General features: G+C 37.7%; 1 protein-coding gene across 1 annotated transcript; it reads left to right on the top strand.

The window, feature by feature from the left end:
- The first annotated feature begins 37,381 nt into the window (after window positions 1-37,381).
- LOC120768363 (protein escargot) lies at window positions 37,382-39,530 on the top strand. The gene has a single exon (XM_040095026.1). The coding sequence runs from the start codon at window positions 37,463-37,465 to the stop codon at window positions 39,083-39,085; it is 1,623 nt and encodes a 540-aa protein (XP_039950960.1). The 5' UTR covers window positions 37,382-37,462; the 3' UTR covers window positions 39,086-39,530.
- The last annotated feature ends 104,649 nt before the right edge of the window (window positions 39,531-144,179 follow it).

Below are 144,179 nucleotides of genomic sequence, written 5' to 3'. Positions count from 1 at the left end.
ACATATGTATCATATAATGTACCTGTGTGCGTGTATTGTGCCATATTTGTATGCGTTTAGCTTTTAACAATACAAGACATTTAATTTTTCTACTTCTTGTTAAATGTAATTCATTCAAAGTGAGAAATCAACGGCACAGCACACACACGCACACCTTTTAATATGCATATGGAGCTGTGTTGCAAGCATAAAAGCCACCGTGCGTTTTCGTTTTGCTGTGGCAATGCAAGCGCATATTTTGTCAGGTGTCATAAAAGAGGGAATTTATTGCGCATGCGCAGCAACTACGCCGGCGTACGCATCCCGTGCGGCTCGAGCGCATGTTTTGTTGCTGCAACAGGCAACACTGAACTTCTGTCGTGTTGTTCAAAAGTGCGTTTGTGCGTCTGCGCAGTTGTTATTGTTGGCACTTAAATGGATCTGGTAGTAGTTTTCAACTTTGCTGCAGCTTTGTTTTGTTGTCGAGCGTAATAAATCAGACGTTGCGCATAAACAGTGATGCGTATGTGTGTGCGTGTAGCGACGGCACGGTGACAGTGGTTTAAATGGAAGTCGCTGTTACAATTGTCGAAATGAATTAGTTTAAAGGAAAACAAAATGCGCCTTTGGCGTGGAGCGCGCATGACAATCAAATGGGCGGTTGGCGCGCATGCGCGTGCTTAATACGTTTAATTACGACTCATACATATATATTTACCTACTAAGGCGCGTAGAGTCTTGCAGTAAGGCGTGTGTACAGGAGATGAGCAATGGCTTATTACTTCGTGTACCTTTTGATATAAAATGTATGTACATATATGCGTATATCTTAGGATACGGATATCTAAATGGTTACAATGAAAGCATAAATCGAGATAATTCAAGGTCAACTATTTTCGCGTTTGACTGCAAACCGCAACTACTCTGAAATTACTCGAGGAGCCGTATCACATGAGCTGTTTTAAGTGAAACCCAAGAGTTCCTCACCTAGTAGTGTAACACGAAAAGTACCAGAATGAGGTTAGGTTACGTATCCAAATCGCTACCAGTTGAGCTTCCATATTACTCTTGGCTGGTGGTCAGGTTAATTCTTGACCTTAACTAAGGCATGCAAGAAACTAAATTTATATTATCAAGTTAAAAACCTTCGGCGTTTGGTGTAAGTTCGATATTGCCATTGCTGGAACTTACACCACTGACATAAATTGTCCTAAACCTTCAAAATTTAATCGGATATTTTCGCGCCTCCAAAAATGCCGAGCTCTTATCAGCCCGCTTCAAAATTCAAGTCTACAAGGTTAGAAGCCTCTAAACCGTGTATAGGTTCATTAGAGCGGATCGATTTACAGGGAGCAAGTCTTACAAGGTTAGAAGACTCTCAGTATGTATAGTATATGTACAATATTAGAGCGGGTCGATTTACAGGGAGCCAAAAATGCAAAAATGTCACGTATTCGGGAAATGTTCTACGGATCATTCTGAAAAACTTTGCATAAGTGACTGTGAGTCTATAACCGGTTACGAGTCAGCGATTTTTAAGTCGAAGTATTTTTGGGATTCTAAATTATTTTCATCAGCTTTTGAGATATCTGCACGAAATCTGTTACATAGGTGCTTTTTGAAAGTCTATAGATCATTTGTTGGAATCGGCCAGATGGGATAACTACATCACATATCTCCAATACAACTGATTATTCAGATTTTTAAACTTCACCTTAAAACTCGCTGGCTAGAAACCGGTTTTAGACCCATAGTGTCTTTTGTAAAGTTGGTCAAAATAAAACATTTCCCGCATATGCGATTTTATAGAAGGAAAACCGGCCTACTCTAATGTACATATCTGATCTTGACATGATTGTCTGAAAATAAATATAGGCTCATTCGCTTTGACTGAAATTTTATAATTTCGCTCTCATAGAGAACCTCGTGCCTTTTGGCAAAAAAACTGGGACAGTCGATTTTCACAAGCTTCTCTTGTGGCGAATTTTTCACCCACCCATAGGTAGTAATCACTTGCAGTCAGGTTCGGACTATAAGGTGACTGCATAAGAACCTTCCAAACAAGCACCTGGAGTTTCTGGCAAGTTACTAATGATCTGTTTTGCTTGGCGGTTTCCTGATGAAACATCATTTCTCTCCTGCCGGCCAAGACAGTCCGGTTCTGGACAATTGCGTCCTTCAGACGGTCTGGTTGTTGGCAACATAGGTCCAAATTAAGAGTTTGACTATATGGAAGCAGTTAACACTCCAAGAAATATTACAAATAAAGCAGTAAATATCAGAATTGCGTGGATTGTTGTGTGAGTATGTATATATAATATATATATAGTGGAAGCTCTCCTATTGGGCGCAGAATCAGCCTATGTGTTAACTGCGTCACTTACATCTTTTTGGACTGATGTCCACTCGCATTTGAACAGATGTTTTTGCTCTAATTCCATACTTTTACCCTGACCACTTACCTGCCTACATTGTGTTGTTGACAACAATGACTGCGTATTTGCAACATATTAACTCTTGTCTTACAACACAGCAGTAATCTCAAGCCGATGCAAACTATACAATTAGGAAACACCTAAGCGCTTCTGTATTGTTCTTACGAGTAGAAGGAAATATCGTTAGCATAAGCTGCAACATTTCCAGACGCATAGTCACCCAGACGCTGTGTGAGGTGAATATGCCAAAACCTGTGGTGAAGGCGTGAAATTCGCAAACAATAGAAATTGGTTTTGAATGAGCAGCAGAAAGTAGTAGAATAAGTTAAAACAAAGGCAGGCAGGCGCAGGACAAATGCGGTGAAGGACCATGAGACAAATGATCTAATAATACAAGTACATCTGTTTACGAGTAACCATTGTGAGATCCCTGGTAGAATTGATCTCTTAACCTAACCATTGTCATGTATTTCTCTTGGACAGGTGTGCTGTAGCTTGTTTTCTAACAAAAATATGTAATGTTTTTAGCAAACTAGCTAAAATATGTTATAATTATATTTGACAAAGGGAAAAAAGCTGAAAATTAGATTTTTGGCAGACATTTTTACAATGAAATGAAAATTTCGCGACATTTTTGTTTTCAAATAGATGTAATCGAAAAAATATTCTTCGCCCACGTCTTTAAGAATTGTATCTCAAGGATCTGTGTAAAAATTCATGGAAATCAGTTGAGTAGTTCTCGAGATATCTTGCCAAACGATTTCAAAAACACAGTTTCAAGAAAGACGCGTTTAAAGACGGCGCACCTAGCCTCGAGCGCACAAGTCCTCAAGGCTCTATCTCCGAAATTATTACTCGGATCAACTTGAAAATTTAGTCAATAAAAAATAAGTTTTTTGAAACCCGTAAACTCAAGTAACCCCTTAAACAATCCAACTGTTTTCTTTATAATGATCCATACCATAAACATATATAGATATGCTAAGTATGGCGGTCCCGAATTTTCATAGCACCGGTTGAGAGTCTTTGAGAGCAGATATTTATATGAGTTTGGTGGGATCAAAAGATCAAATAATCAGCAGGATTTTCAAAAAATAACACAGCTGATAATGGAAAACTTCTCAAAGCGTGAAGAACCATGTTCGGTTCTGTCTCACATCGGGCTTGTACCATTGCATCAGGTATTTTCACTTTCCCGCCGTGGATGTCGATGTCAAAAATTAGGTTTATTCGATATTGGCCTCAAAGAAAGCTGATCAAGTCGTGCGTTTTGGTGAACAACTTGCGCTGAAACCTCTTCAGAATATTAATAGAGTAATATAAAAGCATATCAACATCTCTTCTAGAAAGGCAGATGATGTTCAAAGATATGATGTGATATAAAGATTAAAAAAAATTACTAAAAACTCTAACTCATAACAAGGAAAGAATATTAATCGGTAAGTTGCGTGGATCGCTGGTTTTTGAATTTTTGAGTTCTGAAAGCGGAATATTTGAATGATTAAAGGCATAAGAAGCCAAAAAATTATATGAAAAGACTAAAGCCATGCCTAAGAAGCCTTATAACAAGTGTTTGAAGAAGTGTGTTGAAACGAAAGTTGTGCTTTTTGCTAAGAAAATAATAATTTTAAATATTTAAAGATAAAAGTTACCCAAGATACATATGTACGTATCTATGTATAACTATAAAAATATGCGTCTCATAACTACCTTTAAGTTTACAAAGATTTTCGAAATATTTATTTTCGAATTCATTTCACAAGTTTTCACCTGCTTACCGAAGGTATCCATTGCAGATAACCCTAGATTAGCGGTGTCGACTGCGTTATCAAGACCACAAATCTGTGCAAATAATTCTGTGTCATATAGACACACACACATGCATACATGCGTGTGTTGCAAGTGCACATGCCAACTACAGCAAATACTCTCACACTCAACTCGCTTGTGTTTGCTTAGAAAAAGTTCAAATATTTACGCATAACAAACTGTTAGATCTGAGTGAAATTGTTTATACATGCAAACATGTGCTGGACATTTCAAAAGCAAACAACAACAAATAGGAGACAAAAACAAATATCGCAATAAAAATACTATGTACTTAGTGAAAAAAACGAGATATTTTGTTCGAAAACGTGTCTATAGGGTAAGCATGGGCATATGTTTGTACATACATTTGTATAAATATATAATATATGAGTTTTATTTATTTACATTTTTTAGATCGGAGATGTGTGCTGAGTAGTTCAGGTGCCGTGTCAGAAATGTCGCACACGTATCGTCAACAAAGCAAAAATAAATATGTCAATAAACATATGCACATCAATATGAGCAAGTAATTGATTTGGGAAAATGTTTTTATTAGACAACGCCGATTTGTTTTCTCCATATAGTTTTTTCAATAATTTGTTTAAGGATTTCCAAAATGTGTTTTCCTATTTTTATCAACTTTAGCTTCGAAATTTGCTATTGCTATTTATGTCGCCACGACAGATAAGTATGTATGTATGTATGTTTATTTTTTATTTGTTTTTAATGCAAATGGTCAGGTTTGTTTGATGATTTATATTTCTCTCTGACCTAAAAACTGATAAGCAAGTGATTGTCGGACTATCATGGACTTCATCCTTTATAAAATGGATAAGCATTTAGTATTTGAAAGATTATGGTAGAATATACTTAGAGTGATTCAAAAAAATTTTTTTTCGTTTGGTACTCGGAAAAATAAGTTCCTAGATACCTCTAAGAAAGCCTCTCCAAACATGAGTTTTTAATTGTAACGGGAAGGTCCTCCTACATACAGTTTTCTATTTTTTCTTATTATCAGATAGAAAAATTTATATCTCGCTTCCAACTACATGAAAAAATGTATTGTTCCTTAGATTTTGTAGGAAATTGAATGCTCTACAAAAAAGGTCTCTTATGATTTTTTCGTAAACCCAAATGTTTAATGTTTAAAAGATATTAACAGTTAAAGTTTGATTATTTTTGGGAAAATTTTTTATTTCTTTTGAATTTTATAACTCAATGAAAAAAAATTATTATGAATGATGAAACTTATAGGCTTTCTTAAAGGTGTCTAGGAGCCTATATTTCAGAGTACCAAACGAAAAAAAATTTTTTTTTTTTATCCACCTTAATATGCATTGATGTTTGACGATGAATGTCTCGTAAACGAAATATAAATTTTTCTATCTGATAATAAGGAAAAATAGAAAACTGTATGTAGGAGGACCTTCCCGTTACAATTAAAAACTCATTTTTGGAGAGGCGTTCTTAGAGGTGTCTAGGAACCTACTTTTCCGAGTACCAAACGAAAAAAATAAATTTTTTTTGAATCACCCTAATATACATACATACATACATATGTAGTATGTCTACAATTTAATATATAATTTCCTTTCGACATATTTATTTTGTCATAAAGGCTGTGAGGAGTTTATTATCTGCTCGCTAGTCCCTGCTGTCTTGTATATATGTATGTAGCTAATGATACTGAATTTAATAAGTGAATGGCGAAAATCGAGCTGGATATGCCAGAAGTTTTGGTGAGATCTACGACCACGATTGAATTCTCTACAGATAAACACTGACTTTATTGAAAAACACTGAATTAAGGGTGCAGGGGTGCTTTAGAAGTTTTAAAAATCTATTTTTTTTGTACTTAAATCTTTACTTAAGTCCTTTTAAAAATTATCTAAGGATATGTCTCCAAAGTTATAGAATTCGAAATATTGTCGAAGTTAAAAGGGAAATAGTGACCGAGCGTCTAACAGACATACAAGTTTGAACCTTTGGGCAGGAAGCGAAAGCTTTGGCGCGTGATTTCTTGGTTTTTAATTTTTACGATTTTTATTAATTGGCGGGCAGGATAGAAAAAAGACAACGTCGTATGAAATTGGGGCAAAAATTATTATCTTTGGCATTAAACTAACTTCGATTTAAACTGAAAAAACTAAGAAAAGTTAAGTTTGAACATATTTTTAAACAACATAAAATAAAATTTTTTTGGTTAAAAATCTCTTTTTTCCAATTTTTAAAAAGTTGTAGAGTTTTACACTTTTTTGGAATTTTCTTCGTTTAACTAGAAGATATTATTAAAAAATATGAATATCTTTGAGTTTTTTGTTTCCGATAGAAAATGCGACCTGCATTCTGCCCGCCGTCCGACAAAAGCATATGCAATTGCTTTCCAAAGGCAGAATATCAACGATTTTGTATTCAAAAAGTTTTCGGAAGATGTTTAAATATCTTCCCTAGAAATTTTGCTTTATTCAATTATTTCTTTTCCTACCAAAAAAATCTTCAAAAAATCGATGTTTTGAAGTCTACAAAGCAGGCTCCCCTAATGAGCGTCGGAAATCGTAAAAAATATTTCTGCGAAAATGTTCGTTATTTTGTTCCATATGAATATTTTATGTAACTGTAAATAATACAAAATTTCAAAAGAGAAACTCTTCCCACAAGATCTGCAAGACATTTTAAGTCATTATATTAGAACTAAGTCAGTTTATTAAATTATTCTTTTGATATTTCAAGGTGTGTTACGGTGGAACATCGTTTGCATGTCGATCGATTACTTTTAGGGATGAGTGGCTCTGCGCTATAAGCAATTTATAAAAAAGAAAAAATAAATAAATATTGATCAAATTATATTTTGGCTAAAGCGAAACTATAATATTCCCTATTTAAAAAAATGCTAATCGAAAGAAATTGTCATATTCCAATGCATTAATATATGTAGATTAGCCATATTTTGAAACGGACAGCAAGGAAACAATTAGCTAAACCGAAGTTACTGCCATATACTTATTCAATACTATTTTTTTGTGTACAATGTTTCTCTTATCCTCTCTACTTGTATAAACTAACTGGCCAGTAGACTGCAGGCACTTGTTTTCGAAAATCAGATGTCTCGTGGTTCTTCAAAGCATTGTTCCATCTACCGTCAATTGTTTCGGCGTATTCTACAACTTTCTAAGGCTCATTCAAAAGCAATTGCTATTGTTCAGGAATTTCACGCCTTCACTGGAGGTTTGCATATGCCTCACACAGCGCCTGGGCGACAATGCGTCTGGAAATGTTGCACCTTATGCTAAGGAGATTCCCTTCAACTGAAAAGAACAATGCAGAACAGTTGGAAATAGTTTACCCGCGCTAACATAGCTGTAACGGCAATGACAATAGTAAAAACAGGAGTTAATATGTCTCAAATTTGCCGTCTTTGCAGCGGTGGCCTATTTGAATGGCTTAAGCAGGTGTCTTGCGCAGTGTATGTGAGAGTAGGTGGTAATCTGGGTGCATTAGAATTAGAACATCTGACCAACTGAAGAACTAAAACTAAACAACTGGGTAATACCTGTGGGTATTAGAAGTAGCACACCTGTGCCTCAGAGGCTTGAACAGTTTCTGCAGTTCGAGCATGTATGTATATCTTATATTAATTTTGTATTCAGAGATTTAAATAATTCCATGGGAGAGGACAAGCCAAGCTCGGACCTCCTTAACTGAGGTTGGTGAACATTTTAAATATGTATATGCATGTATATGATTTCATTGAATTTAATAAAAAAAAATAAAAAATAATATTCAATTCAAACATTTATAACATTTTTGGTTCATATTTTGTTTCTTTACCTCGCTTTTCTCTCCGACACTAGCTGGCCCGTTGCGAATCTCCAAAACTCTTTCCGATATACATTGATTTTTTCGTCACAGACATGTTCGTTCTTTTTCATCCATAATTTTTTTTAGGAATTTTTAAGGAATTTTTCTGTCTAATTTATCGGCCTAATAGCTTGCAAGTCCAGCTGAGACCTATTTTTGAACCACAGTCCTTATCAAGACAGAGTCAAATCTAGTGCCTTGTCGCTCTGGTCACACATCACAAAGGGAAGAAGAAGCTTGCCCTATCATAATATGCAGCAAATATTCACAAATAAAAAACAAAAAAAATACTGGGCCAAATATTTGAAATAAAAATTATAATATTAATGGAGAAATTCGTGGCATTTCGTAATTGGAATCAAGGTCAGCAGCAGATGGATGGTGTTTACTCTCTGCCGCAGCACACATCCATCCTCAATGTATGTATATTTATATATTTATTTGGCTATGCAAATTTGGTACACGAAAATGGCACACTGGATACCGGCAACCCGCAGCGTAGAGGCCAGCACCTGCCACCTCCAACAGCAACTATATCAGCAAGCATCAGGGAATGCAAAACTGTGGCATGAGCTTTGTAAACGCAAAATGGCAGTGGGCGGCAAAAACTCAGCAACGGAGTGGCAGATGGTGACAAAAGGAGCAGAAAATGATGCTTAAGAAGCGAAGAAAAATTTACAGGAAAAGAGAAAAACTCAAATTTTTACAAAACAAGCAATAATAAGACGCAAAAATGTAAAAAAAAATATCACAATTTATATAAGCAACGCGTCTCTTTTTATTATTCACATATATTTTTTTAAGCTCATACTTTTATTATTTTATATGTTGCTGCATGAAATTTTAATTTTATATATAAAAAATGAGCAAGTAGCGCGGCATGAACCTGTGTGCCGCTCCAGTCAAGCAGCCAACGAAGTTCATGCCATGTAGCATACAGAGTTGCAACATGCCGCGCGCTGAAAAGCTTACTCACGCTAACCAGCTAACTAGCTCGTCTACAGTTATTGTCAGTTTGTGCAATCGCACGCGGCAGTCGGCCGCTGAGTGGCACGAGCTTAATGTCAGCTATGGCCACAATAAGAATGATTTTATTAATTTCACTCTAGCCGAGAGCAATTTCTGGCCCGTTAGGAAATTTCATGATAGAATGTATTTTTTAGAAAAATTAAAAAGCGTTGGGTTAAAAAGGAATTTCAGATTTATCTTGGAACCTTGGTATCTTGATAGTGCTAAAGTGGTTCTAATCACGTGGTATCAGCTGACATAAAAGTAAAAATATTATTATTTATAAAAATTCAGACTTAAAATGCTTTATAATTACTTCATTTGATATTAATTTGAAGGAATATAAATAAGAAAGAACAGCTGTTAACGATTCACCAAGCGCTTGAGAGTAACCAATCGAACAAACCCACAGCTAGCATCTTTTCTGATGTATGCGCAGTTGTATTGCGCTTCGAATTCACGAACTTCTTTGTTGCTTTAATTTGTAAAATTTTTGATAAAAGATCACGCCAGCGATACCAAACAATTCATATTTATTATGAAATTTGGTTTCCACCCGTATGCAAAACTGCCTTACATTTTCTAGTTTCTTTAATATCTTTTTGCAGCTTGCCCGAACTTTTGCCAACCCACTGGACTGTGTCATACCGACTCATATTTGACATTAACTGTGACTTCATTCTGCCTTAAAAAAACAAAACAAGAGACATTTGTCGACTCTTGTTAGTCGGCAGGTTTCAGGCTGACGCGACTGAGGCGCATAAATGATACAAGTTTTTATGAATAAAAAATCTTGCGGTCGAGTTTTTACTGCTCCATTACTAAGTTGCTTATATTAGTGTAGTGCTTTGCTAATATGAAAGCCCACAAAGTGAAACAACAACTAATCGACGCAGCCACCGACCCACCAGTCGTTCAGCCAAATTCAGGCAACTCAAGAAATGTTAAACGCCAGCGCCAAAGAAGCGTAAGGTTGTCAGTTGGGCTTTCACGTGGTAAATCAGTCAACCACAGTCGCCATAAACATACATATACATACGTATGTACATCTGAAGCCATCCATCCAAGTTATCATCAAGTGTCAACTGTTGCGCCTGAACTGTGAAAAGTCTCTTGCAACATGTCATGACTCAAAAAAGCTTTTTTGAATTTTTTATTTCATTTCTTTACACACCGCCTTTACCATACATATAATATCGTATTTATTCCTCAAAGCATTAATGTTTTCAACATTTTAGGGTCATTTTCAAAGGTCATCAATAAAAGTTTACGCTTACATTTTTACTTCTTCATTGTTTATTGCAAACGAGCGCGCACTGTATGCTCATACCTGTATAATAAACGAAACAGGCCAACAAGTTGACGCAATTTCATAATAATCGTGCCGATGAAGAAAGCCAACAAGGTAATGTCTACATGAATATATGGAAATGACAAGCAATAATAGTGGTCAACTATACGCTTGAACGAAAAATAGCAGACGAAATGAGTGCAGAACTTGTTCCAGAATTCTAATAAAACTTTCGGCTAAGAGATTACAGTTTGGCAGGTTCTAAATTTTCAACTTCGGCAGTGAATTCACTTGTGCCTTAGTATTAGGTTTTGTCAAAGTACCAATTATCCGCATGTACTTACTGTTTCTAGATAGAGATGAAAATGTGTTCGGTTTGGGTACAAGGCTGAATTCACCTAGTAGAGAAGTTTTATGGATTTGAGAATATTGCAGACCGCGAAAGGCTGTCTCTCACCGAAAGTGGTCCTCTGGCTCTACGACATTATAGTGTAGCCCATTATATTCTACGGGGTCTTTATGTGGTGGAGGTCTTTAGAAAATACCACATTGGCAAAGAAACTCGAGAGCGTTCAACGGGCGGCGCTCATCAATATGTGTGGTAAACAAAGGTCCACTCTAAGTATGGCACATAACGCCATCTTGCACAAAGAACCCACAGACATAATCGGAAGGTACATATCATACTCAGAGAATCGGGCTCTTAAAAAATACATATCTGAATACTCGGATATCCTCACACAGTTTGACTTCATACTCGATCACACAGATCATGGAGTTAAAAAACCGAATTCTGGGGGCTTCTTCTCTGCCAATATACCGATGAGGGAGCTGTGGCGTGGGAAGAAGTCGTTGGAGGAGAGGGGCAGTGAGTGGGTCAAGGCTTAGAAGGAAGGTTGGTCAGGAGCTCTCTATCAACTCCAGCTTCAGATATTAAGCCTTTTTTCTTAATATTAATGAAGTGTGAGATATAGCTTTAAGTTCCAAATAATTTGAAGCTTTTTTCGGCGGAACTATATTGAAAGGTTGTCTATTGCCTACTGTCCATAAGACCTATCTATGTTTCTAATCTCTACACTACTTCAGTCATCGAATTACCTTTTCGAAAAATGTTATACACCACAAATATTGGTTTGTTACAAAACCAAAAAGTCGATTTCGGCGTATAGTGTTGTCAATAGAATACGCTTATCTTTATATTAAAGTAAATTCATATTATGTAAAATCCACCTTAGTAAATATACAAATTCTAGCTCTCACTTAAGTATACGCACGTTTGCTGCTCTTCCACCGTTAAGAGCAATATGCAATCCATCATTCTCAACACGTATTGTCTCCATTGAACTCATCTCTCTTCTGGAATAGTACTTCTCCTCATGAGTTGAATGTGCACAGGCGATCCTATTGACATTGTCCTGTGCCTGCGCACATTATATCCTGGCATTCAACGCATTTTCACGGTGCTCTTTTCATTCATGTCTTACGGTTTGTTGCTACAGGTTAAATGAATTCTTCTACAATTGAATTCTGTGAGCTTGTAGTCTGTGCAGAGGCATGTATATCTGTATAGGTATGTGTGTAAGGATTTGCATGTGCCTGTGTTGCTGCGGCTTTTGTTCGACAGCAAGAAATCAAGACACCTGGCACATGTGAAACTCTTTTGTTTCGACAAAAGTCTGCTGAAATACGAATCGGTACAAACAGTTGAAGAATATATGTATGTGTATGCGCTTGTATTTTGAGTAATGTACTCGTAGGTACTTGTATAGTGTAGTAGTGTCCGAATGAGTAAGGGCAGAAAACAAGTTGAAGGCGCAAAATAATGCATGCGTTTGAGGAAGATGAAAAAGTATGCGAAGAAGATATCCGTATATAAGGAAGTCAGAAGCCATCACAATATGGACTGTGAGGTCTTTGGTCGAGAGAACGCGCCAAAAATAAAATATCTTGTTCCATGTAGCAATTTTACTTAAGATTTTTGGCTAATTTAGCATGTGATGCAATGATGGAACTACGCTTTGGTCTAGTTTTCAGCGTCTAACGACTATATCCCTTTTCTATGTTGAGGCCTCTAATCTTCACATTATCGAACCGGTATCGAAATACTGGAGTACCACTAGATCAAAGATCTTCATCGCATCTCTCATTCATATTTTCCGACAATTCGAGAGATGTCAAATCTTGAGCGGCAGCTAAACCCAACTCCGGACAGCTAATCAATAAAGGAAAGTACTACTCTGACGAAAATCCGCTCACAGTTTTGTTGTGGTCCTGTGGAGTCGCGACAACTATTGTATAAATATTATTTATCATGTGCGGAGCGGTATAATGTATTAAGAACCTTGGAGGTAGTAGACTTCACAGATAGAGGATTTTAATTTCTATAGCTTCTCAAAATTGAATACGTTGTATATATGTACATATAAATAAATTTGAGTAAGCCTTAAAAAAATATTTTTAATCAATATAAAAAATATTCATAAATAAACATAGCATAAATTTAATCTACAGATACTGACTAGCCCTTACATCCTTTCATAGATAGAGAAGTCAGCGATCCGCTCTCTGATCGAAAGCTACCTTTATAAAGATGACGTCGTAAAATTGTATTTGAAGTAGTGAAATCCTCTGAAATTGCACATCTAAAATCTGTAAACAGTCACACATAGAAGAATAACAACAATAACCAAGCCACAAACATGTGCGAGTGATATTCATATGCGTTTCATTTCCAAAATTACTCCCGTGCCGTACACGTGCTTCAAAGCCACTTCCGCTGACCATCAAAAAAATCGATTTACCTACGACTCGATTGGCCGACAAATCATAGACAACTTCTGAAGAGTATGCAAAAAATGCTACAACTCAATTTTGCTGCATGCCACCTGTCCCAACGCAGACACAAACAACGTTATCCTCACGCAAGCGTATAGAGATAGATAAAAGTGGAAAAATCCTAATCCTCTCAGACGTGTCGGTCATGGCCTGCCGTTGCTCCTGCCTACTTTCAAAACAAAACAAACAAAAAACCGCTAGGTAATTGGAAAAAACGCAGCAATAGTGAAATAGAAGACACCGCACATGGCAAATACATACACATGCATCTACTACAGTATGTGTGTACGACTACTGAAGTTGTTTGGAGATAAAGAGATAGACAATGGAAAAGTGGCAGCAGGTCGAAATTGGCGTTGGGGTGCGTGCAGGAATACAAAAGAAAAACAAAATGTGGAGATTTATGAAAAATTTAAAATCTTGATATGCCACAAGCGGTATGCCAATTGGCGAATACGAGTATATGAAAAAAAAACATGAAATTGCAAGCATTGTATTGCAACGACAGGTGATAGATGTCTTCCTCGAGGTAGCGGCGTATATTTTATCAGGATTTTCGTACAATTACTGCAACGGCAGGTGATTTCGTTAATAGATGCTTGCAATGATTTTGTTTACCACGAACTTGGATATAAAAGTTAGGTTAGTTTTGAACACAGTTATGAGAGTTTCACTAGAGTTCAAGGGTTTAGCTTAATAACCTATAGTTTTCTGGTTAAAATTTTGTACTTTTGGTGGTATTTTGATTTATATTGCGGGGTTCTGATTGTTTCAACTATACAAGTGGAATCCTCGTGACGTCTGTCACCGGAATTACCTTCGTAACTTCCTATAACCTAACCTAACCTGACCTATTTGTTGTAAGTATTAAAGGCTTGCGGATAGCGACTAAAACCTGGCCGGTCCACTAAAAAGATATTTGTACCTTTACTATGTTTGAAAATCGCGTCTTCAATAAGTGTTTCATGAAGCTAGGAGTTTCAGCGATAAATGCGAAAATTTCGATTTTTTGCATGGATTTTCGAACATTTTTTGTTTCCTAAAGCTGTGACTCCAACCATAGGATTATGTGAAGCATGGTACCAAAGTGAGACTCCCCGAAGTCATCGAAGATTTTCAAATTTTTCCAAAAGTGCCCAACTAAAGATTCTCATACCTTCCTTTTAAAATTTCTGTGACTTAGTGTACATCAGTAGATCCATCATGAAAATGTTTGATTCTTCAATAGTATTTAAAAAAGACGCCTGAAATCAGTTAGTAAGAATAATTGCTTTGGATAATAAGGTTTCGAATTTGACTTGAATCAACCCAGCATCATATGAGATCACCGACAAAATCTAAACTGAAAATTTATTGAGAGAAAGATATAGAGCCATTTAGTAATATTGTCCTTCGGCCAGAATAAGAAACAGTATGTGTTACTTTGAAGACACTTTCAAAATAGTGACGTTAAAGCTATATCCCCCTGCCATGGGCAATATACTAGAAGAAACTTGGTTTAGTGTATATGGATTTAATATGTAAGTGTATGGAGCGCTGACTTGTGGCAATTATAGACGAATATTTGAAAATTTCGAAAAGATGTTCCACTACTACTAAAGAAAGTTTAATTTCGAAGTTCGAATATGCTCTCTTAGCCTGTCTCTTCCACATTTCCATTTAAATCTGTTTTACTCAAAAATCATTAATTCAAAAACTTTGTTTCTCGCCTACATTGTATAGGCTTATTGCAAATGCTTTCTACCATTTCCCTAAAAATTATTACCATACACACGGGGTTCATTCAATTCAAATAATTGAATATTCACAAACATATCAATTGTTCATTCGAAGCTTTCTTTACCCACAAATAAAAATTGAGATTTAATGACAGGTTATCAGCTGCTTCTAATCCTGCAAGCCTTCCATAATTTTTGGAGAAAACATGCTCAACAAAATACAAGAAAGCAAAATAAGAAAAAAATTAATTTCGGTTGCACCGAATCGATAATACCCTTCACAAATAAAAAAGTTTTCATGTACGAACTTTATTTTGTTCGCTTATCAGTTTGTATGGCAGCTACATGCTATAATGGTCTGAACTGAAAAGTTTTTTCGGAGATAATAATCTTGCTTCGGAAAATAATCCATGCCGAATTTCGTGGATATATCTTATCAAATAAAAAGTTTTTTTATGCAAATAATGTATGAAATAAATAATTGATCGATCACTTTGTATGACAGCTGTATGCTATAGTGGTTCAATATCGGCGATTCCGACACATAACCAGCTTCTTGGAAAGAAAAAGACAGACAGACGCACATGCCTATATCGTTTCATTGAGTCGCCCTTATCATTTATACTAAATATATTTTACGGGGTCTGCGATGATTACTTCTGGCTGTTGCGTACTTCGTGACAAACTTAATAAACACTGTTTAGGGTATAAAAAGAAAACAGTAAGACCAAAATCAGCTGTACTTTTAATCTCTTTCCAATTTAATTACCAAAATACAAGCGTTCACCGTACGAGCGTGTCTGCTTGCCACACATTTACGAATATTTATTGAGGGCAACACTAATGACAGCTTATTACTTTATCAAGATTTATGACAATTAATAACAGGGATACACCGCTGGCTGGCACAATTCGGCTAGTTGCCCATGAACACTTCCGTTGGCTGTGAGGCTGCTTGTGAAGTTGGGTTTTGAAGAAGATCAGAGTCGATAGTGCCAGCTTAGCCAAGCGGGTGGATAAGGTACTCGGCGAAAGAGGGTGTGGTATTGATGAAATTGAGGCGTTTGTAAGGCTACGGCGAGTATTGAAGTAGAGAATTAAATATGCTCGGGCGGTGGCTGCGACTGCGATAGCTTACTGTTAAAAAAAAGTAACCGAAATTCACTGGGAAGTTCATAGCGCGTATGAAAATCAATTAATGCAGCCCAAGGTTGCAGGAGATGTGTTTATGAATAACGAAATACGAATGTCGTAGAATTTTTTGATGATTTAAATTGAATAAGAATGACCTCAAATACTTGACCTGGTTACAGAATTCAGTATAAGAATCAGCAAAGGACAGAAAGCGCCTAAACTCTCTTTGCAAATTATGACAAAATTTTGAGTGTCTAAACAACTTTTCAAATTGGCTTATCGATTACTATGGGTTCCCGGATTGCTATGTTTTCAAGAAACCTGTCAACGTAGTCGGAACAGACCTAGACTCATATTTGCTCAAAGACTGTCGATTCGGCAGCATTCAATAGGATCTTTCGAGACTTAGAAGCTAGTTCAGAAGAAGTTGTCGACTTGTATAAATAATACTTTAAAACTTTTGTTCTGAAAGAGTTTGAGGTTCTCGCTGTTTATAAATAAATTTTGTTTACCTATAAATTACAACCGAGTTAGTATGTTGAAAAACTGCTTTTCAAACGAAAGGAATTTTTAATAGTAGAATAATACGGTTAATTTTCTAACCACATATTTAATGAATTCTCAAAAAAATGTAAATTAAATTTTTAAAATACTCAAAGCAGCTGAAACTCGTTTAAAGTTCCATAAAATCAGCTTGTTAGACGCCATCCCAATAATTCAATGCACAAACTAATCACTTCCTTTGTATGCACCTTGTAGCAATTTAAACAATCACCTAACTAAACACCTTCATTTCAACGCTAAACTTGCCACATCATCGTTTATGCTTCATTACCAAAACAACAGCCAAACAAACTAACTGGTTTGTACGAGACGGTAAAGGCTCATGCAACGAACTACTTTGAAGTGCCACGCCTTCTAGTTATGTTGCATGCAACAAATATAGGCAAACGGTAACGTGTGCTAAGCAGTTCAAAGCAGTGGCCAAGAAGGGTACCGACATAAACCTCAAATTATGGTATGTGTAGAGGGTGTTATATAATGACGGCGTTTTTATATACAAATGCTTCTTAGCAATGTGATGAATGGACTTAAAATTCATCGGCAACCGTCTTCTAACCGTCTTCTAATACTCTTCGAAATCAGTTAACCAAAATAAAAATAAAAAAAACTTAAAGCAGCACGTTTTGAATATATTCTGGAGCAATAAGCGCCATTGGTTTCCTTATCAGTTAGCGAAATGTAAAACTTAAGGTATGGAATCTCCTAAGAGATTATATTTCGAACGCCAATTAAGAAGAAGGAGTTGTCTGTCAAATTTTATAGATCTCCCTTCATTCAGGAAAATTGTATGGTGTATTTTGAACAAACGACATATTTTAGAAATTAAGGGTAACCTCCACCGTAACTATCTGATAGATGCCACAGTCAAATTATTCGAGAACTTTTGGATATACCTTTTAAAGCAGTCGTTTGAGAGATATGATTACAGTTAGACAACTGGCCATACATCTCGTTAAACCCTTGGCTTACTGAAATAAACTTTTGACTATCGGATTATGTTCATTATTTATCAATTTAGGTTACCTTTGTGGGGGTAATTCAGTGCGTAGTTTAATCCATTAAAAACCAATATTCAAAGAAAGTAAAAGCTCACAATTTTTAGATATCGGTGGCAAAATAAAAATGAATTGTGTCTTAAGTCCACAACTCTTCCCAATCCTGTTTCTCTTTAACGATTTTTAATTAGTCAAAACATTTTAAGATCCAAACATGCAATCGTGTAGCAATCATTTGTGATTCACTCACTCTATTTGTACACACTGTTCACATTGTTTTCATTTAACACTCAAGTACCGTTTTAACGCGCCTACGGTGCGCTATTGCCACCTGCCAAATGATTAATCATTTCGTTAAATATACACAATTGCGCTCAGTGGATAAAAGCTATGGAGAGAAAGAAAGAAATTGTGCGGCAAAAAAAGGCGAGTAGACGTGAAACCCTTTCATTTTCGGCGCTAAAAGGGCTCGCTCAGCCATGAAATGTGATTTATTTATTTCACTTTTTGACGCTTCTCGCTGTTTGACGTTATTGACGACGCAACGATTTCTGTGTTTAACACCTTTTTCGTGTGTACTACTTGTACCTGCAATTTGTTGCATATGTTTCATTTACAACCTACATAATTTTCGACTTTTCTCTTGCCGCCAGCAAACCGCTCGCGCCGAGTGCAATCCCAAAAACAGTATAAACCGTTGCTATATTTTCCCTTCGTTTAATTATTATGCTGTGTTTCCTGTTTTAGACACTAAAAGCTCATCAATTATATGGCACAGAACACAGAATGCACCTATAAGCGGTTGTAGGCCAAAGCAAAGTCTGTTTGTAATTGTGTCTTCGCTTGAAAGATCTGGAATACAAAATCCAAAGCTCCGCTGCTGAAACCCTTGAAGTTTCTAATGAGAGTAAGGCTAACATGTAATTTTCTATATTTCGGCTACACAAACATCAGCGCAAGCAGCAACAACACAGGTGTTATCAAGAGCGTAAAAAGTAACGTGCCACAAATTAACCATTGCCATATTTTTGTTTACCAGAGCCTTACGAATTTTCAATTTTGTTGGAAGACCAGTTGTTGAGTTTTTACGGCCGGAGGATTCATTTCACAATGATGTGTGTCAAATACTTCAATGATGTTTTGCTATCAGAACTTAAGATTCTACATAACAATTAACAAGCAACCTTTACAAATCGTTTCAACTTTATTACGAAAATTCACGATCTGTAAAGAATGTGTTTGGCTTGCTTCGCTCAACTTATGATCAACATAATCGGCCTACTGATCATACCATGCGCAACACCATCACCCATCTTGAGATCTAGCATTCATTATTGGACCATAATCGACCGAATATACCACGGTATGCCGTGAATAAAAGATAGCAGACGTAGAACTGAAGTCGCTCGAACTTCCAAGCGAAAACGCTTAGCTCTATGGCCTTTTGAAAAGTTCCAAGAAGATCCAACGTTTTCGAGCCAAATTTTGTTTAGCGATGAGGCTCATTTCTCGCTCAATATATACCTGAAGAGATTCGAGAGCAAATATTTCACCCAGAAAATTCAAGTTTGGTATGGTTTGTGGGCAGGTAGAATCACCGATTCATATTTCTTCCGAACTGATGGTGGTGGGAACGTAACCGTCAATGGTGACCATTTTTGCGTCATGATAACCGACTTTTTGATTCCTGAAATTGAAGCTCGTGATCTCGGCGACATTTAGTTTCAGCAAGATGGTGCCACTTTCTACACATCGCTTCAATCAATGGATTTATTGAGAGAACACTTCGGTGAGCAGATAATTTCACGTTTTGGGCCGGTTGATTGGCTACCAAGATCGTGTGGTATCAAACCGTTAGACTTTCTCCTGTGGATAGGTGTAAAATCAATGCGCACAACCCCTCTTCGATTCAGGACTTGGAGCAAAACATTACGCGTATCATTTGCCAGTTATCAGTCGAAATGTTCGTACGAGTCATTGAAAATTGAACTCAACGGGTGGACCATCTGAGACGAGGCTGCGGCCAATATTAGAAAGACATAATCTTCAAAACATTCCCCATTAAATTTGAAGTTTCTGTGTTTTTTCTTTACAGAAGTAGGGAACCTCGAAATGTACCACCCTTTATTAAGTAATCAAAAGGTATCTGCTTCTTAGTCATGTTTTCCAATTATCCAAATTCCAACGATTGTTCTCAATAATGGAACAATGAGAACATAATTAAGTTATGTCATCTGTTCGTGTTTAGTTATAGACCCAAATAGTAGACAAAATAGCTTTAAGATACGTGTTAAGATTTACAAATATATTCATGACAAAAGTTTTTGTTTACAATTTGACTCTCCAGGGTTTTATATTTTGATATACGAGTACAATTTCAGGTTAAGAATGGTGAACCTAAACTTTTGTGGAACAAAATGAATCTTAGGGAAATTCTACGCCAAAAATATAAGCCGCACATTTCATGAAATATCAGTTAAAAGTAACCATACCTGACCAACTTTTCCACCTTGAATTTAAGACTCCCTCACTTTGTGTAAATTTGTTTATCACCCAGCACGAGCCATTACTTACGAAGCCGTCAGCAAACGTCTCAACTGTCAACGAAATTGTCGCCTGAGCCTTGACAAAAAGCTCGGCTTAAGAGGAAAAGGTCAGTTGCAAACAAGCAACAGCAGCAGCAGACAAGCAGGTTCATATTTCCTTTCGTGAAAGACAGAGTAACAAAAAGGAAGCGACAGACGCAGCGAAAGAAATGCAGATGAGCCAAATTGCCAATCTCCATGATCATGCGCAATAACAACATAAGTATGCCAGCCGAAAAGAACTGTTTGATTCGAAGACTTGACCTCTGGGGCTTGACGTTGTCGACAACAAATTGTAGCTGTTTTTTTCACACTCACGTACCATTCCATTTTTCGGGTGATTACCATACAATACCAACAAAACTATGTTCAACATAAAGCTGAGCATAACTTACTGCAAATTATGTAGGCGCTCCGAAGATAAGCAGGGAGGGGATAACACAAAAGTGTTACAAGCAGCACAGCAAGTGTTGTTAGCGCAGATTGAGAAGGGTGAAATATTGTGCCCCTGCTTTGTTTCAGCTTCATGCCAAGCTACTTGTGGTACATACTTGAGAGGTGTCGAAAATTTGTGCTTACTGACACTTGAGGTTGAAACTGAAATTGAAGCTGCGATTGTGGAATGGCTGTGTTGGTGTTGGTGTTGGAATTTCAATTGCGCCACTTTGGCGAATGACAAGTTGAAATGTTTGTATGTTTTAGTTGGTGAAGGGATATTTTGATTTTGATAAATATGGTGTAACTTTTCTAGAGAGGAGATGAATATTATATGGAGGAGGTGGCTTGCTAATTATGGAACCTCATAGAGTATTAAGTACTTAGTATGTAGACCTCAGGGTTTCTATAATGAGTAATGACTATAAAGAAGCAGTAATCTGAACTAGACTCCCACGTCACTGTTGACAGTCTTAATTTCGAAGTCGTAGCTAATTTCGTCTATTTTGGAACAACAATGTCAGCCTCGAAATCCAAAAGGTGCTACTTCGAACTGAGTAGGCAATTGAATAGTAAAGTCCTCTCTCGACGAGCAAAGACCAAACTCTAAAAGTCACTCTTCATTCCCGTCGTGCTATATGTTGCAGAACCATGAACAATGAAAACATCTCATGAGTCGACGTTACAAGTTTTCGAGAGAAAGATTCTGCGGAAGATTTATGGTCTTTTGCGGATGGAGCTGTATGAGATATATGTACGACGGCATTGATATAGTTCAGCGAATTAAAAGACAGCGCCTACGCTGGCTAGGCCATGTCGTCCGAATAAACGAAAAGACTCCAGCTCTGAAAGTATTCGACGTAGTACCCATGGGGGGAAGCAGAGAAAGAGGAAGACCTCCACTCCGTTGGGAAGACCAGATAGAAGAGGACTTGACTTCGCTTGGAATATCCAATTGACGTTAATCAGCAAAAAGGAAGAACGACTGGCGCGCTGTTGTAAGCTCGGCTATAACCGCGTAAGCGGGGTTTACGCCAGTAAAAAAGAAGAAGACACTTCGTGACTTTTAATTTGTAGTATACGCTTTAATAGTCCCGTAGGAGCATTCCTTGCAAAAAGATTTTACTTATGCTTCATCTCAGGTCTAGGCTTCGATAATTTTTACGTTTTTCGAAAATTGTAAGGATTTGATTTTCATTGCTCTTAATTACGAGTACGGGTTCCATTATGTAATCTTATAGGCCTTTTTCCGTATCAGGTTCCAAAAAACTCGAATCATTTCAGTCAAAACTTACAATTTCTCGTACAAATCTGTTAACTGAACCTAAAATAAAGCGCACAGTGCAAAATTGGAAATCTCGAAATTTCAAGTACAAATTTTGTACTCCAAAAATATTCGAACACAAAATGGGAAAAAATCAAATTGCACACAATCTTGTAAATACAAATCACTACAAAATACTCTTTCGTATTTTAATTTAAATTTTTGCGACCTTAGCGGAGGTCAATGAGTTAAGGCGCTTTACACAGAACAGCCAGACAGCGAGACCGAAAGATCTTGCAGCATTCTTGTGCCTTTTATTTGTGGAAAAATTTGCAAATACTTGTACTTGCGCCGGGCTACAAGCGCTTTCAGGGCCAAGCCACAATGCAGGAAAATCGAAAATAAAATCGAAATCGAAGTTGGCATTTATGGTGGCGGCATCGGTAATGCCGTTAAATGACGCTGTCGCTGTTGGCTAAAATCGACATACGAAATTAATGTCGGGGCTGGAGTTGGGCTGGTGCGTGGCGCGGCACCACTGACATTTATACTTACTTGCACATTTGTTCGATTGAATGTGTGCAAGAAATGAGTACAAATCGGTGTTTTGTTGTAATTGTTGTTATGGTGGCCCGCGTTGTGGTTAGTAGCGTTTTTGTTCGTTTGTGGTTGCTCATGTTTATTGGCAGTGGCAAGTTGAAGGAAACGAATTGTGTAAAATTAATTTTCGATTTTTACGAGTGCTACCACCGCTAACAACAACAACTGCCACAATGGTTGGACTGACATAAATAACAGTAATACGGTAACAGCAACACACTTGTTAAGTAATTCATTTAAGTTTTCCAATGACTGATGAGCAGCAAGATCCAACAGCAAAGGAATTTGGTTTCGAAAATTAAGTTGGACTTGGCGCTGTTGCCCGCTGCGGCGTTAAGCTTGTGTTGGACATTTATGTAAACGGTACTTAGGTTGCTGCTACTTTTCATACTCTCGCAATATGTTACTAAGGAGGATACTAGTTTTTTCCAGCATAATTTTAATGCTGTCGCAACATGTGTTATAAGAGTACAATTGTTTTATTCCGCAAACGGTTGTTTTCTGACTACAAGTAGTCGGAGTAGATGGAATATTATAAATGTGTACAAAAATTTTCGAAATATTGAGATAATTTGACGAAAAATCGAACGATAAGGCATATATTATATTCTTTGATGACCCTTGTCAAGCCCAATATTTTCACACATCTGTTGTAGTAAACGAATCGAAGTTAAAAATTACCACAAAGGTTACTGTGACGAATGTCGTTTCAAAATTTGTGTTGGTGGGCTTGTAACCAGTTCCTGGGAGACTTAATGTGAGTATCACATCTCCACAAAAATGTGGATACTTGTTGAAACTTTTGGAAAATAGGAGAATCTGTTAAATATAGTATAGAATTTAGCTATTGGAGCTGAGATTTAATACGAATTGGTCTTAAAGTTCGACTACGGGCTTTTCCACTGACCCTTTGGGGTGAAAATTCCTATAATCCAAAAATGGAAACAAAACAAGCCTAATCACGCCCACTTCCTATGAAACATCATGCGGTTCGGGTCTGCCGACAACCCGCGAAATCTGTAGTACATCAAACTATTTAATATTTCTTCAATTCTTGCAAACTTCATGGGTTTAAAGTTTTCGGTATTAACCGCCATACTGCCGCCTTACATTTTTTTTTATGTTCTGTATTCATTTTACTTAAGTGTTATTAAGCGCGACCCAAAAATGTCCACTGCGTTTTAAATTTTGTTTATTGCCGTCTTACTTTATGTTGCATGTTTCATTTTTCTCGTATTTAGTCCCAATTGTTTTCAATCCTTACGGTGACAGCAAAAGTGTACTAAATATTTGTAAACTAAGGCGCCAGTTTGTAGATAGGACACTTAAAATTGATTGTCGTTCTCATCGAGCTTTGGATAATATGTGGATTAAATTGATTATAGCTCTTATGTATAAGTGAAGGATATTGTATATTATAAGGGAAATGAATCTCTATCATAGGAGAATAAAAGAACTATCTAAATGCGGTTATCGTTCGTATCAGTTGACTCACTAGCACAATTTTTGACAAAAATGACAACTTTAAACTGTTGATCAGCGAAAAGTGAAATTAATAATATTATGTCTAACAAAAAATAGGGCTGCTCCTAACAAATCAGTATCGCAGATCGAGTTGTCAGTTGCACAATTGGTTGCATAGTCGAAATATGTGGTTTGAGTCACTTTATTGCAAAGACTTTTATGGTATGCCACTCATCTATTCAAAGTATGACACGATTCCAAGAAGATAAAACATGATCTTTGGACCGATGTATTTGCAAGTTGGGTATATTTGTTGCTTACTTCGGTGAACGGGTCAATTGACCCAATATATTAAAGCAAACTTTGGTGGTTATAACCAAACAACTGATAACTAAACCCTAATTGATATTTGTACCAACCTCGGAACCTTTTTTTTATCGACTCGGTTCGCATTCCAGGTCAAATTGATCGAGGTCGATTCTAAAAAAGATCTAACTTGTACAACGGAGATCACCTCTCCGCTGTGGTACTTAAAAACGGTCATATACTGGATCTTAAGACGGTTAGAAAAAGCGCTTTGAGCCCGTCACAAATTCGCTGAGACGGCTAATGTTAGTTTCCCCTATGTGTTCTGGTCCGCCGAGGGTAAGATCACTAAGATGTTTCAGCCTCAGTTTTGCAAATGCTGGGAAATGGAGGAGAAATTGCTTGGATGTTTCCACCCCACCCTTCTCCAAGCGACTTTGACAACTACCGTCCGACAAGATTTTAAGCCGTACCGCATGAATCTTTATTGAACAATGTATGTCCTATGATTGCGGCAAGATGATCTTTGTTCTGGGCAAGTAGTTCAGTAGATCTCTCGCGGTCTACTCTAGCCCAGAAGACCTCGGACTATTACAGGAACTAGTCGTCGACCAGTACTTACTAAGCGCACGCAAGGTCCATTAGTCCGGTTCTAGAAAGCAAGTTGCCAATAGAGATGGATGGGAAAGGGTATCCTCTCTGGCTAACTCATCGGCATTGCAGTTGCAGCGATTTCACTGTGACAAGGCACTCGAACGAGTCTTAATGCTATTTCTGAAGACAAACATTCCTTGACAAGCTTTGAATCTGCAGTTAGCAGTTATGCTATTAAGCATTGCGACGGTTTCGTTGATAGTTTGGAAACCAAAAACAGAAATTGTTGGCCAAAGAAATCATGAGTGTTCGTTTTCTGATATTATTTTTGTAATGATAAAAAATTGTTGCATCATATCTCACAGGTTTTACTAAAATATAAGTAACCATATAAAGTAATTCGTGTCAGTTGGAAAACGCCAAATAATGCAAGTTGAGTTGGCTATTTACCAAAGTTACCAAAACATTATAATTTGTGGTTTATTTACAATTTTCGAAGTGTGTTTATTTTTATGGGTTTTTGTTCGCTGTGTTTTTTTATTATTTTTATTTTATTTGTTGTTTTACTTTTTTAGATTCTTTATTGTTTCCATTTCTCAGCTTTAGTGTATTTAATCTGCTTTACGTTTTCATGTCTTTACTTTTTATTGCCGCACTCGTGCGAAGGACTTTCGGATATTTAATGAGATTTCGTTTTGCGGTTTCTTAAATTCACCAAAATTCTGAAACGACTTTGAGGTGTAAAATTTTTAATTTAAACGGTCATTTAGGCTTTCGCTGTACTTGCGCATCTTCTTCCTCTTTGCAAGCAGCTTTCTCCAGCTCCACTTGGCCGGAAGTGGTGCTGCTGCTGCTGGGGCTGATAGAATTGGTGAAAGTGTAGCAGATTTTTACACAACTCAATTTAACTGCTACGACAGACCAAAATTAATAAAAGTCGACCACACAACAGCCACAGATTTCGAATAAAATTGGCATACCTAACACTGTTTTGAGGAGTGGCGGCCACAGCATGCTGTAACTGAAGTTGGCAAGTGCTAAATGAAAGTGTCGGTAGTGCCGAGACAGCGGAGTTCCGTGTGCTACCCTGCCTGGCGCATAAGCGGTTCCCTGCAAACTTTTTGGCTCTTTTTCAATGCTACCTTCGCACTAACCTTCTTTGCTAGTCAACACTTCGGTCTAACTTGTGTGTGGTCGTTCGCTGCTAAAAAAAAATTTGCTTTTCGCCCACATTAAAATTGCACAGGTACTTAAATTAATTAATTGATTGACTCTCAAATTGTGTCTCACTGCTTTTTTTCTTGCAACACATGCAACACGTGCTCGATATCTTCAGCGCTAAATATATTCAATCGCATACGTTTGTATGTGTGTGCACAAGTATGTTTTTAGCAGCTTGTCCGTAATCACCTTCCAACAAGCGTGTATTGCATGTTGCGCTCCTGTGGCGCTTCGACCATAACAACAAATTGATAAGATTAATTTTCCACTATTCTAAGCAAATATTTAAGGTTGTGCCTGTAGACAAATTACCGGCGCTTGGTCGTCAACGCCGCGGACATGCCACAAAATGTGGTAAATCGCTTGTTAGAAGAATCAAAATGAGATAATTACCGACTGATTTGGTTATCTCCAGAAAACATCTCACATTTTTGTGCAGTTTGTATGCCACACAACAACATTTTTCTTAATTTTTTCTGTTTAGCTCTTTGAGCTGCGCTCCAACTGCTTCCTTGTCGCGCCAGATCATTGATAACAGCACCTGATGTTTGCGAATCTGTCGCCTGCGGTATTTGCTTGCAACCACAGGACGGCGCAGATTTCTAAAAGGAAACGCTGCAGTTGGTCTCAGCTGCTTAAGCTGAAATGCATGTTTTCATAGAAAATTCTTTAAACTTGTTTTTTGAATCTCCGCTAATTGGCGTCACACCTTAGATGGCATGTAATTCGGATGATCTTGTGTTTTTGTAATATCAGAACAATGAGTTTTGTGTCAGATGTAAGAGACCTCTTAATCATTTATAGTACAACAAGAAATTTTCTGATCGTGTGTACAAATCCCAACAAAAAAGTCTATATTATAGAAATTGTGGACAAGATGAAATGACGACTAATTGAGCTGAGCTGATTGCATTTAAAGTTTGGCTTCTGAGGAATCCTTGTGTAAACATGATCAGTCTTAGGAGAATTTCATACCATAGACTATTAGCTTGAATAAAGTTGCATTAAGTTCTATGAAACATCACAGAATTTATCCGATTTTATCATTGAAGAATAGGTCGGACAGAATCTACAGTATGCTGAGCAGGCGCTGAGTAAAATAAAGGGAGACAATTGTTACGGACAATGTCTTAAGGGTTCTACAGTCTGAGGGGAAAATATTCCAAATATTTTAGCAATAAGGATATCAAGAAAATTCGTATTCATTAGGACACTATTCGATCTGATGACTTAAGGCGGTCTATTTTGGTCCGCTACCTTATCAACCGTTCCTGCTACCAACAAAATCTGCAAAATTAGACTATAATTCTTTTTTCTTATTTTGTTATCTTTCAGATATTCAAGAATATCAGTTTGAACGTAGAATGAAATCTACTTTTCCGATGCGGGTGATGTAAAAAGACGTGCTTTTCTCAATAGCTTTTTATTGACATATCATACGTGAGTCGTGTCAGTAATTTTACAAATCGTTCGTTTTTATTAGGAAAACCCACCTTCCCTAAAGAAAATGCTTCGTGTGCTCCACTCAACTCATGGTAAACATAATTGGCCTACTAAGTATTCTAGTCCCAACACCATCACCATCTTGAGAGCTAGCATTCATTATTGGTTGTTATTCGACCGAATAGACCACATCCAGCACGCAGTGAAGAGAATATAGCAGCCGTAGCTGAGAGTGTACATGAAGACCGTGGAGAGTCGATTCGGGGAAGTTCGTAGCAACTTGGGCTGACGTATGGAATGACTTGGCTCATTTTATGTCAAAATCTTAAATTAAAAGCGCTTACAGCTTGTGCAAGAACTGAAGCCGCTCGATCTTCCCACGCGAGTTCGCTTCATTCTATGGGCTCTCGAAAAGTTCCAAGGAGATCCGATGTTTTCGAGCCAAATTTTTACAGCGATGAGCCCCATGAGCCAGAAATGTGTATGCAAATAAGCAAAATTGCCGCATTTGGGACTAATAGCAACCTAAAGAGATTCAAGGGCTGCCACTTCATCCCGAAAATAGAACAGTTTGGTGTGATTTGTGGGCCGGTGAAGTTATCGGTCCATATTTCTTCAAAATTGATGCCGGTGAAAACGTAACCGTCAATGGTGACCATTTTTGCGTCATGATAACCGACTTTTTGATTCCTGAAATTGAATCTCGTGTTTTCGGCGACATTTGGTTTCAGCAAGACGGCTCCACTTCCCACACTTCGCAACAACCAATAGATTTGTTAAGAGAAGACTTCGGTGAACAGATAATTTCACGTTTTGGGCCTGTCGATTGGCCATCAAAATCGTGTGATATCACACCGTTAGAGTTCTTCCTATGAGAATATGTAAAGTCTAAAGTCAATGGGGACAATTATGCTTCTATTCAGGCCTTGGAGCAAATCATCACGCATGTCATTTGCCTGTTACCAGTCGAAATGCTTGAAGAAGTCATCGAAAATTTCACTCAACGGATGGACCATCTGAGACGTAGCCACGGCCAACATTTGAAAGAGCTAATAATCAAAAAATAAATTCCAAAGGATGTTCTTTCGAATAAAAATAAATATTCCCCATTCAATTTGAAGTTAGGGAGTGAGTTAAAATCATTGAAACAAGGTTAGGAGACAAGGAAGTCAAGAAAGCTATTTTGTAAAATAAAAAAATTTTCCAAAGAAAGGCTTAATTTTGACTGATCGATCCGACAAATGAGCAGCTCTTTCAGGAGAAAACGAAGTGTGCAAAATTTGAGATTGATGTCTCGGAAAGTATGTTACAACACTTCGTGGGTGATTATGGGATATTTATTTGCATAGACGAATTAACGCTGAAACCCCGATTTATGATACATATCAGAAATTTTATTTATCAAAAACTAACGGTAAAATTATTCTTTGGAGTAAAAAACGCATTGATTGAACGCATATGATTTTTATGCAACTAATAGCATCCCCAAAATTATTTATATATAATTCTATGACAGCTGACTCTCGAATTTAATTCAGATGAGTTGACATTAGAACCCTTAAAAAATATTGAAATATATATGCATATATATTTTTTAAAATAATTTGTAACTAATTCCAAGCGCAATTATCCAATAAAACACATTTCTGAACTAAACAATAATTGCAACTACTCCAATACAGCAAACGGTTAACATGTCTCATTCAATAACCGATTGACAGTTTGAATCCTCAAATACTCGAAAATCGCAAGGGAATTTGTGAGTACTGTAATTCGAGTAGGGTCACGTGCATGAGTACGGCTACCATATGCTGAGCGAGTTGCGCGTGTATTGGTGACTAGACAGCGTTTTTGAAGGAAAACTCGTCAATCATCGATTAGTTGTTGCGAACATGGAATCGCTAATGGGAAAAATTTGAAATTTTGAAATCAATTGAAAACGCCAACAGCGCATGCGCAAATTGCAAATTGTTTTTGCAATGTAAAGATGCATTGTAACATAAATCACCCTCTATTAAGCAAATTTATATTTTCATTTTGTAAAAAATTGCTATTTAAATTCATCGCTAGCAGATAGCGGCACGCAACCAGCTGACGCTAAGCACACAACGCGCGTTGTAGACCGCCCCTTTCGTTGTCTATTTCCACTTTTTAAATTAGTCGAAAACCCTCTCAAATATGCAACAACATTGCCCTGCTGTGCCGTGTGTGCTGCAATGCACTAAGTGGCGGCGCATGCGCACATGACACGCGTCTGTCGTAGTCGCTGCTTTAGCACCACACCACCACCAGCCACTGTGCCACTTACGCAACATGCATTGTTGCAAGTTAGCCGATGATTGAGTGCATAAATGCCTGACAACTAGGCGAAAAGGCAGACAGCCGACAATGGAACGGTGAAATATCCTTTCGGCGCAGCATTGCGTCACTGAATGGGGGTTCACTTTACACTACGAGCCACCGAAGTTACTTGCTCTGTGTATGTACACAAATAATTGTCACTAAAAATAGCCGCTCACACTTTCGACACATCCCTCTATGTACCATTGCGTAGGGTATATAAAAACGCTCGAATATATATTTACGTGCCACCGCCTTTTTTCCCACTACCGTATTATATTTTTGTTTTCATGAATTTTAAGTAGTGTCTTCTCAAATTCAAATCTGTTTTAGATTTTGACATGCCCTCACCCACAGCTGCCTCATCAGCGCCGCCGAAAACGAGGATGACTTCGTCGAGTCTGTGCTTTACCCGTGAAAATGATCTGCTTGGTCTAGCTCATATATCATTTTCTTAGGAAAATGTTTTGACAGATATTTTGTGATTGAATAAAAGTTCGCATAATTTAATTAGCTGTAGAAATTGGCGTGAGACAGCAATGTGCCTGAGGAAAAACTGCTAACGGACTAACGTTTTTCTCACGGTTCTCAATTAGTGGAATTTTTTAGAGAGATCGTATTTCAGAATGAACTACGACTCAGAATGAAAATATTCGAAAGAAATGGCTTTAAAAGCTCTACCAGTGCTAGGCTTAAATTACCGAAGAGATAACGACTTTTGAATAGATTTAGAACATAATGGCGGGCGGCGAGTTATGAGTAAGCTCTTGTTTCTTTCGAAAATGAAATCTTTTTTTTCGCAACTCTATTTTAAATTGCTATTTTCATAGTAGGTGGTATAGAGTAATGCCTGTGAGTACCAGAAAACGAGCCTTTGCGTCTGAAAGATAGTCCCCGTCTTTTAAGGAGGTTCGAAAGGTGGAGTTCAGTATTCCGACTGTAGCTTAAGCACTGCTGGGTATTGGTCGATCCAAAGCGTTAAGCACTGTTATGAAGTGGTTTTGTGGTGACATTTATTGCCCGTCAAAAGTCCACCGTTTTCTCAATATTTTTTACAGAAGGGCCCAAGCGGTCTTATGACATACATACATAACTACTACCTGGAAAGCCATCAATGACAGATCTTTGGACTTTTGCTATATTACCTCCGCTTCCGGGCACCTGGGTATAGTTCATCAAGATCTCACATGTAACTCGTTAAACCATTAAAGACAGTCTTAAGTCCTCTACGTATGTATATGTATATCTCCAGCAAATCATTTCCTCTTCTCCAAATCATCCTACTTTCGCTTCCTGCTGCATTTCCACCTTTCCCAAAATCGCCAGCAACAGCTGGCTGTAATCTCAAATGACCCCACTATAAAAAATCCATAAACTTACACCTAAAAACAAATGCGGATATTACAATTTCTGGTCCGTTTGGAAATTTTGACTTCGTGTGTAAGTGTGTGTGTGTGTGCGTATTATCGGCTGGTGGCAAGTAACGGCACAGCTGACACGATACGTCACATGACCGGTGCATTACGCAAAGTATTTGCTTACGAACAGAAAATTTTACAGTTGCTGCACCCACACGCTTGCAAGTGTTAGTGTGTTGTTGTTGTATGGTGAGGCATGCGTAGTTATTGATAGACAGGATATCCCCTCGAGTGGCAACAACCCCCCAAAAACAACAGTGTAGCGTGTACCAGCTGAGTTTTTCCACAAACGCAAGCACCCACATACATACAAACACACACAGAAAGATAGGTTTGTAAGAATTCGAACTCGCATAAAAGTGAAAAGTGCGTTATCCTGCGCCGGCAGGACATGCTGATATTGAATTACCGAAAGTAAGCAATAAAATGCAGTGCATTCTAATGAAATAACCATATTCGTGTATAACTGTAAAATTTGAATATGTACTTACCAACAACAACAGCAATTCTGCGTTCGTTATTATTTGTTATTCTTCTTCCTATTTGTTGTGTAACCTTAGAAGAGCAGCTCTGCAGAAGTGGCTGTGAAGGTGCCACATTGAATGTGTGTTTGTTGTGCGTTGGAAAACGGAACAACTGCAACGGAAAGTGAGGAAATAAAATTTCAATTTTAGGTTTTTTTTTTCAATTGGCCGGTGTAAGCGGGTGCAAGTTATGCATTGGAGGGCAAAGATGAGGAATTTAACAGATTAAAAAGTGAAATATGAAAATTATATAAAAATACATACATATGTACGTATACATAAACACACAAAAACTGATATATACTTGATAATTTGGTTAGAGCAACCGGATAACTGTATATGAAAAATGAAATACATTTTAGGTTAGGATCCTTAAATATATGTGTATTTGAGTTCAGAATATAGCATAATATCACCTAAACATTGGCCGCTTACAATATCACTACAAGGCAGTTTGAAGAAGATCTAGTTTATATTAATTTTTAATACTTAGGACATTCACTAGACAAAATTCAACAAAATAACGTAATGCCAGTTTAAAGTGGCCCACCGTACTTGTAGCTTTTCAAAGAAAATAAACGTGATAGAATGATAATTACTTATAAATGTGAGGGAAAGTATTTTTTTTAATATTATTCAGGAGGATGCAGTCATGTTGAGAAGTCCACGCAATCTATACTATTTTAGAAAATCTTGACAAAGTATGAATAAGTAGTGAGCGTCACGACATTCACTTGTCAACTATCTAACGATTTTATAAATATTATTGAAAAATTAGTTTTGGCAAAATTTTATATCGGCAGAAGCTAGCATGAAAAATTCTTCATACCGCCTGCTTGTTTTCGCTTACCAATTTAAAATCATGTTTAAAAAGACATAAATAAATTTGCTTTATCTTTTTTGAATAGTGTGCTGACATCGAGTTTTCCACTATACATTCGCTTTCTTAAAAGTATTTTTCATCATCTCAGCGCGGAGTGATACTTTTAGATTCCGAAATTATTCTGAAGGCGACAAGGTTCTTACAAACTTTATGCGGTATTAGTTTTGAAAAAAATGTATATGCTTTGGCAGATTACACATGTCGACACAAAATGTAGCAAATTGGAGAGGAATAAAGTGTTTCATAATTCTATTTTCTGTAACAACCAGTACAAAATGTTTTCTAGAAGTTGTCGGCGGTTGTTGACTCCTTTTTATAGTTATATTTATTTATAGCAGTAGTGTATAGTTTGTTGGAAACCATAGGCCTGACAATTATGACGAGCTATTGACATGATTACGAATTTCTCCATCATCGGATGTTGAATGTCTCTAAAGATTTTTTTTTTTTGAAGAGATGTGAGGGGAAATCTTCTAAAGATACCCTGGCGGGTAGTGTCGGATTCGCCTGATGCGCCTACCGACTAAAACCCCCCCACACCGGTTGCCAACCATATGGTTATGAACCGAGAATGTAATTTTGTGGAAGAAAGGAGGAAGATTCAGTTGTGAGTGGCTCTCAAAAGAATCTGACGCTAAAAAGCCAAGCTCGAATTTTTGGTTAGGTGGGAGCGGAAGGATTTGCCAGGATACATGGCCTTCTGAAACGGTCAGTTTTCTTGCAGCTGAGAGTGGCAAGACAGTTGATGCTGGGGTTTGCGTGGGATGCTACTGACGCCCGGAGATTTGCAACGTAGGAAATAGCTGCCGACTGAATGGAAGGAAGATTTGTTTCCTCTAGGATCTGTTTGTTTCTAGCTCTCTAAAGATGCACATGTTACCATTTATATCGGAAGAACAGGACGAACGCTTTCATAAATATAGAAGAAAATCTGAGAGATAGCTGAAAGCATGATGGGAGACTATATTTGGGGACTAATAAGAGAAACTTCTTCAGAACATAACAGGAAAAGCAAAATTTTTCATTTTGAAACATTTGTAGTCAACCTTTCAATATCTATTGTAAGAATGAATTCTAAATGTGTGTATAAAAGCAACAAAAATAAGAAATATGTGCCTCAAAAGTTCTGTTGACCGGTATTATTAAAGAAGCCGAACTTCCTAAGCTTGACACAAATCATAGTAAATATAAAAAACCTATACTTTTTTCTCTAAAGCTAATGAATTTGTGCCTTAGGTTTCGGTCACTTTTTCAATGAGATGGGTATATAAAAAACGTCGAAGTACTCTCACATCAAGTGCTAATTGAGCCCAATAGGGCTGCACTCCTACCTACCTACCTACTCTCATGAAAATGGGAAGTTTTATATACTACTTTTGCAGCGGTATTTCGATTGAGAACTGAATTTATTTGATCAACTTAATCATAAGCCCGAACTTTTATTTTAAAGAAAGTGTCAAAACCATTTGGAAATAGAGTACCAATATGATTACAACTTGTACTCTATCGCCTTTAGAATTGCTTTGCCATTTAAAAAGTTATTTGCAATGATTTTGACAATATTGTGAAATACTAATCGCGTGAACAATTAAATACAAACGTAAGCATAACTCATTCGCTATTCTGCAAAGACTATGATGACTAAGGCAATGGGCTCAAGCCTCTATCATCCATTTAGAAGCAACATAAATAATTCTGACATCTTTAAATAATATTCCAATATTTTAGTGAAGATCTACAGATTGTATCCAGATGTAAGCAAAAAGTGTTTAAATAAACAAAATTAAAAATTTACTAAAATTTATTATTAGTTGCTACTTATTATTATATGCTATTTTATATACTTTAGCATATAGCAAGCTCCATGGTACGGCGAGTAAATGAAGAGCCACAATCAAAGAGTTAAGTTTTGGATAGTCAAGAGAATGGATTTATAAAGAGAGAAGATTCACTGGAAATGTGTTTACAAAGAGTTTTCATATCGGGAACAGTGGAATTCGAACTAGTTCTGATTGTGGGAAGAGAAAAGTTTATAAAGTAAAAGAGAAGATGTAAATACTATGTACATATTTAGTATATAATACAGAAGTAGATAATAAACTATGATATTATTATTATGATTTGTGAGTTTACTAATATTTTAATAAAGAAGTACAAAACAAGTTGTTAAAATTGATATTATGGAAACTTCAGTTGCTTAATAAGAAAAAAATATTTCTTAGTAAGTAAGACTTTTGAATATTTTGTTAACAAATAAAGCCAACTATGTTAAATTAACTAATTTAAACTGGTGCTTCTAGGTAGATGAAAGAATAAAGCAGATTTTAGGCGTTTTCCAACTGTTTAGTGGGGTCTTATTTGCTTTTTATGTGAAAAATCACCCTATTATATATTTTTATAGCATCAGAAACTAGATATTTCAGAGATCAAAAACTTATTGACTTTTAAAAAATTTCTTATAATTTGATTTGAGATTTTTTGATTGAAATTAGGGATTTTTTCGATATTCTCCTTTATTGGAGTTGACACCTTACGCGGTTGTAGAGTTTTCTCAATGACTTTTAGGTCGCCATAAGCAGAAATTTTCAAAGGCAAAAGAAAAATTAAAAAAAAAATCAATATAAATAATAAAAAATATTTATGGTACTGCTGTCAAAAAAAAAATAAATAAATTGAACATAAGTGCCAGTATACATCATCAAAATAATAATATACATATATTAGTACTGTTTTATTAGATAATAAATAAATTTTAACATTATGGGTTAAGGATTTTGAATCATAATAAAAAAATTATTAATAAAAAGGATTTATTTTAGTAGTGAAAAATAAATAATTTAGTAGGAAAGGAGATTTTATATTCTTTTTTAATGCGCCACTGGGTTTTACTGTTAATTGAATACCTTCTGCAGTTTGTGTTCGCAACTCAAAAATGACTAAGTATGGCTGGATTAAAATGTATTCAAATTTAAAGTTACTAACAAAGAAAAACCACTTGAAATGTCGGAAAGATATATCTATAAGTACATATGTATATGCATATAAGAATCAATTATAATGTGTAAAAATAACGGTGTTAAAAATTAAAATTTTTTAAACTTATTTTAGATTTTTTAAAAATTTTAAAATTCAACATTTTCCACCTTCACTAACGCATACAATCGGTTTGAACTCGCAGCCATACAATACGAACGCCAGCAACAAATAACAGCCAGCGCACGAATGCCGCACCGCATTGAGCAACACCTGCCTGCCGCTATGCGCAGTTATTTTTAGACTACTCCAACAAGCAATTTTACACCAGCGCCCAGGTGCCTATGAGCACCAGCAGCCAGCTGAATGAGTCGCATGCGCGAGTTGCTTGTCGCCTCTGCACCGACATGCACACACGCACTAAGCCGCTCACCGCAGATCCTGGCAGCACAAAACGCTTCAAAAGAGCACCTACGAGAGGCGCTCAAGCGCAACAAAACAAAAACAAAGCAACTATGGAAATATATGTAAATTAGTACTGTGCATAAGTTAGTGACGCGCTAATGAGGGTTGTTGCTTGGCGAGCGCGTCGTTGCCGCAAGAGCGCGCACACAATGTAGCATGCATGTCATTAGTTTTTAAGAGCGCTTAGTGCTGAGAAGAGTCAAAACGTTTGTTTATATACAGGCCACCACTCTACGTGGCTTCGTGCATAACTGGATGCGTGCGGCGGCAACAACAATGCACAAGTATCATATTAATTTTAATGTATTGTCTAACAATCTGATTGGCGCAACCGACGCACACACACTCCAACACACATGTCATCTACTAATGCAGCGCGCATGTTGTTGTGTTAGTGAATTGTTTTGTTGTCTGACCATGCGGCACGCGGCCAGAGTCAGAGCCACCTAAGCCAGACGTGCTGGTAAACACAGCCAATGCTTCAATAGCGCTGGCTAGCCGGGTATACAGTTTGTCGAAAACAGGTTTTCACATAACGGCTTTAGAAGCGTCGACGATTGGTGGTTGCGCGGCTGCTTAGTCAATTGTTGTTGCTGCCGTCTGTTGGCTGCCAGCTATCAGCTAACGATGGTGCTATTAGTGGTGTGAACGCTTGTGTGCGTTGTGAGTTTAGTTGGATGGCTGGTGGTGTGAAACATTGCGGAGAGCACGTTACTTACACCAGTTATTATACTCCAGTTGGATGTGCGCTCAGCTTGGTCCGCATGCATATGCGCTCAGCTCAGTTCTGTGAGCGCGCACCGAATTCTACTCTGCTGGCGCTGCTTGAGCGCGGAGCCCAGCTCGAAAACTAGAGAGCGCTTGCAGCCACCACTATTGGACGGCGCAGGCTGCGATGAGAGTGGATTGAGCGTGCTGCGTATAAAAGCGAGGATACGCGGCGGCTCAGCACAGTTCTTCGTTGCTGCTGCTAGAGTTTGTTTGTGTTCCACTGAACGCCTGGCATACCACGTTTTGGTACTTAATTGGAAAGTAAAAACACAAACTGACTTAGAAAAAACAAGTCAAACCGTGATCGGTCGGTGTTCGGTAAACGATCGCAACGTATATTGAGTGTTAGTAAATACTGCGTACAACCGAAGTGAAGACGCGTAAGCGCGCTGAAGTGTTAGCAAGCAAATAAAACAAAATTCCTTGGGAAATGTGTAAATTTAATCACAAAAACAAAAACTAAAACTCAGAAATAAAAAATAAACTTATATACACTGTAAAGTGCAAAACTAAAGTGAAGTTACAAAGCAAGTTAAAGGAAACCAACAAAATGCATACAGTCGAAGACATGTTGGGCGAGAAAAACTACAGTAAATGTCCTTTGAAGAAACGTCCCATCAACTATCAGTTCGAAGAGGACAACTCCACAGATATTGTGGATGCAAAAATGTCTGCAGCCACACTCGGCGCCGACGATCTCACAGATCAACCCGAAAATTTGAGTCTCAAAAAACGCGCCTACGACATGGACGAGTTTGTATCCCACAGCAGTGCCACAGCCGAGCGCAACACACACGACGAGCTAATTAATGTCAGCGATAGCTGTGAGGATGAGGGCGTCGATGTTGATCATACCGACGACGATGCGTCCATGGACATGTTGGACGAGGATGATGAGGAAGAAATCATTGATTGTGTTGAAATTGAAGAACAAACTGATGCGACCACAAATACCACACAAGCCGCTGCATTGGCAGCCGCTGCAGCTGTTGCTGCTGCCGCCGTTGTTGTGCCTAAACCCACATATGCCAAGTATGGCTTGCAGCCATGGAATTTCCACATGTCGCCATACACCGCTGAGTTCTACCGCACAATCAATCACCCGCATTTGGCACAACAGATCTCACCGCTACGTGGTGATCTGCTATCGCCCAGTTCACCTTCAGCCGATTCGCTGGGTTCGCTATCGCCACCACCACATTACCTGCATGGACGCGCCAATTCCGTTTCGCCACCAGTGCGCTCCGAAATCATACATCGGCCGATTGGTGTGCGCCAGCTTCCACAATCACCCACACAGCACACGCACCGCTTCATGCCCTATCCGCTGCCGGCTGCCTATCATGCGCCGCACACACCACATCAAACGCCCGCATATCCTCCCGCGCTCAGCTATCATCATCATCCACATGCGCCCATATCGCCCACCTACTCCGAATCCTCGTACTACTCCATGCGTTCCATGACACCCGAACCGCACTGCTCCTCGCTGCCTGAGGATTTGTCGCTCAAGCACAGCGCGCTACAGAAGACGCCACAAAAGCCTACGTTGAATGGTGAAAAGCGTGACTTGTGCGCCAGCCAAAGCAGCTCTGCGCCCAGCACGCCCACCACAAAAAAGGATAAGTCTGCGCCGCCGCGCTATCAGTGTCCCGATTGTCAAAAGTCCTACTCCACCTTCTCCGGTCTCACCAAGCACCAGCAATTCCATTGTCCCGCCGCCGAGGGCAATCAAGTGAAGAAATCCTTCAGCTGCAAGGACTGCGACAAGACTTACGTCTCCCTGGGCGCGCTCAAAATGCACATACGCACACACACGCTCCCCTGCAAGTGCAACATCTGCGGCAAGGCATTCTCACGTCCCTGGCTACTACAGGGTCACATACGCACACACACCGGCGAGAAGCCCTTCAGCTGCCAGCATTGCCATCGCGCCTTTGCCGATCGCTCGAATCTGCGCGCTCACCTGCAAACACACTCCGACATCAAGAAGTACTCCTGTGGCAATTGCTCGAAGACCTTCTCACGCATGTCGTTGCTGACGAAACACTCGGAAGGCGGCTGTCCGGGCGTCAACAGCAGTAGCGGCAGCAGTTGTGCCAGCGCGGTGGCCTCCGATTCGGTCGCATCGGCGCATGAGCTGCACAATTATCCAGTGTACGTCGAGCACTAAAGCGCCGAGTAATGTGAAAGCTGCGCGGCCAAGCCGAGTTTGCCATGTACCACCAAAAATTAGTTCCTAGTTCGAAACCCACCAACCATCAGCAAACAACCGAGAGACAAAATAGCTACTGCTCTTTTTACATCCAGCGCGTCTAAGCAATCTTCATTCAAAATGAGTACCTTGCAGATATATAAGTATATAGGTCCCAGTGTGCGCGTTGTTAGCCCAAAAGTTTAGCACAAATATTTAAAACGGAAACACACATTTCAATGCCTCTAGTCAGCTCAAAAAATACAACTAATTTTGTTAAAAAAACAACAACAAATTTACTACTAACAGTTAACAAAACCAGAAACTATTGTAAACAGGCCTTGCATTTACCACAAACACAATCTCAACTACTATTTTATACACTACACGCATACACATGTATGTAAGCTCAATTCTAAAAGCTCGAAACTACTTTTTTATAAAAAAAAATTAAATACCTTTATATGGTGTGTATATTTTGTAAAAAATATATTAGTAATAGATAGTAAGAACTTGTAATTAGTAGTCTTAGCTATTTTCTAGTTTTAGTCAAAAAATGTTAAAAATTTTCTCAAATGGGCAGCATTTTGCAGAAAAAAAGTTTATAAAATAAGCATAAATATTTTTTATATACATTTGCAACTATATATAGATTTTTGTAAAAACTTTTATTCATACCTATACACCTACGTAATTACATATACATACTTAGTAGTTAGCAATTAGTTGCATTTAAGCAATAATTATTTTTATAAGAAATATTTTTAGTTAAAAAACGCAAACAAATTATTTATTGAAGAAGGGTTGAAGCGGATTAAGCAAATATTTAAAAAATACACAAGAAAATATTATTGAAAAAAAAAACATGAGTTTTTATTCAAGCAGGCTTTGGGATGTCTTGCTTTAATTGGTTTTCTGATTTTCGTTAGTTTGGAATTTTAGCTTCTTCGATTCTGTAAGAAAGCAGCTTCATCATCTTTATTAATATTTTGTATTATACTGGTGCAGAAACTTTTCAAAATCATAAAAAAAGAAATTCAGAGGTTGAAAGTGATATGAATCGAAATATAAAATGATCAAATTAAAGGAAAAATTATATACGGGCAATCTGTGTTCGAAGAAAGGAAAGTGAGGAGTGTGGGTTGAATTTTCTTGAGTTAAAAACGGTTTATTTCGATTTCTGGCAAACGACAAGTCCTATAAGGAAAAGTTATATGACAAAAATTGTAAATAACTAAATTTTTTTGGTTTTTTTTTTTTTATAATAAGTTCCATATCAGACAACTGAAAATCATACAACATTGAAGATTAAGCCTAGTTTATAATGTCTATTAGATTTTTATCTTTATAAAATATGGAGACCACTCACATTGAAACAAAATTTAAGTTTTGGTTATAAAATGGTTATACATTGGTTAGACATTAGTTGCATTTTGGTTATATCTGACAGCAAAAGCTGAAAATTTTATTCTACATATGTATGTATATGTAATATGAAGCGAATCCAAAGCAATATAAAACTCAATTGTAATTTTTTTGATGAAACTTTGTTTTGCATTTTAGGTGACTATATGTATGTAAAATGTAATATAATATACTTACTTTTCTACTACAACATTCACAAGAGCCTCCTTAAGTATTTCTTTCTGCTGCTAAAAGGTTCTAATACATGTATTGCATGTTTATATGATAGCGCACATTTGGTGTTGAGGTCACACACATTCATTCAAACGTTACATTGGGTGACTCATGCTCCAGAGGCAAACAAAAATCTATGAGATGCTTAGATGTCGGAAGTATTATATGCAAACAAATTTGTGGACATACTTAAGTATGTTGTTCAGAGTTTGCGTGCCCATTCTAAAGAAACTTAAGCCGACTGGAGCTGAATCAGCCATTTTTGCGTTCTACCTGTAAACTTTATTTATTTAAATATTCCCGATAATTAAATCCAAACTAAGATACTTTAATATATTGTAGAGAGTCTAATGTCGTCGTCGTAATATATCAATGTTGCGATATTCGTAATTTTAACGTTTAAATGTTTATCCTGTGCAGCCAGGTTCTTTTCCAACTGACCTTTTGAACGGCGTGAAGGTCCAACGGAGTAAAGGTCTTCTTCTTCCTCGCTTCCACCGGCATGTACCGAATCGATTACTTTCAATGGTAAAGTGTTCTCATACATTCGGACAACATGACCCAGACCTCACTTAGCCGCTGTCTCTTGATTCGCTGAAATATGTCAATGGCGGCGTATATCTCACACAGCTCATCGTTCCATCGACTTGTCTGATTGTGCCATTATCTATGCCTTCGCACATTCTATAGAAACGGGAAAAATGAGGGACTTGTAGAATTTCGTCTTTGTTCGCCGAGAGCAAACTTCACTATTACAACTTCACTTTGGTTCTGAGTTGGATCTCAAAGCAGATATTGTTGTTGGTGTTAATGATAGTTTCATGATAAATAAAATTATCTACGACTTCAAAGTTATGACTGTCAACAGTGACGTGCGAGCTAAGTGACGAGAGCGATGACTATTTGTTTGATGACAGAATATGTTTCGTCTTGACCTCACCCGCAACCAGACCCATATACTTCGATTCCTTATTCATACGATACGTCAGAAGCTGTATATCTCTATTGTTAGAAATTAATTCATCTTTATAGATGTTCATACTTTTTGATATGTACATACATATATCGATTATTTCTTGTTCTCCAGACAAAACAATTATGTCCTTGTTCTAATAAGAAACCTTTACACCAACATGCCTGTATTCCACACGCGTCTCTGGAATTCAGGGACGTTTGCTGATGAACTCACCCACAAACTTTATAGCAAACCAAAATATTCATAAGAGTTCATGCAAATTTGTTTATTATGAAATACTGTCATGCAAATAGCGTAAATTACGGTTCAATACACTTGGCTGCTGAAACCGAAAATTAGGCTTACTTCTATTTACAACTACAACGCTGAGCGCAGAGCTTGATCATGCGTGCCAACCGCTGCGATCAGTCAACAGTGAGTAAGAAAATACAACACACACCAGCTGTGCGGCTTTAGACTGACAGGCAACCAAGGGAATGGGTAACATACATTTCTAGATTTAAGATGTCAGTTGTATGTAATAACAGAATTGCGACAAGCTACATACGTCTCCAATGGAAGAAACTATCAAAATTTCTTAGTCATTCGTTGCTATCATTTCTGACGTCATGCATTAAGTTATTATTTCTGTCAAACACACTCTTTGTAGGGCAACGGGACAAAACTGTCAAAAATCATATTTCTACGATTTTAGGGTGTTTTGTAAGAATTATGGAGCACAAGACGAAGCCACGACCTAGACAAAATAACTTTGTTTTCTGCGAAATGCACTCCGACAAAAGTTTGAGAACGAAATTGTCGAATATTCAGTTTAATTATTCTTGGATACATATACGTAAGTACCTAATAAATGGACATTGATCCATCCATACAAGAGGTTTTGCAGTTCTGACATACGGATATGTAAGGACAATTCTCGGAACATTTTTAAGTCACCCATGACATTTTTTTAGAACGAGAAAACGACTTTCGGACTAGATCTTCTCTCGAATAATAAAAATTTAAAAATTTATGTAGAAGTTCTTGTAAAGATCCTCTAATGCATTCAAAGTTGTAAAAGTTCTTGTAAAGATCCTCCAATGTATTCAAAGTTTTTACATATAATCGAAAACGGGATAATGTTTCTCAATAGACAAAGATACAAGAAAGATCTTTGACTTTTCTACAGATTTCAATCGGAAGCTTCTTTACATGAAAGCTTAAATAAGTGGAGAATAGATCGACATCACTTGAAGATGTGTGTAAATAGTTTTTCAGTGGAATTACGATATCGTGTCTGTAGTACATCATTACTATCTCGTGAAAAAAATATGTCTCCTCCCTTTATATTAGCTTGTTTTCGTATAGAATATATTAAGAGAAATAAGGAAATAAAATATCGAAACTCGCGTTTGTCGTATTTGTCGGCGTTGGATTGTTACTTCATCCAATCCAATCCTAAATGTAGGCAACAATTTACTTAAAACGAAATGTTTTTTTTTATAGTAAATGCATAAAAATCCCCTCTTTTAATGAAAGTTTGAAAGAAAAGTAGAGGGTTGAAGCTCTCGTAATGTCTATTTCTTTCATTCTTCATAGTACCCCTAAATCCGGTACGCCATTGTGTAGACATACGCAAATGAGTGATATAAATGTTATTGAAATACTCATAAATACTCGTAAAAGAGGTGCGCTAAACTCATTATCGAAACGTATGCGAGGATTATCGAAAAATATTTAGGAAAAAGGAGTAAAGTAACATAAAAATAAACACACACAAATGTGAGGTATACAAAAAGATCAAATATTACACATAAAAATCGGCACATGTGTTTCAGATCACAAATCTCAATAGGGAAGATCAAAAGTGCACAAACAACAGCTAGGTGGAGCCGAGCTAGTGCGCGGTCGCGGCAGGAGTGTGGCGCTGAGCGGCGGTGTGCGCCACGACGACAATTGTTGCCAAATTAGATCATCAGCACCGAAAAAGGCTGGCTGAAAATCAAAGCAAATAATGCAAAATTCACGTGTTGACGACGCATCAGTCGAGTAGAAGCAGCCGGCAGCCCCAAGCGAGGTGTAGAAGCAGGAGGCGGCGCTTCAAATGGGCCACGGCGCTATTAAAATGCACGCATCGCTTGCTGTCGCTTACGGGCTGCTTGCGCAAACAAGCGATTTGCTCGTAATTTGGCAGCGCCAGAGTACGTAAGCTTCAGCCACAGCTAGGGCAGCAACGGGGGCTGGTGCGCGCAAGCTGACTGCCTACCTACAGTCTTATTTTAGAGGGCCCTCTTTAAGGCGACTAGTAGGTAGTATAGCGAATTTAACACGAATTTTCTTTTGCTCATTTTGCTGTTTAGTTAGCATTTTGACTTCGATTTTTTTTTTCTGAATATTTTTCGATATTTTTAAACCTTTTTGTTAAACTTTATTGTTGTTGTTGCGCTCGCTTCATGTGCTTTAGAAACTTTTTCGTGACGAAAGAAGCATGAATTGTGTGCGAACGAGTTCACTTGCGCCGGCGCTGCGGTTCGCATTTGCTTTGCACCGACTTTTATCACCAGCTGATCTATGCAATGGGTTTTTGGAAAGTTTTTCACCGCGTTGGTGTAATGGTAGGCAACATGCACAACAATAACAATTGCAAAATATATATATGTATATATTTATGGGTATAAAAAAGTAAATAAATAAAATTAAAATTAAAACGTTGTGATTGCGACAACAAAAAAAAAGGAAATCATTAAAGGAGATCACAACCGAGTGGCAGGCAGTGTTTACAGAAATGCTTACATGAACATGTGAAACGGTATATTTTATATGCATATTCATAAGGAATAAATCGCAGGCGCAAAGACGTGCGGACTAGAAGCAAACAAACCAAGCACTGTTCAATGAGGCGGTTGGCAATATGGCGGTTCAGACCTCCTGCTGCTGAAAGTTATATAGTATTGAAAGCAATGGTTAGAAATTTTCCCAGAAATTTTGATTTTTTTTGTAAAAATGTTTGCCAAAAATTCATTTTTTTCGTTTTCCAAGTTTTAAGTTTTAACAAAACCTGGTATCTTTTATCATTTTAGATAATCCTATAAAGGGAAATGGCGTCGCAATGGCCGAATTTAAATATTATTTTCCAAAAATTTCAGACGTTGATAACATTAAAAAATTCCAATAAAATATTTAATTTTTTATATGAAAAACAAATTTAAAAAAAGGCTGTTTTTTACCGCAGAAAACCCATGTAACCCCATAAGTCCAGCCTTAAGCCGAAAAAAATCTTTTTGTGGGATTTCTTCTTCGTTACTTTGGTATCAAGAAATTCTCAGCCGAAAGTCATAATATTTGGAAAAAGTTTATAGTGAACACACTCTAGCTGAGCGAATGTGCCAAAGTGGTTTTCAAAATTTGCAAGCGGTTATTTTGCCTCCAAAAACGAAGAACTTCCTGAGTGCAGAAAAAAACTTAAAAAAAGTTTGAAGATGAGGAAAGGAACAGAAAGAGCTCGCAAAAGCATTGGAAGTCACTCAAGCATTTGAAAATATCCGGACAGTCATTGACATTGAGTGTTATACGAATTGAAGCCAAGAGACATTGAAAGACGATTCTGCATGCTAAAAATGCTACTTAAACGCTACAAAGGAAATAACTTTTGAACTGGATTTTGACCGGTGATGAAAAGTTGATACATTACGACAACCCTAAATGCAAAAAAATCATATTTGAAACGTAGTCAAGCAGCCGAATATTCTTGACAACAATGTAATGCCCTGTATTTGGTGGGACCAGGAGGGCGTACCGTATTCTTCTTAAATCGGGTGAAATCATTAATGTTCATCAAATTGCACGATATTCGAAAAATGCCTGGAATTTTCGAGTAGAATAATTGTCTATTATTGCAAAGTTCGGCCTCGTGTTGCAAGATCGGTTAAAAACTATTTGGAAAACAGCGGCTAGATAGAAAATAATTGAGATTTTGCACTGCGAACTATGGTCTTTTGTACCTCTATATCAAATATGGTGACAAAGGTCCAGCACTCTGAACAATTTAAGGAGCTTGCTGGGCTCGATGGAGGTGGTGTGAACCCTGTCCACGTTGAGAGATCCAAGCGGCTTGTGGAACAGCAGCTAGGAAATTTTGCCTCACCCGCCTGTAGCCGAAACCGTACCCCTTCGGACTAACATTTGAACCGGTCGATGAAGGACCGAATCCTCACTGCTATTCATTAAATATAGCTACGAATGGATCGCTATTGTCGACCAGTTCTATGACAATTCACCTTACTGTTTAGAGATATCTCGTATCATTGTCTTAGCTTAGAGGTATTTGAGATTTTTATCGATTTGAACTGAAGCTGAAATCTCTGTGTGTAGGTTTTCGATTTGATAAATATGTAAATAAAAACTGATATTCGAGAAAAAATTCCAAAGTACATAAAATGGGTTTTCATAGAGATTTTTCATATGATATATGCACATACATATGTATATTTAATACTTGTGTTATGTAATTTTAATGCTTTCCGGACTTGGTTATTATGTGAATATTTGAATAATCTTCAGTGGCAATGCACACTCAACTAGCAATATTTCCTACCAACATACGAAATCCAAGTCAATATTGTTGACAAATTGGACTGGACGTGTAAGACTGTACACCGGATAGGTTATTATTTTCTGCTTTATATTCTTAATTGGGTAGGATGTGAGTTTGAAAACTCGAAATGTTTTGAGTATTGATAGTCGAGTTGGCGTAAATATATCAAGAGCAGAGTAAGTAGATAACAGATATACTACACTCCACCAAGTTCTCATTGGCGAGTTAATTCTGAAGGGATAACGTGACGACAATTTTACATAGCATGGAAAACTGGATTACGAGTGCACCATCAAGGGCCAAATAGCCTATTTCTTGTTTGGGTTCGTTTAACCCCTCACTGAGACAAATAACTCTTCTGAGTTCTAATTAAAGTACCAAGGTTGCATTATACTTAGCTAGCTTGCCTAATGCGTTAAAAGTTTCTATAGTGCTTCTCGTATTATCTATTTAATATTTTTTTTCAGTGTATCACCTATATAGCTGTTAAGTCAAGCCTTGCATCTGCCAATTTTTGCGTAATGCGACTATCTAAACACCATCATCACGCGCACTAATTTCACTACAAATGCCCACACTCGTGCAATTACAAGCGAATATGATGCGGCAAGGGCAGCCGCACAGCAAAGACGGTGTTTACACAAATAAATAAGCAGCGTAGTGTTGTTTATAATGAGTGAGTGCAGGAAAAAATAAGGTTTCAAATTTCTAGCGCTCACCATTTGTAGTCTGCCACTGCTGCCGAGCCGTCAACGCATTTGTTATGCGCGCTATGATCATCAGCAGATTGTGGCGTTCGCTTTGGTCTCGCTGCGCGTCGAGCACGAGCAAATAAAAGGCGAAAAGAAAAGTAATAAAGAAAAGCTTTGCCACTTCGCTAGGTTGCTACTTTCCTCCTACTTACAGTTAGCTGCCGCACTTACTTACAGCTAAGCTGCATTTGGCTGCACTGAGTGGGCACCCCTTAAGTACCCACTTACGGCTGCCATTTCTTTTGCGGTTTGCCCGAGATAAAAACACAGCTTCGCGTTCCCGTTCGCAAACGGTGCCGTTGAGCGTTGTGCGCCCGCTCTTAAGCCGAGCAATATTTCTGTAATCCAACACCGCGGCAAGTAAGTTTTGTGGTTCATCTGCGAGCGCTTAGACGCTGTGGCAACCTCATCGTTTTCTTCTTCATCGTCTTCTGAAACTTTATTACGCACTTGCGTTGCTTTCAAAGCTAAATGCGCGCTACTAATAAGCCATAATATGCATGCTAGTCGTTTAAGTATGACTTCGTACATGTGTAGATATAGATAGGCTTTGGCAGCGAGAGTCTGTGCTCGGCTTAGCGGCAACATTGTAGAAATTGTGGAAAACTGCTTGATCTTCGATAGGTTATTATTGAACTTGGCACATTGTAGTTGACAGCTGTTGTTGTTATATATTGGTTACACGCTGTTATTGTTGTTTGGCTTCATGTTGCAAGCTCTTTACTGACGTACGTAGAAACTTTGTTAAGCGGCATGGACCTGTGCGCTCTAATTCCCAAACAATTCACATTGACTTTTAATTTGTTGTTTTGTGGCTAAAGTCTGCTAAGTTAAAAATATGCTGCATGAAGTTGCAACAAATGACTGGGATACCCAACAAAATATATTTAATATCCTGTTTGTAGGTGGCAATATTGAAAACTGTCGTACGATGAAGAGGTCTACTGTCAGAAGCTCTCTATCAACTGCAGCTTCAGACTTACTGATTATTTCAGTGTCCTTCAGGCCGAGTGAGCAGCCATTAAGGTAGTAAGTTGCTGATTTACTGCTCCGGAGTGCAGCCTCCTTCAGAAAAGTGTCCATCCAATCAGATAACAGAGCGGCGACGCTAGCTCAGAACTCATTAACAGTGCGTTAAGGGCTGGTCAAAGAGTTCCTAACCTCGCTATTAATAGCATCGAGTGTCTTTGTGAAAAGACTGGTATGGATGCCAGGCGACAGCAGGAAACTGCAAAGCTGATGAGCTAGCAAGAAAAGGCACCCTAGAACCTCGGTAAAATGGGAGCCGGTCGACCCAAGGCTGGTCAAAGAGTTCCTAACCTGGCTATCAATAGTATCGAGTGCTTTTGTGATAAGACTGCTATCGGTGCTAGGCCACAGCAGAATCGTAGAAAGTTGTAAAGCTGATGATCTAACAAGATAAGGCAACCTATAACCCCCATCGGTAGAATAGTAGCGTGTTGGTGCTCCCGTATCCTCTTGGGTACTACTAGATAGCTGGGCTTCGCGGAAGTTTGGGCAGCGATGGACCACCACCGGTACATGCGCCATCGCAAAAACCTTTTGGCCCAAGATCGATCGCAAGAGATTTAGTGATCTCTTTGCTCTCAGTAAGGCTAGCCTCCCCCTAGTCGAGTGCCCCATTGGCGTCCACGCAGTAAGGCTGTCCTACCAGACGCTATCGGCAGAAGCTGTATGAAAGAAGATGAGGTTGATACAACTCAACACCCTTCCTTCTTAAAAGTCACGCGTTTGAGAGACCAAGACTTAAGCACTTGGGAGTGTATACCTTCAGACATTCCACCAAGCGGACGGGAATGGAAATGAAATGCTTACAAATTTCTATTGGCTACTTAGCGTTTTGCTATTTTATAAGTTCGAACAAAGGAGTTTTTCGTTTCTATGGCTTCGCAGAGGACTACATATAGCAGTCCATGTGCGATCTTTGCTCAGCCATCTAACTTCATTTAATTAGAGAGTGACTCTTGGCTGTTTTATCAGACAGAGATGGCAGTGGCTGGTCTCTCAGATTTTCATCTTTGAATACTAATACTACTAAAAGGTAATATATACGGAAGTAATCTTTGGACCACTGGCGAGCTTGAAGCCTATATTTGCATCGAAGTCAAAGCTATACTACCCAAGATAATATAAAAAATTAGAAAAACGCAGACAAAAGGGCTTGCAAAGTCGGTCCTCTCCACCCGATTATGGTCGTAACATAAGATATTATATTCTTGTTGACGCTTGTATCAAAATTTCAGTGGAATTGGACTGGCATATTTATTTTGACCCTTATGATATAGGGTGGGATTTCGGATTTCAGAAAATAGGTTTAGTTACTGTGGAAGATAATGGAACAAATGGCCTCGTTGCAATTGTGAGATCCTGAGTTTTAAGCTTTTAAATGAAATCCGAAATGGTTCTTCGTTTTTTGACTGTCGACGAGACTTGGAGTACTGGTATACTCAGCTCTCAGTCAATACAGTGCACTTCCCCGATCGAACCGACTCAAAAGAAAACTAAGACTATCATATCGGTTGGAAAGATGATGGTTATTATTTTTAATCTTTAAACCAGCTTACACTTTCGTCGGTGCCATTGAATTCGCCGCCCAGAAATTTTGCTCGAGCGCAGAGGTTATCACCGCCACGGAAGCCCCCTTTTAGAGGACTTCAGACGGATTAAAGAAATTGGTGTATAGATAGGTTAATTATAAAGAACTAAAATGATACCAATAGAACTAAAATTTTGGCTTTGTGTCATACTTATCAACCAAAGGAGCAGACGTTTGGATGGCAAACTTAGGGCTTAAACCATAACAGACACAATTTTTCTCGCTGTGCAACGCTGCCGTTGAAAGCTTTCGCTGCCAATGCGCAATTGTGCGAAAAACGTGTGCTAGAAATTCAACAAAACAACAAGCCGTCCGCTTTAATTTCAACAATTTTGTTAAAAGATGTTTGCGCACGCATTTAATCGTCCAAAACTTTTATTTGCCGCAATGACAATTCGCTAATTTGCGAGCGAACGACGAACGCAATGCAAGGCGGCGTTGCACCGTTGCAACGTGCTTCAAAGCGGCAACCTAATGGCATACACCAATGCGAACGCAAGACAATTACGCGCATTAGTGTTGTTGTTGCGATTGTAGCAAGTGTGCGCATGCGTGCAATGTCAAAGCAGTTAAAGCAACGAAAGTGCGAAACGAGTCACATGCACCGAACAAAAGAAATGGCAAAGCGCTGAAGTGGACGTGCAAAATTCGCCTCGGTAGCAGCAACAACAACCGCTCACTGCCACAACGTCGCATTGCCGCTAACTACGCTTTGGCACTAGATTCCAGCGACGCGTCACTAAAGCGCGCTAACAGTGGCCAATAAACTGAAGCCACCATAAAAGCGTTGATATCATCTGGCAAACACACACACACATGCAAGTCACATATGTGAGTGTATGTGTGTAATGATTACCGTCGGACTGCTGGCTGGCCGAGAGCATCGCCAATGCATTTTTCAGACTTCAGACGCGCACGCGTGCACTTGCAGTGGGTGATAGCAGCGGCTGGGAGCTGCCGTTGTTGCTGCGTTTGAGAAAATTGTTTCGCCAATTAGTTGCGAGTGCACAATATGGGCAGCTGCTCGCCACTACACTAGCTAGTGCCGCTGGACTTGCTGGAACTGCTAGAGGCACTCGCATAGCTGGAGCCGCTGGCCTCGCAATTCCTGTTGTTGCCGTCGATGTCAACAACACATTGCAACAACAGCGATTACCATTACTATTAGTGTGCTAAAAGTTGTTGCGATGCTATAGCTGTACTAACTAGTCGTAATGCGCGCACAAACATGGCGTAGATCATTAACAAAGATGGTGTTATTATTTGCACGTTTTGTGTGAAGAAAAAATGAAATGCCTTCCCGGCGTAGAGAAAAACGTTGCTTCGACGCTTTTTATATTTCTTCCACCTTTTTTCAAACGGTGCATATTTTTTTGCCAACGAAGCTGCAGATGCACATGTTCTGATAACCGCTATTGTGGGTGGTTGCCGGATTGCTTGCCGTTGGGTTGCCAGCGTGGAAAAAGTGCGTACCAACACGACTGGTCGTACAACAAGCAACAACAATGTGAGCAATCAGCAGCGCAAAACTACAATTAGGTGAACAGCAATAAAAAGGCAGGTAGAAATATTTCTATACCCTCTATATCTAATATTGGAAGTTTATTATAATACTTTTGAAAGACTCTAGGTATAAAATGGAGTCCACACTAAATAAAAGCTGAAATTTTCAGTTAAATTTTTCTGAAAGTTAAGGGTTTCTATTCAAATTAGGTTTATGTGGGCAAGGGAAACACCGGCGTCAGGCGCGAGAATGGCCCTATGTATGCACAAATTAGTAAGGTAAGCCGACGAACGGTTCTCACGATCTCATGACAGTCGAGCCTAGGTAACTGGAACAGACCCGGATTTTTATCCAACTCCGTAAATTTCTGTCGTTACAACAACAACGAACGGTTCAGTTACTATGTTAGAAAGGACAGAAGATGTACTATATATGGATAGGCGTTGATACTTCTAAACAAGGCGTCCCTCACTTCTTTGAGTATCGTTAACCTATAACTTCGAGTGGGTGATACTCATGATACTCCCGACATAAGCCAGGGCAGATAGACTGCTGCCTTCAGTGGAACGAATGAAATAAGGAGAAGATCCAGTCAAAAATGGGCATAGATTCAATCCTTTGGAAGACGTTGAGCATGAGTTAGTTGATGGATCCGTCCGGAACTACCACAGAAGGAAGGAAGAAGAAAGGCGACACTCGGACGAAGCCGACGTTGTTCTTATCCAAAAGCCGTGGCTAAGCAGATAAGCTGCTGACAACAGATAATGCAGGTGACATTAGAGCTAGTTTTTTGGCCAGAAACGAACTTATTGTTTCTTTTTTACTCAATTTCAGCATTCTAGAGAATTATGGCTTGTATCACTCTAAATGCCGCACGACGACGTTGTGGAGCTAACTTTGGATCTGCTGAGGACAGTTCTTTCAGAGGCCAACCAAGAAGAGCTGGAGTAATAATAGGCTCGGATGCTACTTCAAGCCACACCATCTGAGGAGGTCTGGAATATCAATTGAGAGCTGTATTGCAGGAAGCTCTCCCAACCCCGCCCAAAATGGACTCGATCCTTCTGGGTGCGATTGCCGAGTAGGACTACACTTGAAAGCTCCTATTCTCTGAATACTAAAAAATTTAAAGGGAAACCTCTTTGGTGGACATCGGAGCTAACGGAGATTAGAGATGAGCACAAACGAAAAATCGTTGGCGGTATCTGTCATGAACAAACTGAGAGTAAAAATCAAAAAGATCTAATCAAATTTTATATGTACGAGTATAAGTATGGTAATGAGAGACCAAAAGTAAAAATAATTTTTATACAACCCCAAACTTTCACATTTCTTTAAAATAGCCACTCAGTTGTGGTGGGCATAAAAAGATATGTAAATATCCGTGCCAATACGGAAGTGTGGAATTAGTGACATCGTTAAGCACCAAAAGTGGCGAGCACACCACAACTAAGCACCGCTAAGCGTCTGCGCGCACGTTTTACAAGATTCTCAGCATTTCTTCTAAACCAACCTAATGTGCTATGATTTGTTCTAGCATGTCTGTTTTATCAAAATTTTCTCTAAGGACATTCACCTTTCACACGGCAATGCGTGATTCACTTCTGCCTTCTTTTGCCTACCAGAAATCTGTGTATTTATAACCAGTTCCTTCACAGATTCTCACGCGATGCCGGCGTCTCACATTTCCTCAAATGAACCTGTTCGCATCAACTCTATTCGTATGTATGTGTATGTATGTGTGAGTGCGCATAAATATTCATTAGACACTTTTTGATTCCTTTACATTTCTTCCCATTTTTTACTTTACACTCCCTCTTTGCTTACTCACGTTCGCTCACGGCGTTGCTTTTATGCTGACAGGATCACATCAATTGTTGCTCTCCTCGTCACAAGTAAGCGATCATTGAGCCGAATGTTGAGAGTGCCACACAGTAGAAAATTCCCACAGGTATTCCGCAGCATTCTTTTCCGTTGTTTATGTCACTTCTAACCTTCTCAATATGTGAACAGCACTATTTCCTACGCTTGTAGGCAGCGTTGCTCTATCGCGGACACACCTTCATATCTTCTGGGTCACATGAGAACTAAAGCAGCGCTTATTAAGGGGAATGTGATTTGAATTTTATTGAATGCGGCAAAAAAAGGAGCAAATAGCTGTCGATCCGCGACTCATCATCACAGCCGAGATCGGAAGTGCCTACGTGTTGCAATGTCTCGAGCAATATCAAACGGCAGAGGCACAGGATATCTGTTGAAATTCCCGCCGTTTGCTCTAATTGTTAAGGCTAAGGTTGTGACCGCTATTTCAACACAATCTCTTTGCTTCTTGTTGGCTGCCGCTGTTCGTCGTGATCTAATTTGAATTTCTGTGGGAGCGTGCAACAAGCTGTCTATTGTTCTACCCCTAACAATATTTTGATGAACGCAACACACCTTGCGGCTCATCAGCGTGGCCGCAGCCACTGAACAGCAGCCGCTTCACTGTGGTGAGAAGGATATTTGATGAAGGTGATCTGACGATCTTCATGCCCGCGTTGATGCTTGAGGGTGATTTTCATTACTGGCATGTGAGTATTATGAGAGTATTTAGAAAATTATTCATTGTTTTGTGGTTTGTATGCTTGTGCTGCTGCGTTTGATATTTATTTATGTTAATTCATAATTCATGAATATTAGACGTCATTAGTTGTTGAATCTTAGGTATTGTGTTACACATGTGGGAGAGTGCTTGGTTGGTGATGATCCTCACCAGTTGTGGCTATTGATTAGCGTTTCCATGCACATATATATTCTAATTTATAAATTTGTTATGTTTCTGCTCTGATTTCCCAGGCTTATAGTATTTATATAAATATATGCGTATGAATGTATGTAGGTATTAATATGCCCGAGTTTAAGAAAGCGGCGTCCATATCGTGTGAAATTTTACTTCAAATAAAACAAGTTCACATATTTGAGTTTTTTGAATAGAAATAAAATACAAATGTAGAAAAATATTATTCGAAAATAATACCAAGAGTAGAGTAACCTTATAGCCAGCAAATCAATCAATGCCATTTTATTACTTCTAATAAAGTAAAATTGGCAATCTCAATCAAGTAAGACTGGAAAGTGAAGTCAAGGTTATGTTGACAGTTTTTTTCGATTATCGAGTAGTGGTGGAGTTCGAACACCTTTCGACTGGTCAAACTGTCAACAGGGAATACTATTTGAGTTCTATACATCGTTTGCGCGAAGCTATTCGTAAAAAGAGGCCGAAATTATGGGCCGACAACTCCTGGTTTATGCATCAATCATAATGCACCGTGGCATACTGCATCGATTCTTCGTAAGTTTTTCGCAAATTTTCAACTAATATTGTGCCGAATTCGCTTTATTTAGCTCTGTGTGACTTGATTAGGACGACATAGACATAGACATAGTAGATTTTGAAGATTACAAACTACTACTTTTGCTCATAGTAGTATGTACCATTATACTGGCGTATACATATTTCGGAGACTAGGGATTTTGATCTCATTCGAAGTATGTATAATCTATGTACTTTCACTGTTGGTCCTAAACTGACATACTAAAAATTTGATCTGAGCAATTTTCACTAGGGTTTCCAGCCTCTGCTTACCTTTTATTGCAACAGTTTTATTTTGTTTCATTTAGAGCATACTTGTTATATGAAAATAATAATAAAGATTATAGCATTTTCTCTTCTGATTGCCATAATCCATTAAATTCAAAGGAACAAGCTCACCAGGACTTAAAAAACGGCCAACTTGCCTGTTTTTATTTAACTACCTCAAGTAGGAACTGATTTAATATCTTGTGTTCCATGTAACTTTTTTGATTAAATTTTTATCTTAGATTTCTATGTATTACAATACACCAAATATAGACCTTTTAGGAAGAAAGACCAACTAATAGGAGGCGTCAAATCTATTTCACGAAGCCGAAAAGTATCTCGTACACCAGATTCAATATATGTATATGAAGTGGTAATAAGAACCGATTCATCTAAGAATGCCGAAAACAAAAATTCTTAGTCGTTGTTCCAAAACACCAACTTATTCAGGAAGACTACCGGAGGCACTTACGCCAAGAAAACGTCACAAAAATTCATAAAATTTAATTGGAAACCGTAGAATGAAATTTAGTTTGCTTTATAATAGAATGCATAGTCCAAATTTGGCCCCCAGTCATTATTTTCTCTTTCTTAAACTCAGAAAGTAGGAGAAATAGTTCACACAAATGTTGACCTCATTTCAATACCTTAAAATTTATATAGCCGAAGCGATATCGAAATGGTGGAAGACCGTCATTACAACAAATGCATTACTGTAGATGGAGATTTTGTCGAAAAATATATATAAAAAACTTTTCTTTAATTTCAGGAGCAAAAACTTTTCAACTCCTGCATTATTTCTCGAACTAATTGTCAGACGGCTTAGGACTTTTCACACTGTTATTTTAAAAGCGTGCTAAAGAACATATGGATTAAATTTATGTGTAAATTTCTTTATAGTTTCGTGACAGAGGATATTAAAAACATGTTACGAGACTGGAAATTGCCAAAGATACAATAAGTAACAGCAGACTCCTCAACAGAAGCAGAATCTTATGTTCTTATGAGCGTTTGAGAAGGATGAAAAAAGGACCATATGAAGTGGTTATAAGACATGATGCCGAACTAGAAGAGGTGACAATTACCAAATGCCGGCTCTTGAGCAAGAGGTTCCAAGAAAGAATTATTCTACCTTCGAATGGGTAGATTATAATATTTTCTACCTATTTTGGATCAGTAAAGGCTTTAGTTTTACATAGAAAGTCTGAGATATAGATATAGTTAATGTTAGAGACCGAGAGGTGAACCACTAAAAAAGTATTTTCATTTACCACATATTACTCTAATGAATAAACAATAGCAATAGTTAATCAAACCAAATATTTTGGGCTTGCAACATCTTTAATTTCAATGGAATAACAAGAAAACCCGAGCAAAACATGTAACAACCAGGTCTACTATTATCCTCTAATAACTTGGATGATTTGGCGCCAGTAGACTTTTGCGCCACTGTAGAGACAACCGAAATTTTGTTCCGTAAATAATAATAAACCAAGTGCTATTATAAAATATTATAGAAGTCTAACAAATTTTTCATTTAAATTCCCTTTGCGGAACCCAGAAAAATGTACGGTCATCATTCTATGGCTGCCTCATAGGCCAAATACGCCAAATTAAATTCCAATATGGCAACAATTAAATAAAAATTGCATACTCAGCATAACAGATGTATATATGTATGTATGAGAGGGCTTAGAGCAATAACGGATACTACAGCAATAACAGTAAATTGAATGCGAATTCGAATTCGAAAAGTAAAAATGAAAAAAAAAAATAAAATTTGAATGAACAACAACAACAGTGCACTTTTTAACATGTTGACATTTATGGATCATAACAATTTTAAATTTACTGGATAAACACACAAATAGCAACAACAACAACCATATTGCAACAATGTACGTCTTTTAATGGAAACATTTAGACAACACAAAAGTTACTTGCTGTTGTTTTGATTGTAGCTATTGTTGTTGCTGTTGTTGTTGTTTAAGTATTATTGTTGTTCTTTTTGTTGGTGGTGTTTTCTTATATCAAATGTTCGATTGCTTTTCTTAGCTACCGTATTGCCGATGCTATTACTTTTAAAGTTTTGTTATTGTTGTTGTTGTAGTTGCGATTTATATATGTTGTTGTTGTTAACCATACACTAATACCACGGCAGTTACTTTTGTTGGCATTAGACATTGTTACTAGTGTTTGTTGTTATTTCTGTTGTTGTTGTTGTAGCTGCCGCTGAATTATATGCCTCCTCGCAATACCCCAGGGTATCAATTTACTTCCAGTTTTTCTGCCATAGATTTCATTTATTTATGCGTTTGTATTTATGAAAAATGCTAAGTGGTCCAATCGGCCGACTGCTCTCTGACTGCTTGACAATCGTATTTACCTACTCACTCAGTGACTGGCTGGCGGGTCGGCAATCGCCGTAGCAATTTCGTTGTCACAAATGAAACGTTAGTCTGCGGACAGTGGCAGGCATTGGCGGGGGGGGGGGTGTGCAATTCAATGGGTGGGTGAGTGAATGAATGGTTGGTGAGTACAAACTGAGTGCCTGCATGAATGAGTGTATATGTTCGTAGCGGAAAAGTACGCGCACATGCGCATGCGCAGCAGCTGGTGCGTAAATATGGCATTTGAATTTGCTTAATTGGCAGATCGTTTAAGGAGTGACTTAACAAAGTAATATTTGAAATGTGGTGAATTTCGAATGAAATATAAAGAACATTATGGCCACAAACTTTATTATTATTTATGCGGAAACATTCTCTTTTTGGTATTTGTTACGGATAGTGAGGACCTTGATGACCTAAATCTAGTTTCCATACGAATTTTTACGGTTATTTTTATTGCCGTATCGGTGTAATGCCTTTTCCATTTATTTTTATGAAATACTGGCAAACTGTTAGATCTTCCTTGGATAAATATGTGGCTGTTCCGGCTATGCCAACCTGACTACCACGGAAAAAGTGTGGAAATCCTTTTATAAAACAAAATTTTAGTCTGAGGTACCCGATAAAAACAAAACTTCGAATATTTTTAAGTACAGGGTTTTTCCGGAAAGTAATAGGACTGAGTCCATTTAAACAAATTTATTGAACAAATAGTACAATTCTTTAAAAAATTTCAAAATAGGCTCTTTTTGCAACGATGCAGCGCTGCCAGCGCGATTTCCAAGCATTGAAGGCGTCACGGAAGGCATTCTTCGGAGTAGCCTTGAGAGCCGTGGTGTATTTATGCTTGGATCCCCTCTGTCGCCTCAAAATGCTTGCCTTTCATCGGCTTTTTCAGGCAAGGAAACAAAAAGTCCGGGGGCCACATCTAGGTTGTAGAGCGGCTGCGGATGCGTTGGGATGCCGGCCTTGGTTTGGTAGCTGTTCACAAGAAAGGCGGTGTGAGCCGGGGCGTTGTCGTGGTGCAACTTCCAATCGGCTGCGATGTCCTGTCAGAGTCTATTGAGGACTTCCATGTAAAACGAATACTTAGTCGATGGTCTGAGTTCAAAATTTAGCGCACTCGAGTCACATTGTGGGTATTTGTCGAAGTCGCAGGTCGAAATTTAAGACTAAACTGAGTAGTTGAGAAAAGAGAACAACCTGTAATCTATATCTGGTTAGGTCTGAACCACCAAAACTAGTGAGCCTTTATTGAGGCTTTCCTAGATCAGTAAGCATAACAAGCTTGTAATTTGCCAGTTATATCTTTCATTTGCCACCAAATATGCCCCACCTAAGCACATTTCTCTAAAAATTTTTTGTTTACATAATAATACTCATTTAATTACCCAACGCATTTTTACATAACCTCCCACCCTGTATATACATAAACTGCAAAAAAGCGCTGCCTGGTTTCGCTTTTCAAAATCAACTTAAGTTAATGAACAAAAGTCAAGTAGCTTCATTTATTACGATCAGCAACAACCGGCGTTACGCACGTAGCTGCCAGGTCCGGCATATTTTTTCTAACCACAAATAACGCACACACACAAGCACTTACAAACAGACATATGTATGCAGATAAAGCTTAATATGTAAATATCTATATAATTATGAGCCGCCGACTCTAACAAAAGCACAAAGGGTATGAGCGGTGTGTGTGTATGTGCGCTGAACTTTCTTTCGTGCAGTGCACAAAATCGCAAATTTCACACCTTATTCATTGTGCTTAATTTGCCTCCTGAAGCTGCCACAGAAATGATAAATTTATTGGCGCAACTCGGTGGCGATGGAAAAAAAGCTTTGAGGCAATTGAAAGCACATATTCCAACAAACAATAATTATGTATGTGTGTATTTTTATACATATATATATACATACAAATATAGCGCATAAGCGACTAAGCGCCTGGGGTAGAAAAGCAGCGAGACACTGCTAATATTATGAAAACAAAAAGAGCTTAAACATTTCAAGTGTTTTTCATAGCCTCACAGGTGACCTCAATGACGAAAAAATCAACAAAAACATAAAAAGTAAATAAACGACCGCAAATTTGTCGAAACAGCGTCAGCTTATGGAGAGGGCGAAAGCTTAAAGTGGAGTTGCGACAAGTGACAGCTAAGATGACGTTTAATTTAACGATAGTATGGTCAAATCATGGGATACAGGTTATAGCTTTCATTTTGTTCGACATGATCATGAGTAATGATTCTATGTTGTATACTATATTCAAGCTAAAATAGAATACCCCAAGAATTATAACCGAAACTCTCTCTACTACACGTTCTAGCAATGTGTCGAAATTATTAAAATTTACTACCGAAATTCGGAGTCAGTGAACTCAATTTTAAGAGCGCAACGTTCAATTTATGATCATCATAATCGTCCTTTCAGATCAACAATCTAGTGGAAAACACACACAAGTACAGTACAAATTGTTCGAAGTGTCCGTAGTGTCGAGAATATTGCTGCCGCTAGTGCATCAATTGAGGAAGACTCAAATCAGCCTCTTACACGCCGTTCTCAAGCGTTGGACATCTCTGCGACGTCATTGTGGCGAATTTTGCGAAAAGATCTTGGCCTACATTCTTTTGGATTTTTTATCGAAAAATCATCTTCAGTGATGAGATTCATTTCTGGGTGAATGGCTGTGAAGAGGAATCGCTACCGCTCAATGATAACCGAATATTTTTTACCCGAATTGGATGATATGGACTTGAACAATATGTGGTCCCGACAGGACGGCGCCACAAATCACACAGTGAATGTTTGAATCGATTTATTGAAAACCAAGTTTGGTGAACGTTTTAAGTCACTAAATGGCCTAATCAATTGGCCGCCTCGGTCAAGCGTTTTGACGCCGTTGGACTATTTCCTGTGGGGCTCCGTTAAGTCTATGGTCTATGCTAATAAGCCAACGTCGATTGATGAAGTTAGTACTAATTTCGATCGTGAAATTGCAGCAGTATCGGCGATTTATGCTTGAAAACCGTCGAAAATTGGGTTCAGCGTCTGGACTTTTGCAAACGAGTCCGTGGGGCAAAAGTAATCGAGTTCGATACATAATGGGTTGGAATGTACTTTCACAGGAATAAAGAATTTCATTGATATCGGAAACCATTTTTTTTTATAAAGTGAAATAAGCAAAGTCAGGAGATTCTTCTGAGTTTATCTAACTGTCTGTTTGTTTGGATATCTCAAATAGTTTTTGAGTTTATCTCTAAAAGAGTTTTCTCTTTTCAAAACTAAATTTTTCAATTTGCTTGTATGATTAATAGGAGTTAAAGGAATTCTTTTCTGCATATAGTTCTCCATAAAAAACTTATCACTTTTTTGTTCTGAAAAACTTCCGAATTTTGCTAAGTCAAGTCTTCTGGCATATTTCTATACAAATCCAAATGATTTTACAGCTCCGAACGAGTATTTGTACACGAAATGCTTTAAAACCTGAGCCAATATCGAAATTGGACCATTCTCCACATTCAGTCTACAAGTGAACCTGCCGCTACTTTCGCATTCCTTAGAAATTCCTGTGAAAGCGCACGCATGCGCAAACCAGCGCGAGCGATTTAAAGATACTACACAAAAGCACACATACACAGAAATGTACAAACACATGCATGTGTGCCGGCAAGTAATGAGATTTGGTGATTGGTGTTGTCTGGTGTTAGCCCTACGGCTCGTTTAACGCACTCAAACAATTAAGAACATTCCAAAGCTCGAACAAACGCAGACTGGCACACACACACATACACATACACATAAGCGCAGACATGAAGCCGGCTAACAATGAAATTGGAACAAGCGTAACGAAAGACCGCAAAGTGCGTTCGTTTAAAAGTCTTTCAGTTATTTTCATTTCATCTGATTTCTCGATGGTGTTCTTTTTCAAAGCTTTTTATTTACTCCGTTTTTTTATTCACTTACTTTAATTGGCCCTCCAAAGCAGCTGATCCGCACCAGCTACAACAACGCATGCAGACACACACACAGCCGCCTGCTGTTGCTGTTGTTGGCTGCAATTTGATTTGGCTCATTTCGTTCGAATTCATTTAAATGTCAATGACGTCGGCAAGGGCCTTGTTGCGGTGATGATCAATTCACGATTTGTACGCACATTTCACTTTGCATTCGTGTTTGTTTCGTTTCGTTTAATTTTGATTGTTTAGCTGCTTGATCGGGCCGTTTTTCGGTTTTAATTGGTAACATTTTTTTACGAAGCGTTTTTAATTCATTTGTGTTCGTAAAGAAAGTGTTTCTTTATTCGAAATTACATTTTCTTTAATTGAGTAGAATTTGAATAGTTCAATGAACAAATTTGTTTTGGGCACATTCTTCTAGACACTTGTACATACATTGTGAAGCCTGTGATGGATGACCCCAAGTGCAACATACCCAGCTAACGGTCGACTCATGCTTTGTGTAAGGTGCATTGTGTCAGATTCTTTATTCGCTATTGAAAGTTCAATAAATATTTTAAGTGGGTTTATAAAAAAACAGTAATAAAGTGAAATGGGGTGGATAATGCCAAGGAAGATAGTTTTTTCTGAAATATTTTTTTTGTGGAAGTTGTTCCAAAAAAATAAATTTTACCAAAATCGTAAGCATAACTTTTCTTTTTTGATTTTATCGCTATCATCGTTTTAGTGAGCTTTAACTAAAAAAAATTTTCCTTTTTGTGAAAGCTTATGCCCTATACATATATATATATTGGCTGACGAGCATTTCACTTTTTGTTTCAAATGTAATAAGTTTCATTTATTGCTGAAGGTTGTTGACTTAGTTAAAGATAAATAAAAGAGTCATTGACCTTATAATGTAAACAAAGGGGTCTTTTACCTCGTAAATATGTAAATAAAAGGGTCCTTGACCACATAATGTTAACGAAGAGATCAATGATCCCATAAAATGTAAACAAAGTTGTTGTCTTAGCTAAATGTGAACAAAGGTTGTGGACTTGGCTAAATATAAAAAAAAGTTTCATTGACCTAATAAAATGTAATCAAAGAGGTCATTGAACTTCTAAAAGGAAAACAAAAGGGTCATAAACTTTCAGTGTTAACAAAGGTTTTTGACTTGGCTAAATATAAACAAAAATTGTGGACTTGGATAAATTTGAAAAGGTCATGGATCTCATAAAGTTAACAAAAGGGTCATTGACCTCTTAACATGTAAACAAAAGAGTCATTGACCTCCAATGTAAAAAAAGGTTGTTGACTTGGCTAAATATAAATAAAGATTGTGGATTTGAATGAATGCCACCAAAAGGGCTGTTGACCTCATAAAATGTTAACAAAGGAGTCATTGATCTCAGTATATATAAACAAATGAGTTACTGATCTCATTATATGTAAACACAATGGTCATTAACCCCAAATGTAAACAAAGGTTGTTGAATTTGCTAAAAGTAAACAAAGGTTAAGGACTTGGCTATATTTAAACAAAGTATTTGGGAACTTGGCTAAGTGTAAACGACAGGTCGTATATATCAGGCCTTTATAAGATATATTTGCCTAAAAAGTGATCGGTCAAAATTAAGTTCCAGTCTGCACTTTTTTATTTCACAAGATATTTTCACGAAAATTGGAATGGATTATTGTCCAACAAAACCACATAATCTACGAAAAGATACCAACAAACCGAACAAGATGAAGATCTAATACGCTTTTATGTTATCAAAAGTGGTCATATGAAAGGTATTAGAAGTGAAGTTAATGTTTTTTTCTTTTTCTTCTAGTTTAATTGAAATGTTAATGCGACTATATGTATTTTCAATATACTTTTCATTAATATCAATGGGTATAAACATATCTATGTCTATGGAGTGTATATTGAAGCAAAGTCGTACACTTAACCCGCGAAATCAGCAATGCTAATTGGATACAGTCTCTCGCACTTATAAAAAGCCAACGAGAAAGTATAAAAGAGAAAAAAAAACCGAGCAAAACCAAAGTGATGAATATAAACGACCTCATCAAATCATCAACATAATAAAATTTATCACCCACTCAATGCATATTTCATAGCCAAATCAATAATGTTGCAAGCAACGATCGACATGAGCGCATACGAGTTCAAGCGGCACCAGCACAGCCACACACACTTACACATACATATGGCTATGTGCATATATTATGCCGCCTATTGGCGTAGCAATTTCAAGAACAATCACCCCAAACATGTACCTGCCACAACGGCAACACAACTACAATAAATCCATAAGTGAATGCGAATGAATTGCTCGCGACCGCGAGCTTTATGCAAGCAAATCAGCCAATAACTATGGTCCGAAAGCACGGCAAAGAAATTCCAGCGTCAGAACATAAATATGCGTTGGTTTGTAGGGGCTCAGCGCACAGCGTTGCGGCCGATATGAAACCGCAACGGAATCGATTGCCGGCCGGCTGATGAGTTAGATCTCCCCAATAAGTGTGCGAAGTGAAATGAAGTATAGAAGTTGAGTGGAGTTGAGTTGAGTACGGTCGAGATGAGGCGAGTGAGTGTGCAAATAAATATATGGACGGACGGAGTTCAGCTTCAACTTGTATGCTGTGACGCATAAAGCTTGCAACATCTTGACTTTGATTGGTGGAGTCCATCAAAATATGGACTGACTAAATGGAATATGCTTACATATGAACTGCGTCCGTCGTAGTTCGGCGTCGGTTAGCGAAGGCACACACATATGCGTGAGTTCTGAGAGGGAGAGAGAATGTGTTTAGAGGAGATGTGCTTAGTGGTTTTTTGGCTTTTTATTTTTTTCTAGAAACATAATAATTCTTATGCTCCAGCCAAGTGCCTTTTGTTACTTTTTTAATACTTTAACGATTATGTTGCAAATGCAAATTTGTTTTGGTAATGATATATGGATCGTTGTTCTAAGTATTTGACGGCGCGTTCTAGTGGGTTTTTGTGAGCGCTTCGGGAAGTGTTGAACAGTGAATTAGTTTCTTGCTATATAGAGTAGAAAACAATTGGCTGTCGAATTGCAAGAGGTGATTGTTAGTTGAAATATCTGTGAGTGGGAATTGGATACCCTTTACATTTTACACTTTAAGAAGACCAGATCGATGGAAACATACTTTTCAGAAGAAGAACCATATAGAATAACACTTTACTCACTGCTGATTGATACCCAAATCTTAAAATCTGAGAGGCTAGCAGACCAAATTTGTTCATAACAAAAATTTAATGAAAGGAGGCATTTCACATCGGCACTGTCAACCGGATTATATAACTCATTTGTCATTCGAAGACAGGAATGACATCTAAGGACTTATATTTCTTTCATCTCAAAAAAACCCGATAAGATTCACGTCTTTTGACTCCAGAAAAAAGGTCATTGAAAAGCTGTGTTTCTCCCTATATAGTACAGGGTTTGTCCAGAAAGTAATAGAACTGATTTTCTTCCGCCGCGACTGGACTTTGGAGCCTGCGCGCACCGACTGGATTCGGTAGAGGGCGTTCCCAGCTAGCGAACGAGCGGCTGGAGAGTCAGGCCAATCATTTTTGCACGACGTGTTTATGTGAGTGGTGCAATTCAAAAACACAGCGTTCGTTAAAGGGAATAATGAGTAAATCCAAAGTGAAAACGACGCTGATTGTTTTTTTTTTGACATCAAAGGCATCGGTCCACCATGAATTTGTTCCTACTGGTCAAACCATCAACGCCCAGTTTTACGTGGAAATCTTCAAGAAACTCAAACGAAAGGTCAATCGAGTCCGACAAAACATCTCAGCCGATTGGAAGTTACACCACGACAACGCCCCGGCATTCTAACGCTTCCGCAGCCGCCATAGAGCTTAGATGTGGCCCTCCGAACTTTTTTGTTTTCTTGCCTGAAAAGGCCGCTGAAAGGCAAGCATTTTGAGATGACAGAGGGGATCCAAGCAGCATGCATCTCGGCTCTCAATGCTATTCCGGAGAATGCCTTCCATGGGGCCTGCAATGCTTAGCAATCGTGCTGTCATCGCTGTATCGACGCAGTTCTATTACTTTCCGGACAAAACCTGTATAGTCTTCCAAAAAACGGTCTCCGGGAATGAATACTTCGCTATATAAAATCGTTATAGCCATCATAGCGCCACCTGTTAAAACACACAATCTCTCAGCTCTCACGAATCTATTTTGTTGCTGTAGTAGTCGAAAACAAACACAGTGCAAGTAAATTTATCGGCGGAAACCGTAAGTTCCATGTTAGCCACATGTGAACTCATACGTTTGTAAGCAAGTCCTAATGTTTTGATTTTCTGCGCGGCAAAGAGGAGACGGCATGATGTGCGTATATAAAGCACTCGTCGGTTTTGCCGTTAATGCGAAATCGACTCGACGATTTGTTTTCAATAAGAAACTGTGAGTGGGCTCGCCAAAGTACCACTAAATCCAAAATAAACAAACAGCAATTGGCGGAAGAAGCAAGGAAAACAAAACCACTAATCAAATAGAACCAGAGACAAATTTGAAGGAATTGAGAAGTGCTGAACTGCAAACATTTGTATGAGGTTAGGGCTGAAAACCACAAGCAGTTGGGGCTAGACGCGCACCAAGAGTTTCAGGAACTACAACAGCGCGCTTAGAATAATCGACAAAGGCATTAACGCGCCGTGATAAATGGCGCTGAGCTATGAAAAAAGGCAATAGGCGCAGTCTCTGCAACTTGTTGCTGCGAAAAGTTTGAAAAAAAGCAGCAAAAATCAATGCCGCAATAAATTTATTGTTTTCGCATATGAAAAATTATTATTGAAATGAAATTTGCGCAGACCGCTAAAGAAATTATGCATTGCGTTGCCGGGCATATTTTTGCGCACAGCGGCCGAGATTTATGAATGTTGCTGCCGCGCATATATGAGGCGCGTATATATGTGTGTGGTTGTTATTGGTAGTATGCGCCAGTGCACGCGTGGGCGCAGCCTTGTTGCGGGAAGTGTGAAACGGCGCGCGGGCTGCAAGCATTGGCAAGCGGAACAGCGCGCGAGCGGACCGGCAGATCAGTCAGCACAAAGTCGCTCAGAGGCCGTTGCTGGCAACAAGCCTATCCGCAAACAAATGTTTTGGTATGAATGTTTGTACTTTCGAACGATTTTCAGTGTTGTCGTTTTGCTGTTTGTTATAGTTTGACTGGGCGAAAGGATCAAAAATTGGCGTTGAAATTCCCATAATTCACCGCGCAAACGAAGGCAGTCAATAAGCTGCGCTGCGCGCCAACAAGTTGCCCATTATTGTTGATGATTCGCCTTCACATTGGCCGCAATTTATGGTTATTTATATGCGCTGTTGTTATTGTTGTTGCTGTTTATTCACTCGACCATTTGTTTGCCGAATTTGTTACTGTACTATGAAATTCTCTTTGTTATTTGTTTTTGTTTTTTTGGCGAATGGCGTTGCTTGGCTTACATTGCAGCGTTGTTTTTGTTGTTCGCTTGCATTTTGGCTGGTGTTGAAACTATTTGTAGAGCAAAATGTTGCTAATCTTTGTATGCACTTTGATAGATGGTTAGAGGTTGCACATAATTCATTGCCATTGACGCGCTGTTGCCGCGCAAATGTGTAGGCAAATGCATTCGCAGACAATGATGGGGCGCACTTGCAACACGGTTGAGCTTAGTACGCGTTTCACCTTTCAACGATTTGATATTGGATGTCGGTGTTTGACTGGGAATTTCGAAAGTTCGAAAAGTAGATCAAAAAACTTTTTTCTAGAATTTCCGGTCATTGCTGAAGGCGTCTGGCACTATGAAGAATGACTCTCAATGAAAAGGATGCAAACTATTACAGCTATTTTTAGCTTCTGTATATATATATTTAGATAAAGAACAATGCAGAGAATTGTTATAATTCAAGTAATAACTGACAGCTAATTAAATTTACAAAATTTGCTACGAAATAGCTGCATTTTAACCCCGAAAAAAGTTTGGTTCAAGGAAATACAGCATCTCCAGTTTATGTAAAGTACTGAAAGGTATGATACATAGATGAGTAAGGAAGATCTAATGAAGTTTAATTCAAAATTTATGGCAAAATTTCATCCACCAGCTTAAGCGTGGTACTAAGGGTACTTCACTGTTCATCTACAAAGTGAAACTTTGGTCATTGAAAAATACAGTGAAAGGATGTTGAATGTTGTTTTTAACCCCGTTGATTGAGCTCTTCTTCATATTCTCCTCAGAAATGAGTTTAACAATATCTTGCCGATTTGGGCCAACTTCATAAATGTTGACGTCGGCTGAACTGAAACTATAAGACCCTTTACAAAAAAAGTTTTCCAAACAAGGAATTGATTTTAATCGGTCAGTTTCAGTTCTCCGTTATTAGTGGTTCTGACAAATGAACAGCTTCATGACGAGAAAAGATCGTGCCGATATCTCTAAAAATGAGTTCGTATAGACGGACGGACGTAGCTAAACCGACATAGCAAAATCGACTCAACTCCTCACGTTGATCATTCAGCTTCATGACGGGTTGAAGCTAAGGAGAAAATTTTCAACTCCATTATAAACTGAAGGCTGATTTTTTTCGGGATGAGATCGTTTGTAGCAGGAAATTCAGTATGATACTGTTCCTGTACCAATTTAGAACTTGTTTAATATTTTCATGAAAAGATGCGAAAGCGAATTTGTCCACTCATCAGGACTAAAGTGCTTTCTTTCCAATTATCGTGTGAGTAAACTTTGTTTTTCGTCAAAGATAGTGAAATAATGCCTTGATTTCTTAGTAGAGTTAACGCAAGTGAGGAAATTCACTTTGGACTGACCAGAAATGATTCTTTTACATATGGCCCAAGCAGTCAAAAAACATTCCAGCTAAAGTGAGAAGTCGAATTGTCCCTCACCTCTTAAAAAAAACACCCTCAATAAAAAGGACGCAATAAACTCGGATAAGAGACCCCCTTTTGATGATGACTACTGCAAACGTATTAAGGATTACGATTTAAGGGCATGCACCTGAAATGTCCGGTCCTTTAATTGGAAAGGTACCGTAGGATGGTACAAGGACTGAGACGAGTAGGTTCTTGTGGCATTTACTACAGTCGCGATATACAGGAGCGCAAATTCGATGTAAGATTCATGGTGGGAGAGAGACTTAGTTGCCGAGTTCTGACATTCACCTCGGCGTATGAACGTCTAGCCACAATCCACATCAAAGTTCTTCAACATATTGCTAATTTTTCCCACACCCCGACGGAAGAGAAGGACGATGTGACCAAAGATGTCTTTTATGAGCGCTTGGAGCGCATCTATGAGAGCTACCATCATCATCGTTCATGTTGTGATAGACGGAAGACACGTCTCCGGTGTTTTAGACGTGCGTACGCTTCGAGGTCATAGCATAGACTTGGAGATCTATCTTGTTGCAGTGAAGAAACGCACCCGCGTCTGAACAGCAGACCACGCTCCATTGGAAAGATGAAAAGGAAGAACGACTGGCTGTTGTAAACTCGGTTATAATCGCGTAAACTGAAGATCGTAGTGTATTTAACAACCTAATTCACGAAAAAACTGCAGCGAGTTCCAAGTAGATAAACTACCCAGAACAAGCACCACCCAGCTATGAGACTGTAATAGACGAACATATTATAAATTTAGCTGAGTCTCGGGCAAGTTAATTCCTGACTTGCTCAACAAGCAGGCAAACGTGGCATGAATGGAATATGGGCTGCACGTGCCGACTATTAATATTCAAAAAGAAAGACATAAGAACTCTAGTAGGAGTTCTGAACGGTCACTGTTTAATTGTCAAATATGGTAGCAGACTAGGAACACCATATAATGACTAGGAACTCTTGCAGTAGCTGATAGGAGGTAGGGGAAAAGGATAGTGTAAGACATATTCTATGCGAATGCATGGCTCTATACATGAAGAGAATCCTACCAAAATTGCTGAAGCAAGGGATGGTTCAGAAAAGAGACAATACACGCGGGAATAGTATTAGACCTGGTGGTATTATAATGGGCCTCCTAAAGGCCTAGGTGCCTCGTTAGGCAGCCAATCTATACAAACCCTCGGCTTCGACTGCTACCATCCATCGTGTTGAAAAAATATTTTTGGAGACAGTTATTTGTCGAGATCGATTCGATAGTTAGAAATTCAGCTACTCCAAATACTCGTACCCTTTCTCTCATATGACCTAGTACTAACTGCGAATATATGTATATACATGAAAGTAGTTCTATGAAAAAGGGCACTTTTAAGCAACTGAATGTCGGATAAAGATAGGGAAGAGGATCCCTTTCCATATATAAACCACATAGTGAGCGCTTTTGAATGCGTTAGGTGTAAGTTTTGATTGTTCTCTTTGTATAAAGCCATCATTTAATATTACATTAAATACTACAAAAAATCTTTCTTCAAATTCCATAGTTACCTAATCAATAAAAAAGTCTCCACTCCCTCGAAATTTATCAATTTTCATACGGCACCAGTGTACATATATAGCATCTTTAAGTTTTTATAAGGAAAAAAATCACAGCCAATTGGAAATCTTCGCAACACATGTGCGCCTCACCTAACCAAATGAGGCGTGTGTCCAGCGAGCGCAGCGTTTCATCCCGACAGCAACAGCTGGGCCATAGCGCAATGTTTGTGTTGTGTTGTTGTACGCGCATGCGCACCTTTTGAAGCTTTACATCTTGTACAATGCAGGCAAATTTCACTTGGCATTTAAGGAAATGTCGACAAATGTCCATTTGTGGCAAAGTATTTCCTTATTCACTTGTTGGCCAACAAAGCACGGCCGCCTGAGCGAGTGCCACACACTAGCTGCACGTAGTGTGGCAGAGTGTGCCGAAGTGATACAACAAAATCGTTGAAAAGCAACAAAAAAAAAAAATTAATAAAACTTTAAGTCGCTATAACAATAAGGTAACGAAATGGAATGAAGTGATAGCACATTGTGTACAATTGTGGGTGAATAGGTCAGACGTCAAGCGACAAAGCAAAGAATACGGGCAACAACAACAGCAAACTTCAATGAAGAAAAGAAATTTGCAAACTTTGCGAAGCAAAAAAGAAAAATATTAGCAGAAAATTTGCAAATGCAAAAAAAAAAATCACAAAATAAAAATAATTTCTTCAAAGAATTGACATACAGCGTGCGGTTTTTACTTAAGGAAAAAGCTGTTATAGCGCTGCAAAATAATAAAATTAGCAATAGAAAAAGCGTAGGAAAAAACCATAATTCACCGCAAAGTATTTGCGAAATAAAAGCCGAGCACAAAGCGAAGCTGCGGACAATTTCAATGAAAATTGCTAAATCATAAATCAGCATTTGTTTGGCGCGTTCACGCAGCCGCAAATACACATAAATACATATACGATATATATACATATGTATATAAATATATATGTATTTATATGATAAAGCTCTTTGGAACTTGCCAGGTCTTTAAGAGTTTAGCAGCACTTTCTTGAAGAAGCGCAATTGACCGTTAAGCCAATGAAAAAATAGTAACTGCCTGATATCGGGTTGTGTGTGGCTTGTAGGTGATTGCCTTGCATGTAAGCAAATGTATTCAGCGATAATTAAAACTGAACAGCATACAATATAGCCACATAAAAGACTCTCCGCTATTCATTTTTATTTTATTGAAATTTAATTATTAATTTCTAACTTTTATGATGAAATGGCTGGCAACATAGATGAAAGGCGGTTTAATTAATTTAAGCAAATTCCTATTGAATCACAGAAGCAGGCAAGTACATACAAGTATGTCTCATCTTAATAACTCGTAACCTACGATATTTTTTGTTGTTGTTTTTATATATGTATGCAACAGCATCTTTCTTTGTATATTTTTCATCTCATTGCTTAAAAGAAAGTTTGACTCACACTTTGTAGGGAAAAAACAGCCAAAGAAGCGAGCAGACTGAAAAGTTCGATGAGTTTTCATGAGAGGAAAATATTACAATTTAATATATATATTTTTTAGTTAGAGCTAACTTTAAAAAATGGCCATTTGAAAGACGCTAATTTGGGTACTTGCAAAAAAAGTTTCAAAAGTTTTATTAAATTTTTACAAATGTTTGGCATTCAAAGCTTCTGATACCAAAAATGTGTTCATAAAGGGGCTTGATGTGTATTACCCAGGCTTTGCGATGGTCGCAGTAACCATTCCTAATTTCCGCACAGATCACTGAAAAAAATGGACGCACTGACATCCAAGTATTTGAATATTCGAAAGCTATTTGCAAAGTGGAAGCCACTCAAACGGAATGAACGAAATCACCGTGCCGCGGATACGTAAAAATCAAAGAAACTTTTTCGTATTGGACATATCTGGCCTCCGATGATTTTTTTCTTTTCTCAGAACTTTAAAAAACTTTCGCTGGAATGTAATTTAGAGGAAGAGAAGAAATAGTACGCGAACTTGAGGCATTTTAAAAGCAAAAGAGGTAATAGAAAATTGGAATATCGCTGCAACAGGAAGACTGTCCTTAATAAAGACCTATAAATAAGGTTAGAACAAACCGAACTGAAAAGATGTTTCCTCATACACATATATAAAAAATATAGGTGTTCATCTTTCTCTCTATCTTCATTTTGATTAATAATTAGTAATATTTCTCATACTGAGGCTTTGACTTATCCAACGTAAACTTCATCTTCAGACTTAAATAAAATGTAAAGTTTGAACTAGAAGAGTAAACATATAGTCGAATATACTCAATTCTTAAGTAAAGAGTAAGTTCAAAACGCTTCGTCGATCTATGAGGATCTGGTGATCCAGTTTTAGGAGTTTATGCGTGACACAAACGAGAAATATCTGTTCAAGTGAGTTTCGCCGAGAACCAGTGAGACCGTAACCCTAGATAAATTTTATTTGCTTCGAAGTATACGGATATTGGACTAAAAAGTCCCTCTGGACACCACGATGCACGACTAAAGAGGCCTTGGGAGCTTGCGCGGTTTAATGTTAGTCTAACTTTTGCTGAGCTTCATACATACATAATTTATCCAGGACTAAAAAAAAATTAAGCGAATTTACAAACTTTTCGGCATCCCTCGAAATCTGATCAACCTGTAAAGCAGATTTCTGTCAAGCTTACTAGTCTCCTAGTAATAAAACTTTTTGTATTCGTCGCTTAAAGATTTTGTTGCTCGAAGATCTCTCTTAAACCACCTCTTTTAACCACCCGCACACTAACGCATATATTTCAACTTCATCCTCGCACAATGTACACATACCTGAGTTTGGTCTTTATACCTGTACCACACTACTTTTCCGCATAAAGGTTCACCAAGCGCCGCTTTTCTATTGTATTTTGTGCGTCACTGTGAGTCAAAAGCAAATGTCTCCTCATTAGTTGTGACTTTTGCATAACAGTTTCACAGTCACTGCCTTCGATTTTTTTGCGATTGGTAATGTATATACATATATATACACATATGTATGTATATATACAAGCTGTACGTTCATCTGCTTTATTTTCGCTATTAGCCTAACTCTATGGAGCTTAGCGTTTCTGCATACCCATTTCGCTTTCTTTGCTGTCTTTTCTATTATCATCTCTCGCTGTTGCAAGCAGCGAAATCGGTTTGAAGTATGGAATGGCGCCAGATTAGGTTACCTGTCGTACGAAATGAAATAGCATGGCCAATGCACAAACATACGCATACATCCATAAGTAGCTACAAGGTTTATATATATTTATATCTCTAAATTAATTTGGCTGAAAAAGCGAGGCATTTTGGGAAATAATGAAATATAAAGAGTTATAAATATGTAATATTTTGCTCGGAAGAATGATTTTTTTTCTGATACTCGTATACCAAAATGGATGGGCAGTTTGAGGTAAGGATAGAAATAGGATAAAAAGGAAAATAAAAATGCTTAGAAGCGTATGAGTGTCATCGGTTAGTGTAAATAAAATATTGGCAAAATTGTATGCTGAGTAATTGTAACTTAAAACAACTCTTAGATCTATTCTCTCTCTTTACCTCAACAGAGCCCTTTCTTGGAGAAAGCTCTTCGTACATGTTATAAAGCTCAAAACATGGATTAATCTCTCCGTGGTAACTATCCAGCTTCAAGCATATGGACTTCAAATCAAAACGATGGGATCTTTGGCAAAATGCTATCATTCTGATGCTGCGAGGTATAAAGGTTAGTCGAAAAAGTCTTTTCGTATTTCTAAACTAAGTTCAACTTATTTTTTATATTTATAATGAACTTTAATGAACCAAATATGTACCATTTTGGTCGACCACTTTTTGTCATTTGTCCGCTAAAGACACTATTCCATCAGTGTAAAACTTTTCTGGTTTCTCGGCGAAAAACTGCGACAAGTAATTTTCACAGACTTATCTCGAAGCCAACTTTACTCCATTAAGAGAGTTCAGCATTGATCGAAATAAATGGTAGTCTGATGGTGCAAGGTCAGGGCTTTATGGTGAATGCATCGAAACTTCCCAGCCAAGCTCTCCCAGGTTTTGCTGACTCATCAAAGAGTGTGTGGTCTAGCGTTGTCCTGATGGAAGACGAAGCCCTTTCTGTTGGTCAGTTCTGACCGTCTTTTATTCGATTGCTTGCTTCAGTCTCATCGGTTGTAGAAGTAAAATGTAGAATCAATCGTTCAACCAGGCTGGGGCGGCTCGTAGTGAATGATTCCTTTCCAATCCCACCAAACACTTAGCATAACCTTTCGAGGCGTTAACCCTGGCTTTGCGACCATTTGTTGAGCTTCACCATGCTTGGACCATGATTTTTTCACACATTATTGCCGTGTTTGATCCACTTTTCGTCTCATGTTACTATTCGCTTCAGAAATGGTTCGATTTCATTTCGTTTCAGCAAAGAATCGCAGATTTTAATTCGGTCCATTAAATTTTTCACAGACAATTCATATGATACCCAAACATCGCGCTTCTTTTTTTAAATGGTTCAAAACCGTTTGATGACGAATGTTAAGTTCCTTAGCGATATCATGGCTGCTTATGTGATGGTTATGGTCAATATTTTCCATAATTTCATCAATGGTCGACCAGAGCGAGGTGCCTTTTTTTGATTGAAATTTCCAGAAGGGAAACAATGGTCCCTGTGTTACACGAACGATTACGCATCGTCTCCGTAAGCTTCACAAATTTTATTGGTGGCTTGCTTCTTTACTTTTTTATACAAAAATTTCAAAATAAAGCGAATTTTTACATTATTTTCACTCATTTTTGAACGTTCGGCTGTTCGGCTTTTTAAAACTTCCCCGAATTTAATTTTTTTTTATTAAACGAAGCCTAAAATATCACCTTTCCAAAACCATATGGTAACACTGGAGATATACGACTACGACATTTATTGACAAAATACGAACAGACTTTTTCGACTAACCAATAATTTGCTTTCCCTCTTATCAAAAACTGATAAAAATTCGTTAATTCATCGTCTGTATGGTAGTTAACAATGTATGTTTGTATATAGAAAAGACCTACACCTTTTCTAGATGCCTAATCCCTTAATTGGAGTTCTAAGCCGATTCCGGACAACTAATAAATTTTATATAAGGAGTTTTCTCCCAGCCGAGGGAGGCTTAGCTATTTTCCAAAGAAAATTACTTTGTTGCTCAAATGAACACAGTGGGCGGACTACTATTTTGGTCTAAAAAGATGCTTTGATATACAAAGAAATTTAAAAATTATACAACAAATCAAAAATTTTCCATAATCGACGGCGTCTCATTAATTGAAATATTAGAAAAAGCGGTAAATCCAAGCAAGTGTTGCCTGAAGGCAATTCGTAGAATTCCTCGGCATTTTTACGAATTTATGGAAATATTAAAAGTGTGCCACAAAATTACCATACCTACTTATTGACTTAAGAAATTTCAATATTTTCGATAATAACCTGAGTAACAGCAATAAAAACAATAGCAACACAAACAATGCACTCATCACAAACACTTTGAAAAAATAACAGTAACTGATGCCAATGAAATGATTTTTGTGCTACATTAAGTACGCTCAAAGCGACGCAAAGCGGCATGAAGCGAGCGACTGCAACACCACCACCACCCACCCCGGTGACTGTCATATGGCGGCGGTGTGAGCAGCAGTAAAAGTCAGCAACAGCCATGCAGAGCTGCGTCGCTTGCGATGTGGATCATATATGTGTATGTAAATATGTATGTACGCCTGTAAGCACTTCACAGCGCAATGTGTGGTTGTTTGTGTTTTCCGCCGCCAGCAGGCAAATGCTCCATTTCAGTAAAACACCACACACAATAAAAAGTGAAATATAAAAGATTTCTAATGAAAAAAAAAGACGCACTCACACACAATAAACAAACACTCCAAGCTGATTTCTCCATTAAACTGCTGCCCGATAGCGGCTGCGCGTACGCCAATACAGAGCTGTGAAGGTGGGGGAAAGCACACAGCACATTTCATGGCTGCGGTTGAGTCGGAGTTCGTGGAGCGTCTGTGGCGGCCGCAAACCCATAGATCACAATTATGACTTCAATTACGCTGACAGTAGCAGTGATCTTCATCTTCATTAGAGCGATTTCGATTATTTTGAATACGTCCAATAGAGCGACGGCTAAAGTGGTTCGGCGCGGCGGTTGCCTGTAGGTCGCAACTAGCAAATGCTGCTGGTTGTTGTTGTTGCTTTTAGGTTACTATGCGGCACGCTCATCGTATCCACCGACTGCCGGTTGTTAAGCGATATTGGAACAGCAGCACCTGCGTTTAGCATTCGAGTACCGTCGCGAGCGTCTTGACTGGCGGTCGGTGCCTATTATTGTTGTTGTTGGCGGTATGACATGGCAATAATTGGTGAATTGGCGGTTGTGTAAAGTGAAATGCCCGCATTTTGGTAGCATTTTTCAGTTAACCGGTGGGCCAACCAAGCAGCCAGCCAAGCCAGCCGGACAGGCGAGCCGCGTCAGACGGTCGGTCAAATCTGCTGGCGAACACCTTGGGAACCGTTGTACGGTACTTTTTTGTATTTTTTTCAGTTGATGGGGGTATTTGTTTTTATTATTCTAATTTAGAAATGACAGTCAAGAAATATGCTATAAAATAAAATGAAATGCTTCATTTAAGTGGAATTGGGAGTAGAAAATAATAAGAAATTGTAATAAAGTAAAAGTTGTCTGGCAAATAAAAGAAATTCCATGTGCTGCAATTGCTGCGGCTCATAAAGAAAATCGAAGTGAAACCGTTTGCCATTGACAGGTACAAATAGCATTGTGATATATGTGAGTGAGACTGTGAGTCGTAAATTGGTTCAGCTTGGGGAAGGTAATTTGAAAGCTCACCGACGACATGTGTGTGTTTGCTTTTTTATGTTATCATGGAGAATGTTTGAGAGAACCAAAATTACAGTATAGTGGTCATAAAAGGTTCCTAAGGAAATTCAAGGAATTATAATATATTTTATAATATATAGATTAAGTCCTTAAGAAGCGGAAAGCATTTTTCAAAAGAACAACAGATGTACACATGTTGAAAATCCGCCATATAAGCGAATTTTTGTAAAGGGTGATCCTTTTCTAGGTTCCCTACACAGAAACAGAAATGCCAAAGACAATACTGAATAAAAATAATATGACAGCTTGATACGACTCACGCGTGATTTGTCAAAGAAATGATATTGAAAAAAGTACCTCTTCTTCTTCTCTTTAAGGCACTTCAGTCACCCACTCTCCATTTTTACATACATATTACAAAGTGTACATTAATAATTCTAAAGCTGAATTAATCCTTAGTTTAGGTTAGGGAATCAGGCCGGAAAGAATCTCACTAGGATAGCTAGAAACGACGGTCCGTAGTAATGCCCAGAACTCGGAAATGTGGATCAGGCCTTACTGTACTGTAGAATGATATTAAATGGATGAGCTTGGGCTCTGTTAACCGTTTAAGCGTGTTAGCGCAAGATTATACCTTAAGATTTACCAGTCTGATAAACTAGCTGGTTTAGTTTGTTCGAATCGCCACTCTCTAGTTTGCCAGAAGTAAGCAACTTCACTTCTACTGGGTGCCAGGCCCCAAAGGCATCGAGGGTAATGAAATAGTGGACAAAATTGCCAAGAATGGTGTACCGCTAACATCCGAAAACGTGATCAACATTGGAAAACCCCTGCATTTTCCATACGACGATCTCATTGTAAAGAAAATCAACGCCCACAGGAAGACAGATTGAGAAGACTGCTGAAAGTGTCTAGAGCAGGGCATAAGGGAAACAATGAAGCACTTATTCCGCATTGGCAAGACTACGCTGCAAGCATCTGGGGTCCTAAAGGCCTGGCAACTGAACTCTATCTGTTATCGCAAAGGACTGGTCTATATGTGGCTTATTGGCCTACTAGATTATCCTAACTTAATCTACTCTCTAGTTTTCGGGAAATCGAATCTGCTAATATTATTTATGGACCCACTCGATCGAAAGTTCTTTGTAGATCAGATTATTGGAAAAAAAGAGAAATTGTTAGCCTTGTTTAACTTCCTGTAAAATTTTTCTATTATCTAAGCATTAACATTATATTGTTACAATTAGGAAACACCTGCAGGAAGGAAAGGTCAATCCAGACGAGATCTATAACGAGCTTGTCGGAAACTAGCTTAATCGCTTTCGAGCTTTTATTGGCTTAAAAGCTTTATGTAAAACAATTTTTTCCCAATAGTCATGAGCATACTTGAAGAAATCATTTTCAGATATCTACTGGAAAATACAATACAAAAAAATCTAACAACTTTGTGAACTCGATAGAGCTTATTAAGCGCACTCTCTGCTTCTATAAGTGGTCCACCTGCCAGTAAATATCTATTTATTCTATACATATACATATATGTACATATATACTTATATAACCAGCAAGTCAGCCCACATGAGCATGCTTTTAATGCCGCACAAACTTCATTTCATTTCTGAAGTAATTCAAAAGATCATATCCGAACAACCGGGCGTGCGGAGGCAACCCTATCGAGACAACAAACAGTTCCACTTGATTATTGTTATTATTGCCCAACTACAATTGTCGAATCATTGCAATTTGTTACAGTTTTCTTATTATTTTCTACTTTTATAGTGAATATTTCTGATCACGCTTCGCCCTCATCTTCTGGCTACTAACGTGGTTAGGCACTGTTAGCTTTATTTTTTCTTTGTCTTTTGTTGTTGTTTTTTGTGGGTTTTCTGCATCGTTAGCGCGGCAATTGGAATCATTGAAGTGTAGTTAGAGTGAAATATTTTTCAAATTATTGTATTTCTGTGAGTGAGATATTTAGATTAACAGGTTGTTTTTCGTTTTGACGGTCGATTTGGTAGGACGGCTGCCGGCACGCTTGGTCCGCATGGACGGGTCGATGAGTTTAACAAGGAAAACGTGCACTTTCACCACGACACGCAAAGACAATAAAACAAATCGAACGAATCGGGCAATTGAACGCGATATTATTTCATGGCAATGTGCGCGCTGAGTGAGCATTGAAAATTCACAGCGTAATAAACAGATCAAAGCAAAAAAAAACCCACAAGAAAAGGAAAAAACAAAAAAAAATTTTTTTTTTTTTCAAAAAAGTCAAAAAATTATAAAAAAAAACTGAGACAACAGTTATATTGGTCGGCAACGGCAAGCGCAACACAATAAATGCTTACAAAAAGCTCACAAGCTGCAAATAAGATAAAACACATGAACAACGAATGCCACAACGAATTTTAATATTAACACTGACTTTACACGATTTTAAGATACTCACAACAACACCAACAAGAGTAAAGGAAACCAATAGCCAAAACTCATATTTGTTATTGTAGTAAATGTATACATTTACTATTGCACTCATAACTTGACTCACGCGGCCGCGCTAAGCCGAAGTGAAATAAAAAAACACAGAGTTGCCAAAACTGTTTATTTAAGTCGGCGACGGCGCAGTTAAGCCGCATCTCACTGCTTTCTTACTCTACGGAATTGTTGGTCCTGCGGACATGCGCAACGTGCAACGCGACCAACGGCTTTAACAGCAGGGATGCGTTGCCAATAACAGCAGCCTTAACAACAACAAGCGCAGCAGCGAGAAGAAATATTAATAGCTACAACTGTCGCTTTGTAACGCATTTTGATGCAAGCTGTGTAAACATAGCCATTGTGTCGCCTCTTTATTGCACCACAGCCGCAGTTCAGCTTTCAAGTGGCTAAGTCACGATGGCAGCGCGCAAGGAGCCATTTGATACAGTGGTTTCAATAACCCTTTTTGACTCCTTTTCTTTAACTAAAATGACATCGTTTCTTATTACAAACGCTTAGAAGAGGAAGCTTACCGAAAACATCGCCGATATTAGCCGAAAAAAACTCGGTTCCAGTATAATAAGGTATTGACAGAAACTAGTATCAAAGCGCTAGCGACACTAGGCATCGTTTTGGATAATGGAACAAATTTCGTATACGTAAACTGATTCATATTAAGCTTAATTAAACTATACTGGCGGTACATATCACAGTAATCCGGCTGTCGAAAGTTGTAAATGATAAAAGTTTTACTCTTTATGGGCTCCTTTACAATCACCTGCGATATATTTCAAAAGTTTATGCAGTTTATGTTATAAATATGAACACGATTATCAAAATGGCTGTAGATCAAATCAAAATGGTCATATATATGTTGTAAGTGATATCTGTCAGACAGTTGTCAAATTTCTATTGTCAAATGGCTCCTGGTTGACAGGTGTCAAATGTATCAAGTGACAAATTGCTCTTGACAGATGAATGCCAGATGTCTCCGCTTAGATGCATCCTGTCTTATGGTGGTGAGATCGATCGCGATATAACTCATACGCAGTGTAGCACACATTATTCATATCGTTAATTTGTGTTTATATTGTTTGGAAGGTTAACTGAATTTCATAAAGAATCAAGTCTGTTACTTCATAGTCCCTAGAGTTTTTACAATAAAGCCAAAATTCTTGCTTATAAGGTAAGACAATATGAGAGCCTTTTTGAGGAAATGTGTCTTCAAAGTTATTTAAGAAACATTAATAAAGAAATGGCCTTTCATTTGGATCACTAAATTAAGATTTCATATATTTAAAAATATTAAAAAGGTGGAGAAATTTACAGACCGATTTCTATGACGCAAGGGTCGGGAATAATTGAGCGGCAACGTAAGCTTCAAGCTCGCTGACTGTGCGCTAAAGACTAGTCAAAGTTAAGACTTGATTGGATATCAGACCTTAGCTAAATTGACGAAAAGTTTCGCACAATATCATCAGATTGGGAATTAGTTGGAGTTACTCTATCCTCTTACGGTCTAGCGCATGATGGCTCTGCTTTGTGCGAGTTCGACATACGGTAGCTAAAAACACAGCATTTTGGCCAGCTGTGAGATCTTCATAGTCAAAGCATAGAGCAAATCTTCATATTGTCGCATTAAGGCTTATAATTTTAAGGGTCAAAGTTGTCTGCAGAAAGAAGCACTCCTATCTCGATAATTTCATTTCTACTGTCTAGTTTTTGTTAGGCTCAGTTTAAAATATCTCGACTGTTATGGCTTTGGAGAACCGGGCGAACTAGCTGTGTTCGTTTTTAGCCATCTCAATAAATTAGTCATCGAAACAAGAGAATATTAAGAAGATTTCGGCATCATAATGAACTGGAGACTCAACATTTCACTTGGGATCTATTGGCTGCGATGAAAGAATAATCACTCGGCTTAAGTTACGAGATATGGACTGAACAAAGAAAGACCGTTCCGACGACAATCGGCCCAGAACTCTATATCTGTCCAAGGTTTGTCAACCACCTACTGCTACAACAACAAATCAAGATACATTTTAGTTCATTACCAAACCATTTTGATGTGGCCTTGAAGTAACATAGGCGTCAGATCTGATTTCGGGGAATTTGATCTCCATCAAATATTTATATCATCATAGATTTCTACTTATGTACAACTTTCTAGAAGAATTTATCGCAGGTTTTAGATTTTATTGAAGAAAAAATTGTTTGTGAAATTCGCCTCAGAAACACACCACAGTGCGCAGGCAACTCATTGTGAGCGTTAAGTGTCAATCGAGACCAGCTATTTATTTACTCTTTTTACATTTTCAAACAACCAATATCAGACATTTCACGGTCTTTTTCACGCGTTGTCAAAGTGTTGATATGCTTTGCTGCTAGGTGTTGCTGTTGTCGCGTTATGGCTGAAATCACACTTTGACGACGTGCTTTGACAATATGGTGTACGAACAAAAACGTGCAACTTATGTCATAATGCGAATATTGCGTTGTTGCAAGCACCAGCAACTTGCCACAAGCAGCGTTAATGTGAGATTTTTGTGAAAATGCACAAAAACAAAGCAGAACGAGACAAGCAAATAAGAAAGGTGACCAACTCAACAGAGGAAGTGGAGGAAGTGGAGGTGAGTGGAGAGGGTATAAGAAATGCTGATGTGTTGCAGGTGGGAGGAAGAGCCATGGAAGTGAACATCGAAAAGGACATTTACAAGCGAAAAACATGCAATAAACAGCATGTAAACGGCATTTTTCAAACGTGCAACATTTCGCTGCAGCTGTTGCATACACACGCACACGGCTTGCTATATGTAACATAAAGGAAAGATGAATATTTACTAAGCGTTAGGACACGACTTTACGTTAATGGAATGCATAAGTCACAGGCGCCGAAATAAACGCGCCGCACTGACAAACGAATGAACGAAGGAATGACACTCTTTGTTTTTTTTCTTTTTGTTTTGTGATAACTGTTTATTTTAGTGCCAAATTTTATGTGACTGCTTTTTAAATCCTTTTTCTTTTGTATATTAAAGGCGCAGAGGTCATGTTGCACGCCAACTGACAACTTAACATGATCTTCAATGGGCCCTTCAGGCCTCAGTTGACGCTCGATAAGCACAAAAAAAAGTGTTGGCATTGTTGTTGCGCTGCTTATCCTGCTGAGTTAGCGCTAACGATTTTCTCAAGCCTGACACTTGTCGACGGCTGCCACATTCGCAGGCTCATTTCCATATAAAGTGGACGGCTTGTCAGTGGCTATGCCAGTGCCCTGTTGCACCCACCACCACCACGATCAGCCGCCAACTAGCGGCCTGTCAACACGTTGGTTGCACGTCAACAACTTGCGCTTGCGCTATGCAAATGCCGGTTCCCATCGTTTGGTGTCTGCATTTTATCGCTGCCGAAAAATCGATTGTATGTTTTTCACATTTTTTCGTTCGAGTTTTTTCGCGCCAATCGCTAAGCTGTAGCAGCAACGCTCGTATTGCAATATTTGTTGGCAGCACTGCATTTGTTGCGTCTATTTTTGCTGTACTTCATTCCCCCTCACTAGTTAAGATAGAAAAAGAGAAGAGTAATCCTTTGTTGCCCATTGTCAATGTCATGTTCACACAACAACAACAGCAAACACGGAGAATTATGCTCTGTTTACTTTGCTCCAGCGTCACATTCGTCGCGTTGCATGCATTCCACTGTTTGCACACATAAGTACACACATTTGTATATATATATATGCCTGTCCTGCAACGGTTGCACGTGAAAAATCCTTCCAAGGTCATATTTCTGAAAGTCTAAACTTGCAAGATATGCAAAAACAAAATCGATTTTTTCAAAATCCCAGACAGGAGTACCCCCTTAACGTATATTAAGTGAGGACGAGTGCTTCAAAATCAAAACCGACACAAAGAACTTTGGCACACAATACAGTATATGAGGTATTCAACCAGTTCAAAAAGAGTTACAGAGTCACGAAACGAACAAATCATACCAGCTGTTGGACTGGTTTCGAGCGGCGCTCGAAATACTTCTTCGATCTTTGTCTCTTTGTCTTAGACAATTAAGTCTCCTCGGAGTTGAAGGAGACAAATGCTTTTTTCAAAACATTAGTTAGTTCTCCTTTTCGCTCACAATGTGACAACGAAAGCACTAGAAACGATATTCTTAAAAAATTTCCCAGATATTTTATGTTCAGAGCTTACGTACGAGAGAAGCTAAGAAAATATCTGAATTTCGATTAATGCTGTTGGTACTTCGAGGTAGGCACCAAAATTGTTGACTGTTATGAAATGAATTATACGGTGATTAGACTAGGACAACTAATATACGTGGTAAAAAAAAGTGAGGAAAGAAAAGTCTGAGTTATTAACACCTTTCTCCAAAGAAGATCTCAAGATAGGTATAGTGGAACGATGTCGCCAATTTCAATATTATATAAGATGATCCAAGGAAGTCGGAATGGGCAAAAGATCCTTGGTCATACCTTTTCTTCATCAGAAAGTGGTCCTCTGGATTAACGACACCATAGTTGAGCCCATTATGTTTTATGGAGTCTTCTTGTGGTGGAGCGCTCTGGAAAAGACCGCACTTGCAAAGAAACTCGAGGGCGTCCAACGGGCGACGTTCAGCAACATGTATGGTGCACTAAAGTCCACTCCAAACATGGCATTTAACGCCATTTTGCACATATTGCTTGCAGACATCGTCGGAAGATGTATGGCTGTAAAAGTTGCCATCAGACTCATAGCATCATAGAGGATATAACACTTCTCTGAACACTCGGTAATCCTCACTCACTTTGACTTCATACCCGATCACTTGGATCATGGTGCCAAACCGAACTCTGTCGGCTCCTTCTCGACCCATATATAGGCGAGGGAGTTGTGGCTGGGAAGAAGCAGCTGGAGTAGAGGGGAAGAGTGCTTCATTACGGTTGGGTCAAATCTTGGTTGGATGGTTGGTAGAGGTGTTTAGTAGCAGTAAATTTACTGCTTCAGACTACAGCCTCCTTCAGAGACTTCAGAGAAGTGGCCATCTACTCAGATTATAGAGCGACGACACTATCCTTGAATTCATTAACAGTGCGTTTAGGGTTGGCCAAAGAGTGACTAACCCCGCTATCAATAGGATCTAGTGTTTTTGTGATAAGACTGGTATCGGTGCTAGATCACAGCGGAATTGCAGAAAGCTGTAAAGCTGATAATCTAGCAAGAAGGTCGGTGCTCAGGTATCTTCTTGTCTTCTTTTACTAAATAGCTGAGCCAGGCTTGGCCAGCGTTGGGCCACCATCGGTACATGCGCTGTCGCAGAAGCAGAAGTTAGGCCTTAAGGCTGAGAATTCTGGCCATCTGCAGAAGCTATATAGAATAAGATGACACTTCCTTCTTGACTGTACCGCATTTGCGAGGCCAAGACCAAGTTTAATTGATAATGCAGTATACAGACTTTATAAGGAACGTTCTTATAAACTCCCTACACTCTCAGAAGATCATCAAAAATTGACACCTTTATTCTTTATTCTAACGAAACTACTGAGTTTCCATGACTAAAAATGGCGTGTCTTGCATTATAGACTACATGTGTAGCATGCAACATAACGAAAGTCACAATCAAGCCGCTAATCATTTCGACTTCTTAACTCAGCCTATTTAGAATCAGGAGCAAAACAGCAACAAATTAAACCGAAAACGAAATAAAGATTTCTACCGCAACCTACAACCCCACAAAAACGCTAAAATGCAGGTAGCAAAGGTAAAAGCAACGGCTGAATATCTCAATGTCAGTAGAGCGGCGAGAAATCTTCAAATTGAGATCAGCGCGTTGTGTTTGCTTTAAGGTCGCGCGGGCAGCGGCGGGTAAGTTCGCCAGTTCAGCAGTTCGGCTGAGCTTTGATATTGGGACACGCTGCATGCAACGGCGACTGCTGCACGCCACATACTTGCCTACTAACTCAAAGTGCAGCCGGGAAGAACACTTGCAGATCGATAAAATGTTGGCGGCAATGCGAGTAAGACGAAGTAGAAAAAAGTTAAATATTTGTTTTTCTTTCTTTGGATAAAACTTTAATTTTGTCTTATTTGTTGTATTTATTGGCTTTGTAGCTAATTTAGTAAAAGAGCGAGAAAAGCTAGTGTCTTTTTTGTTTGTTCATAAATCTCATTGCGCTTCGGGGTGGCAAGAGAAATGTGGCACTATGCCGCGCGTCTCGACGTCGCCTTGACGTCTTGGCCGCGGTGGCCACTTTAAGTGAGTTGTAACCAATAAAAGTGCGATTTGTTAGAGCTGACTGTTGTTGCCAGCTACTGGCTGTAATCGTCAGCAGCAACAACAACAACATTTAAGCTGTAGTCGTAACGGCGAATCATCATCCTAGCCAGAGCAGTTAGTAGCTTTGCTGCTGCTCATCCTCTTGTGGCCGACACTTAGTGGAAGTGTCCTACCGATGTGTGTTTGGTTATTGGTCGGTTGGCCGTTCGGTGTAGTCGTGATGTCGGCTTCGTTTCAAGCGTTTATCTTGTTCACCTAATCACCGAAATAATAAAAACGAAAACGCCGACACACGCGCATTAGAGTAAACAGCGTAGAAATTACTTGGCGTGTTGGTGGTGCCTGTGCAAAAACAACAAAAGAGCGGCGAAAAGGGTAAGTCATCTAACTGCACATGCAAGGTAGCCGCTGCTGTTTGTGCCTGCGATTGCCAATTTAACACTACAAATTGCCTTGACAGTGAATTATTTTCATGCTGCGGCGATGGATACGAAGTTCAAGCAGAAGCAGTCGCATGATACGTATATTTGCTAACGGTAGTATTTTAATTGCTAGGGACACAGACAAGCAGCTTGTGCAAAAGACTCTTAATGAAACAGGTTCGACTTTTCATAGAAGGTTTCACATCTCCGAAATTCTATTGATATTTTTATATCACTGATCGTTGAAAGAATAGCTCTTTCTAACCGAATTGAGATATGCTGAGCAGTATTTACGTTGAAAGCACCCAAACCAAGCTCATACGGAGCTTTATTTCCTATTGCTATATTTTGTCCGTTACTTTTTTATCCGGTTTCTTTTACATAGGTTGGGGTGTATGATGATCTTAATCGACATAGTGGGGACTCGTCAGAGAGAGAGAGAAACTTCTTTAGGCATAAAAACTTATCGATTTGAATAGTTCTGAAATAATACCTGTGCCAAAAATAGAGTTGCCACTTGCTACACTAAATTATTGAAAAATGTATTAAATAAAAAAATCATACAAAATGGACGATTTGAAACAAAAAAGGTTTTGAAGGTTGGCACCTGTTTGAGTTTTTTGGATGTTGCCACCTGTTTGAATTTTTCTTTTTTACAAATAACATTACTAAGTAATAGTTTTAACAAGCGCAGGTGCTTTAAAACGTTTTGTTGAAAACAAAAAAAAAATGAAAGATTGCCACTTGTTTGGAAATTTACCTTGAAAAATGAGTTTCATAGGACTTACACGTTGTTTGAATAATTGGAAAAAGTATGATAATTATCAACATATATAATTCCTTATACAGCTCGAACTCTTAGAGAGATCTAAATCTTCTCTGGAAAATCAATGAAGAGTGCTGGATTAACTTCAAATTTGGTGGAAAGGTTCAAATCAAACAAATTAAACGTTCGAGAGTAGATAAAAGCATATAGGGTCATAAATTTTAGAAATATTAGTATGTCACAAGCTCTATGTTGATCAAAGAAATATAAAAATCTACAACGTAAACTACAAACTACAATTTCTATCTAATATATGTACATACATAAACTGAATTCCTTGATAATAAATCAAAAATCACAACAAAATAAAAATAAATAAAAAGTCCACCGCAAGAACAAACGGCAAAAGGACCTTCACGAACGCGCATAGAATTTGTAGTAATGGAATAGCAATAATAATAATAATACAATAATAATATTGTAATAATGGCTAAATTATTTATCAATAAGCAGCCGTAGTGGACAGCCAAGTGCAGCGAAATTGCCCGCGAAGGCAATCGACTACTGCGGGCATATGGTAGACATTTCCGCGCCCATCACCACTTCCCGCCCGGAAATTTCACCGGCTTGATGCACTGCCGTTGGTCACCAAGCACTTTGACCATTGAACAACAGTTCGGCGCTGACAAGTTAAGGCAAGGAGGCAGCAGTGACGGCACAATGCCAACGGTACCTGCGGCCAAAGGCGCATACTTTCAAATACTACCTGCCAAAAATATCCATGCAGAGCGGCAAACACACATTTCCATTTGGTTAGTAACTTCATTTAAAGCGCAAGCCGACAGAGCGCATGCCAGCGGGGGGAGTAGAGTGTGAAATGTGTGGGGAAATCGTGACTCCCACATTTTAACCTTTCAACTTTTCGTTTATGCGGCGGTGTATCTGTTTGTATAAATGTGTGTTAAGGTTTTGCAAGTGAAATAAAAAGCGGAATCAAAAAAAGGAAAGAGAAGCGAAACTTTTTCCTTACGTTTTCATGATGAGTTTATAAGCTAAACCTTTTTCTTTTAAGCACTTGGCAGAAGTCTCGCAGGTACTGAATGGAAAGGTGGAAAGAAAAAAGTGACTGCTGAGTTCTACCGACCTGTGTAAGTACGAATATATTAAGACTAAACAATAACAACAATCGAAATTTATTGCTTTGCCGGTAAATTCTTGAGTTGAGATGACAATAAATCAAGCGAACCTAAAGGGGAAGCTGTCTGAGAGAATATACAAAAAATAGAGAAATGAGAAAAAAAGAATAAAAAGAAATCCAGTAAAAGTTCCACGAATATTGCGCAATAACCAAACATCCAAAGGTTTAGAAATATTTTGTTATTTCTAAAAATTTTTTATTATACATATATTTGGTTTGTGGAACAGATTGAAATGGAGGCTGGCTTGCTTTTAAGTTATCAATATACCGACCAATATGCCGTCTAAAGCGCTCCACAACACTTTATAGGTCTATGGAATCTCATTAAGTTAACATGTGTAGAATTCATCGAAAAATAGACCAATTTTTTATTTAAAGTATTATGAATACCTATAGCTCCTAATATAAAAATTCCAAATATCAATAGATCGTCTAAAATGATGACGATATCACTTTATTATAATATGTGAAATTGTCTGGAACCATAATTAGTTTCAAATGCACTGGACTATACTTCGTCATATACAAGCAACCTAATTTAATTTTTTTCAACAGAAAAACAAGGATTATGATTTAAATCTGGGTTTCGAAAAATTCGAAAAATTGCTCTGACTGGTCGGGAACTTCTGCCTCCATCGTTGCCGTGCTTTGGAATATTTTTGCCTTTCAACATGTTCAACAAGTTCACAGCTGCAGTGATCCAATTTCAAATACATATCGTTTTGTTCAATATTGGGTTGCCAGTAATTTTCTAATAGATGCCCTCGTTCTTATTACCGGAAAACTGAGACGGTCCAAGCTTCCCGTGAGGCGTATATTTTACTAGCAAAATCATTCCCTATTGACCAGAAAAGACAGTAATCAGATAATGACAGGTCCGGATTATAAGGTTGATGCCTCCCAACAAAAATCATAGAGCTTTTGTCAAATTACTATTGATGTGTGCGGCCTGGCGTTGTCCTGATGAACCACATTATTTCTACTTCACCTCCATTCGAGGTGAAAGAACACAGGACCGCATAAAAAGTGTCAAGAAACGCAAAAAAAAAGACATTCTTTGCGCTGGCCTACTGCGAATCAAACAAGACTGTAGATTGCAGTGGTTGGTCTCCCGAAATGAGGCCAAAGAAACAAAGAAACAACATATTTGTTTAGTAAACCAATTTTAACCAGATATACGCATCTCCACTGTAAAAAACTTCGTCATTAACCGTTAATCCAGCTGGGATAAAAATTTTAAAAGCTTTGAAAATTGTAAATCCTCATCAAAACGTGAAAGCACAAAATGTCAAAACAAAATGTAATATTTTGTAAAAAAAAAATTAAAGTAAACTACAATAAAATTAATGAAGTTGATGAAGACGGTAATGAGCATCAGGGGGAACTTCATCATGTATACTTACAAAACAAACTACGAACAAAGATATGAAGCAACTTTACTCAGAACGAAAGCTTGTGAAACGAACATATAGCTCTTCGAATTTCAGACATTACCACGACATTTGAAAGCTTCATCATCCTTTCTAATGCCACAGCACTAATGCCGTAGCACACGCATTTGTTGGGTATTGAGAGATTTGTTATTGACTTTGTTGTGATTATCAAGAAAATATTAAGCTTCATCACCTGACAAAATATGAGATACAGGTAACTGATAACTCCATCAATGAATATATACAACGTTGGTCGGACAGCTGGGCGACGCCTAATCCAAAAACACAGTTATTCAAAACTTTCTATCATATGTTCACTTCACTGACCACAAGTCCACAACACGGAGTTAAAGAGCAAAAAAGGTTTAGATGTTTCTCTCGAAAACATCACTTTTAATCTCTCTTTGAAGTTTGGCGACAATGTTGTTTTTAATGCAACAAGTTTTCTACGATTGGTAAGCAGGCAAACGAAAATAAACAGAATGATTATGTCAAACGAACAATGCAACATTATTTTACACATGTCGCCGCCAATTAACAACAAATAGCAGGTCACTGCAATCTCCAAAATAGGAGGAATAGAGCAGAAAAATTGTGTGGTAAAAATATACTTCATAAATGACCATCAAGCAAAAGTTTATGAAATTTGATAAGCTGAAAAAATTCACATTACTAGACAGTATGAAAGATTTGGTTCATGACAGACCGGTGTTTAGAAACACGTTCAAAACGTAACAAGAAAAGGTCTCAAATGACAGAGAAATCAATAAAAGGATTAAAATCTAGTAAAGCACAGTGCAAAAGCTTTTGTTTTCCATTTTGCTGCAAGCTAATCTTACTTCGGACCGTTTGAAGTAAATTGAACCTGTGGGTATGTTTACACGAACGTAGAGATAGGTGGATTGGACCAAAAGTGTTACCCAGCAAACATAAAATTAAACGTAGATAAGTGTAGTTGGGTTTCATGAATTTGTCAGTAGAAGTTCCAAAATATTGCTGACTCAACGATAGAGCCTTCTTTAAGGAAATAAGTCTTCCAAATTTACTTGCCATGCCCTATGGGATATTAGGAGTAATTTGGCAACCGTTTCATTACTTTTGACTGATTTGCTCTTTTCAATTCTATGATGTACCCGAACCGTTTATGTTCGTCTGCAAAATTCTTTGGTCTAGAGTAGAACGCAGGAGATCTTCCGAACCATCTGCCTTTAGCAAAGTTCATCTTGCCGCAATAGTAGGGATTCTGACTGGATATTGTTCAATAAGCATTCATACGATATGGCTTGTCATGTCGAACGCAAGTTGTCAAAATTGTATGAGGGAGGGTGAGTTGGAAACATCCAGACTCTACTCCATTGTTTAGAATGTGCAAGACATAGCAAAAGTTCCCAGTTAGGGCCGACCTCATAACGTAACCTAATCTAAGCCAACCTATACTATGATCTACGTTTTTTTCTACAGACGACTAAGTTCTATTTAGTCAAGTCATTCCAGCATTGTATTTTTATTGTAAATCCCGCAGACGTTTTCTAAGAACAGGTATCTAGGCATGCCAATATACCAAGACTTGTGATAACGGAAAAAGAATGGCTCCAGAGTAGAGATAAATAAGGTAGAAAAAGGAAAATTGTTAATATTTCAGGGTGATGCGGTCATATAAACATCAATTTTGATTTTACTCTTCAGCAGAACAAACTTTCTACGACTGAATGTGTTTAATATTTTTATCCAGTGTAGAAGATCGACGCAAATGCTCAACTAACATGCTGACGGCAAAGTGTAACTTTAACTCTCAAACTTTCTCATTGCCAAACAAAAACAGTTTTTAGGTGGTAATTGTATTTATTTGCTGGGTTACTCGATTCAAATCAGATAAGCAATATTTTTTTAGAAGACATTCTGATTGGTGTTCACTTATTGGTGATGTTGTTTAGTCCGACACTTGTCGAGGTTTTGACGTTTCCCACATCAAACGATTTCGCCACGCATTTCAAAGAGGATTTAAATATTATTTTTAATTTTTAATATTTTATTTTGACTGATATGTTTTTATTAGCGGCATGTAAACAAAAGTACACACTTTATTGAATTTATTGAAGACATAAGACATATGTGGAGTAAAAAAATGGATAGGCAATAAAAGTAGAGTAAAGTAAGTCAAGCGGAATTCAATTGGATTGCGGCATGTCACTTGAAAAATAAAAATTTTGTGTACACACCTACTCCATATGAATGTATGGATGGATGTATATATAGTGGCAGAGCTGGTCAGGTAGCGCTGCGTGTGTGCTTTGTGCAACAGGTTAATGCTTTCAGGCGCTCACAGCGCTCGTTACAGCGTTGCCAACTGTACGTAACTAGAATATCTGACATTCCTTTGAAGATTTTTTCGATTATTTAGAACACATGCAGTTGTAAGTGTACAAGCTTATGCATACATATTTACTTTTGTATATATGTGTTTGTAGTTCTCGGGAATCGGTGCACATAAATGGGATTAAAAATAATTAATGGACATGTCTGTGGCACTGACAAGTCCATTAAATGTGATTTCGCTTGATTAAGTTTTATTTTCGAATTTTTAAACAAACATATGTATACGCACATACATATATACAATTTTATTTGACGGCAACATAAAGCCAAATTGGTGTTATTTTTAAAGCTGAATTATTCCAAATTCAAGTTCATTAAGAAGAGCTTTGCAATAAGCATATTAAGTGCAGGCCAAATGATATCATAAATTTGTGGCACTTGAAGCTCCAGCTGCTATTTAGATGAAACAAAGGATAATTAAGAATTTTTTCGGCAGGTAGCAGTTAGAATCTTCATATGTAAACGAAAAAAAAAAACAAAAAAACTCTAAAGAATTATTTATTCTAAATATTTATATGCAAGTAGCACACACCACCTTTCAAAGCATTCTCGACAACCAGTTTTCACACCAAATTATGACTAATAATCATAAAAATTTAAACGCGCTAATGCGACCGAAATGCCACAAAAATCAAAGAGATATGAGCAAACAAAAGTAAAGCAAAATGTCAAAACTGCAAAGCCAAACACTTGCGAGCAAATGTCGAACGTTCGAAATAACACGCAACGGACCCCACCAAGTGTTATATAGAACAAAAACAAAAATCAAAAACGGTTTCAGTGCAAACATATCGATTTATGCAAATTTTACAAACACACGCATACACATACACATTATTTTATGTGCCGCCGTGATTCATTCAACAAGCATGCGCTTTTTGGTGGCCGGCTAACCGTGCCTCCTGACCGGCTTGCAGCTTGAACTTGCAACTGCCAAAAAGAATTTGAGCAGATTGAGTAAATTCCTCTATATATAGCGTATATAATGTATATATGTACATATATGTATGTAAACGTTTGAGTGTATCAAAGTGTACCCAAGAATGCACAGGGTCAACCAGTAGGAGTTTCTATAGATGCAGTTTTTTCAAAGCTAACTATCAAGCGATTCACTAGGATTAACATACATACAAATTTTTTAAATAGGAAGTGTTAGAAGCTATTGAAAATATGGCAAGACTAAACTCTACAAAACGAGGCAATTTAGTATCTCTTCCTTGTTATAAAGCCATAAAAATATGTACCCATAATTCCTAAACAAAAAAGCATATATTAGGATCCATTTGGAAGGCGACGATTTTCTATGCTCACTCTCGGATTCAAGCCAGATTGTTTTGCGATATGATGTTTTTTCGATCATTTCGAATGCTATCGATTTTCTCTTCATAACTTCAATCTATTCAATCGTACTCTTCACTATTGGATCTCAAAATTCCGCAGACATAAGAGTGAGTAAAACTTCCCCTTTATAAAACTCTCAACAGATGTCTTCACAATCTAACTATTCTCTTATAAATATCACTTAAACCGCTCTCAAAGATATTGAAGCACCCTTTTCAGCCTAGCAAACAACCTGCTGCCTCGTAAATCAGTCTAAGCACATTTTATATATTTTCTGAAGTGTTGGGAAATAAGTGAACAGTAGCAATTGTTTTATAATCTGGCATGGCAAAAATTGTTAAATAAATCACGAACAAGCGACGAAAGCAAAGACAACGGCTCTTGTTGCATTGTTTGACAAAAAATTTGGGCAAAGTTTGAAACTTCCTATGACATTCAAAAGGCAAACTAGTACAGCTCGAGTCGATAGAAACTTAGAATTTTTGATGAAATATCTGTAATAATTGAACAGGGTCTAACTGAAGTTATGAAGGGAACATTCTGCTGAACGGCAGTGAAAGTGTGATATCTGGAGATGGCGAAACCGATTACCCAATAGATGCTGATGGAATAGATTTTTCATTTCCCGAAATTGATGAAATTCGAACAGCAATTACTTGCTTAAAGAACAACAGAGAGGCAGAGGTGACCGGCCGAGCTACTCAAACACGACGGCGAAAAGCTGACAAGGTGCCTGCTTCAACTTCTTTGCAAGATATGGTCGGATGAAAGCATGCGCGACGATCGGAACCTAAGTGTGCTATGCCCAATCCACAAAAAAGAAGATGTGGTAAGGTTTTATCGATAGTAGTGTGTGAAAGACAGAAGCCCACCGTCAACACATTAAGTGTGTGTCAGAATGGTAAAGACCTCTCCTCGCCATTCGATACCAAGCGAGTCTTCACACAAGGAGGTTTCCTATTGTGCCAGTAAAGCAGAAGAACAGGGTACACAAAGTTAGTTACTCTCAGAAGGTAAAGTCGGAGAGCCTAACTTATAAGTATATAAGTATATAGATATAAACGATCAGCGTGTTGAACTGAGTCGATTTATCCATGTTCGGCTGCCTATCTACCCATCTATAGGCATGAATACGCAAACAAGTGCCTCAGCTTATGAGATGTTGATCTGAAATTTTGCACACATCCTTTTCTCCGTAAGAGAGCTTCTTATCTTCACGAAATTTGGAATGCATTAATTACCGTTGACCAGTTACGTTTTCAGTTTTAGTTATACGTACATACATATGTATAGCGGTAGTGAAGTGTACTTTAGCTTCGATGCAGCTGAAGTTAACTTTTTTTGTTTTTATGACAAGATGTACATAATTTTATTACTCTTGTTTATTTTATATAAGCAAATCTCAGTTTGGCGACTAATAACCAAAGCCACTGCATTTTAGTATAACAGCAGCTTCAGGCGATTTCGAACAAAAATACTTTTTTTCCAACAATCAGTACCAAAAGTGCTTCGTATTTACATTTTTTAATAATTTTTCAAAAGTTTTTTTTTTGTTTTTTAGTTCTTGACACCGCCAATGGCGCGAAACATGGCAATTTACGTTAATAAACTTATTCCTTTTAATAACTCTTATCAAAGCGACTTCTTCTTTTTTCAAAATTTCATCAGTGAAAGGCGTCTCCGAAGCCCACCATTATAATTAACCTGAATTTTATTTATTTTGTAATTAAAAGCTGTAAAGAAAATCCTGCACGTATTAATCGCATATAGAGCAATGGTGGCAAGCATGAACAGAATCGCATCGACCGAAAAAGGGGAAAAAGTGAAAACCATTTAAATGCTAATAACCTCAAAAGGCTTTCAAGGTGCCTTTGAGCCATCAAGCGGAGCTTAACGTGTCATTTGTGCGTTCCGCTGAGAATGCCAATTTGGACAATGACATGGCAGGGTTGCATACGCAACACACATGTGTGCCTCTATTTGTCGCACTCAAATATTCGCAAGTGCTTTATCAATGCCGATAATTGAGTGCTCAGTGCCACCAGCGCCAATGAAATTCAAACAGATGCAGGTAGAGCTTATGGTTGGCTCCAAACGCAAGCAACGGGAACAACGCAAACGTAGACGCAGACCTAATGAGAACATCAAAGCTTGCGCCTCTATCCGATACGCCCACTAATCCCGGTATGCAGCGCACGAACGCTATCAGCGCCCCAACGGTAATAATCCTCGCACCTTTTCACATTTCAAATCCGGTCATTTGTTTGCTCGTGTACTTGCTGCTAGCGGAGTGGTGGGAGCAGGGTACGATAAGCGCCAATGTCTAAACGGAAAGCGGTGGAGCCTTATTTACGTGTATGTGTATTAGTGGCATATGTGGCGAAGTGTGAAAAGACTTATGCTTTGACTAATTGAATTTCCGTTACTCATACACACATACATACATAAATGAAGTAATGTGTGCCTATTTATTTTTTCCACTCTTGTCTACGACAAATCCTTGCAACATGTGCGTGCCGCCTGCAGCAAATCACCGCCACAATCAATAAACAAATTCTGCCTGCCGCTGCCTTCCTGCTTGACGCCACCGGGCGGTCGCGATGTGGCGCATATGCACGAGTATTCTTGCGTCGCCCCGCACCTGCGCCGGCGCTGTCTGCGTGCTGCCTGTGGCCGACGCTGATCCTGTTTGCGCTTATTACTGACATGATCAATTTTATAATTTATCGCCTTCGTCGAGTTTTCGGCCGCCATGTCCGCACTCTTTCAACTATTATTATGGACACGCAATCGTTATGACATAAATTGTGACAAATTTTTCATTTAATTTTTGCGCACCAAAAAAATCGTGTGCGCAACTTGCTGTTTGCCACATAAGGCGGCATGAAAAATCAGCGCCAAACTAAGCAGAATAAAATAGTAAGAAATACAAAAAATGTATTTTGTTGCATGCAATCGCATTTATTTGCGCGTATTTATGCAGTTAATGGCGCGGCATAAACAATTTTGCTGTGCCTCGAGCGCTCGAAATTGAAGCAAAAAGCTCACAAGAGGTGCGTTTTGCGCACGCACAATGCGATCAAGTCTGTATTATTTGTTGTTGCTTGCCATTAGTTCGAAGTTTTTTTGCGTTTATGTATTTTTCTTCAAGTTTGAGCCGAAATTTATCTCAACATGCATTTAATATGTTTAAATTGTGCGTTGCTTGCGGCCAACTCAGTCTAGTAAATAAATGCTGTTAACTGTAAACTAGCAACGTCCACTGCCACTGCCACAATTTGTAGTTTGTGGCGATTTGTGGCAGCGATTTGATGCCTCTAGTTTTTTTTTATTGTTTTTCCAACACTTTTCTGCGACGCATTCAAGCAAGACAGTCAGTCTAACTTTATGCGCCGCCTTGTTAGCCAAGTTGTCTTACCCTTGTTATTTTTTCTAGGCTTCGAAAATGGCCCATTTAACTGTTTATGTTGTGGGTTTATTTCTGCACTTTGCTCCTGCGAAAGAGTTGTTGTTTTGCTTGGCCACGCATTAGTGTGGCATTTTGTTTGGCTAATACAGGTCAATAGGCTATCGCCGCTTATGTCAATTACATTTGTTGCAAGCAATAAATGACATTTAAAATTGTGTAGTTGTGGGATATTTACTCCTAAGACCACGCACAATTTATTTTGTACTCGTGTATTTACAAATCGATTAGGGGTTTAGTCAATTGTATTTAAGCCACAATGAATTCAAGCAACCAAGTTTACGACTGCTTTTAAAAATTAATTTTAAAAATAGACTGGACTAATTTAAAAAAAATCCAAAAATTTAAGCCACATGTTCGGATACCCTTTTTTTAATGTAAGAGAAAATATTGAGAAGTAGTCAACTAAATAAAAAAAATTACTAGAACAAGAAAACTAAACTGGTCAATAATTATAAGGTAGGTTTTCCATCTGATTTACAAATTTAATGTGATAAAATTGTTGCCACCTTTTAATAAAATTTAATGGAATAAATTTTAATGGAAATGATTTTTTGCTTATCGGTATCAAACTCATAATATTTATGTAATGTTGTGGTTCATGCGTTGAAACTTAATTGTTTTTAAAATCATTGTCATAATCAAACTGAAGATATCATATTTGAATGCATACCTAAGATGTACATACCTGCATATGTATTTAATCAACAACAATTATATACATACATAAGTACATATGAATGTTTAAATAAAATAAAATTAAATTAAATTAAATAAATTAGCAAAAAAACATAATACGCTATATATTACTAAAATCAGTATTCGAATATGACGTTTTATATAAATTCTTATGTAAAAAAGGAACATAATTCGTATTTACATTGTATCAAAATTAAATAACTTACCAGTAATGTTATTATGTTGTCACATTTTAATGCAATTTTATCGAATATACTTTTAACAGCACTCACTTTCTTCATTTGCACTCATAAACCATTTGAAACACATACACTACATAGTGTATGTATCAAAATTTAATCACAAACATTTTAGTTCACTTAAAACAATAAAAATCATGCTATTTTAACATGTCACAGCATGTTTGCTGGTTTATTTACAAGAAACATTGATTTAGCATAAAATAACAACAATGCACTGCAAGCTTCGCATCACTGACGTTTACCGAGCACTGAGAACCGAACCGAGTCAACAACGAAAACAACATTTACGCGAATTTTTTCTTTTATGTCACTGCACATATTTTCATTTTGTGAACTATGATGTTATACTATATTTATATGTTAATATATTTATTATTAACTTCTTTTGCAATAGCCAATTGATTTAAAATTACACTAAATATTAAATATTCACTTTTTCACAGCACAATATAAGTACATAAGTACATAGCTTTGCACAGCAATATAACAAAGAATATTTGCCTTTACTTTTCGTCACTTTCATTTGCGTGTGCTCGCGAAAAACGAGTGCCACTGCTGCGTTTGCATGCATTTAGTGTAAATATGTAAATATGTTTGTATGTATTTATATGTATTTGTTTGTACAATCATATGCACTGCTTTTGTATGGATTTAAGAGCGCGTGAGAAACTTAAAAACAACAAATTTAAAGTTTTGGTGCTGATGTAGTGTAGAGTGTGGGTGTGTAAAGAAAAACGATGAGTGAATGACATTCTCAGTTTGTGCATTGTTGTGGAAGTTAACAGGTGTTGTCACTGAAAAGTGTGAGTAAATTGAACAGAAATGTGTTAAAGTGAGAAATGTTCTGTGATTTATTGTTTTAATAAATAATTTAATGGAGTATAAGTTACGCGTAATATATTCGGAAAGTGTTTCAATAATAATAATATGAGTAATTTAATATCGGTCTCGTAATAATTTTTTTTGAACATTTTCATCACTAAAGTCCCGTTTATGTTTCTGGTGCTTTGTGTGATGTAGTGTTTTTGCAAAAAATTAAATGTGTGCTTAAATAAATGGTGAAAAATGTGTGTGTAAAAAAGTGCAGTGTGTGACGTGGTGTTAGTGAGAAATATAAATGTATACTTAAATGGTGAAAGAAGTGTGTGTGTAAAAAAGTGCAGTAGATTTCAATGGCTTTGTTAAATTTCCTGTGTTTGGTAGAAGAAAATTAAATTTTGTTTTGCTGCAGCCGGAATGTCAACAATGGATAGGAACAATGTTTAAGGCGGTATGTAAAATTTATATGTATGTTTGTCTTAAAATAATTATGTATGTACATTAAACACACTATCTGAATTTATGGGGTAAACCTAGTATAAAATTAATAAACAACTTTTTTCTCAACTCTAGCAATTGCATATCGTTAGAGGAGTCACAAAGTGTACGAAAAACTCAATTCAATGATAATTCCAGACTGGCTGATCGTCATAAATTTCGAATTTTTAATTAAAAAAATTTATATTCATACTTAAAAAATCCATAATAGTTCGAGATAAAGAGAAAATATGTACTATTTCTTTTTTTATATTTATTGTTTCACATCCAAAGTCGTGCAGAGGGCCTTACGCATTCATCAGGTACGCAAAGCGTTAGCCCAGAGCTCTGTTGGCCCAGTCCCGCAAACAGCAACACAGTGCCCGCCAATCGCGACATGTTCATGTAAATTTTGTCCAGCGCATTGAACATGTTCTAATTTTTCGTTGTTCATAAAGTTTTTGTTTAATATCTACCGCACTGCCTATGCCGCTGGCATCTGGTCACTTTCTGCTTGTTTTGGCCGCTTCAGTCTTGCCACTCGTACATGTTGCATGTGCGGCTTTTGATTTTACAAAAGCAGCACCGCCGCCAAAATTCATTCAACTCAATCACGTCATTTTCGCACACACAACGCACAATTTTCTGTTTGCTTTGGCTTCGGCCACACATCACACACAGGGCAAGGCATAAAACCAAAAAAAAAGTAAAAAGTAAATTAAAATAAGAGGAGTAACATTAATTACAGGCGCACAACAATGTACATTGTGCGCACATGCAACAAGAAAGTTTGCAACATGCTGCCACAATTTGTAGGGCGACTGTGAAATTGTATCGCCTTTTGGCCGCTCGCTTTGTTGTCGTTGTTGTTATGCTTTTGGTATAAGTTTGTTGCACAGGTTTTCATATTACGTGCTTGTAAATTCAAATTTGCATCTGCGTATCGGGCGTAGGGCAGGGGGAGTGCATGTAAATCTTACTCCAGAAGGTGACTTTTGTTTGGTCTTTCCTTCGTGAGTGTGTGTGTATGTGTTCGTGCGTTGGCATATTTTAACGAGCACATTTGTTCGATTAACACACGTCGCGCTGTACTCTCCCGCTCTTTGCGTTTTCTTAGACCATTGAGTTGCCACCCGTTTGAAAATCGGTGGGTGGAAATTAACTGATATTCGAAGTTTGTTTTGAATGGTATCAAAATATAATATAATTAAATTAGGGAGTGTACTCTGACCTAAGGTATATTGTACTCTTCCTTCACACGGATTCACATAAGCCCAGCGCTCTAATTATTTACAGGATCTTACTAGACGCCATACAGGCGGTGCGCTTCGTACTTGGATATGTGGATCCAAGGGTCTTAATACTGCATCTGTCCATTACCACTCACTTCTAAGAGCTTTTCTAACACTTCTGAACCAGTGGCGATTTAATCTAATGTGGTAAGATCGCTTTGAGTGCTGTTTGACTATCGCTGAGAGTAGTTCACTTCTGAACATCGACTTATTGCAAAGATCTCTGCTTAAAGAATACTCTCATGGGTACGAAAGGTTGTACGTGGACATATTTAAATGACTAGCTACTTTTTTGAGGTTAACTGCAGAGTTCCACCACTGGATTTTACTGTCAAGTGTGATTCTCAGGCTCTTTTTGCCACGCGATCCTTGCATAAGTAACTATCGGCTTCAGACCCACCCATCTAGTTAATCTTGGCTTATAGCCTTAAAATTTTCCGGCAAAGCGTTTGCATGCCATGAGCGAATTTCGCCAGCTTGTTCCCCGATAGGCGGAATCCAGTGTGAGAATCAGGGAATAATCCACATTTTTCACGATTAAGACCTTGTCGTTAAGTATTACGGGCATTCCATATTCAAAGATTATTCAAACATTAATCTCGATTTTATCTCTTTACAAATCTGGCAACACTGCTCTCTTTCACACATAGCCATGACCATAAAAACTTCGTATTTGTCGGCATTTGCCAGGCGATTCGTGCATAAATTAATAAATCGTTTCGCGTTTTCGGTCATCGGACGGTGCAACTTGCAACAACAGACCGCACACTCGGCTATGTTAAACATGGTTTATTAATTCAATTTGTGCTTAAATTAACGTGTAAGTGGCCAATATATTGAGTTACTGCCGCTTAATTTACTCACAACAACTTTGATGTCGCATAAAAAACAAAAACAAGAAACCGCTACACTTGTGCCCCCTTTACACGATGCACTTCGTAGACCGAGGTTTTGCTGCAATGGACCGTATAGCGCAGCATTGACTTTTTTATCACTTGCATATTCCTTTATTAAACATTGGAGCTTCTTCCAGTCGCAGCATTGACGTGTTTGCACTTGCGTGCTTATTTGGCGTTTTTAATGCGACTCGCAGACGTCGTTGTAAGTCGTAAACATGCGTTTTTGATATGAGCATTTAGATTACAAGCGACCAGTGAGCGCTGCACATATGGCGTTTGCAGCAGATCAATGTAATCTAGCTTACAGTAATACATGGTATCGTTTGCAGTAGTTAAATGCTCGCCCGGCATCAGGTTGTTGCAAGCACTGCAGCATCAACATGCTAAGTCAGCATGTAGTCACGCAGGGTCTCAAGAGGGAGCTAACAGGTTTGTATTAGGATAACTTTCTTAGAAGGTGTATCATTTAAGGGAAATAAATAGGAATATATGCAGCATATTCATTGCTACAATGTTGTGAGATGATATTGGAACATTTGATTTTGGTCAAATCCCGATAGAATCTACTACTACTACAGTGTGGTTTTTCTTAGAGTAGAACGTAAGAGTTTCTCTGAAATACTTGCTTGGATACTGTCGAAAAGCCATCCATGTGATGAGCTTAAGAATCTTGTCGTGTCGGATTCTAGTTTCTAAAGTTATGTATATCGAGGAATTTAAGGTGGAAACATCTGGAATCTTTCGGTTCCACTATCCACTGAAGTCGAAACACCTTTATAAGCATACTTAAACGGAACCTAATGAGTTAATTGGAACCCATATCAACTGTTTTAAGTAACTAGTGATAAGCTCAAAGCGGTTCGTCGATTCGTCCCACCATTTATAACAGTTTTACATCAGCGTTCACAGCTGCCCAAGTGGATATCTTAGCCACGCCCACATCTTCCTTGTGCCAAATTTGAGATTTATATCTTGATTTATTCCTTCTTTATACGTTTTGGGTTAACGACGTTTTGTTGGCGTGGCAGAGGTCCGATTACCGGTCACTATGTTTTTTTATGGACTTTTCTTTGTCAATGAACTCGTATACCAAGTTTCATTCTTCTTCATGTTACATGTTTCTTAATCATGTTACAGCGTGCATGAAGGGACGGAAGGACGGATGGATAGACAGGCAGTGACTTTCATTTCAACTCATCTCGTCATTCAGATCATTTATATATGTATAACTCTATATCTGTCTCTATTACTTTTAGATGATCGTTAGGTGAACAAAACTATTATACTCTGTAGCAACATGTTGCAAGAGTATAAAAATGAAAGAAACTTCGCTTCTATCAATATTAAAAACACAAACGAAAGGCCTATTAAATAAACTCCGATTCAAAGCCACACAAATGCCTGGCTGTATACATTGCCACACGCCTGACTCATCACCACTGCCATTGCACTGACCGTTGGAATGCCGCGCTTTCATTCAAATGAAGCGTTGCTCCGCAAATGTCCAGCTGCTGCCACCCGCATAACAACATGACAGCGTAAAAAAAACAATCGATCAAGTGCGGCGAAGAAAGCTGAAGCATAAGGCAAGCCAAAGTAATTTACAAAAATAATAATACGAAATTTGAAACAAAAACCAAAGCAATAAAATATGGCGCATTCAACGGCGAGGGGAGTGTGGTGCCGTAAGCACTGCTGGAGAGCAGAAAAAATTAAAAAAAACTGGCCTTTGAGATTTTTTTCAATATGTCAGTCAGCCTGTCGCTGCAACGTTTAGCATTGTATAGACAATTAGTCAGTCAGTACAGCAGTCAGTCAGTCATTTAGTGAGTTCAACATTCAATCAGCGTCAGAGTTCCTTAACCTCTCAACAATAAGTCAACGGCAATTCGTACCATTTTGGTGAACCTTTTTTTTTTGGTTTATTTATTTATTAGTATTTGTTGTTTTGAGTGGCATATATGAGTACGGAAAACAGTATGGGTATAATTATATATAAGTATATGTATGTATGTGGCATCATTGTATCATTTGCACTCGTAAGACAGTTGAAATGGGAACTCCCAGAAATTAACACCATCCATAATCAGTCAGCTGGTGTAGCGGCGAGTGTCAGTAGGCTAATTCGTCAGTGCGCCATTCAGTCAGTGGGCCAACCACCAACTGTGCGCTTAATGTTGTTTACAATCATACTGCGTGGCTGAAAGATACTCACCTCATGCGAAATCTGAAAAAATAATGCGTATAAAAAATCGATCTAATATATTTTTAAAATATATTCCAAAAATAGCAACAAATTACAGCTAATATGTATGTAACAAGCAAGCATATATTTTATTATTAAAAAGCGCAGGTTTATAGAAAAAAGTAAAAAATCGCATGAGACAAAATGTACTATATGTGAACAGAAATTTGTTTCGAAAATTTCGAATTTTTTTAATTTTCTTTTAAATTATTTTTGGTTTTTTCTTTTATGTTTTTTTCTAATATACTTTTACTTATTTTTTGTTTTTTTAATTTATTTTTAATTTTTTTCTTTTATTTTTAATATTTTAATTTCTGCTTTGTTTTTTTCTTTTTGTAAAATTCTTTTGCCAAATTTACACATATCCATTACTTTAACCTCAAAACCAATACATATGCATATACATATCTCTATATGCAGGTGTGTGCGCATATTTTTTTCTCCTCCCCAAACGTCACAGGTGATAGCTCCGGCTATGACCTCATCACTCAGCAGCACCTAACCTTTTGTATATCGATTTCATTACTCTTTACAACTTTCGAGTCACTGTTTTTATTTTGTTCACGTTTTTTTTGCCGATACTTAACGAAACAATAGCTCGCATAAGCAATATTAAAACGTTGAAAGGCTTACATTGGTGTTAGCATGGCTTTAATAACAGAAAATTGTTTTAGCGCGAAATGCTGTGAAAGTAATTTAATGATTTGCTTGAGAAGTCTTGAACGATATGAAAGAATAATATTTTGCCAATTTTTAGCTTATGCTTTTCTTATTTTTGGTCTGGTACTTTTTTGGCTAAGGACCACCAACAGGTACGCGGAAATAATTCGTAAATGATCTGCAATATTTTAAACCAATTAAATTATGATTTTCTTTTCATGTGAATTTTTGCAAAGTACATACATATGTGGAACTATCGAAACTTAGTTGTGTGTGTGCGTAGTATAGTAGCAAATATTTATTTTAACTTTATATTTCTTGGCTATATTGACTTTTGACAACAAAAAAGCCTAACACTCTTCCAACTGTGCTTATTTAGATGTTATACCTAAGGATAGCTTTCATCTTTGATATATTAGTATTGTAGCTTTATCTTTCGCTCGAAAACAATTCCCTACTAAAGTGTGAATATTTATAATTGTGTAGAAAAATTCCAAAAAGAGGAGTTAGAGATCTATAAAGGATGCTTAATTTTGATATTTGTACTATTCCAGATATTTGTGGGTTAGTTTAGGACGCTGTGCTAAACAACAATTGATTTTCGGTTACTTTTCTTTATATTCTGCGTGTAAAAGACGATAAAACGTCAAAGTACATTAGTTCGGGAATAAGTTCTTGATGGTGCTTTTCTATCCAAACAAATCTTAGATATTATATATAAAATAAAAATTCTCTCATTCAACTACCTTTCCGAAAACTTGGATCACTGAGTCGCCGAGGCCACTTTGGGCAGCTTCTTCGCTGCTCACATACTGACGGGAGATATGTATGCGGATTGAAAGAAATCACTGAAGAATACACGTTGTGAGCTTTTTCACGATTATTTTAAGCTAGGAGGGAAGATTGGAGAGGGCGTTTTCTGTAAGGAGCTTTCCGTCAATCTTATCTTTAGGCTACTGGGCCACTATAGTGGTTTTCAGACTACTACTGAGGTGTAGGCAGATGTACTTCTACTAAGTGAAGCCTCTTTCAGGAAGGTGAGCATTCAATCCGACTGCAAAACGGCAATACTGGCGCTGAGCTCACAAACTGTGCACTCAAAGCATGTAAACAACATCCTGCCTTCACCAGACATAGCATCAAACTACTGCATCATGGATAGGTTAAAATCTTGACGGAGGAAACATCCAGGTGCTTTTTGTTCAATTGTCCAGCATTTACAAGACTGAGAATGAAGCATCTTAGCAGATTTTCCTTCGCCGAACCAAAATAGGCTCAATGTGCTTAGTTCGTAAGGGTCTTATGATTTATTATATAGGAGTTTTAACTATCAAAACGGACCAGCGCTCTAAACTTTCCAAGTGAGATCCCTGTCAGGATCGACCTTTTAACCTAACCTAAGGTGCGAACGAAATTGAATTGGTAGCTCTTGGCAGGGTTCTCATCGCCGCAATGTTAGGCGATCTAACTGGAATCTGTGCAATGAGGATGATGAAGTGGAAACATCTAAACAATTTCGCAGTCATTTTTGAGCTCGGTTGGCATACTTTTAATAAACCCTGCGAATTGGGTTTAGGCGCTTAGTCGATGCACGGCGGTCTTTTTGATCAATAGCTTAGAGTTATATGCTTCACAACGGAAAAACGTTTAAAGCTATTCTGGTGGCCTCAAGAGAGATCAACATATTTACCTATGCTATTCCAAATTAAGGTTATATAGTTATAGGCTGATATAGTTTGTTCTTTAGCACTTGGTGAATCGAAGACAGCCTTTATGTGACTAGATTTTATAGGAGCGTTTTGATGACCTGAGATGAGATAATATTTTGCAATATTTTTCAATCTTTATAATTAATATTTCAGTGGAAGCCATAACTAGACATGATTCCTGTGTTCTTTTATTTGGACATTCGAAAACCTAAAAGACCTAGTTAAAAAGAAGCAAACACGAAATACCCACAAAACTAGAAGAAATAATTATTGCTGCAATTAAGCATAGGCAATAAATCCCTTGCAACCAAACGTAAATTCATGATTCTTCTTTCTCTAGAATATTTCACTCGATCGACATAACTTACGGACCACTTATTTGCAAAGCTGACTGCAATCGGCCTTAGTAACCTGCAAACTTTCGCAATTTTGCCACACTCTGCACCCGCAGATCGCATGCTGCCGCTACCGTGATTGTTGCCGCTGCCAAGCCGCAGCGCCGATAGTGCACCTAACGAATGGCACTCGAGCAGGTAGGCAGGCAGCAGTTAGTCGCATGCCGCACCTTTAACCTTTTGTTGGCCAACAGTCTAATTGACTGACTGCCACTGTCTTAACTGGCAGCCACTGACGCAGTCACGGAGATTAGCGGCGGCTGCGACCGCGCCACCAGACACCGAGGTGTGTCAGAGCGTGCGGCGCAGTAAGGTGGATATTTGTGCCCCCCTCATTGGGTGTGTGTATATGTGTGTTTGTCACATTGCAGTAAGGCTTTCCGTGGCACTTTGTTCTAGGTAAAATTATAGCAAATTTACCTCTTTTTGTTTTTTTTGCTTTGCCTTACAGTTGCTAACTGCCATGCACCTATTTACATAGATAGCAACAAAAAATATATTTTTTTCGTACAGTTCTCGGTTTTTGCGTCCGCCTTGCTAATTGACTGCACACAGCAACAACAATAATTTGCCAATAAAACTACCGTTTGCATTTCATCTTGCAACTTGCCAGCCGCACCACAAATGAATGTCATTAATTTGACAACTGTAACCGTTAAATCACTGCGAAATCAAGGCGAAACCGCACAACAGTCTACGTCACCGTCACTGCTGTGACATTAGCTTGCCAATAGTTGTGGCAGGATGCAGGGGCGTAGCACAAGTAGTGGGGCTAGTGGGGTGGTATTGCAGTGCGGTGTTCTTGTCGGCAATCGGCAGTTGGAGATTTGCAGCTAGCAGTCGTTCCATTGATGACTTACGGTGGCGCTCCTGGTGATACAACAACATTTGCGATATTCTCGACTTAATTCTTATTTTATTCATTTTGTGAACAGGGTGACAATTTATGCCCAACGCATGTGCTAATTGGGGGCATTTGAGGCTTTGTGTTAAAATTGATGTTTTGATAAGCTGATTTCATAAGGGTTTTGAATCGGAAAGCAGTGCGGAGGTCAATTAATGAATCTGGTTCATGACGTTAGATAATTTTCTAACAAACTAGATCTTCTGCCAGTTGCCCTCGTTTTCTTCTCAGTTCCTCCTATCAATTTATACTTTGAAATGATTTTTCAGAGAAATTTAGCCTAAAGTCCTTATCCCGATAAATACTTGGGTTCATTTTGGGTACGAATAGCCGACAGCAATGAAAACGGAGTACTCTACGTACAGGCACCTCGCTACGAGTTCGAAACCAGAATGCTATTCTAGGAACTTACGAAAAGGAATTAATGCTAAACATCTGGTCAATAAAATCTACAATATATATACATTCTTTTTACATTACTTCTTACGATTTATAATTCCTCTAATCAAACTCAATGTAGGTGTTCGAAGATCTAATTAAACTGCAGAATTTTTTAAAAACAAAGCTCTTTTATTTGCTTTAAAGAGAGTTAACTCGGAGAGAGTAAATCAAAGTGTTTCACAAGTTCAGTTTTATGGCTCTTCGGCACCTCGGAGAGAGTAAACCAAAGTGTTTCACAAGTTCAGTTTTATGGTTCTTCGTTGGTTGAAAATAACTTTCAACTGGATTAAACGTTGGGTTTAAAGAATTTTGCTCAAAGAAAACTACCGTAACCGCCACTCGCTCAGGGTTTCATTGATATTGTGTATACATTTTGAATGCTGGTAAGAAGTGCAAGAAAATATATATATTTGTATTTCTTTTTACAAAATGCGGCGTTGATATTTACATTCACTATGGCAAGCCAGACCACGGTAACAGATCTATGAAGTATGGTAAGCTAATTCTTACTCCCTCCAAGCATCACTTGCTACGCAGCCGTCTTATTTGTTAGTTGCCAATAATTGGCATAATTTTGCAAGTTTGTTGCATGCCACTCGCGCGGCACCACACCAAGTCAAAGCGGTGCGGCTGCAAAGTTCAGAGCCACCGTTGGCGGCCTGACTAAAAGAGTTCTCACTGCAGCTGTATTGGATTTGGCTTTTTATACAATTGATTTTTGAACCGAGCCTACGGTTTGCATCGCCGGTAGAACACGTTTTCATAACATTTCAATTTTTTAAAGCTTTTATTTAAAACTTTTTAGCTTATTTTTATCTTTGTTATTTAATTTTTGTTCTATATTATGCATACTCGTTAATTATTTGTTTCTGCTAGTTTGTCATTTTTTGCGCACCACAATGCCTTGTCGCGTTCCTTGATCGGCACAGGTGTCTGCCAAGCGCGCCGCGCGTTTCATTCCATGCCGTTTTGCCAAATGACGCTAGGCTCTCGTGTGTCAATGACAGTTGCCGGAACGACTACTACACTTTTAACAATGCAGTTCTTTTTGTTGTTGTATTTATTATTTTTTTGCATGGTCAGTGGGCAGCAACTGCACTTCCCATTCAACTTTGTGCAGTTCATTGCCGCTACGTTGTCAACTTGTTGCTGGCGCAGCGGCAATGTAAACAAGCGCGAGCGCATGCGCAGCAGCCGACACACGTTCTGTATTGTGCTTTGCAACACTTACATATACATATGTACACACAGTGTGTGGAACCTATATAGGTGCTTGCATGATACTGCACAGCAAGTCGTGACTGTGTTTTGGGCGGCGGCGTCGGCGTTTGGGGCGTTTGGGGCGTGTGGTGATTTGTTTTTGGCATTTTGATTGATTGCGCTGTTGCATATTTGTTTTTGACAAACCGCTTTCATCCCAATTGCAGTTTTTTTCATAAATTTTGTTGATCAAGTGTAGGAAATATTTATGTTATTACGTATTGTTGTTGTTGTAAGCAAAAATTGTAAGCACGTTAACTCGCAGGCAATTTATCTTAAATAATTATTTTTGTGTTTTTTATTGTTGCGGAGGCTCATTAAACTGCACTGACACTAATTGGTCGGTGATTAATATGGCTATGTGAATTTTGTTTTAAAATATTTAAAAAATATATGTGAAGTCATATAGTTTTAGGCAATAGTCGTACACTTTTTTGTAAGTGACCTAGTTATCGTTAGTAACGATGGCGATTGGTGAGCATTAGTAAGACTTTAAACCATTTCTAGACACAAAGGGTTTATCAAAGGAGGATTTTGAGTCTTCCTCTTGGACTTGAAAGCTTTCTTGTACGTAGCTAAAAGCTTTAGGATACTAAGAAGACAAGAGTTATTGTTGTTGTAGTGGCAGAATTCTGTCAAGAGAACGGAACAGAAGACGAGAGTTCTTCACAAGCCCTTCCTACATTTGAAGCTCTTACATCCACATCATTAGACAAAGGCTTTTCAGATTATCCCGAGTTATCGAGTTTATCAATACTTAGTAAAGCTAAACAGGACCCAAAATTTTTAAAAATTAACAGAACACAGCTCAATTCAATAAATAATGCGCTGATCAACGGCAAAAACTTGTGCGACTGCGAGATCAGTTTGACAAAAATAGAACTACTTGTTTTTAGCGGAGTTCTTCTTGTCCCAATTTTAACGGTCTTTGACAAATAGGCATGTTTGTGAGGTTAAAAATGTTGCAACATAGATCACTAGGAACACATTTGGACTGCTGTAACATCGGACCGTTGAACACGAAATAAGTATTTAATATGGATAAACTTTCCTGAGGTATCGATAAAGCGCTTTAAGCTTCTCCCAAATCTGCGGAAGTGCTAATTTCACCTCCAGCCGATTTACACAGAAGAATGAAAGAATGAAACGTTATTTGTCATAGAAAATTGTACAGTCCATAGTAGGATAACGAGATGATTTTATCAGCCTCAGGAGTAAGACTGTTTCATGAAGTAATTCTTAACCGAACCGTGGGAGAGTCCTTAGTTGGAAGTAAGTTAAGCTTAGCGAGTTCTGGAACCCAACTTTTCTTGCTTCATCTTATTATAGAGAAAAGCGTCTCAAAACATAACCCATGATAACGGATATCTAAAATATGTTCAAAGAAAAGCTATCAGACAGTTATCAGCTCGACAAAAATAAGGAGCTAAGAGGCTTCTTAACCAAATCTTGAGTTGGGAGTAAGATACGTTTAGCAGAGTAAACTTCCGGATCCCGGCTTTGCTTCCTTCGACTATAACAAAGCGCCTCAAAGCCTAACCCATAATAACCGATATCTAAAATGTTTTGAAGAAAAAGCTATCAAGCTGTAATCGGTTCGACAAAAATAGGAACCTAAGCCCGTCTGAAGTTCGAATTTGTTTTCGAAGGAATTGAGAGAGGTAAGGCAACTGTGACGCTAAATAAAACTGGAATTGATGTCAATGGTTTGTTTTTTACTTTTAGTTGGATATATTGTAGAATCCCTGGTCAATGGTCTGGAGATGTATATTGTTAACGAAAAACCTCCAAGAAAGCGTTTTTTCAACATTGTTTTCATTAAAAGTTTGTTGTGCTTTTTTTGGATAGCTTAATAAAAGCTTGTGGAAAAACTTATTCATTACAAATTAACTTCTCTGAAGATCTAATTTTGTTCAACTAACTGCACTAACGAGAAAGTTTTCAAGTCCAAAGGGTGGTTACAAAAGAGCTTTTATAAACTCTCACTTCTAGAAAGGGTTTAAAGTCTTTTGAAAGCTCATCATGACTTTTTGGTAGTTATATTCTTTAGTTGTTGTTGTTTTAAAAGCTTGTTTAAAAGCTTATTCGTCAGTAATTTAATTCTCTGAAGATCTCGTTTTTTCAATTCACAGTACTAACAAGAAAGTTTTCAAGTCCATGGGTTGGGCACAAAAGAGCTTTTCTAAACTCTCAGGTCTAGGGAGGGTTTAAAGCCGTTTGAAAGCTCATTCTTCTTGCTATTAATATTCTTTGGTTATTGTTGTTATTTCAAAAGCTTTTTTAAAAACTTGTTAATCACTAATTAACTTCTCTTAAGATCCCATTTTGTTCAACCCACTGTACCAACGAGAAAACTTTAAAGTTCAAGAAGTGGTCACAAAAAAGTTTTTGTAAGCTTTCGGGCCAAAAAATGGTTTCAAGTCTTTTTCAAGCTCATCATGACTTTTTGGTAGTAATATTCTTCAGTTGTTGTTGTTTTAAAACCTTGTTTAAAATCTTATTCGTCACTAATTAAGTTAATTTCTCTGAAGATCTTGTTTTGTTCAACTGACTATTAATGAGAAAGCTTTCAGGTCCAAGAGGTGCTCACAAAAGAGCTTTTGTAAACTCAGGGGTCTAGAAATGGTTTAAAGTCGTTTAAAAGCTCAACATGGCTTTTTTTTAGGATGAAGTTCGTGCGTTGTCGGTAGGATTCTTCTAAGATATCTTTATATCATAAATCTTGCAATGAGGATTTGAAGATTTTGTCGAAACTGGGAAACAAGAAAATGCTCATAAATTTGGTACTGATATTTATTAACATCTCCTTATTAATTATGTTTTCATTGAGTTTTGGTATTAAAGTTGTCTTTACGGTTTCGTGGTTAACTTCAAATAAATTAGTAAAATTTACTGTTATTTTGTATCAAATATATTGATCCAAAATAATTGATTGCTCGGCGGAGCTCCAACAAATGCCAAATATACCTGAAAATGACGCATATATATTCCAATTAGTCCACACCATTCTATTATTTTTCTTCAATTAACTTATTTTCAAACCTCTCTCGATTAAAAGCAGTTTATATGCACATTTTGGTGCAACCAAACACACAAGCTCCGCAATCTACATATTCAAGCACCGGGTAATTGCTTTCTAACTGGCTGATTGTCAAACTGTGAAAGCGCTCCGCCACGAAATCGAAGAATAATTGAACCAGAAGCAATGCGATACTCACACACAAAGAAAGTGGCGTTATGGAGCGCAGAATTGCCAAGCTGCAGCTGCGCAGCATAATTCCATAAAGCAACAAAAATGTGGAAAAAAAAATTTTGTCAGCTTGTACGCCCTCCGCCAACCCAAGCGCAAGTTCAATGCTTGCAACGCGCCCGCACTCTGAATATTTTTGACATACGCCAACAACTACAGCAATAAACTATAATATAAGCGATATAGTCATATGAGCTGGTTGCCTGCATGGAGAAAATTATAATCAATCAATCAAAAGCGATGGAGAAAATACACATAACAACAAGAACAACAACAAAAGTCAATATAAAGTAGCTTTTTGTTGCAGTGCTTTAGATATTATTTTCATTATTGCTTTCGAATTTGAAGCAGAAAAGCAATAAAATGCCTGCAATGCGCTGAGGAAAAGTACTCACACATACATATTTACGTACACACATACATCTCTTCATACAAATTCAGCTTTATTGTCGCTTTGCATAGTTAACTCATTGCGCACGCGCGCCAACGTTTGTATGTGTGTTTGTGTGTGTGCGCAGCATTGAAAGCGCTCACTTAATAAAATCATAAAAATGCTAAGAATGCATTGAAATGATACCAACAAATGATTGCCGCCGCTCAGATCTGCTCTTGTAACAGCAACGGTGAAAGAAAAGCCACACCAAGGCGCTGTTGTGGCATGCGGCAAAACAGCAGAGAAAATTAAAGACGTAAATAAATAAATAAGTAAAATGTCTGCTTGCTGCCTCGTGGCCTTCATTTGTTGCTGCGTCTGCAGCGCTTATTGCGGGGGATTGCAGCAATAAAAATGTATTTATGCAAAATACTTGCGAAAGGTACCTCTCTGCGGCATTCAATGTGCTTCGTGGCATGCACACTTGCTTGTCGCAACGACCTAGTTAATTGTGTGGCTTATCATATTTGCCATAAATCTTACTAGTTCAATGCTACACTTTGTGCAAAAAGTATGTCTACAAGTACAAATATGTATATTGAGGCATAGCTACATAACCTCAAAACCCCAGAAGGTCAATTGTTGATAATGCAGGAATATAAAATAAGTTTAGGCATTTTAGATTGATCGCGTAGTTTTGAAGATTTTTTCTGCTATATTTTTTTAAAGTACTTTCAAGAATTTCAGATCAGTGTTTGTAAAGTACTATTTAAAACACTGGCATTTTAATAGATTTCTGCTTCCTTGGTGCCCTGCTGTGGACATTTCCTGCAGTCTTCCCGATCTATCAGCCCTATTCTGCGTCAGTTAGTATTCTGGTCATGCTCTTACAGTCTCATCTATCGACTACCAGTAGGAATTTTATGTACTTCATCTACCGTTTTGTACATGACCCTTTACCATGCTTCTATCCAGGTCGTCGTATATACAATCCATGTTTTTCATAATGTATTGACGTATAGTTAGGGAATTTCTATCGTGGAATCATTCAACCTGGTTCATCGTCATCGATTGGGGAATCGGGGTCGCCTTCTCCTGGCGTTATATTTTCACTGCCATTCAGCAGGCTGGAGAAGTGTTCTCTCCATAATTTTAGTTTTTTTTTGGGCATCAGTCGCTAGATCTCTTTTAGGGGTTCTACAAGAGTATGCTCCGATCTTGAAACCTTCTGTTAGTCGCCACATATTTTCGTAGAATCTTCGAGCATTACCCCTGCCGGCCAGCTTGTCAAGCTCTTCATACTCACGCATTTGGGCCTCTCTCTTTTTCTCATCGTACTTTTGCATTATCCGAAAACTAAATGGTTTCGGTTGCAGCTGTACGTAAGGAGCTTGAAATGCCGTCTCACAGTTCCCTTATACCGAGTTTTTGACGATTGCTCTCGGAGAGCAGAAGTGTAAGTCGAGTAGGTCACAACATGTTCGATCGGGTTGGTGGTGTTTCGATGCGGAGACAGCCAAGTAGCTTGGTGAATTTTTCTATGCTGGAATCTAGTACTACAGATAGCCATTTTTCGGGCTCCGGCGAAGTCGATCAGCCTCCACCCATTTGGGGATGTTTCATCATTGAGGCTGAATATATCTGCCGTTGTGCCAAAGATAACTTCCTTTCCCATATTGACGTTAACGTCACCTAGGACGATTTTGATATAGTGACGGTGGCAGCGCACGTAGGTGCGCTCCAAGTGCTCATCACTTCATCGTTCTCTTCCGTTGGGCCGTGAGCGCAAATCTGCGATATGTTGAAGAACTTCGCTTTGATGCGGATTGTGGCTAGACGGTCATCCAACGAGAAGAATAATGCCTGAACTTAGCGACGGAGTCTCTCTCCCACCACGAATTTCACACCGAATTTGCGCTCCTTTATATGGCCACTGTAGTAAATGCCACAAGGATTTACTTGCTTCAGTCCTTGTCCCATCCATCGCATTCTTGTACGATGGTGACTCTAACGAGGACATCAAGCAGCTGGATAGCGGCACCTTCTCAATTAAGAAATCGGACGTTCTTGCCCTCAAATCATAATCTTTAATTCGTCTGCCATGGTCGGCATCAAAAGGAGGGTCTCCCGTCCGAGGCAGTTGGTAATTTTTCATTGGGGGCGTTTCTCAAATGGCGTGTCTTTTTACTTTAACTCGCCTTCAAACGGATGTTTTTTGGCTACCCAGAGGATACTTGGTCTAACACCGGAAGTCGTGAGCTGCTTGAGCCATATGTAAAAGAATGCGTGAACTTCTACACATGACTTCATCCTCGGATATGCTCGATAATGAACACTCAAAAACAAAGGATCTCTAGAAACTCGAAACTGCAGAACAAAGCCTACTAAGTCCCCTTCTGTTCACAGCACAGTACTACATGAGGGCGTCAAGGCAAGTAGATTCCTTAGTATTATCACTTATTGTGTTATCTATAGGAAAACTCAAAAGTAATTACAACTACAACAATACAAATTCAAAGTAAATGAGCACAGTCACGTTTCGTTTGTTCTTCGAGACATAAAAATCAATGCATGTATGTATGAAGACGCTTCAATATGCCACTTCTTCAGCATAGCATACAAAGCATAACCTACATTTATATGCCGCTGATCTTCATCCAATGCGATAGTACTCCCCTTATAGTTAGCCCTTACGCTTAATCGCTTTACATCTCGCGCAGCAAAGTTAAATATGCAAATTTCGCAGTTGTTATTGTTGTAGCACTGCACTTGAATTCAATGCCAACAATGTGGCGCGTTAAATCGGCGGAATTTATATGAGTCTGTATTAATATGTTGGACATGTCGTCGGCGGCTACCCCGATCTGATAGCAGACGAAAGCGCAAGCGCAGGCGCAGGCAGTGAGTCCGCGCATGGGCATAAATAAGCGCAAACGTAAATTATAAATGGCTGTGCGTTTTATTGCGGCAACTGTGTGCGCAACTGTGGCAACAAGCGGTGGCACACAACAAATGTATTTAATGTGGCACAATGAAACAATGAAAGACTTCCTGCTGTGCACTTGTTCAAACCAAAATGTACCACAGCAGCGACAGCAGCAACAGCAACAGCAACAAAAATAACAATTACAATGCCACGTCGGCGGCAGAGATATTGCCACAGTGGCACTGCTGCGAGGTTGCCACGGGCACTTAACATTAAATATCGGCCAATTTCTTAGCTGGCGGCTGCCGCTTGGCGGTGGGGTGGCTGGTGGCTATGCGCGCGAAATTCACAAGAAGTGAAAACAAAAGATTGTCATCGCTTGAAAAATGCGCAAACTTTGGCAATTTGACATTTTTCAACTTTTATATGACCGCGTTGCTGAACTTTCAATACGACGCTGACTCTGTTTCTGAACTGATACCTAAATGTTGAATGTTTGATATAATACTAAATTTTAAACTTAATATAATATTTTCTCATCTAAATTGAAAGTTGGGGACTTAAACCTCATAACTGTCAGCCTATCCGAATCCAAACCGAGTCATTGCCAATCATGTCACCTTCGTTTCTGTCACAATTTCATAGACACAAATCATGACTTTTAGCTTCTTCAACAAAAAATAAACATTATTTCTCATAGTAAATCGATATTTTGAGCTTGTTGCTAGATAAAACTTCCAACATAGTGAGATATTCATGGATGTGCAGGATGCCCCAAAACTTCACAAAAATCGGTCATGCAAATTATTGTTGAAATCAAGACACTCGTCCGACTCTAGCTCAGAGGATGTAAGAGCACAGAGGTACAGACAGTTTCGAGTTGCTTGGCAGACTTAGTTGGGTCCATATTTGGTACGAATTTCATCTAGTTCCGATAATTTCTGTTAGCTGTTTGCGATCAAAGGGTAAAGTTGAAAGCGAAGAACCGACTACCGGTTGGGAAAGCGGCAACAGCCAAGTCGATAAGACCTGATCCAATTTTTGTTGGAAGTGCGCATAAAAATAAAGCCAAGCTGGGAAGGAAGACGAAATAGATCGGTATGAGCTACAAATACATTGACTTTGCTGTGTGTAGCTCCTTCCAGAAAAATTCAGCCTTAAAAGTTTTAAGTAGAATATCAGAATTACCAGTGACAAATTGAGACAGCTAGTAGTGATATCTACTGTCTGACTGAGTTTAGACATGAATAAAATGAAAAAATGGTTGATTGAAAATTATCGGTTCTGCGGTGGAGAGAGCGCAGCAGCTACTTCCTAAAATGCTGGCAAAAGCAAGATGAAGTAGCGAGGTAATCATAATGACGAATCCGCTAAAGGATTTTGTCAACTTCATCAGTCCGAAGGTCGTAGGGTTCCCAATTCTTATCTACTCTGAAGAAATACTTATAATTCTAATTTAGTATATACATACATTAAAAGTCTCAGCTAAGATACGACGAACCCGTTTGTTATCCGTTAACTTGAAAAATCCTTTTTCAGTTGTCGATTATTGAAATATTCTCATCATTTAACCGATCAGTCCGACAAAGTAACATACTGTTGAATTTTTCCAAAGCAGATTCCGAAATTATATAATTCTAGCAGAGTGAAGACTTTAGTAGAGAAGTATAGAATATTTCTAAGTGGTACTATAAATAAAATTCTTTAATATCGTCAAGTCAGAGGCAGAATACTTAGTATGATGAATTCTAGTTGCCATATCACAACTGAATGTTTGAGCTGTATATATATATATATATATAGCACAAACAACTACTTAGCGCTGAATCTTTGGTCTTATTCGACTGCACTAAGGCTGTAGTATCCATCAACGATCTTTACTTTCGCAGTAATTTAACAAATAAAAAAGATTTCCATACAAAAATTTCGTTTTTGTCGGCAATTTTTTATGACAGCTATATTCTATAGTGATCCCATATGAACAATTTGTTCGAAAACTATGCCCTTGCCCTTTTCAAAAGCGCATAATATAGCCGCAAAAAGCTGGAGGGCGGAACTTCAATCCTCTAAACCTAATCAACTCCTAATGGCACGAACTGACGGACGCCTACTCTGCTATATGTATATGTCACAGTTTTGTCATGAATGTTGTTGCCGCTTCGCTGACAGTTTTCCAGTTCTCAGTCGACTGACGGAAGAGTGTAGTCAAATTTTCCACCGCAAAACTACAACAGAGTGTAGTATTCAGGACAGTTCGGACTAATATCATTGTGGAATCTGAAATTGTAGCTTCTAAAGTACCCATGTCCATTTATTATTAGAGTTACGTGGAAATCCATTATGTCCGGGAGCAGTCTTTAGAGTGAAGTGTGCTACAGCTTCTCCCATATTGTTAATTTTTTACTTTCCTTTCTATTTTTGGCCCCTATAGACGGCTCTGATAACTTGTATACTCGCTCGTATTCGTCACCCTGTATGTCAGTGGGCATCATACATCCAGGGTGCATCTCATTGCATTTGCTCCGGAGGTCTTCTAGGTGTTTAGCCACAACTTCAACAATAAGGTCGTCTATGTATGAGAAAAGGATATGTGCAATTTATATATGTATATACTCCTTAGACGTTTTCTTCTGTGTTTAACAAATTTCATGGTAAACTTAATATACCCTGTTCAGTGTAAAAATATATACCATATACTCAAAAATTTTTTTAATGATTATTTTCCCAATATACCCTTTGTTTTCTTAAGCGCTCATAATAATCACATATTTTTCTCGTTTATGAAAGAAATTATAACAAACGACCTTATAATAGACGAGACGTTCCACTAATTCAGAATGACATAATTTCTCACGAAGTTCACCGCAGCGAATGCCGCTAATCCGCCATATAAAATATTGTAGAAATTCTTTTGTTTCCTATGCAATTGCAGATATTTTTTTCTTTCGGACAGTTTCAATACAAACTTTGCTCACGTTTTGCTGCCCTTAATTGCGGCTATATTATGCGCGGCATTGCCTAAGCAGCCATCGCTGCCGCCGCCGCAGAGGAGGCACAACAAAAGACTTCAGCAACGAACGCGCAGCCCGAGGAAGCTTACAAAGCGCTGGCCATGCTGCAATGCCGGTTGGCAGCAGCAGCCGAAGCCGGTGCAGCGTGCAATGCACATTGCTATGTAATAGGCATTGAAGAATGCTAACAATTCGCTTAATTGCTTTTATTAGTGAAATCTTGGAATGCCTGTGTTGCATGCTGACAGCAGCCTTAGCGGGCTCAATGGTCAGCTGAGCAGCGCAGTCAAGCTGATTGGCCGCGCGTTTGGACGGTAGTTTGCCTGCTGGTCCGCGCATTATTGAAATTGACTCTTGCCGGAAGGTGAGGGAAGAGGGGCAGTGGAAGCGAGCCGTAAGCAACAAGCATTGTTTGGTGGAACGTCGGTGTTAGGTTGTATTGTTTTCGTTGTTGTTGGCTGATTTTTGTTTTTGTTACGGCGCAACAATTAAATGAAAACCTACGCAACTTGTTGCAAGCTGAAGTCCACGTTTGAAATTTCGCCCGCCGCAAGCGTGCTGCGTCAAGCTACCAACCACTCCTTGTTGTTTTTGTTGTGCTATTGTTATTATCCATGCACTTAAGTGCAATATCATGAAAAAACCATTACACTTGACCATCTTCACAAAAGCAGCACAGCATCAACGTCAACATAGCGGCGAGAAATTCCCATGTTGCAATGCCAAGCGCTGCAATGTACCTGCAACATTGCTTATGCGCGTACCGCGCGAGTGTGTCCGTGCGTGTGCGCGCGCGCGTTAAAGTGAGTGACTGATTGATTGGCATGAGCATGAGTGAGTGTTGTGTCTATTGTTGTTCGTATTGTTGTTATTTCGCGCTTTTGTGCATTATGCTACACACCGGCAACAACAGCAATGCACTACAGCACAACATCAATGGCATGCGTTTGTAAGAAGAAGCAGCAAAAAACGGCGCATTTCATTGGCAATCACATGCCGCGGCTCAACCTGCCACAATCACATTGAATTGCCGCTGATTGACTGCATTGCTGGGCGGCGATAAAGCGTTGCACGCTGCCGGTGTATTGTTGCCACTTTACTTGCTGCCAAATTATTGCTATTGTTGTTGTTATTATGGCTGTTAACTACGCCATACACAGGCGGCATTTAAGTGCTTTACAGCCCCAAAACACACACACACACACACATGCACACATAGAGTCGCGCCAGCCGCCCATCATCTCCTTCTCTGTCCACTCTGACAACTGCGCTGTCCAATTCTCTTCGATTCAATCATGCGACCTGTTGCTGTTGCAACATTCAGTCAATTCATTCGATTCCCTGTGCAGCGTGGCACTGGCCGTCCGTCACTTCATTATTATTCCGCATTGAACATTGGTATGCGTTGCATATTTCGTCGGCAATTTGCTTGGCAAGCATCTGCTTTTAATGTCTTCTGCACGCCAACTGTTCCGCCGGTTTCGTGCTTCTCGCTGCTCCTAATCTTTCTCCTTCTCACTTCAAGGCTGGCAGCTATTGGTCAACGAAAATACTAACCTTTCAGCGAGGTCTAAAGTTTTCATGAAAAGTTTATAAAATATGTGAGATTGGCTGTCAATAATGCAACTTATTTAGTTTGGGTTCTTAAAAGTTCGGGTTCTTTCTTCCTACGTTGTCTCGATAGCTTCGAGCTCGAACCAAAACACCATCCATCTGTTGTATTGGAACTGCAGGCATACTGAATCTTCCTTACTAATTCAGAGTTCCAGATCAGATATCAAGTAACCGTCTTCAATGATTTTCTGAATGAATTGTTTAACCGATAATAACCGAGTACTATGCAAAAAACTCTTTCCATGATCACTATAGTTTTCTTAGTAGTTGTTGTTGTTTTTGGTGTGGCGGTTATCTAGTTCCCGCTTAGGTGGTAAGGTTCAGGTAGGTTGGCATCAAAATCATACAACGACGGTCCCAGGAACGAGCTGTTTCGAAGAGATCGTACCTTAGAGATAGGGGAGTTAGATAACTGGACTTCGCTGGGCCTGCCAGCAGATGGTTAGAGTCAAGAAAACATATATTTTGTATCTCGGGATTGATTCTGGATAAGTAGGAGCTTAAAGTGCTATAATATCCAGAACATAGTTGCCCAAGGATCACTTTAGATTCTCGGGATAACTCTAGCTCTGCGTTTGCAATGTTTGAAGAATTGATTCCAAATAGTATATGGAGTGAGACAAAGTCAGTGAAAGTTTTTATGGCTTCTCTGTCGAGATGGTTTCTACGAAAGCAGAATTTCGTAGTGTAATCCAAGGCTGCAACCACCAAGCGAATATTTTCTAGTCTATATTCAAGCAACGTTGGTGTTAAGTTCATTTGAAGCATCCTTGCCATAAATCTATTGCAACGTGGAGACTCTGCTAAGCCACAGATATTTATGCAGATACCTTCGGAGAAACTTTCCTGACTATGTAAACAAAAGTCTACAGTTTTACAAAACCTCTTTGTAACGATGTTAAGCTCAAAATTGCATCTGAAAATCTAAATAATCTGTCTGTTATTATTAAAAACCTAAAGTAGACCTTTGAAGGGGTAATACGCTAATCTCTCGAAATCAAAAATACTTCTATCACCTTACTATCTAATTCAAAAGAGAACATGCAAGCATGTGTTATTTTTATTATTATTTTTTCTTTTCGAGAAAATTTTGTTGGATCGCTTATAATAAATACCCCTTCTGTATTCTGAATTTCACTTATTTTACCTTACGACTCTTTCTGGTCAACATATAAGAAACTATATGTGAACAATATTGTGTTCAGTAAAATCATAACGCGTTTGAGCACAGTTATCTACACACACACAGGCAATTGCCGCGCCATGGGCAACAGTAAAACCCGTAAAAAATGAGCTCGATGCAACAGGTGGATACCATGATGTTGCCAACGCCTCAAGTGCCGGCAGCAAATTTATCAACAAACATATAAAAATTAAAGAATGGAAAAAATAACACCAATAAAGTGACTTGCAGCGAAGGTAAGCACTCAATTCACCGCCGAGGCCGACACCGACGCAATGCAACGATGCAATGATAAACCTGAACGTCAGCGCGGCGATCATCAGCAGCTACAACAATATTATAAGAACACTTTCATGCACACACATGTCGCACGCACACCCTAACACACACACACACACACACCTACGGATACAAATACACCTGCGCAGTGCATTTATTTTGTGCGGCCGCGTGACCGCGCCGATGTGATTTTCTCAAAATCGTTTAGATTTTCGTTGCTCATGCACGTTTCATTCCATGCGCCTTTTATTTATTTTGGTTTATCCAGCCATCTTCCACTTTTCAATATGCTGCAATACCCAAGGGGCAAACGGCAACTAAAGCAACAGTAAGGCTGGAAAGTAAGGAAGTCTGAAGTTCGACTGGGAATGTGTTAGTGTCGATCATGTTTGAGACATTCGTATTCGATTTAGTATTATATACAGTTAACGAGGCGGCTTTGATTTCTTATGGTTTCGTGGTACAATTCCTTGATCTTTTAGTGGATCTAAAATCTTATTTCACGATAAACTCGCAATGGATTCCAGGACATAGTGATATCCCAGGGAACTGTGAAGTAGATGAACTAGCTAGAACACGAAGGTTTTATCGGAGTCACCAAAGTAGTATTTCAATCAAGCTTTCTGTCTCTAATTTCTAGGCTTCTGTCTCTAGGTCTGGGTTCTGCTCTCATAGATCGAGAGTAGTTTAGGTCGGTAGACAAAAAATGGAAATCTGTATTATTTCACTCCGATCGAATAGTATAAGTATTAATTCTTACTCAGAGAGCCCCTTGAAGGGTGTAATGTTTTAAAAAATACTTACGTTCTATGGATTAAACTTGCGACAGGGTTAAAAATGTGCCAGCGAGCAAGCAAGTGCAGGCAACGCCAGAGAAATGAAACGATAATCAGCAAGTTGGATTGGCGCAGCACGTCAATGCGAAAATTACTGCAACACCCGCAGCAACAAGCGCGCTAGCAAAAACAAAAACAGTAACAAAACAAAATGCAGCAACAAAGTTCGGTGTTCGGCTAAAGCAATGCTTCTCGCCGCTATTAGTGGCCATAACAACAACGATAATAATGAAATCAACGACAACAAAAACTAGGCGAAAACAACAAAATCGAAAGCAATATTTTGCAACAAAGTTTACAGTTCGTTGCAGCAATCACGGTAATAGCGCTACATCGACGCATCGATTAGTGGCACTCTAACGCATATGGACAAGTGCAACAACATACACGCACACATACACACACACGAGCGTGAGTTGGTGCATAGTTTTTTTCTAAGTGTTGAACATATGTTTGTTGCTCGCTTGCTGAATATTGCTGTTGGCACCAGTAATGCGCGCAATTTATTTGTTGCACCGGCAGTTGAGGGCGACTCACTGCGTAGGCGTGGCAGACAGGCGGCAAGTGCGTGGCACAGTAAGCTGTTGTTAAGTTTAGTGCATTCGAAATGACTTTGGTATGGTAACAATATTTAATAATAATATATTGTTCAATATAATTTTTTCTTTGATATAATATATATTTGGAATAAGTTTCCATTTGACCAAGGAAAACAATTCTGCATTATATTATTGTTATTATTATTATTATATTATTATTATTATTTTCCCCATTTCAAAGTTCTTAATGAATAAATGATATCCAAAAAAAATATTTTTTTTTCTTTTTTAACTAATGCTGTTAAATATAATAAATAGTTTTGAAAATGTTTCAACAGTTTATGAACTAGTTTCAAAATTTTCCCACACTTTTCTTTGCCGTGAGCTGAAACTAAGTGGTCAAAAAAGAGAAATAAATACATATTTGTGTCGAAATGTTTATAAAACTGTGCACCTGAACCTTACTAATGGTTTGCTTGAGCTTTTTCCACCCGCGTTGTCAGACAACTCAACTTGACTGGAGCCAAGCGGACCAGTGCAACGCCTGCAGCACATAACTGGGTGCAACAGAAAAATTAAAAACCTAAAACGAAAACAAAAAAAAAAAAACAAAATAAAACAAATACAAACAAAGCTCAGCTGTTAAAGAAATGCTCGTTTGATTTTGATACACATTGCATATTGCCCCTTTTTAATATATTGTTCAGGGTTTATATGTATATATGGTACTGAGTAATTAATTACTAGAAAATGTACCATTGAACTCCTATAAACATTCCTTGAAACTGAATAACATTTTCAAATGCCTTAGAGATTTTTAAAGAATTGCCTGGGGTTGCGTTGAAAATTGACTAATTGAATGTTCCATCAACCGCCAGCCGAGCTTTGTTATAGGAAAAAATGTATGCATTTAACTAAGAAATAGAAAAAGTATATATATTCTGATGTCTACATATGTATAACTAACAAAATATAGCCGGTGCAAGAACGGTAGCCGCTCAAACTTCGAAAGCTTCCAAGAAGATTCAAAGTTTTCTAGCAAAATTTTGTTCAGCGATGAGACTTATTTCTGGCTCAATGGGTGTCTAGATAAGCAAAATTGCCGCATTTGGGGCGAAGAGCAGACTGATCTTTCAAAAAAAGGCTATTGAAAAAAGTACCTATACTTGATTATATATATTTCGAGGTTGTTAAAAGTTCTCCCTCTAATATATTTAATATTATTCTATTTTTGAAGTCAACATTTGAGGACTTCTTGTAAAATGTGAAACCAATATATCGATTACTTGTCTTAGACTAGTTCTTCGAAAATTCTTTTGACTTCTCATTTTTAAACAAGGGGACTCAGGCCACCGAAGGTCACGATAGCAATCCTCAAACCAAGCTTGTGTGCACAAATCATCTCAATAGCACCTGAGATGCGTTTAGGTTAAAAGATACATAATTTCGAAGAGAGGTCTACGAAACTACACTCACTATGGCTTACCAGATTGATTTCGCGACTCTTTCCTATAGAAATTAATATTATGATATGTAAGCCACAGAATACTCGCATTCAAAGTAGTCCAAGTAGGCTATGCTACATTTAGTACGAAGATCTTATCCACGACCTAATATAACCTAATCTAGTCTGAGGCAGAACTTAGTGCAACTTTTGATGAAAAAATATAAAATATTTAAAAATATAGGATATATTAAAATATATATGTATTTTGTTTAATATGTCAAAAAATTGCTCATAAAAATTAAAATTCTTAACTTAAGTCTGTATCGATATAGGGCTGCTAACACTCTCAAAATGTCAACTTAAGTTTCTAAATAAGTATTTGCTTTTCTATAATAGCCGTCTATATAATTTTAAGATGAATATATCGATTTATTAAAAAATTTAATGAAATGGAAGATTATATTTCCTAAAAATTCAAGTCTGATTTAATATTTAATGATATTTTCAATTGCTAAAACTAAAAAATAAATTTAAAAATTAATTAATAATTAAATTAAATTCAGAATTCGAAATTTATTATAATTTTACTAATTAAATATTTATTTCTTTGATTACATAATTATCTAAAGAAAAAACCAAACAATTGTAATAATATTAGTTAAAACATTTAAATTAATTAATTTAAATAATAACTAAATTAATAATTAATTAAATTAAACTAATTAATTTTTAACTAAATATAGTTTTAATTAAAATAAATTATTTATTAAAAAAAATTTAATAAGTAAAAATTATAATAAATTTCAAATTCTTAATTAAACTACATATGTACATACTATATTGTTTTTAGGCATTCTCGATATTTACTTTTAAAATATTTAAGTATTACTAATTTAAAATTTTTGTTTACTATAAATTAATTTTTTATGTTTTTGTAGTCATAATAATTTTTTTTTAAATTATATAAATTAAAAACTTTTAATTAAATTAATTTTAGTTTATAAAATTTTATTTTTAAATAAAAAAACTTCCGATCTATTAATAATTATTTTTTAATGAATTATAATTTTAACTGAAATAAATTGATAAAATGTTTTAATTTAAAATTATTCATAATTTTTTTGTGTTCTAAAATTTAAAAAAAAATAAACCAATATTTAAAATTAATTGATAAATAACGATAAATTTTTTACTTTGTTGTTTAGACAATTATTTATTAAAAAAACATGTAAGCTTTTAATTAGTGCAAATTATAAAAAAATTAAATTTCTTAATTAAATTTTACTTTTTTAACTAAAGTGTCTTATAATTTTTTCTTTCATAGAAGTACATATATAACTATATATATTGTTTCAAAGAATTCTCAATGGTTACTTTATAAAAATTTAATTATTATTATTAATTATAATTAAAAAAATATTTTTTTGGTTTAAAAATTATTATTTTTAAATATTTTTAAATTTTAAGTAAGAGTTAATTAAAACTATAAGAAATTTAAAATATTTAATAAGTTTAATTTATAAATTATAATTAAATAAGTTTAATTTAAATTAATTTTAATTTATTAAATAAAGTTGTTTTAATATATGTACAACTTTTCTTTAATTGAAGTATACTATATACATATGTTGATTTCTAAGTTTCCCAACTTTATTATAAACAATACCTCTTACATAACTCTTATAACAGAAAGCGATGACGTATATGTAAATATTATATGTTTTACTTTTTATTCTAGTCTCCTCGCCGACTATTTCGTATGCGAAAATTTGAAAGTAGCTAGCGCTTCACATTGTATAATAAACACCTACACACATGCACACATACCAATAAATACCATATTCAAATACCACAATTTATGCAACAGATGCCTCCAACTCTAGCAAGTCGCTTGCTGCTACTGTTTTTATACACACACCTGTATGTGTGTATGTGTACTTAAACGTGCCAATTTGGCGGCAAGTGAATCTGCTTGGAAATTTATACGAAAACAAACAAGCAGCAACAAATATGGAGACAGCAAAGCGCACCATGCAACACTTGTTGCACCTTCGCAAAACCCTTTTGCTGGGCGATAATCAGCAGCAACACTTAAAGCCGGGCAAACGGTGGCAAGCAGCGGCTGGAGCTGCCAACAAACATATACGAGTTTTGCTAAAACAAACATTGGCAAAGTTTAAAAATTGCGCGCGCATCGCCACTTGGCTGCCGCTGGAGCACATTGCTGTCGACATTTTCGTTTTTTGTTTGCGCTCTGTCATTTGCTGGTGTTTTTTGTGCTCTGCAGCAGCAGCAGCCGAAATACCAAGAAATCTTTTTGAAACAATGCGCTGGCTGCCCGATTCATGCAATCGCCGTGATTTATGTGCGCTGTGGCAAATTTCATTTATTGTCCGCCGTTCGCTTTTTCGTCTGCCAAGCCGCTGAGATACAATATACATATATACATATGTATATCTGTATGCTTATGTATACATACATATGCTATTATGTGCTTTGTGTGTTCACATAGATTCGCCGTGCACACATATTAGCACTTCCTCTTTTCGCCTTTTTTTGCTTTGTGTGGCTTTGCACTTCCAAGAATATTCATAACAAAATTTATATGTCGCTATTCGGCTTGCTTGCCATAATCCATGTTCAGCTCACCCGCTCACTGCACCGCTAAGCATTCACAGTTTGGATTATAGTCATTTGAAAGCCATTTCAAATTCCAATTTTTATTTTGATACCCAAAGTGGCAGGAAATGTTAGAGACGACACAGTGCAACGTTTTTGTGGGGCTGGGTGATATTATTTTTTCTATTAAAGAACCCTTACTATATATTCTTTTTTATAAAAAATTTCGAAAATTTATTCATTGATAGTTTTTTTGAAAAATATTAAGAATTTATTGGATAAATTTAAAAAAGTTAAGAAAAGTCTATTACTTTAGATGAAAACGGTTGAAAAAATTTAGGTCTGCACTTTTTTTAATTAAAATATAAAACATTCTTAAAACCCAATAGTTCCAACATTTTCTAAAAATTTTGTTTTAAACAGAAATTTTGTTCACATGTTTTCCGCAACATATAGATACATTTTACATAGAAATCATTAATACAAAAATTAATTCTAATTGAAATATTTAAAACTGTTTTTAACAAAATACTTACGGTCTCAATTGCATAAAAAGCTCGATAAAATATACTTTAACCAACCAGATTTCTTCTAGGTGCCACTTGAACTCGTTTTATGGTGTAAGTCTTTACTCAGAGGGGTATTTAAAAAAAAATTTCTGATTGAAATTAAGCGCGAATATTGCGAGCGATATTAAAGCTTATATTTTTCTATTACACCTCGTAGGAAGGCATTATAGTCAGAGTAAGTGATATATGTATATAACGGAACCATATTAGTGAAATAAATTGCAAATTTCGAGTTACAATTGGGTGTGTGTCTATGATAAAATAGTGGGTGCGCCTAATTGTAGGCAATCATTTAGAATTTTGTAAAAAAATAATAATATCTCAAGTATTTAAGTAAAATCTGATAAAATAATATAATTTGAAGATACGCAGACATTTAAAATGTTAAACTTCAGCTTCAATTTATCTCGAATTTACCCTTATATCCCTAATTTCATTAAAAATATTGCTACTACAAACCATTTTTAAGTCGATCGTTCTCAATTTATACCCCAAATTTCCCACAAATCAATAATAATTCAATTTTGCTTGACGTCAATAAATTAGTGTCCATTTTTATGTGGCATACCGTGGCTAGATCCAACCAAATATTATGCATTGTTACCTGTTCACCCTAAAGCACTTATTTTATTTGTATCTAATTTTCTGTTTTTGTATAATAATTACACAAGCAATAAATATTTGCTACCTTATTTGCATATTGCTCATTGTTGTGCAATATTCATTTTGATAAGCGCCTTGTTTTGTGGTTAGGTTGATTGATTGGCAAGAATGGGGTGATTATGAGCAGAATTTCAAAATTATTTATTGCAGCAATTTGGCGAATACAATTATTTAAGTGAAGAGCACAAAGCAGGCAATTATTGGAAGATTGTTTTGATTATATCAAAAATTCTTAGAAGGAGATGCGCAAAATCTGCTAATTGCAGGTATGAAGAATTAATTGCAGTTTTTGTATAAATACTGATCGTTTTATTTCATAAATAATACAGTATTTTGTGGTTTAAAATTTTTAATTGCTCTTATTTCGCTATAAATTTAAGAAAGCAGACTGATCGATATCTAAGTATACTCACTAGATAAAGCTAAAAAAACAAAGGCATTGAATGACGGAAAATTATATACAAATTAATTTTAAATATTTTTCGGCATAAAATTAAAAACATTTAGAAACTATATACTACTTTCGACAAAAAATAGTAGACTTCCTCATAAACTTAAAATTGTTATTATTGTTATTATTTCTCAAAATCACTATCGTCCCGTGCAAAGTAATCCCACTTGTGCTAACGTTTTTTTTCCAACCTAGCAACACCCCGAATTTCCGGAAAAGCCTTCAATGCACAGTGCTTATCGATCCATGTTTTATGTGTTCCTTGGAACGATCTTTTGAGTTTGCTGAATAGCCAGAAGTTACACGGAGCTAAGTCAGGTGAAGTCAGGAGAAACAATTATCACCGAAAGCCTTTTCCCATATACTGAAAGCTTTGATACCAGAAATTTGATTCCGTCAAAATTGAATGTAACTTCTTTGTTGAATAAATTTTCTATTCGTAAAAATCGCCGAACGCACCGAATACTTCAGAAAGATGAGTGTGTATTAAAAGCTAATAATTATTATGATGCGAAATTTGGTACAGTTGTCACTGACAGTCATACTACTATTTTTTGCCGAAAACGTTATTAATATTATCCTAGTGAGAAATCTGGTCTCTTGATTTAAAAATACTGGATCTAGCGTGAAATCGGTTCACGGGTTACGTTAGCTCTCACATGCAAATGTAAGCCATTTAAGTGTAGTAGGTTTTTCCTAATTACGACATATCTTGTTTGATTTTCGGCCGCCCTTCAGCTTCTAATTTGTATGGGTACGATGATGTCAATACTATGCTTCACAGTGAGTGTTTTTACAAAAATTGCTGAAAGATTCTTGAAAGTTGAATTTGTCGCGGTCATATTTTACGACTAACTCTCATTTCCTCCCGAAATGCGTTCATTCCCTCTGATTTGCTCATTCGTTGACTCAGAAACGGAGACAAAAATTACTTTTGTAGTGTGAGCGATTTCAAAACTATATATCTATTGTCATATCGATTATAGATCATTTCCAAATAGAACTGAATATGCCTGAACTTGATATTTTTAATTAATATTTTTAACATCCATTTTTTACTAGTTATTTGTTAATTTTAGAAGAGTACAGAAAAAAATTATCAACTAAAAATAGTAAAAAATTTCAAAATTAAGAGCTGACGAAGTGGGTGGTCTCTAAAAATTTCCTCGTGACCATACCCATGATTTCAACCCTCCTAGTTATCTGAAACAAAAAAAAAGATTATTAATTTAGAATAATGTCGCAATGGCGAGAACTACGGAAAAGTGCGAAAAAATTTTTTTCAACAAAATGGCGACTGCCTGAAAAAAAAAGTTTTTTTGGATCACTTTTTCTGGCTATTTCGAATTTTTTAAAGATAAAAAAAATAAAAATTTGGGGATGGGACTACTTCCACCCATAGAGAAGCCTATAAAGAAGACTCAGTAAAAATTTCAAGTAAATCGGCTCAGTAGAACCTGAGAAATAGTGGGTATCGTTCCGAAAAGGTCAGTTTTGGGAAAAACGCGTTTAAGGTTTCGTTCAATTTCGATGTCGGGTCAGAAAAATGCATATATCTCCGAAAATAATTTTATTTTTGAAAAATCCTCTTGTACACATATTCTTAAATAGTGAAACTTTGAAAAAAAATCGATTTTTTTAAATTTCTAGACCACAATACCCCCTTAAGTATGTTGTAAATTTATATTTCAGCCACTTCAAATTTGAGATTTCAGAATTCATTACAGTGAATCTCTATTTTTTGTATATAAGTATCGAAATAAACTACAAGTTTCAATATGAATTGATAACTAGTCGTGGGAAACTGGATTAGTACAACATTTACTTGTGCAGTTGTTCCAGAAAATCACATAAACTAAATGTAGTGTCACCGAATTCAACAACAAAATAAGAAATTGCAAAATTCATTGACACTCTGCTGATTTGTGATTAATTTATATCGAATCGGCAAACGTGTTTAAACGCAACTGCTAAAGCTAAATATGTTTAAGGAGAATAAGCGCCGGCAGGTATGAAAAATGGTTTAGCCTATATGTACTTATATACTAATTCATATATGTATGTATGTACATATGTATGTATACCCATACATAGATTAGTAGACTTTTACATATTTCACTCAGTGGGCCGTTACGTGTTTTTGTGTTTACAGTTTGAATTTTTCGGGGGCTTGGCACTAACCTACAAACCAGCGCAGTCACAAACAGAGCCAACCACAGAGCATTTAAATTGTAAAAGCACGTCTGTATATACGCTTGTATGTATTTAACTAGCTTTAGCCACATGCCAAATGTTTGTTGCTGTTGTTGCCGCCACACAGTGTGATATGATTTCATTTACAACATATCCATTCAAAATGTTTCACAACTTTTCACCAAAAAGCAAAAAGAAAAGACACTTACAGCTACATAAATACATACATTCACATATGTAAAAATATTTATGTATATACATATTTAAGTTGGGGAAAAACAAAAACAATGCAGCTGTAATGCAAATTCCCAATTCGCGGGCGAAAATCGAAATGAAATCGCAGCGCGCGTCGAAATCGTTAATTAATTACGATTTATTGACTGAGTTTCGTTGATTAGACAAACGGCGCTGATGTGTGCCGCGCACACATACATACATATGTGCATCTGGTACAGTTGCATGCATATACATATGTATACTAGCGCTTAAATGTTGCTAGCAAGCAAATTGCTTTAAACAACCGTTGCTCGTTTCGATTTCATTTACTGCCGTTGACTAGTTGATTTCTTAGTTGAACTGCATTTGGGCACCGTTGCACGATACTGCTATTTGTATGATTCTGTAAAAGATATTGCTGCTATTATATATTCGATTAGAAATCCCGAAATCACTTGGTTTTGTAATGTTTTGATTGAAACGAAATGATGGCTTGACTTTTCAGCTGCCTGATATTATGCATGATGGGCACAATTGATCTTAGGCCAATGATTACGGTTATATTCGAAGCTTCGTTTATGAAGCCCGGAAAATGTCTAAAGACTATCTTTCGAAACATTAGATCTAATCATTTTCATAACTTAACAGGCTTACATTAGTTCAAAAATTCGATAATGGCATGGCACTTGACTTTATTGAACCCTTCCTTCTTGGTTTAAATTAGCTGTGGGAGCAATTTTTGGATATTTTTTTTTTGTATATAAGGTTTTTTAGGCCAGTGTGAATCCCATCGGTATAGAAAGGTGAAATAACAGACATTAACGTAAAACTGGTTTAAGGGCGATCTAAGGTTGGGAAAAGAAAGGAGAGGGGTGCAGTTGAATTCTTAACAGTGAAGGAGGGCTTATATCGATTTCCATCACAGCTGCCAGTCCTATAGAAAAATCTTATATGGCATTGTGGTAGCTTCAGTTTATATATCATTGTCACATAACCTCAAAATTGATGTGAAAAATTCAAGTTTTTTTCGTATACATTCTTTCACGAAATTTGGTCGAAACTTGCCTTCTTACTTGCCACACACTACACATTTACATGGGAAACTATTTATTTTCCTCTTATATTGAAAAAACCTTAATTTTCAAACAAAAAACCTCTAGTGTAGGAAAGTAATTTTTTTCTCATATAAGAAAAAATGAAAAAATTTACTAGAATTTTTTATTGTTACAACCATTCAACATTAACAATGAAATTCTGAAATTTTTTAAAGAAATATTTTAAAGGCGGCCATTGCGACGCCATTTCTGGTGACCCCTCGGAAAAAAGATGCGCCCGCATTGGCAGGATAACTCCTTACAGGATCATCTAAAGTGAAAAAATACGTGTTTTTGTTAAAACCTTAACTTAGAACTTGGCTGAAGAAAAAAACTGAAAATTGTATTTTTGGAAGACATTTTTATTCAAATAGTTGTAATCGAAAAAGAATCTTCGTCTAAGTTTTTTAACAATTGTATCTCAAGGACCTACGTAAATTTCATGAAATCCGGTTGAGTAGTGCTCGAGAAATCTTACCAACCGACTTCAAAAACACAGTTTCGAGAAAAACGCGTTAAAGACGGGACACTAAGCCTGGCTAGCCTCGAACGTATAAGTTCTCAAGGCTTGAAATTTTAGGCCAATATTCAAGAGGCATTGTAAAATTTAGTAAGACAATAAAAAAGTTCGATTTCTTGAAACCCGTAAACCCGTGTAACCCTTCAATATACAAATCTTTGGTTTCCCAATTTTCTTGTTCATTTTCAAAGGGTTCTTTCTCTAAAGTCAACACGAATTCTTTCAAATTTTTAAAGAAAATTCTGCATTATTATCACTAACTGCTCGATCCCGATATGCATTGTCCATCTCTATACTTCAAAATATTTTATTTTGCCTTTGAAGCAATCGTTCCGCTGGCTTGCGAGCGGTAAACGTGCGCGCGTGCGCAAAATTTTGCCAAATAATTTCGAGCAAGCGCATGTTGTCGTCAATTAATTGAATTTTTACAAACGCTTTGCAGGTGGTACAACAACAAGAATAGCAACAATATGCAACTCATGAATAAGCATACAAACTTTCATACAAAAATAAGCAAGCAGAGGTGTGTTTGTAGGTCTTAGTATGTGTGCAGTTGGTGTGTATGTTTGCATGTGAAACCTTTCCTGCTGTCAGCCCGGTGCAACACAATCGCCGGCAATTGCTCTCACGTACAACAAGTTGATTTCAATTGGCATTGTGTTGTGTGTTTGTGCCGGCTCAATGAGCTGGCACTTGGCTGTGCTTTGTTCCATGTAAATTTGCGGCTGATAAGTCACCGGCAACAACTACAACAAGCAAACAAAGAAAAAATAATAATGAAATACCAACAAAAATAGTTGTATACAGTTAACAGTGAGAAATAGGAGCGCTGCTCGCATTTTGGTGATTTAAATCCAACTAGCAGCCGAAAACATATGACCAACTAGTAAACGGATTTTTCCATAACACGTTCGTTGCTTAAGTCTTTTGTTGCACATTGGCGTTTCAATTTGGTGTAGCAAGCTTTTGTTGCACTGATTTATCAGCTGTACCAAATTTGGCGATTTCACCGGCAACAGCATCCGTAAGCTGTTGTTGTTGTTGTTGTCGTCGTCCAACTAACAATCTACCTGCTAGCGATGTTCTACCGCCTTGCAACAGCCTGAACGCTTTCGATTCTTACTTACTCATCGCAGGCTACGCCGAGCCAGCCGCAGCGTCCGCCTGTCTGTCCGTCGCTTTGTGTGCGTTTGCCATTGTGGGTTTTGGCACTGCATTCTTTTCGTACGCGTATAATTTAATTTGCATTTTAACAACATTTTCTGCGCATGCGCACACTCAGGCGCATCATCACCGGCGCAGATGCCGAAGACAATACGCCTCCTTAGCAACATTGCAGCTAAAATACGCAAAGGACACAATGCGCATTCACCGCTCGGCCTGTGAGTGTGTGACTTGCGCGGGGGCGACGGCGAGCGCTGGCAACCAACTGTCTCAGCATATTTTCGGCAGTCTTCTGTGAGCTTATTCTTATTAGCTTGTTCTTTTTCATAAGTACAATAGTGGTTTTTGTTGCTTTTATTTATATTTCACCATAATTTTTGTGTTGCTGGCTGCTGTGTTGGTGGTACATTTTTTCGTTGAAACAATAAAAGGCGTGACTTGTTACAAGCGCGCATGCGTGTAGCTGACACGCATGCATAATGCAATGCATCGCCACTTTGGCAGATCTTCGCTACAATTTTCGTTACGCATGAATGTGTGTTTGTGTGTGTGAACGTCATGTCGGCGTTGGTCGGCTTGGTCGGCGGTCAGTTTACAGTTTTCTGAAGAAATGAGTAAATTTGACATGTTACCGCTGTCCAGCGTTTTTGAGGAATTCCAACGTTCTTTTTTTTTTGTTTTTTTTCTCCTCACGTTTTTTGTAACTTCTTTGAAGAGTTGAGAATTTTGAGTGTTTGTTTAATTAATTTACACGTATAAAGTTTAATTATCTTATAGCGTCACTGCAAAAAATCATAATTGATGGGTAAAGTCAAAAGGAACAGTGTTTCATACTGTAAGAAGAAGACCTTCAAAACTGAAGATAGCTGAAATTATGCTTCCTTCTTGAAGAGTTCGCAATTTGCCGCTGAAAACGCCACTTTATATGCAATACCCTTTAAGAATGATATCGGTAAAGTGATATGCCCTGAAAAGTTAAAAAAAAGTGAAAGCAAAAGTCAACTCGGACGAAATATATGCTAGTTAAGTTCATCTTGCCGCAATCGTAAGAGCTCCTGCTGGACACTGTCCAATAAGTATTTATGTGCCAAGGCTAAGCAAATTGTTTGAAACATTCAGGCCCTTTCTCCTCCATTGACTCACTGAAAGGCTCAAAGTGCTTTGTCGTTTCGTAAGAGTCTTATGATCCAGTTTATAGGAGCTTACAGGTACCAAAAGTGAACGGCGTTCTAACCTGTCCTATTGAGATCTCCTTTAGGATCGGCCTCCTTATCTAACATATCCTATTACAGATTTATGGAATATACTTGAGAAATATTTGGAAAATATTTGACATACCTAATATAATCGGTCCTAAGTAGTAGAGTACAGTAGAGATTTGAGTCTGTTGGATAGATAGATAGTTAATAATGAGGTATTGCACTGCGACATAGGGTCTATTGTGCCCTTTCCTATATCACATATGATCCACAAGGTCCAGCATTCGGAATAATTCCAGAAGCCTGCTGAGCGCTACTGAAGTGATGTGGTCCCTGTCCACGTGGATGGGACCTAGGGCCTTAAGCCTGCTTCTGCGTTCCTGCTTCCTGCTGCCAATGCCGGTCCTTCTCCACTCTCTCTTCCATGGGGAGCAGCTCGGAGCAAGATTAATGCCTTGGATCCATTTTTCTAAAGAGGGATCTTATCGCCTCAATGATACCCAGAAATATATTGGAAATAATCAATGTGCTGGGGTTATGTGAGTCGCAGGGACTGAGGGAGGGCACAATATACCTTAGGTCGAGGTGCAAACTTCCTGTATTATGTATATGTGCTTTTCAATGCTTCTGCATGTGCAGGAGTAGCTTGTGAATTCCAAAAACCATGACCAGCTTTATGGAATGTTAGACAGTCTTCGCGCCCTTCGGAGTAGGATTGCTGAATGAGAGCCACAGTTTTGGCTTTTTCGTGGTGTCTAGTCAGGGCCCATTGTACCCATTGAAGGCGAAGAGTCTTCGTTACTCATACAGCATTGAAGACACGCTTTAATTGCTCCTTGATTTTCAATTCAATACTAACAATCCAATGAGATGAAAATATGAACTTAATAGAACTGCCTCGTGCTTCTAAAAAGCTAGATGCATTCCTAGAATTTCTTTTAAATATAACATACGAAGCAAAAATATGTCTCCAAACAGCTACCTGCAGCAATACTAATCGCAGTTGATGAGAGTGGTTACACTTGTTTTTCCAAAAATGCTAAATTTAATGATGCAAATGCCAAAACAAACACAAACTAGAAAACCCATCGAAAATCACAAATTAAAAATTTGCATAAAAATAGTGCGTAAGCCACGCAGCGTTTCTTTGACTGTCTACGCGCCAACGCTAAGTTTAGAATCAGCAATCACCAGCTAAATCGGAGCAAGCAGCAGAACAGAAGATGCAACGGCAAGCTGAACCGACAGTCGATGATGGCCAACAAAGCCAACGCAGTCAGCAATGCAGGCACAGCCTTTGGAAAAATCTTACGGCACGGCTTTGTAGGCAGAAGCAGAAATTGAAGGAAAAGCGAAAAATAAAAGCGGACGCGCCTGAGTAAATGAGGCGAAACGGCTATTGACGACGAACGAACAAAGCGTAACCAGCAACCGCAATTGGCAGTGCGGGTAGCAGCAATTGCTGCCATTGCACGAGCGAACTTATTATGTTTTCGTTGCACTTGACAAGGATCAAGGTTACTGCGTGGCATAGCAGTTAAGCCGCCGCACTGTCTCTCTCCAACCGTCGACCGAACGGCCGAGTGCTGATTGTGGCCGTAGTATCGGCGGTGGCTAAATGGTGAATTTGTTTATATTGTAGGCTGCCGGAATTCTTAATATATACGAGCACGAGTTGGTGAAAATATTGCTAGTGATGCAGCGAATGCGTGGGTGTGGGAGGTAGATATCATGTGGATGATGCGTACAGATTTAGGTATGGATATTTCAATTGAACTGGATATACATACATAGATAGGAATGTAGATATAAATTTTAATATAAATGTGCATGTGGATATCGATTTGGATATATAAGCATAAGTATAAGTATAAGTATAAGTATAAGTATAAGTATAAGTATAAGTATAAGTATAAGTATAAGTATAAGTATAAGTATAAGTATAAGTATAAGTATAAGTATAAGTATAAGTATAAGTATAAGTATAAGTATAAGTATAGAGTATATGCTATAAAGCTTATGAAATTACATAGAGTATAAGTATAAGTATAAGTATAAGTATAAGTATAAGTATATCGGAAGTATAAGTATAAGTATAAGTATAAGTATAAGTATAAAGTATAAGTATAAGTATAAGTATAAGTATAAGTATAGAGTATAGTAGTATAAGTATAAGTATAAGTATAAGTATAAGTATAAAGTATAAGTATAAAGTATAAGTATAAGTATAAGTATAAGTATAAGTATAAGTATAAAAGTATAAGTATAAGTATAAGTATAAGTATAAGTATAAGTATAAGTATAATATAAGATATAAGCATAAGTATACATAAGTATAAGTATAAGTATAAGTATAAGTATAAGTATAAGTATAAGTATAAGTATAAGTATAAGTAAAATAAGTACCTATAAGTAAATAAGGATACGGATGGGGATAGGGATAGGGATAGGGATAGGAATAGGGATCTAACTGCATTTCATGTTTCATTAAAACTGCTCGAACCCATCAAAAATCTATCAAGACGTTTAACTTCTATTCTTGCTAATTCACCTGGATGTATTGTAACCTATATTTTGATAAGGTGGGGACGGTTAGGATGGAAGTGTTGATATGATTTTACCTCATGTACTTCCAAGTAAATTCTCCAATTTAACTTTACCGCGTAGAATGACAGACTCTACTAAAATTAGAAGGTATCTAGCTGCAGACCTGGATCTAACTCCTTACGATTTATTGCAAGCCGGCCGTGGACCTCACTCCTTACGATTTTATCCCACCATGTAGTAGATCATCGCTAAGAGCCAGCGCAGCTCCGACCGAATACGAATGCAAAAACGAATACGAATCCGAATGTGAATGCATACCACACTAGAATCATAGTTGAGCAAGTTCTTCGCATTGCCGGATAGTTGGTCTCGCGCTATGCTTGTTATACGCCTGTATTCTGACGCGTTGTTACGCGCTCGCTTTTGCGCATGCGCATATGGAAATTGTTTTATGGCTTGTATATGCAGATTAAGCGCTTCGCACGAGTTTCGACGCCAACTAAAAGTCCGATTTAGCCAGCAGCCTGCAGCTTCGTTTGGGCAAATGCTCATATCGCCATCGCCACTACGACAGGTTCAAAAAATTCTTGAAATTTATGCGAAACTGCGAAGTTTTCTTTTTTTTTCTTTCTTCACCAACTACATACCACAACGTTGCCGCTGAGATCCTCTTCAATGTCGGACCGTGCTAAGCTCATACTGCCGCTGCTGCAGCTATTGCTGTTGTTGTTGCTGTGGCTGCTACCATACTTAACAAGCAAGCTCATCCTTATCCATAATATTACCCTTATGCTGACTCTTTTGCTGCCGCTGTGGACTGGCTGCTGTTGCAACGCAGTGTGCTTGCCGCAAATTCAATTTGCTGCAATGTGCTTTTTTGCATATCTCGCAGCGAAATTCGTGATTCTACACTTTATTTGGATTTTTTCCGCTTTTTTTGTTTATTAATTTCTTTAAAGATCATTGGCTATGGTTCATCTTTCGCATGCCGTACTTGGCTGCTCGGCAGCCTCGCGGCTCTTTCGTTTGCTTGATTTAATTTTGTGCGCAGCTTCATTATCATTGTTATTATTTTTGTTTTTGTTGTTGTGCTTTGCCGGTCTGTTGTTTGTTCACTGCTTTGCATGCAGCCCAAGTTGGTTATTCACCTGTTTGCGTCAGATTCCTGGCAACCGATTAAAATCACCTGCGCCTGCGCCCACGCACTTCATTTGCTCGCTGCCACGTCCATTGCTGGCTGCCTGTCGTCGTTGTCGCCGATCGTCGTCGTTGCATAAAGTGTCTGCGGACTCTTTGTTATTTTATTTTTGTTTGTTGTTTTTATTGTTGCTGTGTTGCAGCTATGCCATTTTTGGTTTTGAAAGCTTATTTCGCTTCGCTGCTGCTTTGGTTTCTGTTGTTGCCTGCATTGGTTTGTGTTGAGTTCCACTTCGTTACTCGCCTAGTGGCCTTAGCAGTTGTTGTTGGTTGTGGGGCTTCGTTTTATTTTTTGGTTTTCTGGTCTGTTTTAATTTGATTTTTGCTCTGCGGCAATTTTCGAATGAAGCTCAAGCGCAGGATGCTCGCCTCTGCTGTCCTCAGTTGGCTCAATTTTTATAGTGTTGGTATATGTGTTGCCTCGGCATACCTTAATGAACGTGACCACGCACTAAACTGAGGCATTAAAACTCATTTCAAATAAGGCAAGACTGGAACAATTTTGACGCTTAGAAATTAAGGGATTAACATTCTTGGTGTATTTTAGGAAAACTGTCTTTGAGATGTTTAATAATGAATTTGCTCTTTAACAATTAAAAAGTAAAAAATCTCTTTGAGAATTTTGAAGTTCTAGACTAGGCCGGCTACTTTTTTTTTGCATTTCAGCGCTTTCCTCAAGGAAAAACGTCGAACTTTTGTAACACGGCTTTTTTGAAGTGAGTTCTCAGGAGTATGAGGTGTCCGCTGAAGCTCTCTTTTAATATAGCGACTGTACAATAATATAACAGCAGTTAAAGCTACAACATAGGATGGGTTAGAAGTAGGTTGGAATTAAATCGAATCTCACGAAAAGGTGTGCCACTTCCGCCCAGAGAAGTGGTAGACTTTATAAAAGGAGTTTGTACTATTGATTAAGCTAGGTTTCTGGAGACTTTCGAATTCTCAAAATTTAAAATTAAATTTATTCAAACCAAAAAAAAATTCCCCTTGAGCCGGTAGGAGCAGATAGAAAACGCCTTAACAGATTTTTATTACTCAACTCAACTAACTATAAGATCTGATTTAAGCAGTTCTATTCTCTGGCTTTTCAAGAGACTATATATTGTAGTACAACTGCGATCCTTGTCTTCGTGATCAGTTGTTGAACCGAACCTAACCCATTCGAACCGAACCCTAACACTGTATTCACTGCTAAACAGCTCTGCTACCTGCAAAAATAGTTAATGGAAATTAAAAAAAAAACATTGGATTTAAATTAACTAAGCCAGGAGTGACCAACAGACCTACAAAACCATTGACAAATTAAAAAATATAGTTTAAGCACACCTACCACACTTGCTGTACATACTAATTTAGTGGACTGGACACAGATACGTTGGCACCATTAATATCCAGCAGTCATATGCAATTTCGAAAGTCGACCAGCCGAAAAAACACACCCACCCGCAGCGCAATTAACACCTCAAGTCAATTTCAAGTCGCCGTCGCACGGCCGGGAGGGCGTACCGGCCGGGCCGCTAGTGAGCCGCCTGCGCCTGCGCACTTGTTTTTTGCACTGAAAAACAAACCGAAAATCTGGCAAAACAATTTGCGTTAAGTCAAAATTTATAGAGCAACTATATATCAACTAAAGGAAAATTGAAAGACATAAAAATGAAAAATAACGCCATGTAAGCCAAATGAAAAACTGTACGCCAAAGGATATGTGACACCTCACTTAAACGGAGTTTGTCATAAGTGATTTCATAAGCACCGATATGTTGCGGCTGTTATCTCTGCACATTTATTGTTGTTGTTTTTTGTCAAAAATAACATTTATTTATGTTTTCGTAAATTCCGGAGTGTTGAGCAAATATTTGATTATGACAACAGATTTTTATTACTTCCTTTCGTATTTCATTTCTAATTTAGTAATTTTTAGGAAAATATAGTCAAGCAAGTATGGAATTGCTAAGCTTTTGGAGCAGCCGAGTAGCACACACTCTCATAATTTTTAACAATCAAACGCATGAAAAAATGTTGTTTAGGAGTATGAGCGATAGGATATGCCATAAAACGATTTAATCCACTTTCGACAGCAAAAACTAGTACACGATGAAAAAATGTTCACTTAACTTTGTTAATTCCTATATCATATGTAAGTAGATAAAGTTAGGTCGGCTTGGTAAAAAACCGATGGATCTCACTTGGGCAGATAATATTCGTCCTTTTTCTTAACCATAAACTTCAAAAGGTTGATCACCAGATTCTGATGGATCGACGAATCCTTTTGATCTTACTACAAATTTATTAAGATCATTAATATCAATCGGAATATTAACTGGTCACTGTCTGATGGCAACACACGACCGCAGAATGGGTCTGACAGATCGAGAAAACTGCAGGAAATCTCAAAAACAAGACACCAGAGGAACAATGCAGCATTTTTTGTGCACTTGGCCGTCATAGGCAAGATCACGCTGTAAGCATCTGGGATCCCCACGGTAAAATACACTGGAAGAGATATCGATCGTGAGGATGACTACTACTCATAGACCTAGTAACTGAACTCCATCTGGTACTGCAAAGGACCAAAATTGATCTATGCCAGACAAATCTAACCTAACCTAATATCTAAGTTCGACAAAGCCTAATTAACTAACAAGATGATTCCACCTCGCCTTCCTCCATACATCTTCGGCAAAGAGCGACCGACATAATATTTAACTGCATAGAACACCTACAATTGAGTCGATATTGACTTCTCCAAGATCCATTAATTCGAAGAACCTCTTACGGTTCACTCCTGGCCAGATGACAATCAGCGAGCTCAAAGTCAGTATAACCACTCGGTTCTCGGAGTGAATGCTACACCTCGGAGCAGTACATCTGCTGCTACCTTGATGGCGTCCACCTCCGCTTTGAAAACGCTACATTGGTCTGGTCGTCTAAAACTAGGGTTGATAGAGAGCTTCCGGTAGAATACTCACTCTTCCTCTTAACTTTGATCCTTCGGTAGAAGACTCTACTACTCAGTCTTCCTCCTAACTATTTCTCCAACGGCTTTGCCACATCCACAAATTCCTCGCCGGTGAGTGAGCTGAGAGGAACCGCCAGGAGAAGGCTATCTTATGCTGTGATCTAGATTTTAAGGGATGCAATCGAATAAGTTGAGAAATTTGAATAATATAGCTTCCCAACGAGGGAAGAGTAATCTCAATAACTTGGTACCTGTAAGAAAATAAAAGTAGCTAACTAAAAGAGTGCAGTTTTCTTGGCATTTAAGGCTAATCCATATCTTCCTGCTCACTAGGAAACCACATTAGACACCCTTGGCTTAGGTCGTGACCGGTTTTCAAAAATTTTCCTTCTATCAAATGAGCTACATCGTCTGCGAAGGCAACCACCTGACAATCTCGTTCCTCAAGTTTCTTCAAAAGGTTGATCACTACTAGGACCATAGCAAAGGGAAAAGGGCTGGTCAATATATACATATCTTACAGTCAAGAAAAGTTTGAAAATCATTTTATTATATGTGCGGAGGCTAGCGAAAGCACTGAACCCATTCCAAATATATTGATAAGTATATTAAGATATTCAAGAAAACTTTGCTTCCAAAAAGTTTGATTGATACAGCGTAAGAACATTGAAAGATATGTACATTAAACTTATTATAAATATTATTCATCTTCTCATCTAATAACAATGGAGTCATGAACCATTTTGACTATATCTACATTATTCTCTATATCTGACGATGCAAAATTTCCGAACTTCGTACAATTTGTAAAAAGCGTCGAAAACGTTCGGCGTTTTTATTGTAGAATCCGTAAGCATATTCGTATTGCTAAATGGCCTGTCAAACCTCACTAAATGACAAAGTGCTATCAAAAGATTTCTCGAATCAATTTTTTGAGTTGTTCAGAATTTCAACAACCCTTACTGTACTTATTCCTACAAAAACAAATATGTGCAATGCAAAATGCCTTAATCATGCCGTAAAGTAAATCCATATAAATCATTTGCAAAAGTTGAGTATAACCTTTCCGCCCATGAGCAATTACGATCGCCTGAAATCTGTTCGAAAAATAAGCGAGCTCAGTTCACAAAAGAAAACATGTTTATCACTTTGAAATTAATAACATGGCATTATATCAGCAAACATCGATATGCAATCAAATATAGTGCAACAAAGCCGATACATGCATCGTGCTGTAACGGCATAAGCGAGTCGCAGAGTGAGGCGTTCGAATTTAACAAACAAGTGTTTCAGTTAAGCAAAAAAGGAGCGCAAATTTGTTGCCTGAAGGCGTGCACTCGCTTATTGCCAAAATTGAGTTAAGGCAATGCCCTACAGCTACCAACATGCTTACACACTCACAGTGGTGAGTTAAATATTGCACAGTAATATTATGTTAAAATGAACTTTATTTGTATTCAGAACTTAATATTGCGAAATTTATGTGTGTAATGCTTTACAAAAAGCTTAGTTATCGACAAATAAATTGGTTCTTTAAGAATATTAACCGTGGCGAAACAAATTATATATAAATCTATGGTGAGTTTTGACTAGCAAGATCTGGAAGATGTGATTTCAGTTTTTCAAAGTTTTTTTTTTGCAGTTTACCAAAGATTTTCTGCTCTCTCAATAATATTTTGTTTATGATTTGGTTAACTTGTGCTAAATTATTTCAAATGCGGTCCTTTAAGCTACACAACACTGTTCAAAATTTCAGTACAAATATGTAGTAATTCACCACATTCAACTGATTTTTCGTTTGGAAACCGCAAATCACAGCAAAGGAAGTCATCGATTTCGGACAGAAATCTCAATTACTACTGCTGAAAGTATATATATACATATATGGTACATATATATTTATACATATAAGTTTAAGTCCTCAAATTACATATATTCTCATTTAATTGAAAGCTTTAAGTAAACGTTGTTACTACCTGCCACAATGCATAACATGTGGCAATAAATTTATCTCAGTTCAGTTGAAGTGTACAATTTTTTTATTTTCTTCCATTTGGTTATCCCAGGGACCTATTACGTAATAACAAACGAAATACTTATGTAAGAAACTTATTGTAATACGTCAATGTGTATATGTATGTAGACTAATGTCATAGTTCATTAGCATGACATCCAAAATAGTATAGCTTTATATATTAGCCTGTTTTGTATTGAGAACGGGCGAACGAACGATTCTCAGTGAATTTCAAATTTGATTTCTCTGGCTCTTCTTTGACTCGCTAACTGGTGACCCTGTTAGGATAACGAAACATCCGATATTTAGACTACACAGAATTAAACTCATACTCTCATCTCAAATATCTTTAGCTCTACAATTTATCACCTAATCTAATACTCGATAGATATTATAGGTCAACATTGTTTTTTACATATTATCGATATCTTGAATCCTCTGAATCTCTTCTTTATCTCGAATTGAATTCAAATACAGGGAGGGATTTATAATATCGCAGTGAACCAGGATGTAGGAGGGGGAATGTGGAGTAGATGAGCCTGAGGAAAAGACCGATGGAACAATCACCTCATTATCTTCTTCCTCATTAAGTCCCGCTATAAGTGTTTGGTCGTTGTTGCTTCATATATTTTTCTTCTTCAAGTCTCGCTATACGATTTCGGTTGTGATTGGCTTCACTAGATGAAATTCTATTCATTAAGAGGATATCAGGCTTGTCACTATGATGGTATGGTCTTATTACTTACTTTTTTTTAGAATTCAGCTAGGCTTGGCAAGGTCGGGTAAACGGGCTCATATTAATGAGATCGCCATTTTGAACTCCATTTGGACTGCTAGAAACACTTGTCCATTGTGACGCCCAGACCTACTAAGATCGTCGTAAATATTGGAACCTTTCCCAAGTTTATTGAGTCGCTAAATATATACTCCCCCAATTCGCCCGGTTCGTAGAAAGTATGGCAACCAAGCTGCTTCAACCTTTGTCTAGCTAAAGCTGGACAGTAAAGGAAATAGTGTCTAGATGTTTCGACCTCATCTTTCTTTCCTGCAACTTTTAAAAGTTGCGTATT

Source organism: Bactrocera tryoni, chromosome 2 (genome assembly GCF_016617805.1).
Source record: "Bactrocera tryoni isolate S06 chromosome 2, CSIRO_BtryS06_freeze2, whole genome shotgun sequence".
NCBI lineage: Eukaryota > Metazoa > Arthropoda > Insecta > Diptera > Tephritidae > Bactrocera > Bactrocera tryoni.
Note: the sequence above shows the minus strand (reverse complement) of the source record. Positions and strands in the feature narration are given on the sequence as shown.

Coding starts and splice junctions, on each gene's coding strand:
- LOC120768363 (XM_040095026.1), top strand. CDS start 37,463: ATGCATACAGTCGAAGACATGTTGGGCGAGAAAAACTACAGTAAATGT.